The sequence below is a fragment of the Cyprinodon tularosa genome, unplaced genomic scaffold (genome assembly GCF_016077235.1).
Source record: "Cyprinodon tularosa strain WSP-4 unplaced genomic scaffold, ASM1607723v1 ctg147, whole genome shotgun sequence".
Lineage (NCBI taxonomy): Eukaryota > Metazoa > Chordata > Actinopteri > Cyprinodontiformes > Cyprinodontidae > Cyprinodon > Cyprinodon tularosa.
In genome coordinates, this window is record NW_024038298.1 from 307,348 (window position 1) to 417,012 (window position 109,665).

Below are 109,665 nucleotides of genomic sequence, written 5' to 3' on the forward strand. Positions count from 1 at the left end.
AACCTTGTTATCTGCAGAAAATCTTGCTGTTTAACAACTAGAGTTCAAAGCAGACGTGTATCTACTGGAAATAGATACTTTAGTGGTCTTTCCTCGGTAACGGGGCCCAAACCAGAGTGTTATCTTTGCAGCTAACCTTTGGCTTGTGCTGTGAATTGTTTCTTATTCACTTCTAAACACCTGTACCTTAGCACTAACTTATATATTCCAGCAATCTACCTCATTCTAATAGTTTTCAACACTTTCCAAAACCCAAGTCAACATATTTAGACATTACCTCAAAAATGTTTTATCCTGGAGAGTTTTATTTCACCGTGGTTAAATTAATAGTAAAAGGAACATAAGTTTATTTTTATGTAACATTTATGTTATTGAAAAAAGCTAATTTTTGTCATATTTTTATGTATATCAAAAAATAAAAGCTCTATTTTTAGTATTCTCCAAAGATTTATAAATCTTCACCATCACTACTGTCACCTCCAGGCAAAGGCCTTCGCACATGACATTGTAATAAAGCTCTTGTTGTGTTAGATTGGTGCTGATGTACTGGTACACTGACCCTGTTGTCCTTTCCCCACAAAGTGAAGGATGAATGGCCTCTCTCTCAGAGAGCTCTGCTGCCTGTTCTGCTGCCCACCATGCCCAAGTCGCATCGCAGCCAAGCTGGCCTTCCTGCCTCCGGAGCCCACATACACCTTTCTGCCAGACCCTGAAGCAGGCCCTCCCACACCGGGTGCAACTGGGACGTCAAGCCTGCGGTCAAGGACTGGCGCTTCAGTTTCTGGAAGCGGGGGAGCTGGTCCTGTGGAGGGGAGGTGCAAGCTTCACCTGACAGAAAGAGCAGAGTTTCAGTACACTCAGCGAGAGCTTGACACCATCGAAGTCTCCCTCACACGCTCCAGTAGAGGCAACAAAGTTGGCTGCATGTACATTCGCTGTGCCCCAAATGCCAGGTGAGTGGTTTAAAAACTTCCTCTGCTCTTTTTTGGTGGTATTATGTGTACCATCTAATATTCTTTCACTTTCCGTATTAATTTTATAGTTTGTCAAACTCCCCCAGAACCACCATGGATCTCAAACTCAGTCCTTAAGGACTTGTTTGATGCATTTTTTGGGGGCTATGTTCACACTGCAGGCCTTGGTGCTCAATTCCAATTTTTTTGTGAAAATCCAATTTTTTTGCGTTGCCATTCATATTTCCAAATATATGCGACTTGTATGTGATCTCCTGTGTGAACTTCAGTCATACAACACAAGTGTCCCGCATGCGCAGTAGAGGACACAATGACATCACAAGCCAGTGTGCTCTGTGTTTACGGAAGTAAACACGGATGGTAGTGCTGGAGCACATCCGCTGATCATAAAAACACAATCTTTTCAAGATGGTTAAATGTAAATACTGCTCTCTGCATCATCGTCTGCCATGGTTGTTGTTTTTCTTGCCGCTTCTTCATAGCAAGACACAGAATAGTGACCTTAGTCGGGTATTAATGGCGCTCAGGTTGGATGAATGCGACCTGGCCGTTCAGACAAAGGTCACATTTGAAAAGATCAGATTTGTATCGCATTCAGGACCACATAGCCTAGTGGTCTGGGTCGCATTGGAAAAAAATCGGATCTCTGTTGTTCAGATAGTAATGAAAAGATCAGATCCAGATCGCATATGGGCCAAAAAAAAATCGGATTTGGGTCACTTCAGGCTGCAGTGTGAACGTAGCCTTTGTGTGTCTTTGCTTCAACATGCTGGTATCCAACATTTAGGTAGCAGGATACGGTAAAACTGGATGGCATGCTGAGGATGTAATTCAGCCATTTGATTCCCGTGTGGCAGAAAGGAGACACATTTAAATGTTTTCAGTTTTCCAGACATGAGTTTGTACTGCTGATCTAAATGTAGAGATGCACAGATTAGGAAATATTAGGTGATTAACAAGCTCTGTTTAGTTTGTTTTTTACACAACACTTCTTTAGCAATCAAGAAGGAAAAAACTAAACAGAACAGAATCGTATTGTTTCCACATGTAGATAGATCTGTGATGGTGGGAAATGACTTGGTATATGCCTATATGCTTTTTGAAATGGTGATTTATAAGTCAGCTGAAATTAATTAAAATGAAATAACCTTAATGTTTTTAGCTCTGCTTTGTAGCCGCCCAATTATAAGCAGACATTTTCAGTTGAAAATAATTTTTGTAAATAAAAATGACTTCTAATACCTCATCCCCTTTCTTTGAATACACTTTTTATGCCTCACAGATTTAGAAAATTGACAAATTTTAGTCTTCTTTCCTCAACAATTCAGAGTGAAACATTCTCAGATTAGGGCTTTTCAAGCTGAAGATCATCCCATTTTAGTACTTTTGTCTTTTACTCTCTTTTAAATACCTTTAAAACCCTAAACTATCTCCTTTCAATCAGAGTCTATATATAAGCTAGATGTTCCAGTTTCTGTCGTTTGGGTTTTATTGTAGTAATGAAACTGTGTTACACCTAGTTTCCAGTAAGTCAGAGACAAAGTCATCAAAGGTCTCTGTCATTGACAACATATGTTGTGATCAGTGGAGGCTTTATGGTGCTGGTTTAAACATTAAACACTACTTTATTAGATATGTACCCAATTGAAATTCACTGAGGGACCAACCCTGCTAATAAAGTTGCTGATTCACTTAAAAAATAAATATAATTCTTCAGTTCTTGTGTTGTGACCTTCTTCTTTAGCATATCATAACAAAAGCTAATATTGACAGATTAATGCAAACAAAAACCTGAACACTTGTGTAAAAAAACTAAAACACTTGTCTTCATTGCAGCGGTTTTACTTTTTTTTTTTTTTTTTATCATAAATTTTAACATGTCAGGAATCTTAAGCACATCTAAAAACATTTGCTTTAAACCTCCTCCCCATAGATTCACCGTGCTCTTCTCCCACGGCAACGCGGTCGACCTCGGCCAGATGAGCAGCTTCTACATCGGCCTCGGCACACGAATCAACTGCAACATCTTCTCCTACGACTACTCAGGTTATGGAGTCAGCACAGGGAAACCCACCGAGAAGAACCTCTATGCAGACATAGATGCTGCCTGGCATGCCCTGCGCACACGGTAAGTCATTCTAAAGTCGGCCCACTTGTTTTGGTTTATGCCGTTTCTCACATGACAGCCTTTTCATGTCATCAAAGAGTGACAATGAAGAGCTTAGAGAGTTTTTCCATAATCTGTTGATCCTGGTGATATTTTTGGACTAAATAATTAGATGTCTATAGATGTTCATATCCTCAGTAGGAGCTGTTGCTCGTCCACCATCTTTTTCTCGTACAGAAGCTAAGGCCATGCGGAGAGACGTGGGTACTAATATGTAGTGTTGTGCCAATGCCATTTTTTGGCCCCTATACCAATACCATAATAATGTAAAATAATTGCCATCATGGCTTTGTCAAGCTGCTGCCTACCTTTGTGAAGCAGGAAAAGATCTAATACAAAGTGAATCCAGTAGAACTTTTTATTGCCTACCAGGAATGGGTGACAATAGTTGAATAAACTTATTGCTCTCAAAATGGTATCGGTGCACTATTTGTTGGTACTCGCCGATACCGATACCACCATTTTAGGGCAGTATAGGGGCTCCGTCCGATACTGGTATCGGTGCAACACTACTAATATGGCTTCATTTGGCCATGTAGACCTGACAGATGCATAAAGCATAAAACACATTTTAGGATTAGGATTTGTCTTTATTAGCATGGGTTCAAGGAGATGACATCTGCTTTTTAACAAAAATCATAACATTTTTTTGTTTAGAAAATGTGTACAAAGACTTTGAGTTGTCTTTATCAGAGGGAAAATAGGCAAGAGAGTCAGTTTGTAAATTTAAGCCATTGCCAGACGACCTGTACTGCCTGAAAATAATAAAAAATGTAAATCCTGGACAGCCAAAGCACAGACCTAGATCTGCTTTAGATGCTGTGGGGTAACTTTAACAGTCTTGCCTGGAGCTTCTCGAACATTTCACAGCTGAAAGTGAGGAGAGATACAAACTTTCCTCGGGTTGAAGTTAGAGCCTGGTAGGTTGTTACAAGAAGCTTCTCTTTAGCTGAAACTATTTCAGCCAAACAGTCTTTCCTTGGTTAAAACACACATTTTATGTTTTGTCTTATGAGTAAAAGGGGGATATTTTCTCTTGTGTAAGTGTAAATAAACCCCCCTTTCTGTCTCAGGATAATTTGATATGAGAGAATTCCAGTTAAAGACTTGAACATTTTATGATGTTTCCTAAGTTCTTCACATAACCCAAGGTAAAACATGTTCGTATCAATTTCAGCTTAAGAAGAACAGGGTTAGAATGACAAAGGTTGTCATAAGGTAGACAGCAGGGTTTGTATTTTAATACAGCGCTTCCGTGAAAAGATTTCATACCACAGGGCAGATACTGAAAGTTACACAAGTTACATTTATGTTAGTAAAAGTTGTGACATAACTTTTATTTGCATCAGTTTCACTCAGAAGTCCATAAAGGTCAATTACAGGCAGCACATAAATGTTCAATCAAGCAAACCTGATGAAATAATAAAAGATCTGCCTGGAGAGCATTGATGCCTTTGACTCACATTATGGCAGGAAGTCAGGTGCCTGCCAGTAAACATTAAATTAGTTCATATGATGTAAGTCTATTTTATATTCTTTATATAAATATTTTTCTATTTTTGGATATTAAATAAATAAAAGAAATAAATTCAGTTTTGTTTTTTTTGTCTAAAACTCGTTGCTATGGCAGACTCAGAAAGTGTTGTTGATTTATGTCATTGTGGATTTTTTCCTGCTCTGTATCGTATGGCTTTACTAATAAGGCCCCCTCTCTTTATTTTTTTTTTTATTTTAGATATTGCGTAACCCAGAGAACATTATCCTGTACGGACAGAGCATTGGTACAGTTCCCACCGTGGACTTGGCTTCCCGTTATGAATGTGCTGCTGTGGTTCTTCACTCACCTTTAACGTCTGGGATGAGAGTGGCCTTCCCTGAAACAAAGAAAACCTACTGTTTTGATGCTTTCCCCAAGTAAGTTTCTGCACAGTGCTAGCATCTTTTCTCGTGCTATTTTCAATGTTTTATGTCTTTTTCTAACTGCACATCAATTGATGCTTCTGTTTGAAGGGATCAACGGGGGCTCATTTATGTAGAAAAGGTGACATGCTTTGGCTTTAATAAGGAAACTGTGTCAGCCTTTGATTGTTTTTAATTGTTTTACATTGATTTACAGATCTCTACTGGAAAAAAAAAAAGTCTTGTGTATTGGCATTAGGGGTGTGCAAAATAATCGTCATGACGATGCACCGCAATTCTAATTTTTGTGATCTACTTCATCGATTCTTGATGCCAAGTATCGATCCTTAATAAAAAAAAAGGAATTAATAAAATACATGAATGGTTGGCACACATCAGCCAAAAACAAGTGGAATACAACTTTCAGTCCAATAGATGTCGCTGCGGATACTGCGACGAGTTATTCATAAACAAAACATAGAGGAGACTGAGAAAATTTGCACAGCTCCATCACATTCCAAGTCAGATGTTTGGATGCATTTTGGCTTTAAAAACATAGAAGGAACGAAATTAATTTGACGCATGTCATTTGCGAAAGGGGAAATGTCAAACATTTGAATGTTTCCATTTCATTGGTTTAAAGGACCACTGAGGCCATGTAAACGGCACTGTATTTTAAGTTTTAGAAATCCTAAGCACTTTTTATCAGTGTGTCCACTACAGTAATAGTAATATTTGTGTCCAGTATTTGTTTTTATGGCAATACCTTCGATAGTTGTTTCAATAAATACAGCTATGTATGAATTCAGTTGCTTTCAGATATGTATCAATTGAAGACACTATCCAGATCATACACTATATTGCCAAAAGTATTTGCTCACCCATCCAAATTATTGGAATCAGGTGTTCCAATCACTTCCATGGCCACAGGTGTATAAATTCAAGCACCTAGGCATGCAGACTGTTTTTACAAACATTTGTGAAAGAATGGGTCGCTCTCAGGAGCTCAGTGAATTCCAGCGTGGAACTGTGATAGGATGCCACCTGTGCAACAAATCCAGTCGTGAAATTTCCTCGCTCCTAAATATTCCACAGTCAACTGTCAGCTGTATTATAAGAAAATGGAAGTGTTTGGGAACGACAGCAACTCAGCCACGAAGTGGTAGGCCACGTAAACTGACGGAGCGGGGTCAGCGGATGCTGACGCGCATAGTGCAAAGAGGTCGCCAACTTTCTGCAGAGTCAATCACTACAGACCTCCAAACTTCATGTGGCCTTCAGATTAGCTCAAGAACAGTGCGCAGAGAGCTTCATGGAATGGGTTTCCATGGTCGAGCAGCTGCATCCAAGCCATACATCACCAAGTGCAATGCAAAGCGTCGGATGCGGTGGTGTAAAGCACGCCGCCACTGGACTCTAGAGCAGTGGAGACGCGTTCTCTGGAGTGACGAATCGCGCTTCTCCATCTGGCAATCTGATGGACGGGTCTGGGTTTGGCGGTTGCCAGGAGAACGGTACTTGTCTGACTGCATTGTGCCAAGTGTAAAGTTTGGTGGAGGGGGGATTATGGTGTGAGGTTGTTTTTCAGGAGCTGGGCTTGGCCCCTTAGTTCCAGTGAAAGGAACTCTGAATGCTTCAGCATACCAAGACATTTTGGACAATTCCATGCTCCCAACTTTGTGGGAACAGTTTGGAGCTGGCCCCTTCCTCTTCCAACATGACTGTGCACCAGTGCACAAAGCAAGGTCCATAAAGACATGGATGACAGAGTCTGGTGTGGATGAACTTGACTGGCCTGCACAGAGTCCTGACCTCAACCCGATAGAACACCTTTGGGATGAATTAGAGCGGAGACTGAGAGCCAGGCCTTCTCGTCCAACATCAGTGTGCGACCTCACAAATGCGCTTCTGGAAGAATGGTCAAAAATTCCCATAAACACACTCCTAAACCTTGTGGACAGCCTTCCCAGAAGAGTTGAAGCTGTTCTAGCTGCAAAGGGTGGACCGACGTCATATTGAACCCTATGGATTAGGAACGGGATGTCACTTAAGCTCATATGTGAGTCAAGGCAGGTGAGCAAATACTTTTGGCAATATAGTGTACACAGCCAGTCAGCCACTGGTAATAGCTGTATTTATTTCTTACTGTGTTCAGTGAAAATATCGCGATGCATCGCAATATTTCAAGTATTGCGATGCACCGTGATAGAATCGCACCGTGGCATGTGAATCATGATTGGAATCGAATCGTGAATTCTTTGGCAATACCCACCCCTAATTGGCATGGACGTTAGCCAATACGTTTTTGATAAACCTAATGTGATGTTAGAGGTGATTTATGGCCAACATAATTTTGTTATTGTTTTGGCTTGGCTGCAGAGTATAATCAGACCTTGGGTTACAATGCTAGCAGTCAGATAAGTCTGTCCAGCTGTTAACCAGTTATACAGACAACCCAGAACCTACAGCTAAATGTTTACAGATTCAGCATTAGCCATTAGGATGCTCGTAGATGTTGGAGAGGGCTTCCTCTGTGGCTTCCCTCTGCATTCAGTGTCATGAAAATACTCATCGGAAAGCCCTCCTTGCACATCTATGAATCCCTAAGTACAGCTAGTTACTTGTGTCGGTTAAGCTGAAGGACAAAAGGAGGAAAAGGAAACCATTGTGTCGGAACAGTGGCATAGAACTGGATTGTATAGAATGTGCCTTGTAGACAATTTCAGGATCTTTTAAACATTTTCTAATCCCTCACATTCCCAGATCTCAGTATTTCCCACCTGTTGAGAGGGGGACTGATAATATTTAATGTAAGGGAATTTTAATCAAATGCAGTGTTTTTCTTTGCCCATACAAAGCATATTGATCTAAGCTAAAAACTTGATCTGTCTCATCAGTCCAAACTAGGAATCAGAGTCGGTGATTATTTAATCTAAAGCTGATTGTTTTTATCGATTTACCAATGATTAATTGATAAGCAGCCAATGTCTATAACATTAAGGACTAAACTTTTATTTACAATATGTTGAATTTAAAAAAGTATATAATTTTCTTTTAACAAATTACTAGATGGCTGGATGGATGGATGGATAGATGGATAGATAGATAAAACTATTCCGGACTCATGGTCCAATAAATACATACATAAAATAAGATAAGAATAGTTAATGATAAAAAGCACAAACATGTACCCTTATCGACTAAATAGGAACTTTAAGAAGACAGGAATACCAGTGTCTCCGCAGCACAGACTGTCGGATTGCACTATGTGTGGTATCAGTAAGTGACATTCAGTAAGTGATGCATTCAACCTACAGATAAAGTTATACATTAACTTTCGTATAACAGCTTGTAGGGTATTGACTCTTGCTGTGACAAACATCTCACTTGCACTGGACCATCTTGGCCGTTTCAAAAGTACCTGCATAGCATCATTATAAGCCACCTGCAGCCTTTGCAGTTTAATTTTTCTATATGTAGTCCACAGGTGAGCAGTGTACAGAGAGGTACATGCTTACATATTGTACCTCTCTGTGCCAGCTTTATTGAATACTGACAACATAAACAAATGTTTTATTACACATTATTAAAAAGATTTATAAGATAAAACAAATGGTAACTTATCAGTGATTGAATAAATAAAATACCTTATAATTTCCAATGAATAGAGATGTAACACTATCATTAAAAGACAGGGTATGTCGCTGACATGCTGGTGCACTATATTCCACCTTGTTTGAATAAAATGGATGATAGCTGTCATCTCTGTTTTCTGTGTAATCCAACAATCAGTGCTGGGAGAGACTTTGTGCCGTTAGCTGTACTTTTAAACAGGTTGTTCTAAGTCTAGTTGCTGTAAAGGAGGTTAAAGCTTGGCTCTAAGAAGTGCATCATCAAAAAAAACCTTTCCTGTCTACCATTCTGATTGCTAGAATGTCTTATTTGTCATGTAACAAATGTGTCACTCGATGCCCTCCACTTCGTATCATTACATCCTCCCTTCAGAGCACAGCAGAGAAATGATGCGGTTCCACCTTGCAGTACGCCTAAATGGGCGCCATTTAGGCGATAACCTAAACCATTGATGTAATAGTATATCAGTTATTTGTTTACATCCCTTGTCCAAAGGCTTTGTTCTAAAAAGGTTCTGCTTTGTCTAAATTAGATTTTTCACACAACAAACAGCACTGCTTGTAGTGTGCACCAGAATCCCGTTTGATTTGTTTTAATACTTAACATCTAAGCCTGCTGTTCTAAAAATATATATTTTGGAACAGCCAAGTACTCGCATGTAACTAGGGAATGAAACATGTAGGTTGGGACAGCTTCCACAGCCTTCGCTGTTTAAGGCAGACTCTAATACACTGTTGGGCAAACATTATTTACAAGATGAAGAGATTAAAACCAGTAGAACCAGTGATGTATCACGATTTGCATTTGATTCTGCTCCACCGCAAATATATTTGGTTTCGACTTCATCATGTACTTCATCATGGGGTTCATACATCGATATATTGTTTCTTAAGGAATTGTGGTTTTCAGTTTACTCGTAAATCCGTGTTTCTTGATAAATGAAAACTTTTGAAGTTATCAAGATTTTCTATAGTGTGTTTACCATCTGTTTGTGTGAGAGCAGTCAGATTGAACAGGGCCTTCTTGTTCCTCTGAAACATATTGACACATTTTCACTTTACATTTCAAACTGTCTGTAGCATTTTTTTCTAGTGATTAGCACAGCTAGCATCTCAAACAGAACAATAACAATAGTGTCTCCATTTGTACTTCCTTTGGAAAGATGATCCTTACCTAAGCCTAAAAGCTCCCAGGGAGAAACTGGAGATTTTTCTCTAAATGTCTCAACATTTAATGAAAATATTGCTTCCTTTTGTATAGGGCTGAAATAAGTAATCGGATTGTGATTAATTGATTATTCAAATACTCGTCAACTAAGACTAGAGACTCTAAAACATGCCTTTAGCTGACAGTGACCCACTAAGGGCAATGATTATACCAAAATTGTAAAAGAAATGTGCAAATAATTTTCATTTAAGATAAAGAAAATAAAAAATCATCCGTCAATATCCTCTTTTCAGAACTCCTTAAGTGGAAAAGTTTTAGTTTCACTTGGTTTAATTTCGTAAAACAATCCCCTAAAAGGAACCTTTTGCTGTCCGATTATAAATCGTTTAATCTAAAATTAATCAACAGATTAATCGATTTGCAAAATAATCGTTAGATGCTGCCCTACGTTTGAAAATCCTTTTTATATCCCTGTGGTTCCTCTGACCTTGTTTTAAATACTGGAGCTAGCTAACTTCATCCTTTGCTCTGCAGAGTACTGTCTGTAGTGTGACCTCGTAGCACACAGTGGAACATTAAACAATATGAGCAAGATTTTTTTAGTTTTTAAATGAACGGTTCCTATTCAGGAAAAACTACAGATCTACTAACACACATTACAATTAACACAACCTGACCCCCTCTTTCTCTCTCCTCCTTTTTCAGTATCGAAAAAGTCTCTAAAATCACTTCTCCTGTTCTCATCATCCACGGGACGGAGGACGAGGTGATCGATTTTTCTCACGGCCTGGCCCTGTACGAGCGCTGCCCTAAGGCCGTGGAGCCCCTCTGGGTGGAGGGAGCGGGACACAACGACATTGAGCTGTACAGCCAGTATCTGGACCGTCTGCGACGTTTTATCGGACAGGAGTTGGCTGTTCAACATGCCTGACCTCCACAACCGCATTATCATGTCACTTTCTTCTTCCTCCGGCGAGCGATGCCTCCCTGAGTGGAAGAGGAACGCAGCTGTCCAACTTGGTCCAATGGAATATAGTGTTCCACGCAGCGTTACTGTAGGCCTTTAAATGGACCAACAAGGCACAAAGGAAATCTTTATAATTAGATCCATTTAGTTTGGAAGACGACATTATGACGGAATCTCTTTAGGCTTGTTTTCTTTTTTTTCTGTGTTGCTAATCTCTCACACCAGCTCAAAGCTGCATATTTCTCTGCAACAGGAAGGCTAGCACCAACACTAAACAGGCCGATGTCTTTTTCAAGCCTCTAAATATCTTTTTTTTTTATAAAAATACAGGATATTTTAAGTTAAACATGAGGCTATTTCTACTATAAAACAGTGAAGAAAACTAATTTTAAAGAATGACATTACATCAACTATTCCATATATCCTCCCCATCATTGATTGTCGTGCTCTGATCTGTCATTCCCAGCGTCGTTCAGATCAATACGGAGGCAGAGCAGATCTCAGGAGCCGTGGAGCTCCTCTATTCCAATGTCATTATTGAGCACTACCATTCAGCATATTATCAGTATAAAAAGCTGATGCCTTTTCAAAACTTTTTCTATTTCCTTTGCGGTCTATTTAACGACCAGACAAGTCTGTAATGCTTTCATAGAAGCTCTGCATCATTGCAAACCTTGGTTCTCCTGCAGATCTTTTTCCCTTTGTTTTTACCATCACAAAAATGATAAAACTTTTAAGCCGGCTAATCTGATCATCTCAGGTTGGTTCAGAAAGGTGGTTAGAAAAAAAAAAAATCCTCGTATATTTTTTGTCAGTGGTTTGCGTTTTAAGGCTACAAACTACCAAAGTTATCCTTTTTTAATGCTAGAAGAAACTGCTTTTCTTTTTTTTTTTTTTAGCTCTGATGGACTGATGGCAGCAATTTTCAGGGTTTCTCGTTAGTTTCCAAACCAAAGTGTCATCCAGCCTACCTGCTGCTGATGTTTTCCATCGTCACATGCTAAAAGGGGAAAAGGTTTTAAGCTGGATCTGTTTTTCTGTCTCCAACTTGTGTCGTTTTCTCTGTACGTCTTCTAAGATAAGTTTGAATGTTTTATTAAATTGTGTGTAAACTGATGAAACATGACACAGGAGCTTTATGTAAACACGGCTCCTATATGTTATTCATTACTGACATTTTTCCTTTTTTTTTTTTTTAGGTTTTAAAGGTTTTGTTTTTCTCTACAAGTTAAAGAGTATAAATCGATAAAACATACTCAGCAGTTTGAAGCAGTTTTTCTCCTTTTTTTGTCCCCTTTTTTTTACTGAACTGTCAGAAAAGATACATTTCTTTGACTTTTTCCTGCCTTTGTTTGAAGGAATGTTATTTTATTGCCTAGTTTAGTTTCTATTCAAGACGTTTCTATGAATAAACACCCGAGACTTGATGAGGAAGATCCAGGATCGCCTCAGTCGGATAATTGGCTAATACATGAATTAATCTTTTAATTCCTTCTTTTTGTGGCTTTGCTGAGTATTCATCTGTTGTTTGTCCTTTTTAAGAATTTGCATTTAACAAAGGAGAAGGTTTAAAAAGGTTTTGTGATTTAAACCAGTACAAGGACTGCTGTGTGTCCCAGCCTAACCTCTTCGTGCCTTTTTGGGAAGACAGATGGAGTATAAGCTGGACTCGCTCTTCTTCAGCTCACACGCTCCTAAAGATTAAAAGCAGCTGCGCCCCCATATGAAGCAAAGTGAGCGTAGGCTGACCTGCTGCAGGCAAAAACAATTGGCAGCCCTTTGACACAGCCGGTAGCACAGAGAAGACGCCTCCTTGAAGAACTGCCAAGCCACAACAATAGAGGAGTCAGAAGAAATAATGACAGCTGCTGAAAGGCTTTATATATAAAGCAGCATATTTTATTTTGGCTGAAAGAAGGCAGAAGAAAGGTCGACTGTCATCCGTGTTCCACTAACCTGTGACACGGATAATCAAAGATCCCAGTAGTTATCGGTTTAAACACTGTTTTTCCTTCAGGGAATAAATTATAGACACTGACTTTGACATTTAAAGTGCAGTAGACTCATTTAGGCCTTATCTAACCTGATAACTAGCAGTGATACAGAGACGGAGGGGCTCCTCTGTTTAGCATGCAAACACAGTTCTCTGATATCCTTCCTGCAAGGCTGCCCACTCACAGGAGATTTATGTCAAATTTCCCTGATATTGAGTTTGTCCTTTTGGCTGTTTTCTGCTGTGGGTTGATATTTCTGCTCGGATTCAATCGGTGAACATTCAAGGACAGAGCAGCTTCTGCCAAATGCCAGCAATAAATATCTGCCCTAACCAACAAATCATATTTACAGCATGTCAGTGACGCCGGAGCTTCTTGACTGATGTTGGCCCACAGCCTCATCTCAAGAGCTCCTCTTCCTCTCACCAGCACCGCCTAATGCGGCAGAGTGGATTCAGTCCACAGAAAGCAGCTGAAAGCCTTCAGTTAATTTAAAGATGCTGCAGCCAGAGCTCTGATCAATGTAGAGAAATGTATCCTTTTTTAGCTTCCATTTATTGGCTTCAAAAGCTTTAAAATTTTCCTCACGTTAACCCCTAATTAACCACCTCCATTAGGTATATCTCTCTGAAATCTGCAGGTTTACTAGTGGTTCAAGGAATTCCTAAAAGTAGAATAGGCAGATCTTTTAGTTACAAGCCTCCTTTCCTGTGGACCATACTTTAATTTTAATCCATGAAGCAGACACCCTAGGCTTAACACTTTTTGATAAAGCTGGTCATTAAGGTGGCTCCGGTTATCCTGGACTATGTCTATAGTTAAGCTGCTGTAGACTTAGCTGTAAGCTTCATATTCTACTTTCATAAATGTTATGATTGCTTTTACTGCAACTGTCCCTTCATTTACACTAACTATGTCTACTTCGGGATGTTTCTTATTTCTCTCTGGATGGGTGTGGAATTCATTCATGCATCCACAGTACTTATTTTTAAATATATCAGATGTAGAGCAGATCCCCAGCAATAAACTTGATCTTGAATTTTAGGAGGGGGGCTGCAGAAATAATTGCACCGGCTCCAGGCTTTGCTATAAATGTGCTCTGTTGTCTTCTTAACTAAAACACTGGCTCTAGAATTCCTTATGTTAGTTACTTTCCCTCCAAAATGAAATGACCAAAGGAACATAGAAAGTACTCCTAGATCAGTGCTTCTGTGTTCTTTTTCTATGTGTCTGCTCAATCTTTTCAAACCCCTGTTTGTCATGGCAGTAGGGCAATTTAAACTGAGCCTGGTCCTCCTGGAGGTTTCTTCCTGTTATTCGCCTAACTGTGGCTACATCCCCCCACCACAGAGGAGGGGTTGCCTTAAAGTCAACAACAAATTAATGTTACTTTCCACTGTCTCTATGCGGTCATCCAGGAAGAGTGAATGCTACAGGTCAATGGGTGACCTGATGCAATCTGCTGGGTTTCCACGCATAGAAAACTTTTTCAGCAATTTGAAAAACAAGCTGAACTTGACGATATTGTTCGATTACAATGATCATCTGGAATTTATTTACTTCTATTACTGAATAGTTCTTTTTTTAAAAAGAGCTTTGAGAAGACATGAAAACAGTTCACTTGAAAATGCTCCAAACATACAATTCTGTATTTCTGAACAACCACTTGTTGGGTTTCAGTGTTAATTTTCGAAGCACATTTTAATTTAACCTTAGTGGGATTTTAGTCAATTTAGCTCGTTTCAGTCTGTTAAACCCTACTACATTTTAGACCTGATTTAATTTAAAGTTAAGGAAAATTTTGTCAGAGGAATGTTTATTTAGGGCATATTAACTATTTATGAAAAATAATTAAACATACATGATTTTACAATAGATTAAAGTTATTAGATTTAATAATGCTGATACTATAATGAGTTTATTCTTCTGAAAACTAACTATAATTTTATTACACTTTCTAAAATAAGAAAAATAACACACGTATCTAAAAAAAATCAATAAGAAATATTTAGCATGAAACATCAAGATCAACTTCTATTGATATATGCTAATGCTTTAGCTCAATATATTTACAGTAAAAATGTTAAGACTTGGTTGACTAATAATAGACCATAGCTTAAAGTACTACAGCTGGGATTAAGACTAAATCGAAATGTGCTAACAAATGAGCACAGTGACTTTTATGTTTGCCGTCTAAGTAATAAAATGCAACACAGGATGATAACTTTAAAAGAAAGACTAAGATGAAACCCAATTTTATGAGCGATCTATCAATACAGTGCTGTTCCAGTTCTGTTGGTTTTTTACTTCAACCCTGTGGTGTTTACCTTTAAGTAAAAGGCTCTACAACATTTAATTCATCTGAGCAAACCCAATTTCATGGTCATAGGTGATGTATTCATATGGTAGAAATGTCCTCTCATATAAACAGTTGTTGCTTTGTCCAGAGCAGTGTATTATTATTCTAAAACAGGAGAAAGAACATTCTGCATCATGGGAACGTGGACGTACTGTACGCTACTTGGAGAGATGAGCTCAAGATACAGCATCAAAAAAAACAAAAAACAGACAAGTTTGATGATAATGGCAATAATTTATTCATCTAAGTAGAGTAAGAGTCTTTGGCAGTGGAGAACAGGAAATGGACATGGATTTTAGAAAAACATTTCAAAGTGAAGGGCTGCATTAAGAAGCCTCGCTAACATGTTAACACAGACTGGGATCAGTGGTCAGACTGGTAGCATCATGCTATGACCATAACCCTGTAGGAACCCGCTAATGCTGATGTGATTTAGTGTGAGGAGACACCCACCTGGCTTACAGAGGAGAAGGGTTTACATGAGACAGATGGATAATGAAATAAAGCGTCCTTTGGAATTTGTCAAAGTTAAATCTGGCACAGATGGTTTTCTTTTATGACTGTTTGAGTTCTTATGTTTAAGATTTCCTGTCACTTTCACATTAGTGAAAGCATTTCTGGAATGAAATAAGCCCACAAAAGAAATACAAAAAAACATTTAAAAAAAAAAAGCAACAGTTATAAACAAAAAACATGATCTCGTTTAGTAAAGAGGGAGTAAAACCACCTACTAAGCGGTTCATTCATCCTTCAGATTCACATAACACTGGCGTCTGTCGACTAGCATACGGTACAAGTATGCATCAGTCAGATATTTATCTGCTTTCTATAGCAGTAGAATGCCAAATTCATTTTCCGTTCTTGCACGTAGAATTTATTTCAATGCAAGCAGAAAAAACAGCTTCAGAAAGCAGCACTAATTGCACCTCTTCACCCTGAAGACAGGGCAGGTAAGGCCTTTTCAGTATTTGCCAAGGACTTGATAAAACCAAGTATAGGAACTTATCAGAATGCACCTGCATTCGTCACACAGCTCGCAATATGGCGGGAGGGGGGGAACACACACATATACACAAATATGTATACACGTACACTGTGCACATTGTGCACAAGCCCGACTAGGACTGTTCAAGATGCCCGAATGGGTTAAAGTACTGACGTCACAGTTTCTTTCAGTCAGTTAATATGGTTTAGAATACTGTTAGACATTATTAACAGAACAAAACAACAAATATCTTCTGTTTCATTCCTGTTTAAAACAACAAATTAAAGCTTAATCTATGCAGACTAGTCGTTTTCAATACTGTTGGAGGTCTGGGAGCTTGGTTCTCCCACTTGTGCAAAAAAACCTGTAAAGATTGGAGGCAACTTGGGGTCACTGTTGCACATTAAGGCTGGGAGGGTGATGATGGCACAGTAAAGTGACCCAAATGGTACGAGTAAAACAAGAGTCTAAGAGCTCACTGCATCTGGTCCACGTTAAACATCTCATAGCTCTTTTTATGTCTTATTGAATCCACTCATAATCACTGTCTTCGCTGTAGGCAAGAGTATGAGGGAGTCACAGCGTTACTTTGCTGAGTCTGAGCGAGAGGCTGGAGCGAGCCTGAGCCCGGGGAAGAGTGGAACTGCAGCGACTCCGCAGCTGCACCGGCCGACCGGCCGAGCCTCGGGCGCGCAGCAGGAAGTCAAAGTTGGCTGAGGTGTTCATGGCGTAAAAAACGTTTGCGTTGTCAGGAATCACCAGCTCTGAGAGACATCAAAGAGGAAACAAAAACGGAGTTAAATTGATGTCAGTAATATCTCAGAACCAGTGCATGATCAAATAATCTGTAGAAAACAAACAGAAAAAGCTAAATGTTGTGGATGCGCTTCTCTGAAAATTACACTAAGGATTGCATACAATGCTGTTTGTAAGTACAGTGATTCGTTACCTTTCTCCTCAGAAATGACCTGCACCAGCTCAAATCCCTCCTCTGGCTCCACCTCCAGGTTGTGCTTTGCCATGGCTCTAGCTATCACAGCTGGGGTCTTGTCTTGACTGGTCAGCTGTTCAAAACAACATTTATCAGCTTATACTTGGTTTGACTTAGATTGTCTTAAAATACAAACCCGTCTCCTTTAGAAAAAAGCAAAGTATTTGTCTTCACTCACCAGGATGCTTTTGTACAGATTCCCATTGCCATGCTCCAGGCTGACTCTGATGATGCATGTGTCCTGGGCTTGGGTGTTATAAGCCGGGGTCTGACTCGGGGAGCTGGGGGACAAAGGAGTGAGGGAGATGCATCGTCTGTGGGTACCAGAACGCCCAGGGAGTGATGGAGACGCTGGAGTCATGGAACTGCTAGCAGTCGATGAATTGGTGTCCATGGAGTGGAGCGAAGTGCAAGATGATGATTCTGAGAGCTGAGAGAGTCACAGAAATGTTTAACCCCTTGAACACTACGGGCCCACCGGCGGGTCCAGCTGCTACATGACCTCGTAATTTTACCAAACCCCCAGTATTGATGTAAAAAACCTATTTGGCACAGTTTGGTGACATTTATGGATAAATGTGCCAAAATGGCCTCTCCGCCTAAGAAATTTCTCACTAATACCATTCTAAAATAAATATGATTCATCTGATTGAGTCCAAATTTGGTATATTTTTACACAACATTTAGATTTGAAAGTCTGTACTACTTTTTTGTGCTATAAATAATATTTTGGTAGTGTTTTGCAATGTTTATTTCAAAGAAAATTTTGGCGAGGTTCAAAAAATGCAAAATATTTTGTATTTTGTCCCTAATATTTCAGGCAGGGTCAAAGCTACAATGGTGCTGACACCAGAAAACCATTCTATGACATCTTACCTTTACAGACGTACCAAAAGTTTCTTCTTAAATCTAATAGCTTTGAGGCTATAAGTTATTTACTTTTGTGTGTTTTTGTCAGGCAGAAATTTATTTATACCCCCTTAGGGTGTAAGAGGTTAAGTATTGATGACATTTTAGCAGCTCTGAGTCATGCCTTACCATGCTTAATGTTTTGCACTTGCTTACTCAGCAACTTAACTTATTTCTATAATATATGCAATATACAAACTAGAAATCTGTTTTTAATTTAGCAAAACGATAACGCTAAAAACACAAACAAATTAACTGAGCTCTTCCTACCTTTAGATCCTTGTCACCTCTTTAAGACGGACCTAATTATAAATAACTTTTATTCCACTCCTAATTTCTTCATTTTAATGTTTTACATGCTGGCTTTATACTTTTTCAGATTGGTAAGATTTATGACTAATTCAAAAATGTTTTTTTTTTTTTTTTTTTACAGATAGTTATGCTTTCTTTCTAATATGTAAAATTGACAGAAATATTACTGGTTTGTCAAAAAATTGTTAAAAATGTACTTTAAATGTGATTGTTTATTTTGGGATGGTTTATAATATAAACTAATTCTTTTTGTAAAACAATTTTTATTAATCTGTGATTTGTAATAGATCTAGTTTGTTTTAATATAATAAAACTGAATAATTTTCTTTTAGATTCATGATATTAAACAAACTGTTTAGCTGTAACCCACCTTGTTTTGTTGAGATTCTGAGTTGTGAGTCGGACTGGCGAGTCCCTCGTTATCTGAAGGAGTGCTGGAGTCGTTGGAAGACACGCTGACCGAGTCCATGCTCTCCCCCGAGCTGCCAGTAGGAGGCGAGCGTGGCGTCTCTCTGACTGGTGAACTGGCCGAGCTGCTTTCTGGTCCAAGAAACAGTCTGAAAAGTAGAGTGGAGGATTATATGTTAATAAAAGCTGCTTAGATGTGAGTAAAAACTCAGCTCTTCCGTCATTCATCTATATTCTGGACGCACTCACAGGCTCAGCCTCTTCACCATACTTTTTCTAGGTTTGGGTAAAGTTGGGCTGCTGTCGCCGAGACCTTCGATCTCACAAGACAGGGCGTAGCTGTAAGACAGAGCAATAGCAATAAACTGTCAGTATCATAAAACTTTAATAAACCAAGTGCACTGTGAGGCAGGGAGGGCAAAAAAAGGAAAAACAATAGATCAGCAGGGAGTAAAGACCAGGTAGTGAGCAGGGAGAAAAAGCTTCTCTTGTTTTTTTGTGTGTGGACAATAGATCCAACAGACCATAGCTCCTTCACTAACTGGCTCATTATTTAACACACAACCGTACAGTTAGGTGAGAGAAAAGCAGCATTACCTCTCCTCCTCGCTGAGCTGAGTTTGGTTCTTGAACCAGCGAATGAACGCCTGGTCTGCAGTCAGGCAGTAGCTGTTACATGCAGACTGGAGCAGCTTGATCTGCGCGATGACCTCAAACTCCTGCAGAGGCAGAAGGATAGCGTCAAAGACAGAGAAATACTTAGCATCAAACAGGCTGCATGGGTTTTGTTTGGTGATGAATAAACAGGAGAGTCCCTCACCCTGCGTCTCTTCTCAAAGTTGATCAGCTCCCCCTGCAGATAAAGAGACAGAGAGAATGTGCTGTCAGACCATGGGGCATCACATACCAGCAGCTTCTTAGAAAAACAGCATTAGGTGGACCACTAAGATCCACAAATAACAGGGAGCGTATTTGTCTTACCTCCACAAAGTCTGGTAGGGCTGTGTCTAACATAGTCAGGTCCGTTAGAAACGTCCCTAAGTATGGGATGGTTCCTTGCATCGCTCCCTGTAGACAAGCATTTATTTGGTCATTTTAAAGCAAAGAGGCAACAGGCAGGATCAGAAAGTACCAGACCAGTTTATAATAATAGGTGGTGCGTATTTGCAGGTGAGGTGTGGTGGCCTAGTGGTTAGGGCATAGAGAGAGCTTGGAATCCTGAGGTTCTGAGTTTGAGTCCCACTCCACAGACTGCAAGCAAGACCCTTAACCCCAACACCTTTGTTAATAAATGTTGGAGATCAGCCTGTTTTTCCAATGTAGTCCTGTTTCTGTGACTGTGACTGGCGAAATGTGCTCTCTTCATTCTCTGACATGGGAGTTGACTCTGACCTATTCTGCCTGGCTGTGTGTTTCCTTGACCGATCCGCCTTTTTCAGTTGCTTTTTGCATCTCTGGTTCTGTCTCCTTGAACCCCAGTCGGTCTCAGCAGATGGCTGCTCACACTGAGCCTGGATCTGCTGGAGGTTTCTTCCTGTTAAAAGGGAGTTTTTCCTCTCCACTGTCGCTACAAGCATGGTTAGTGTGAGGGATTGCATTCGAGTCAATGAGTCAATGCAATCATCTGATTTTCCTTAGACAGAAAACCTTGAATCAAGTTGACTGTATGATCAGGTGAACTGTAAAGTGCCTGGAGAGGACATGTGTTGTTAATTGGCGCTATATAAATAAACTGAATTGTATTGAATTGATTGCTCTGGTGCCCCCAGAGTGAATTTCTTCAATGTTAGATCAATAAAGTTCAATTTCTATTATTATATTTCCATTATTTCAGTCAGTGATTTGCTAATTTTATTGTAAGTTAAATTCACATAATGAAATCATTTTAGAAATAATTTTTTTTTATAAGGCTTGGTACTTTAATAGTTTCAAAAGGGAATTAAATTCACTGATATGGTGATATAATCTTATATATTGAGAATCTAATAATCGTTGTTGCTTCATATCTTGGTTACATCAGAGCACCAACATATAACAACTTCAAGCCCATCAGAATTTGTTTAATGGCAGTGATTTAGAGAAGATGACTCTGAATTTAAAGGCTTTATCTCAGGCCCCACAAAGACACAGGGAGCAACTTATGGCTTCTGTAACAGCATGTTCCTTTCAAAATCCTTCTTAGCCCTTCCTGATCCTGCTGGAAGTGCAAGTGTTTGATTTTGCTGCTTTAATTTAGCCTCCGCTGTTGACAGATGGCGAGGCAGGCCAGTAAATTACAGCTAAGGTTTAATGTGCGTACAGCACACGCTGCATTGGATAAACAAAGCTAAGTATGTGGCTTCAACATCCTGGAGAGGCAAGAATTCTTCTTTCAGTATATAGCTCAGAAGGAATGTGTTATTTGCATTTTTTTCTCCCATGTCAGACCACTTAAAAAGAAAAGGAATCAATTTGTCTGGTAGTTGTTTTAGAAGTCCCAGAGGGATTCTCTCACCATTTCCTTTTGCAGTTGCAGTCTCTTGTGGGTGCGCTTCTGGTGATCTTTGGCACAACTCTCCAGACTGGCAAACTTTGAAGTACCTTCCTGTGGATAAACCAAAAGTAAAAGACTTTTCACCTAAAGTTTGAAACCAGTGAAAAGAGAAAAGCATTGTGGGAATTGAAGATTGGGTCAGTAAGAGGGGAAGTAGATCGTACCCTCATGAGCAGCTCTCTGCTGGTCAGGTAGTTGTTGTGGTCAGAGAAAATGTCTGAGAGCTCCTCAAATGTCTGCATGCTGTCTCTGAATCGAGTCAAACAGAAGCTCAAGTCAGCGAATGGGACTAGAAACAGGTGCTAACACACATATTCAAAAAAAGGCAGCAGCTTGCCTCAATATATTTATATACACATTATATCCAAAGCAGCAGAAATTATGTGCATACTTGAGAGGTTTTAGGCTTACCTGTGTACACATGCCCACACTCTTTTCAGTCTGTACAAAGGGTTGGATTGCAGTGCCGACACAATTGCTCTCAGGGATGAGAAGTTTTTGCGTATCCTGCACTCCTGCTCCAAGAAACCAAACAATAACAGTCACAACCTGCCTCCTTCTAGCTGATTTTTTATTGTATATCTGATATTTTGGGTCTTTTTCTTTAACCTGAGCGATGTCTATCCAGCGCTGGATGACCTTCGCCCTGACATGCGGTCTGAGCTGTCTGTGCTTCAGCACGGTGTTCACCACGCAGGCAGCGACCGCGTTGAACTGGGTGATGGTTGCACGTATGGTGGGAGCACTGTGCTTGTTGTCCTTCTTGTCTCTATGGGACCAGATGGAGCCCAGGCAATGGTGGGGGACCACCTTCTTAAACAACAGCTGGAAAGAAAGGATACACAAAAACTGATCAGAATTAGAGCCAAAGGTGTTATTAAGATTCCAAAATGTGGGCTGCTTAGTTCAAATTCCACATAGCGGAGCTTTTATGCTACAGCAGTAAAAATGTAAGTAATTTAATATTACTCTGAGATTAGCAAGTTCTTGGATGGGGTTTTAAATGAACATAGAACAAGAAAATGTGTGTGATCCTTTTTCCTGTTTACTTTTAAATCCATAAAGGACATTTTGAATTGATATTTAGCTCATGACAACCATTTGTTAAATTTAGTTAAAATTGTAAAATTATTATAATTTTTTTTAACAGTGTCCTGTCTGGTAATGTGGCAATAAGAATAATTGTCTTGATGCCAAAAAGAGCACAACAGATTTTATTATCACAGGCGTAGAAGTATGGCAATTGCCATATTGCTCCGCTTGTTTCATGCATATACATTGCTTTATTATAATTATGCAGGGAGTTTAACAAAAATAAATAAATAAATAAAATTGTTAAATTAGCCTGAATCTGATTTTCTGTTGATTCTGTTAATAAAGTTTTCGCATTATGGCCTATGAAAGTGCAACAGTCCTAAACTTTCTCCTTTCCTTAAGTATAAAAATGAAAAATCTATAAAATGCAACTTCTTTTTATTAATCTATGTGAAATGCCTAAATAAGTTTAAAAAAGGGAGACTCCTGATTATTTTATGTTACTGTACCTCCCAGCAAGCTTCTGATCGTTGACTTTTCCCACTAATCTCCTAATTTTTCAGTGAAGTTTCCTCCAAAAGCTATCTTTTCTGTACACTCACATATGTATCCCTGCTGTTATTAATTTAGACAATTTAATTGTATGAATTTAAAGTTGATGCTAAGTCGCTGCAGCCTCTTCTCTTCAACCAATTAATTCTTTCGATTTTGGCAGTCAGTGGTCCACACTTTTTATTTTGATCTGCAACACTGCATACTAATAACACAGCAGTGTAACTGCCTTATAAGTTAGCCTCCTGGTTTTCATTTCCATGATTAAAGCTGCTTTTTCCCCCATTGTCCTTATCATCAGGAACTGAATGTCAAAGAAACACATTTTCACCAGGCTTAAAGCACAAGGTAAGAAATTACAAATCAATTCCGAGGGTCAATACACCAATGAGACCACCCAATGTTGGAAGGTATGAATATACTTTTAACTGATAATTTCTGCCCTAACAGTTTAACTTCTGCCTCCACTAACTTTTTCAGATCAGAATAAATATGTCTTTGCAATCTTGATGTTTTAAATCAGTCACAGGAGTTTTTATTGATCTTAATGGAATAGGCTACTCTGATTTGTGCTAAAACTTTGTCTGTTTTTAACAAAATACACCGAGAGCTTCAGACAGTAACAAGTCTGGTGGCATGTCATAGGAAAGCATCAAAGGGATTTTTAACGCTATTCTTTAATGTTTCCATTTCATCTTTCTCCTCTTACCGCATCCATGTAGGTCAGCTGCTCGGCCACCAGGTCAGCATCAAAGGACAGGAAGTCCTCCTGTACCTCGATTTCCACCTCCTCTTCCTCCCCCAGGCAGAAAGAACTGTTTCCTTGGAAAACAACTGAAGAAGAAAGAAAGAATCAGACTCTGAATAAAATTAAAACTATAGAGCATTAGAAATATTTGCAAAAAATGTGAAAAAGTAATACCATCTGTTTCATCCATGCTGGCCTGACTGTGCAGCTGCTCCAGCAGAACCTCAGCCCGTCTAAGAGCCTCTGATCCCGGAAGAGCTTTCCGCAGGTAGTCCATCAGCCTGTGCAGACAGGGATAGTCTGGAGGCTCCTGGAAGTCCTCAGGACACTGGTCCAACCAGGCGCGCAGGATAGAAGCCAGGGCACTATGTGGACAAGACGCACAGAGAGACGATGTGATCAGCCAGTGATGTTAACTGGATCTCAGATGGGGTTCAGTAGGAGGTGATGGTGATGTATAAAACTATATCTCACTTTCTGATGGCTTCATTATTTTCTGAGCCATCCTGCTCGCTGTCCTCCACACTCCCATATCTGCAATAGAAAAGCAATAAAGAGCCTGCATTTAGAAATTTACATTCACTACACCATGTAATTCAGTTTTAAACATTTTTTTTAGCATGCCTGTCTAGCAGCAGCTGCAGTACAGTCTGGGTGCTGGCAAAGGCTCTGTAGGTGGAGAGGAAGATGGAGGTGTATGTCAGGTCGTTGTCTCCGAAAGCCGTCAATAATGTCTCCACCAGGCGCTCCAGTGTCCCAGCACGGATACTGCGGATCTTACAGGTCTCCAGCTGGCTGACCGTGTGGCCGGGTGGCAGGCGATCACCCTCCGCCTTTAACACACAAAAACGTTTTCTTATCGCTGTGCCTGAATATATTAAATCATTTGCTAATTGCTGTCTGTCTGGTGTCTATTGGATCATGAAAAAATTGGGACTTTTGACTAATTTAACTAATTTACGGTTTTCTGCTAGAAGATGTATCCCCATACATACTATAAAAGTGTTTCTCCTTGTTTTCTAGTTTATCTTTCAGTATTTGAAGCTGTGTTTTCTCCTCCCCTTTTCTTCCCCAAGGCTTTTTTTTAAAGTCCCTTATTTCCTTTAAACATTCCTCTGTCAGCATTTAAGAGTATCGTATTCATTCCTGGTCCCTTATACAGTCGAAAGAGGATGTTTGTTAACCTCACGTCATGAAAAAGGAAAAAAAAAACAACAACTTAAAATAGCATTCTAAAGAAGTGACACTAGTTTTGGCTAACATTTTATATTCGTTTTAATTGCTTTAATATAATCATGCTCTGCAGGTTTTAATTCTGAAAATTCAACATGGCTGCTCCATAATGAAATTACTCTATTCGTACTTCTAAATGTTTACATCTGATTAAATCAGCCTCCAGTTACAGTAAAATAACATTTCTGTTAGCATACATCTTACTTTTTAGCTTGTTTAATCAAAAGAAGCAACTTGTGGCTAAGCATTCCAGCAGAAATTGTTTTTTCTATTTGCTTCATGGTGCTACAAAGCAGGATAAAGCTGAAATAAATTGCAAATCATTTTGCCCCTTTGGTTTTCGGCCCTTTTGTTGCTGCTGTTTTTTGTGCCAAACTAATAAGGATAAGAAACAGAACAATGTGTAGTTTTTAGTTTTTTTTTACCAACCATCCAGCAATTTGGAACCAGTAGGACTTCTGGTACAAACTGTATTATTGGATTTTTAATAGTCTACTCATAGTCTACTGGAAGTAAATGCTATTAAAGGACTCCAATAAATAATATCTATTAGATCAACAGCAGGTCAGAGGTCATGTCTTACACTTTGGCGTCAGAGATGACTGACTAGAACAGGGATCAAAACAAACAAAAAGTATTGTACTTCCAATTTTGACTCATTTTTAAAATATATATATAAAAACAAAGTGTATATATATATATATATATATATATATATATATATATATATATATATATATATATATATATATATATATATATATATATATATATATATATATATAATAGCAAAGATATAAAAATAAAGTTCAACAAATTAAATAAAACACATAGATGTAATTTGGTATGTAATTTTGTATCCAAATGTAATTGGAAACACAGTGACATGGTATTAAAATGTTCCATAGGTCTGCATGATAATGCAGCAACAAGTTATAACAATATTATTGCTACAGACTCTCTTATTATCTATGATGTACCCACCATTTTCACTCTTTTTTTAAACAATTCTTCCTTTGTTTTTTTTTGTGAATTTCAGCATCTGAGCTATTAAAACTAGGCAAATGGAGGGCCTAAAGAACATTTAGCTGACTGGATATGTGACTGGCCTGCAGAGGGTGAAAGCATGGCACTTACAAAGTGTTATCTATACTAGTACAGTTTAAGTAGTCCTTTGTATTGCATTTATTTTAATGATTGCATTTTTTTATATGTTTATTTTCCAAATAGCAGTAGTATTCACAAACATGTTATCTATTATTAAGTTTCTTCCTTTTTTTGACAGGTGACATTCTCTTTACTAAAATACTTCAGACATTGTCCTAATTTACAGGACAATGGGAATGTGCATTAGTCAGGATAAAAGTTTCACTCATTACATTTTTTGGCTAGGAGCAAAACAATAATAGATATGTTTATACTATGTTGGCTTATAAATTATAGTCTGAGCTCAAATGCATCCATCACTGATAAAGAATAAGGAGGAAGCAGCAATGATAACTGTGACCTATTTTTAATTCCAGATTCTCCAGATGTGTCCGACTATTGTATCTGAGTAAGAATCGAGCTGCTTGGAAAAAGATCCGTAAAGGAAAGACTGAGGGAGGGTGGCACACACACAGTCTCAGAAGGGAGAGACCTTGGTGAAGTTAGCATGCTGAAACAGGAAACACTCCAATCTGCTTCTAATCACAGCGAAGCCCCTCCTCCACCGGCCCTCAAGACGCAGAGGAGGACAGCGGCGGAGCAAACTTCTCCCACCACTCCCCTCTGATAAGAGCCTACTCACATAACGAATGAGATTTCTATCTTGTGAACTGAGTCACCGATAGGTCACACACACACAAAGGCTTCGACGTCATAATTCACAGTTCAGGAAAATAAACAAGATCTGCAACTTTGAAATCCCATGAATATAACTGAACTAATAATAGCTTCTTTTCTGCTATGACAATCAGCCATTTCCAGCAAATCTACAGATGTGTCAGCTGGAGTTTTCTCCTGTTTTTCCTGATTAGTAGTTGGCAATCTTTGAAACACTAACATTATTTTAATTAGCTGTAGCTGAAATGGTTCCTCTCACCACTGTCAGTACATCAACAGGCCTTTATAGCTACTGTTGTGTTACTGTGCAGCTTACCAAGACCCTACAAAGCCCCTTACAAAAAGACAGGCAAGCCAAACTACAACGCGATGATTTATCAATAACAGAAACTCTGTGAAAACTTATACAACTAACATATCCCTTTAATTTATCTCTCTCTAAAAGCATACTACAGTGTGTATCTGTTTATGCTGGACATAAAAGCCAAGAAAACACTAATGTCTTATATTATCTGGAAAAGCATTTAATACTCTGTTTTCATCCATACCAGCGTTATGTAGGACACGCCCACCATGCCGGGAAACAAGCAGCTTTACTAGCAGCTGGAAAAACGAAGCAGCAGAGTCCAGATAGAGGGAAACTGCTTCTTTTTTTTTTTTAGGGGGGCTGAAAGGTGTTGCCAGGCTTAGTATGTTAAAACAATAACAGTGTGGGTGGAGAACAATGCATGGGGCTTACAAAAGGGCTGAGGTTTTATGGATTTCTAATCAATAAATGGCTTAAATAAACAATCACTGCACATTAATAACAAAAGAGATTCTACAATGCAAAAACATAAAGTATGGGATTTACATTTTATGGCAGAAAACAGAGAATTTAGAAAAGCATCAGGAGTCGGTGGGTCTGCTTGGGTTCATTTTGTGCCCATTTTAACACCAACTTAGTTTAAGTTATATTTTCTATGATCTACTCATTATCTACTGTAATTTTAATCTGGTTGTAAAACTACAGGATGAAATATGAATTTGAAAAAGGTCAATTTTGCAAATACATATTTGCATTTACAAATACAAGCTGATATAATAGTATGAACTGGACTGGCCCACACAGGATCAGAGCAACAGTAAATAGTTAAAGGTTGTAACAAACAGATATACAGAAAAACTGATAAATTCAATTCTGTATTGAAAATAAATGTCTCACCTGCAGGAACAAATTAAGCTGCTGATGTTTAGGTACAGGTTTTTTATGGATATGTAGCAGAAGTGAGGGGGTATATGTTAATATAATGTAAAATAAAGTGAGACAAATATGTCAAATTTTAAGAGGGAATGTGGATGACAACTCCAATAAAAAGTTACTTTAGTTTGATCAGAGGTGATACCAATAAATGGGACTCCTAACCACAGACCGATGGCAATATGCTTTAATAAACGATCTTGAGTAAATGATATTGATTGATTGATTGACTTTATTTATCTCACACAGTGGAGCAATTTACTTCAGCTCAAATATTCAAAGAAGAAGGTGCCAAAGGAAGAAAAAGGTGCATGGGATATATACAGTATAGTGCGTCCACATATGACAGATTTTTTAGTTTTTTTGTAAGATCATTATATCAGGTTTTTGCACAGGGTGTATGGGTTTTTATTAGTGTATATTATCATGATTTATCAAAAATTTTAATAATCAAACTGATTTGGGTGTGATTAATGTGAGAGAGAACCAACTGGACTCATAAACTGGCAGAGAGGCGAACTGATCCGCTGCTGGAAAAGTCAGACCAGATGCACCACTTCATGTTCAAACTCACCCCCAGCCATCTTGCTCCCTTGTTCGCTGCCTGCTGAATCTGAACCCTCTTCAGCGTCACGTTGTAGATGGCTCCCTCCTCAACTTCCTCCCCCCAGTCCTGAACCGAGCTCTGAAAAGAGGAGGAAAGATCATATTGAACCTCTGCAGAAGAAGAGCGAACTCATGTTCAGGATTAAGAGGTAAAAAGACTTCCAGTAAGCATCTGCAGGCTGCCGAGCTGACTTGCACAAGTGTCATTACAATGATTTTATAAAACAAAAGAGCGGTGCAAAAAAACAGAAGGTTGAAGAGAAAAAACACAACCACAGCACAAAGTAAAACAAAGTATGGAGAGAGGAGTGCAGTAAAACATCAAGGAACACACTCCCCAACCCCCATCAGTGCAGCAGCCTGCCAGGCCTCCCTCCCTCTTTCTTTACTCCCTCTTTTATTCCACATCCATCTCCTTCACCGCCTGTCTCTGGAGTTGAAATCTGGTTTGGACTGCTTTCTCAGAGCTTAGACAGACAGAAGATAACAAGCTAAAGTCCCCTAAACAAACACCTAGATCATCACTTCTCCTGGTCCAAACAGACGTCTGTGTGTCGAAAGTTAAAAGGAGCACGATAGCAAATGTGGGCTGAAAGCAAGAGCACTAAAACTAAATAGATATCTCCTTATCTTGTACCCGAGGACTGTTATGTCTTTATCTGGATGTAAATTACTTCCAAACAGTTGAATGCATAAACAAACACACTGGAGTCATAATGCAGAACTCCTGCTTGGAGAGATCTGCTGAGGCGACAGCATACACAGACAAAAACAGAGGCTGGGCTGGCAAAGAAGGAGTAGAAATGGCCAAAAATAAACAATAAGTTCCGTGCATTGTTGTTTTTATTTGTTGACAGATCTTCAAAAATCCAAAGACAACACTATCCAAGAATGTTCCGACTCTCATTTACAAAGCTCAGCGGCAAAGTCCATTTCTACTCCCCAAACAGAGGGCCCGGCCCGCCAGCAAAGGGATCAAGGGTCAGCGTCGCCATTAGCAGGCTCAATGGCTGGTCTACAGGGCCGGCGGTACTCATCCATGACTGGGTTGTGTTTTGGTTTGAAAAGAAGCATGGGCTTCTGCTCAAACCAAAAAAAAAAAAACACCTCACAAAAGAAAAAAGGAAATAGAGTATGAATGATTTCAGCAAGGAAACATGCTCTGTATCTTGTCTGATGGGCAGCAACATGTCCCTCCTGTGACTGTCCTGACCCACTCCTGGATGTCCCGCCAACTGGCGCAGAGACAGATAAATACATCAGTGGATGAGTCATGCAGTCCACACACTCCCAAAACAATAGCGGGAGGTCTCACTGCTGCTGAGTTCACAGTCCTGCTCACACACTGTCTGTTATTTCATGTGCTGCAGATGGAAATGTGTTTCAGTGCAAAAACGTTATGAGGAATTATTTTGGGACTGCATTCCTGGAGTTTGCATGCAAATGGAAACCAAAACATTTCCATTTACAAGAGAAGGTATTTCAACAACAGAGACAGTATAAATGGAGTTTACAGAGGCTGCAAGTTAGCAAAGACAACAGATTAGCTCTGCAATAAAGTGAAAAAAGGTTGAATTTTTAAGTAAAGTTTTATTCTCTTATTTCAAGCAGTTTAATTCACATTTCCGTCTGATAACTTTGGATGTTTATTAAATATAATGATAGGTTGGATTTGTTGCTTTGATCTGAACTTGATCTGACTGGCTATTTGCTTTTGGATTAACAATTATAAGCAATAAAAGGGGATATTAAAATGTTTATCTTTATTTTAATGCAGAGCTTGTTTTTATGAAATTACTAAATTGAATGGTTGATAAACTGTTCAGCACTCTTTGTGCCTCCGTTTCAGGAGATGCAAACAGATACTGGATGCATGGAGACTGGAACACAGAGCTGCTCGCCTGAAATCACACTTCTGACTTTACAGGGTTATCTTGCTGCATGTTTAACTCGAAACATATAAAATTATTTTCAAAGCATAAGAGAACATATAATAAATCTAGATTAGCTGGAGATTACCTGAAGCTAAAGCAAACAGCTAGTCAGAGAGTGGCAAACATCAAAGTGAACATCAGCCTTCTTAAAACATCTCCTTAGCTAAAAAAAATATCATAGCTGACCATGTTAACACTTGAATTTAAACCTTTAGACAAGATTGCATTGATATCATCACACAAATGGGTCCATACAGTATTGGTCCATATTACAAGCAAGGATTAGTTATTAGTTAGATGATATTTCTTTTTTAAATGAACTAATGATAATGTAGTTAATGCAGAGGGCAGTGAGCCACAAATATTCATCCTGAGTGACAAACAAACCAGAATCCACATTATACATTTGAGCCAACAGTAATTGTCTGATAGAGAAGTTATGCAAAGTAGAGGCAATTAGTATTTAACTATCATTATATTTATGTTTTATATAGCTCTTTATTCTATTACAGATAGTTATTGAGTGTATTTTTATTTCATTAGTTGTTAAATACAGGAGCATAACTGAGGATGCACAGGCTCCAACCTCCATTTCCATTGCACAAGTTAATTTGCTTCTCTGTGCTTCCAATGCAAAGTGACATGGCTCGTGAAAATATTTTAGCTGATGTTCTGCAATGTTTCTGCTGTTGTTTTAAGAAATTATGAGTCAATTTTTATTGGTTATTCTCAGACTAGAAGATAAGCTTCTAGCCCCAACTTTCAGCTATTAACAGTTTATACCAGAAATCCAGATTAACTCTTGATCTTTCCCGTTCTTGCAAACGTTCTGAGAACATAGAAGCACATATATGGCCCCTCCTGTCAAACACAGCGGTTTAACATTATCAGATGGTTTTAAACACATTAAAGCAGAATCACTTATGTTAAATCTAAGGCGCTGATCTGCTTCATGTTATTCGTTCCAGGGCGCAGCTGGGGCCCTTTGGAGCCACTGCTTTGGCCCCCGGGGGCTGCGCCAATTGTTCCCTTTCTCTGCCACACTGTGGATCCCCAAACAAAAGTTTTCATATCCATCATCACGCATGGATCAGCAGACAGATCGAGGATTTGAGCCTGTCTCCCAGGTCGCATGTCTAAAGTCTGCGCCTTTACGCAGAAGCTCCAAGTGGGTTAAACTGAGTTTAAACCAGAATAAAAACAAAAGTGTTCAGCTGTTTTCCCCTCTCTCACCCCTCCTTCTTTCCCCCAGTTATCCACAGCTTTCCCCCCTATATACACCCCCCTCCTCCTTCCCACAACCACCAACCCTATAACCTAACCCCACTCCCCCCCCCTGCTCCTAAACCACAAACAGCACAGACCGACAAACCTAGTTGTCCTTTTAACTATTTTATTTTGCTATTATTATTATTTTACCATTTTAGTTTTCCAGGCGAACTTCATGGTTAGCGTTTCTTTCATGATCCGGGGACAGCATCAGAGCTCAAAGGTAATCCAACCAGGGAAAGGAGAAAAAAATGTTCTTTAATAAATAGGGATCCTTCAAAAAATGATATTCTTCTTTGCACGTTTCTGTCTAAAGTCAAACTCCTGCTCTTCAGCTCTGTCAGTAAGCGCTCCTTTCTTCCACTGAATGACCAAACTCCTCCTCCTGCTCCTCTACTCACAACAGTCCCGTTTAAACTCCTCCTTTTTCTGTCTGACTTCCATCAGACTGACAGCAGTGTGCGCAATAATACGCAGAGCTGGGATTTCTGTTTGCGCAACTTCTCTGGAAACATCAAATCTGTTTCCTCTAGGGTTAAGACAAAAGGTTCAATTTCTTTTTCTACATTTTACATTTTTTATGGGAAACTTGAAAAAAATAACATCAGTTTGTAAAATTTTTGTTTAATCTCACCCATGGCTGATATGGACTAATAACAAAGTATATAAAAAACTAAAATAAAATGACTTGTTTTCATATAATATAGCCTTTGTCAGAGTAGATATGAGCAGGACAAAGATGCAAACAGAACATATCTATAGTAAGGTCTCAAGTTGAAGGGGGGATGAGGGAGGATGGCATCCCACTTCTTAAAAAAACTTCTTCTCCTCCATACCATCCCCTGTGACATTGCATTACCGAATGTGTAGAATGTCTACTATATATTAACAGTAATGGCAATGATATTGCCCTTTCAACATTTGTCGGGCTGTGAGCAAAATAAATAAAATCAAAGAAGTGGCCTACCATGACTATCAAGCTGATCTCAGAGGGACATTTGTTCTCTGCATTTGTCCCTAACTATGTAGGGGCAGTGATAGCCATGCAAGTCCAGGGACTGACTGTAGTTCTACTGTAAGGTGCCTTGGTCAAGGTCAATGACCATCGTACCTGACATATAGCAACCATACCATGCATATTGCTTTAGGTTAATAGACTATATTAATTAGGCTATGTATGCTTAAAAAAAAAAAAAATGCCACCATCCCCCTTCTTTTACTAGACCACTGCCTATAGTAGGCTGCGATTAAACTAATTAATTTCTTAGAATGGCCCTTTCAGTCCAAACCTAGATCCAGCTATTAGATTATTGGCAAGATGTGAAACCTGATGTCGACAGACATTACATATTCAAGTTAACTGTGTTACAGCAATTGAGTAAATAACGAGCAGAACGTCCCAGTGTGTATATGTACAAAGCTACTAGAGACATTCCCTAGAATATTAGCAGCTGACTCAGATGGTCGAGCAAGAGGAGAGGTGCAAAAACCCCTCACACTTTTAATTTCTGTCGATGAAAGAGATATTTATGAGGGATATGGCCAAATAAGTAACTGCTCTGATAGCCTTACTGTACTTATTATTATTTGGGTTTTTACGTCATATTTAGATATATGTAATGCACAGAAAAAAATCCCTATATGTACAATTATTACATTTCATATATGTAATTTCAACAAATGAGTGATGAAATATTTTCATCCAGGCAGCTAATGTGGCATAAAAGTCTTTAAAGTTATATCTAACAGTAGATCCATGTTTTAATTATTTAAGGGTTTCCATCAAATTTAACAATACTACCACAATTACTATAGCAAATCTACATATAGATCATTATCTTCAGACTTACAGCTACCTTGTGTGTGAAACAGCTGGGGCCTTTGGCTCCTGCGTGGGACAATACAAGGAAAGCGGTGGATGGCGTCAATACTACTGTGCATTGTGGATGACAGCAGAGGAGAATGGGTTTAGTGTGATAGAATGGGCAGTACTGTTCCGCTGTGAATGTGTCTCCACACGTACTCAAACGGCCCACTTGTGTGAATAAACGGGAAGATGTGAATCTGTCCGGAGTTTGTGAAGGGTCTTTTTGTATCATAAACACAGAGCAATTTGAGCAAGAAGCCATTCATACATCTACAAGCTGATATGAGATGCAAATTAAATCCAACCTGCCCCAACCCGGGAAGAAATATGGAGAGGATGGGAATATTATTATGCTACATATTCCATAGTTTTGATATTAAGTTTCTAAGATTTAAATATTCAAGTCTATACACCTCCAAAACTAGATCGAAACATCACAACCAGCGTCACAATGACACACGATCTGCCATCTACGTCACTCAAGGTGCCCAGCTGTACTCCCAAACAGCTTAACTCAGAGGGCACTGAAAGGCCAGGGAAGCCTGCTTTACATCTCCGTCAATCCTCCTGTATGTGTGGTATCAACCAGCATTAGTTAGAGTCCTTAACTTGATGCAAAACTGGCCCATGTCCAATTCCCAGGCTGAGTTGCCCTCGGTGTGCACTTGGGTCTGGAGAACTCTGGGAAGCCCAGAGGGGCAGTGGGAAGGTTGCAACCCTAGAGGACCTCCGACTCAGTCCCAGGAGGCAGGAGTGTTGGTCTCACAGCAGGACTGATGTCATATGTCCACAAAAAAACAAGACATTGAATAAACGTAAAGGATACAGCTGTGTCTGATGGATGAATGAGTGCATGAGTGTGTGCACCCTTCAACTTGGGAACAACATGTGAACCTTTTCTCCTAAGGTCCATTAACCTATACGTAACATTTTATAGACAAGCATCTGACCAGTTTGGGGGATCAGAAGAGTCACACTAACTTCTTATTAAATCAAGGGCTCTAAAAGTGTAAAGGTACATCTGGAACTAAACTTAAAACCAAATCCGATGTTAAAACAAATACCACAATAAATAATTTTACATCTCATACATATATCATAAAAATATTATCTATACTTATTTATTCTCAAATGGACAGTGATAGATAGGGATTACCAGTGCTGTGGCTCCAGGGCGTAAGCTGTCATGAATGTGCAACAAATTGCAAGGTGAAGCTAAGACCACATAAATATTTGATGGGGAGATAAGGGGTCCCAGTGACGCAAGAAGTAAGAGAAAACAATCAGAATCAACTTTGATGTCACAGTTTTTGTGCAAAAACAAGGAATCTGACTTGTGTTTTCCATCACATTATAATCAAAAATCCAAACAAAAACCAAATAATGTAAAAACAAAAAGAAAAGAGCAATCTAAAAGAACAAAAAATGACAAGATAAAAAAACAGATAAAACCAGTACAAAACAAGTGTGCAAAAGTTTTTTTGTAAACACATAAAAAGAGGAAACTTGGTAGAATAGTCTTAATTGTTCTAGCAGAGCCCTGCCGTGAAGTGTTTAACAGACTGAGAGAAGAAACTGACTCTCTGGTGGTCCGCTTTTTCATGTGACCAATGGCCCCTCTGACCCCAGCCAAGTTGGGTGAAGCAGGGCCGGTTCTAGCCCTTTGGTTGCCCTAGGCGAGATTGAGTTTTGCGCCCCCCCCCCCCCCCCCCCCCCCCCCCCCCCGCTCACTTTTGCCGTGCGAAATACGAATACTGTTTTCAGCATCTGTTTAGTGCTTCAATGAGTTGTGTTTACAGTTCCACAAAGAGTGCTGTGCGGTGAATTGTGCCTACAGTTGTGCAAAGTGTGTGTTACAAAATTGCAAATTGAGTGCAAAGCAGTGTTTGTTCTTATAGTTTTGTGAACTCAGTGAGTGGATTTGCTATAAGTATTAATAGTTTTAGAAATTGTGCTATAAGAATCAAGGTTGTGTTTAAGCATTCAGAAAAAACTGTAACTTAGCATGGAGTGATGCATAGACAAATACCAGAATAGGTTTCAGTACCTCTTATTTTAAATAATTTATTACACACTCAAAGTTAGGACTGTGCAAAAACACTTTTAACCATCTGTAAGGACACTTAGGTAAAGTATAACTAAAAAACTGGATTGAATCATTGAATGAATTTATTTCAGACAATTAACAAATTTAACACACATTAAACAAATATTAAATAAATCAATTTCAGAAATTACCAAATAACAATAAAAAATAATAAATTTAAGAAATTCTTCAACCAAGGACTACATAAAAAAGTAATTGATAAACATTAAATTAAATTTTCTTTTCCAGTTCAATTAAATCATTTGAACATAAATAGAAATGAGATAAACAAAATTTTCGTCTAAATAAAATATATCAGCTATATTTACCCTGATTTCTGACATTGATTAGTGATTAAAGAAAGGATTAACCCTCTACAAACAAAAGTGCTTTTATGAATACCATTACAAAATTAAAAGTTTGAAGTTGTTGTTTTTTTTTTTGTTCACATATTCTATGATGAACAGCCATAACTTCATATATTTTGATGATTATTTGTACATCCCTTTTGAATGCTCAATGCAGATAATCACTACAAAATATTTTATTTATATTAGTATCTTCTACCCATTCTCAAGCTAATAATATAGCACATAATTCTGAGAAAAAAATGTCAACATTAGGGATGGGGATCGTTAATATTTATTGATATCGATACCTTTATCGATACTCCTTATCGATCCGAGTCTTTATCGATACCACTATCGATACTTTTCTGTTATTTGGTGGAAAGACGATGCAACAAAATTTTATTAACAGAACTGGTATTGCTTCTATTGCTTAACAAGTGAGCATAACAAAAACGTTTCTAGCCTTCAATAAACATGGCTAATGTAATAGGCCACTTGGAAATGACATAAGACTAACTAGAATATATTTTCACAATTGTTGGTTAATGTATTGTCTACTGTCACTTTTCATCATGTTTTTAGTGATTAGGAAAATATTTAACAAATAAATAATTGTATTTTAAATTAAATGTAATTTTTAATAAATGTTGGCATCAGTAGTTTAATTATATATAGAGCATATACAACTGTATTACTCATGTTTTTCGCCAAAAACAAAATTTCCCGTTTTCTTTATGTGGCAGTATGCCCTGCGGGCTTTGAACGCACCATACAAGTGCTGATTCAATTGGTCGTGGCGCTGTCTGTATATAAAGGGCCCTCCCTCACCTGGTCATCATGTTGTCCTTCCGGTTCAGACCTCGGTGTTTGCTGGCGCAGCACGCCAGCTGCATACGGATGCGCGCTTGAATGATGCGCTTTAAATTAAACGCTGATCAAGCCTTCTTGTGGTAAGAGTTATTTTATACCGCTACTCTAATTCTGTTAGCCTAGCCGTAGCTCAGTTTTACTGATATATATGCAGGTGTCCCATACAAGCTGCCTGATTCTTCTCCTTGCCAGAGGCACTACATAGAGCTCAGTGGTAAGTGAAAAGCTCATTCTTCACATGCTTCTAGATTTTATATTTTTTTAACATGCATGTTTGATTAGACGCTGCTGTTTGTCCTTGGCCGACTGTTTTGTCTGCTGTTTCCGGTGTAGGTACCAGATTGACTCGGGCTGCCAGATTGACTCGGGGGCCTGCGCCTTTTGAGATGCGTCAGAGCGTCCGCCATCTTAAATGTGGCAAATCTGCAGTTTCTCAGTCACTTAAACAGTATCAGAGGGACTTTAATCTCTGAATATACTTTGTATTCGTAGTATTTTTGGTTTTGTAATATTACAAGTTTATTTTTTGTATCCCTTTAGCTTCATTCTCCTGAATTTATTCTCGTTACAAATGCAGACCGCGGGCTCAATGTAGTTTGTTTGAGTGGCATTGCCATAATGTCACGTCATCGGGAGGCGCAAGGCCCATGGCGAATTCGGTGACGTCATCAGAAGGCGCAGGGACCATGGAGAATGTCTTCGTAAAATTGTCCGTTTACAAACAGCAATCCCGCTTTCGAATAAAACCTACACCCCGCTATAATTACTTTAGTAAGCTGTCCAGACCAATCAAAATGTTTTGCGCAATTGTGCAAACGTTAAAACAATTATGTATTGTGACGTCATCAAAAGGCGCAGGCCCCCGAGTCAATCTGGCAGCCCGAGTCAATCTGGTACCTACACCGGCCGGCAGTCCGCCTGTAGGCGTCCGTCGCCGGCTGCCTGTTACTCTGGCTGTCGGCTCCATGCCCGCCGTCCTGGTCAGCGTGAAGCTGCTTCCTGTTTCTCGTCCACTGAGACTGATTCGGGCCGGTCTGTGACTGGCGTGTACAGATTCTTTTGGTGAATCTTTGTGCAGTGTCTGCTGCGGTGTGGGGGTTCATCCCTAAACTGACCTTATTGAAACTACTGCTGTTTTTTTTTAACTGAACGTTTTTTTTTATATGAAATGTGTGATTTGACTGTCTTTTTATTTTGACAAACGGCCAGCTCCTGGTGTTGGTGGTGGACCCTCTGGGTGGTGGTACTCATTTTGGTTTGTGCACGATTTTCTTTTTGTTTTGTTTTTGCTGTGTTCTTTTGTAGGTCACTACCCTGATTTACACTGCCAGCCTGGAGTTGAGCTGTGACTGTTATTTTAATGTGTGAGTGGTTTTAAATAGCTTTGTCTAATACTGAAATAAAATTATTGAATCTGGTGAGATTGTCTCAAGCCTCCTCTTTAGCGGGCCTGTGTGCCTTCAAGGTAACTTTCCAGGGAAACTATTGCAACCTTACATTACATTTGCAGTTTTAAAGTGCAGTTACCAATTTGGATCACTCGGTACCACTACATTTTGGCGTTGCTGGTAGGATTTTCTTTTTTTACAGTCTTGAGGCTGAGACACTCTCACTTTTTTTTGTAATATTTATGTTGAAGCAGTAATTTATTTTTTTTGGTATTAAGGACAAACAGCAGCAGTTCATTTATTTTCCTGAGCTGGTCATTTGTAGTAATGGAGGAAGAGCTACTGGAATTGAAGACCCTGGTTTCCCAATTAAAGGCTGAAAATGAGAAGCTGCGTGCAGAGCATTCACCTTCCACATCGAGCTCCAGTACTGTGCCATCTTTAGCTTCTGCACCACCTGCTGCCCAATTAACGGACAGGTTAGTGTTTGTCCCACGTGATCGTAAGTGTCCTATGTTTAGGGGACGGATGGGGATCAGTGTGAGCGAGTGGGTGGAGGAAGTACAGGCATGTATGCGGGCACGAAATCTGTCAGCAGCAGATCAGGCCTTCTTTTTGTATGACCATTTAGAAGGAGAGGCTAGGGATGAGATAAAATATCGATCTAGTCAGGATAGAGGGGACCCGTCTAAAATAATTTCTATCCTCAAGGAGCTTTATGGATGTAAGGAGTCACATGTTGCATTACAGGAGGCTTTCTTCTCCAGAAAGCAACTAGAGGGGGAAACATTACAGGAGTTTTCCCTTGCTTTAATGAGCCTCATGGAGAGGATAAAAGCCCAGGCACCTGGGGAAATGCCTAATGCTGAAGTTCTTTTGCGTGACCAATTTAATGAATATGTTTTTGCTGGTGCGCTCCGCCGTGCACTTAAACAGTATGTACGTCTGAAACCGGCAGCGACATTACTTGATGTCAGAGGTGAGGCTATGAGGTGGGAATTAGAGGGCTTGCCAGCTAGTTTGCGAGGTCGGAGTAATTCTCTGCCTCCAGGGCCCAGTTTCCAGTTTGCTGTGCGTGGTGGGTTACCAGCAATTGCTAGCCCCACTGGGGGAGAGATTAATGAGATAAAAGAGCTGCTAAAACAGCAACAGGAGCAGCTTAATCAGCTTGCACAAAGCATTACACTCCAAACTGCACAAGAGCGTAGCCGCTCTCAACGTTACAGTCCTGTTATATGTCGACGATGCCAACAACCCGGACATATTGCTAGGGAGTGCAGGGCACCACCTGTGCCCTCCAATCAGCCATCAGGGCAACGTCAGGGAAGCCAGCTTCCGGAAAACTAGCGCCCACCGTGTTGCAGAGCCACAGCTCGGGTGGGGTATCCATAGGCTCAATGACTGGGTTGTGTTCAGAAGATGCACCTAAATTAATTGCTTCTTGCCCACATATTGAAGTAACCATGGCGGGAGTAAAGGTGCCTTGCCTGGTCGATACTGGTTCAATGGTGTCTACTGTTACGGAGAGCTTCTTTAATGAATTCTTTGAGCCGGGGGGTGAAGAGCGTTTGAGGGCTTGCCACTGGCTACAGTTAAAAGCAGCCAATGGTTTACCTATCCCTTACATCGGTTACTTGGAAGTATCTATTGAAATGTGTGGCAAGCTGATGCCCCATTGTGGAGTGTTGGTGGTGAGAAACCCTCCTGACAGCGGGTCGGTTGCCGTTCCTGGTGTGTTGGGGATGAGTCATAAATAAGTGTTACAGAGAGCTATTTGGACAGCATGGTAATGCTTTGTTTAATATGACTCCAGTGGTGGAATCTCCCAAAACCTTGGTTAATGCTTTACAGAAATGTCATGCAGCTGAAAAGCAGCAGATTCCTACCCAGCCTAGTAAGGTTAGGGTGCGTGGAAGGAAGGCCTGCCGCATTCCAGGAGGTGTAATGAAGATTGTGCCTACCACCTGCTGTGAGAGATACTCCGGCTCTACTGTCTTGTTTGAACCATCTGAATCTGGCTTATTAGCTGGTTTGTTAGCATCTCCTGCCCTAGTTCAGGTGATCCGGGGGACTGCTTATGTCCCAGTGGTAAATGTGGGCCACACAGATGTGTTGCTTTACCCTCGTACCACTGTGGGAACTTTAAATAGTGTTGGCGTGGTGAGCCTCCCTGCGGGTGTAACTGAAGTCCCATTATGTGTAAATGTGTCCTCCCAAACAGTGACTGCTCCCACCACGGATGGGATTAAGGAGATTGATCTATCATCCTTGCCTGAGGAGGAACAGGGTCGGGTGCATGCACTATTGAGCAAATACACTTCTGTGTTTGCCACTAATGAGCAGGATTTGGGTTGTACCAACCTGATTAGCCATGACATTCCTCTTCTTGATGATGTTCCCGTTCGGCAGCGCTACCGTCGAATTCCTCCCTCAGAGTATGAACTTGTGAAGGACCACATAAATCAGCTCTTGGCAGCAAAGGTAATTAGGGAAAGTTCCAGCCCTTATGCATCACCAATTGTGCTGGTTCGCAAAAAGGATGGCAGCATTAGGCTCTGTGTTGATTATCGTCAACTTAACATCAAAACACGGAAGGATGCTTTTCCACTCCCTCGTATTGAGGAGTCCCTTGATGCTTTGACAGGGGCCCGGTGGTTTTCCACAATGGACTTGGCCAGTGGTTATAATCAGGTTCCTGTCACAGAGAGTGATCGCCATAAAACTGCGTTTTGTACACCTTTTGGGCTTTTTGAGTGGAATCGCATGCCTTTCGGCCTATGCAATGCCCCAAGCACGTTCCAACGATTGATGCAGCGCATTTTTGGTGACCAGCAATGCCAATCCCTCTTGCTGTATTTGGATGACATTGTGGTGTTTTCATCCTCTGTACAGCAACATCTTGAGAGGCTGGATTTGGTGTTAGGGAGACTTCAGAAGGAGGGCCTAAAAGCCAAGCTGAGTAAGTGTCATTTTTTCCAGCAGGAGGTGCACTATCTGGGCCATGTAATTTCTGACCAGGGAGTAGCCACTGACCCAGCCAAAATTGAGGCAGTAGCAAATTGGCCTGTGCCCACCACGGCCACTGAGTTGCGTTCCTTTCTGGGATTCGCTAGCTACTACCGTAGGTTTGTGGAAGGGTTTGCTAAGATGGCTGCCCCTTTGCATCGTAGAGCGGCAGAGCTAACTGGGAAAGGGTCTAAAAAGAAGGCTGCCCAGAGTATTGGTGGAGCCTGGACGAAGGAGTGTCAACAGAGTTTTGAGGCTATTAAAACAAAGCTCACTTCTACTCCAGTCCTTGCTTATGCAGATTTTTCCCTCCCTTTCATTTTAGAGGTGGATGCAAGCCACAGTGGGTTGGGAGCGGTCTTGTCACAAGAACAAGACGGTAAGATAAGACCCATTGCTTTTGCTAGCCGTGGTTTAAGATCTAGTGAGCGAAATATGTCAAATTACAGCTCAATGAAATTGGAGCTGTTGGGCCTGAAATGGGCAATGACAGAAAAATTTAGAGATTACCTTTTGGGTCACAGGTGTATTGTCTACACAGATAATAATCCTCTGAGCCATTTTGAATCCGCTAAGCTTGGAGTTGAGGAGGGACAATTTGTATTAATCCGAAATCTGGGGAGTAAAGGTCGACAGAAAACTCAGGATGTTTGGAGTTCAGTGAAACATATTGTTACTGAAGTCCCCAGAGAGGGTGGCGCAGTGTACTTAGTGGCACCGGTTCATGATCAGACCAGGGTCAAAAGGATACATCGCTCTTTGCTGAAGGCTCTAATTGGGGCTGAGGCACCTGTTCCAGTTCTTGAGGTTGCATCTCCTGAACATTATTCTGTTTCAGATGACGAGCAGTCATTGGAGGGTGATTTGTTCCTGAGGCCGTGGCCTCTGGAGCAGGTAACATCTGCCCCACCCGTTGCTGTGGCTTCTGGTGGTGGTCCTTCAGCGACAGGGTCTGATGGGGCTCCTTCTGGAGTAACCGCCAAGCAGCCTGCCTCGTTACCAATGGAATTAGCTGCAGAGCCTTGTCCCAGCGAGGTGCCCGTGCGTAGATCAGTACGATCAACGGCTGGCCAGCATCGTAATCTCTACCATCTTCCAAGGCCAACAGTAAGAGAAACGCCTTTATCTAGTACCATATAAAGGGCCCTCCCTCACCTGGTCATCATGTTGTCCTTCCGGTTCAGACCTCGGTGTTTGCTGGCGCAGCACGCCAGCTGCATACGGATGCGCGCTTGAATGATGCGCTTTAAATTAAACGCTGATCAAGCCTTCTTGTGGTAAGAGTTATTTTATACCGCTACTCTAATTCTGTTAGCCTAGCCGTAGCTCAGTTTTACTGATATATATGCAGGTGTCCCATACAAGCTGCCTGATTCTTCTCCTTGCCAGAGGCACTACATAGAGCTCAGTGGTAAGTGAAAAGCTCATTCTTCACATGCTTCTAGATTTTATATTTTTTTAACATGCATGTTTGATTAGACGCTGCTGTTTGTCCTTGGCCGACTGTTTTGTCTGCTGTTTCCGGCTGGCAGTCCGCCTGTAGGCGTCCGTCGCCGGCTGCCTGTCACTCTGGCTGTCGGCTCCATGCCCGCCGTCCTGGTCAGCGTGAAGCTGCTTCCTGTTTCTCGTCCACTGAGACTGATTCGGGCCGGTCTGTGACTGGCGTGTACAGATTCTTTTGGTGAATCTTTGTGCAGTGTCTGCTGCGGTGTGGGGGTTCATCCCTAAACTGACCTTATTGAAACTACTGCTGTTTTTTTTAACTGAACGTTTTTTTTTATATGAAATGTGTGATTTGACTGTCTTTTTATTTTGACAGAAACGGCCTGGTGTTGGTGGTGGACCCTCTGGGGGGTGGTACTCATTTTGGTTTGTGCACGATTTTCTTTTTGTTTTGTTTTTGCTGTGTTCTTTTGTAGGTCACTACCCTGATTTACACTGCCAGCCTGGAGTTGAGCTGTGACTGTTATTTTAATGTGTGAGTGGTTTTAAATAGCTTTGTCTAATACTGAAATAAAATTATTGAATCTGGTGAGATTGTCTCAAGCCTCCTCTTTAGCGGGCCTGTGTGCCTTCAAGGTAACTTTCCAGGGAAACTATTGCAACCTTACATTACATTTGCAGTTTTAAAGTGCAGTTACCAATTTGGATCACTCGGTACCACTACATTTACGTTACACTTGAACGCATCATGATAACCTAATTGTCATTTTACTGAGCCAATCTGAACACATCATCACGCAGCACGTCTGAAACTTTATTTACTTTTCAAGCTAACTAGCTTGTATGCTTCCGATTACAAGACGGATTTCACAATTAATATTTTTAACTGACCGGACAAGCTACAAAGTCTGTGTGCGCTTACCAGTGGTACTCTGAGTGGATGATTAAGACGGGCCGACTGCGGCAGCAGCTGGAGGAGGAGAGGGGAGTCTTTTCCGTTCAGCCATCCTCGAGTCGCGAGCAAAGTTAAGTGTCAGAATTCACTTGTTTTACTTTTAATATCTGTTTGCTTACAATTTCATTCCAAAATATTGGTGGACATGCTGCAGTGATTGACGTCACGACTTCCGGGTTGGAGGGCGCTTGAAAAGAGATCAGAATCTTTTCCGATTTTCTCTTAAATGTGAAAAAATAAATAAAAAAACGGTGGTATATTTATTTGTTCATATTTTGCTATTTATATATACGTAAGCTTAAGTCAAACTGACGGACGCTTCATAACCGGTTTAATTCGCTTTTTTTTTCTAATTCTATGATTAATGGGAAGTAAGCCTAAGGGCGACGCTAAGTATAGAGGGCGCCCCAACACATTTGTCGCCCTAGGCAATTGCCTAGCTCGCCTATAGCAATCGCCGGCCCTGGGGTGAAGTGTCTTGCCCAAGGACAAAACGACAGAAACAGATGAGGCAGGTGCTCTAACCTGCAACCAGTTTGTTACAGGACAAAACCCCTTCAACTGAGTCCTCATCTAAGACTTGATTGATTGACTTTATTGATTGACTTTATTGATCTCATAGTGGACAAATGTGCTTGTTACATCAGCTCAAATAGTCAAAGAAGAATGTGCCAAAGGAAGAAAAAGGTGCAAGGGGAAAGGTGAAATTCTGTTCACCTTTCTGAACAGAGTCTATCTGGGAGGTTCCTCAGCTTTCTGGAGAGGACAATTATCAAGTTTTTTTTATCACCTTTAGACAAAGGCTGTGGCCAAACGTCTGCCCTAATCACTACATAGGGCACTATATAGTGGTTACGTAATTTTCCCCAACAGTCTAGTAGATAGGTTGTGTACTCAAAACCTCCCACTATACACCTTGAAAAATTGGCATCACTGGGTCGCTAGAGGAGCAGATATATCCCAGATTGCTTTGCCAGAGCTTTCCTTGCAAAGCATCATGGGATTTGTTGTAGCAGCGATAAATAACTAAGATGGCGCAAGCACCGTGCAGGGAGGCAGAGTCATGTGACGAACGGGAAGTAAAAAGTAGTGATCATCTGTCCGAAGGGTCAGTTAACGGAATTCACTATGAAGTCCACTATGTATTCCCTGCTCTTAATAGCGATTGAGGGATCTAGGGGTTGGAGCTGACATTTGGAAACAGCCAGAGTGATATTGGGGATCTTAAGGGAAGGCAATGTTAGCTAAATTCTCTGGACGTTCCCCTGCATCTTTTCCATTTTTTAGTGGGTTTAGCTGCAGGGAGTTCAAAGTGTGCCAGTAGACCTGAAAGTCTACCAACTGTGTATATGCAGATTAATTGTCCTGAATAGACCAATGACAGTTAATAAAACGCAATTCCAAATGTTTTATCAATCAGAGAAGGGTAATCTGTAAACTCTAGGAGTTTCACAGATGGGTCTGCTGAGGTGCACTCATGGAGAAGAGGAGTGGAGAGACAACACACCTCTGGGAAGGCTCAGGGTGGGTGGTTCTTGATTAGGAGGTGCTCCCCAGCCTTTCCTGCTGTTGCAGGACAGTCAGGAGGCTGGTGTTCAACTAAGCTGGGTAAGCTTCTGATTGAGGGTGTCTGGGGCAATGGGGGCAATGCTCACAAAATCCTGCTATTTGGCATAAGGTGGTCAAAGTGGTGCCTGATAAAATGTGGGCCAAGTTTGACTGCATCCTCTGCTGACCCATTTGCACGGTAAGCAAATCGTAGGAGGTCCAGCAGGGGGCCTGTCACGTCTTTCAGATCCTTCGGCACCAGACACTCAAAGGATTTAATGACCGTCAGGTTCACAGGCCTGCAGTCATAAACTTCTGAGATGGATTATATCTTATTGATTAATTTTTATTGTTTATTACAGTTAAGACCAAAGGCAGGTTTGGATTCAAAAGTCCAAAGATTTACTATGTTTAATGATTGATCGGCCAGCAGTAAGCATTCATTCCACTCCAACATTGTAAATTAGGCCAATTCCCGCTCCAAGTTTTCCTTTCTGCAGATGTCTACTGACATAATTCCACTTAGGAAACCCCTTGACCACAGCGGATCCTATTTGAAATTATTTATCAAATGATTCCTGCTATTATCCAGCCTTTCAATGCACTCCTCTCAGGTCCCCAGACAGCCTAGTGAGCTGCAGTACTCATAGAAAGGGGACAAGAACAGGAGGAGCACCACGATTGCAGTTATTGCACCACAGTGGGGGAAAAAATCGCACATTCCAGGAAATCTCCCACATCCTGCCCTCAGCCTCCTGACTCCAGCAAGGCTGCTGTCCTCATACCTGACTGGCTGGGGAGTCTTTCTGCTGGCCTGGAGCGAGGTCATAAAATCTGACCGATAAGGGGAAGGAAAGGAGACCTAAAAGAGGAAGAGAGCAGGTAATACCAGCAACCGGCAAGAGGTATTTAAAAGCGACCCCCAAGATGAAGGCAATAACTGTGAGAGTACCAAGATGCATTTGTTACATCTCTGTTTATACAATAGATAAGAAGGTCATGGATCAGAGAGAGTGAAGCACTCTGTTGAGATTAGATTGAAAGAACATTGTCTCCACTGAGAGAGTGAGAGACTGAGGACTTCACAGCTCAGACAGAGACGGAGAAAAACCTTGCTGACCGGAAGCAGGTGTGACGCAACCGGACAAATTTTCCCTTCTGTGGAGAGAACATGTCATTCCTTAATTTTATACAGGAAAGAGACACTTTAGGGCAGGAGTATCTGCCAGCAGGAATCGTCAGGCAGAGTTAAATTCTGTTTAATCTCAAAAAGGTGCACAGTTCTCAATTAATCATTGCTTTTATATCCAGTGTGTCTTTGTGCAAAGGAATATGCTTAATGCTTTTGCTTTTGGTCAAATGTTTGTGTGTGGTTGATAAGTTTGGGTTTCTAAAGCATGCCTCCCAGTAGAGGGCAGAGTTCATAAACCACTGTGTTTATCCAGAGTCAGCAGAGATTTTAGTGAGAGCAGGCCAGGAGGAAAGGGAAAAAGTGCATTAGATTTATAATTCACAGTCGAAATTTTTGCTTGTAAACCACACAAAAAAGCCAATTAAAGCTGGAGCGGAGCATTTCTAGAAAATACTCAGTGGCAAATCTTTAAAAAACACAGCAGTTTAACTGAGACAATCAGAATTTGTGTTCTCCTTGTTTCCATTTAGTTTTTGTCTTTCTGTTTCAGTGTCAAATGAACTGCTTGTTTAAGCAGTTACATTAAAGCTCTGTCTGTCTCTCTCCTCCACACTCTTATGTCATTTCTCTATTACTCCCTTTGGATCTATTGTCTGGGATGTTGTTGAGCTCTCTCTCACTGGTTGGGTGACATCATTCATTTCCAGTAAAGTCCAAAGCTGCAGACATGGCTCCCCCCTCCTCCACCTTCTCCTTGCATGTTGAACTCCTTGAGCTCAGCATGCAAGCTGTCTTAAAGGAAAGACTTTAAGTGCAGGTGTTGTATTAGCCATGACGCCACCAAATAAAGCAGAAATTAAATAATAGTGTAAGAAAACATTGAACAGATTCTAGAATCTGCTGAACTGCAAAGCAACAAGATGTGATGCAAGGATGATTCATATTGTGGTTGTATGGATGACTTTAGGGAGTTTTGCATTTAGAGGAATAAAAAAAAAAAAAAAAATCAAAACAGTTCCAGAAAACCCTTCCCCCGCATGTGCTCTCGATCCCTGACCCCCCCCCCCCCCCCCCCCCCCCCCTGAATCTAAGCCCTGCTAAGCCTGGAATGAATCGGCCTGAACTGGCTTGGATGTCTGTCTGTCTGACCCCGTCAGCTAATGAGAGCCTGACCATCTGTTGCTAAGCAAATAGATGCAGCCCCAAAGCTGTCAAATATGCAACAAAAACAGCACACTGCATCGATCAAACACACCAACAACATAGCAAAATATTTTAATCTAAATAAGTCACTTCTTAAAAATTTTTCTTGAATTGAGGAGAAAAGTGAGACCCTTTGCCTATGGAAAAATTTACATTTAAAATAGGAAAAACTATTGCATATTGTCTTTTTTCAAGTGTACATTAGCTAATTATCTTATTTTAAGAGTAAAAACACTCAACCCATTGGCAAATCATCTTATTTACCCACTCAAATTAAGAGTAAATACAAGAAATTCAAGAAATATTTACGTATTTCGAGATATTTTTTGCAGTGAACCGCTGCCACTTAAATTCTAAATACCTCAAAACCAGAGGAACAAATGCATTTATCAAAACAAGGTGCGCTAAAATATTTTATTTCTGGGGTTTACTTGATTATTATTAGTCTAATGCTTCTCTGTTGTTGATTCATGTAAAAAGAAAAGTTTCATTTCATGTAGGAAATGAAACTGCAGAAGTGACACAATATACCCAAAATACAGCAGAAAAGGGGCAGTAATTTGTTTGTGGCACAGAAAGAAACCCCAGCCTTAGCACAGCTTTGGCTAAAATGCGACACTATAAACAACATACCGTGTAAGCTAAATAAAATGAATGCATGCTTCCTGTTCTACAGCTTGGATTTTTCCTGTTTACACCCGTTTATGGCATAGGGATAGTTTTTAATTTAGGGGGGGTCTGCTGACATGAAGTGAATGCTGACAACACATAAAAAAAAAGTGCACAGCACAATTACTAAGGACCCAAACAGACCCCAGTGGCAGCTTGATCCCAGTCATGCATCCTGGCTAAAGCTGCATGTGCTGCCTGAGCGGGAAAAGAGAGAATTAAGTGTGTGCATGAAACACACTTCATTCTCAGAAGCACACACACACGCAGATCCTTTTATGTCTCTATCAAAACATATAACTCCCACATACACACACAATTGCACGCGCCACCATCAAGAGCACTAACACTGCCATCTGGTGCAATAAGTTTCTGCCCCAGTTAAGGACGACTTTAGGACGACATGTGGGTGACAGGAACAGCGTCGGCAGTATTGACTTTTCACACTAGACCTTTTATATGAACTAATTAGGTCCAAGATCACGACCTCTAAAGAGCTGCAGGCGATGAGACAAGTTTACAAGCAGGGGGGCACTTAAGAGAGAAAAAAGCATCTTCAGCTTAATAAGAAGGTCATGGTGACCTGCATCTTGGACAAAAACGATCTGGTAGTTTGTCAGTGGTGTGCAATTTGAAGCAAGAAATAAAAGTGAATACAGCATAAGAGATCCCTACTGCTGCACCAGTTGTTGTGAAGATGGAAAAAAAGGTTAAGCTTCTACATCCAAATCCAAGTAAAAATTCAGAGTATAACACAACGGAAGATCTAAACTGGCCAGTAAGGCAACAGAAGAGCGGCAGAGAGAGCCACGGCAACCCTGGAGGCGATGTAGAGATCTCCAGCTCAGGTGAGAGGGTGTGTTAACACGACAACTATTAATTTTCTTCTTCACAAGTCTTCCATTTATAGAAGAGTGTCGCAAAGTAAGCCATAACAGAAAGGATCCCATACAAAAATCCTGCCTAAAATTCACAAGAAGCCAAACAATTAATAATAATAATAATAATAATAATAAATCCAATTTGTACCGCACTTTTCATTAACAACAACAAACAATTAGAAGAAGGCACAGGAAGGAAATGTAAAAGTTTTTCTATAATGCAAAGTTCTATATGTGGAAAAAAAAATCTACAACCAATCATCACTCTCATAACCTGCAGAATAAAGCAGAGTAGTGGCAGCATCATGCTGAGGGGACGCCCTTTGTTTAGGAAAGAAAGGGAAACTGATCAAAGTTGAAGATGGATGGAGCTAGATACACCAGCTAGGGACGCCTTTGAGCAAAAATCAACACTGAATTTATGTTAGAACCGCTCTGTAAATACAACAGAGATTTTTTTTTTACAACACTTAAGAAGTGATCATCAAATTCTTCCTCTGACTGAGTTAAAAGTACATCAAGTTGTTAATTGTTGGAGCTGGAAGTTGTGGAAACCTCAGTGTGTGAAGAGACATACAAATAAGAGATGTTTCTGGAAGGTACTGAGAGCTTAAAAAAATGCCCTGCAGTACCCACTTATCAGATTTTTAAATTTCTTATTAATTTGGAAAGAGATATGAAAATTGTGAATAATTTTTCTTCTAAAAAGATTAGCCTTTTATTGATCTGTTAAAAACGTAAATATAATTAAATTAATCCAGCAAAATGTGTATGAATGTATTTGCTCAATAGATGAATAAAAAAAGGATGTTTTTCATCCGCCTTGACCCCGTCCTAATTATTGCTCATTGTATGAGTTTCAAAATTGAGAAACAGTCAGGTCAAAGGTTATAAAAACTAGCCCCATTCAGATGAATAAACTGCTCCACCTCGGAGTGTTGAAACTGTTGCCAACTCATGACAAGCAAAAAGACCTGAACAATCAAAACTGGAAATACTGAGACGTCACAAAGCATCAGCTTGAAACGTGCTCTTCTCTGCGCACAGAGACATAAAAAGGGGAAGAAGGAGCGTCAACTCAGCTTTTTAATTTCTTTCAATGGAAAACAAAGAATCATCAAAATTCTCTGGACTTCTGTGTTTCCTTTAACAGCCAACTGAGGTTATTGACCTGCCCTGGTGGGTATTATACACCAACATGGCTGAGGGGGTAGGGGATATTCCCTCTGCTTCAGCTTTTATTGATGGGCCTGCAGCTTAATTACATTGCCCTCTAACTGACAGAAACGGTTTAGAAAAAAACTCCATCTGAGTCCATAAAATTAAGTTAGAGCTTTGTTATTCTTGAAGCAGCATACGCTGATCCATCTAATGTCATTTGGCTAAGTGCAATGCATCTGGCATCATAAAACCAAGTCCTTTTATTCAAAACATGTTTCATGTGCAATGTTAATCAGTTTTCCTGTGCAATCAATGTGTGAACTGACGTTCTGATAATGAGTAGACCTCAGCACCCTTTCTCTGACTCTGACCTGGACTGTGGACAGTTTTCAGCACGGCACTGAGATTACAGTGAGGAAATTAGACTAAGTTACTGGGCCTGTCACAAGCATAGTTTCATAACCTCCTGCTAGGAGGCAAAGGTAAAACAAGAGGCTGACAAACTGCTGACACCTGTAGACTTTAAGTCATCTGCATCAGCACAGGGCAGAGGGCAACCTCAAAAAGTTCCTTTGAGTAACAAAATATAGTGCTTAAAGGGCGTGTCTTGATATTTCAAATCCTGCCAAAGTGTTTTAAAGAGGTTGCTGTGAGGTTGGTGCCTCTAACAGCCCTGTTCATCCTCACATAACTTTATGGAAAGTATTTAATCCTCTTTATAATCATGTTGTTATCCCATCATTCCAGATGAGAGGGCGATCATAAGTCAGTGCTGTAAAAGCAGTCACAAGGATGAGTCTCATACAAACAGCGATTATGTAAGTAACCTGAGCTTTCAGAGAGCCAGTGTGTCAGCTAACCTCCACTCTCCTTAACCCCTTAAAACAATCACAGGAAACAGTGCTCTGTGATGGGGCCACATTTCGGCCAGGATGTCAGATAGGCAGCGAGGAGGATGACCTACTGAACAGAAAAAAACACTTATATGAGCATCACAGTGAGACTATCATCCTGTTCATAAAGAAAAGGGAGAGAAAGCTACAGGTTTGGTTCTGCTATGATTTAGCAGTGGAAAGCTATCAGCTGGTCACTTTTAAAAAGGAGAATTACCCCTCCAACAACTTTTCATCCCTAAAATAGAGCCATCTGTCACAGGACATTCTTTCATACTGACATTGCAAAAGTCTGCACCCAGCATCTACATATTCTATACTTTGATGAGTTTATTTAGAAAATATATGGTTATGTGATTCAATTAGATATTGATCAGAGGTGTTTTGAATCAAAGATCATGATCTGTCATATTTCATTAAAGTGGCCCCAAAGGTATAAAAACTTTCTGATCAAATTACACCATTAACTGGAATTCTACTGCAGAATTTAACATGTTTTATGACCATTAGCCTCAAACATTCATGAATATAATTAAAGTATCACTCACACACTACTTATATGCAAGGCAGTGAGGGAAAAATGGAGCTCCAGTAGGAGGAGGGATGAAATAGCAATATGTCAAAGCAAACGGGGGGGGGGGGGGGGGGGGGGGACTGTATGGTTTAGTGATTTTCATGTTAGTTTGTTCATCTAGATAAAACTGACTTAGTTGACCAAAAATACAAATCCTTTCCAAGCAGTTAACTTGAAAACAAACCCAGATGGGTCCTCTCCTACATAAGCGGAGACAAATAATTAACATACAGTAACTTCTCCGTCTACACTCCAGGCATAGCACCAGTTTCAGAGTATGTTGTGATATTAGATAATATTTGGGGAAGAATCAGGAGTAAGACGATCTAACATCCTATTAAAAAAACCTTTTTTGATAAGACATTTCACAAGTTATCCAATTAATACTACGGTAGTTAAAATAAAGCATAATTCAGAGAGAGATAGAGGGGGATGACCTTTGTAAAAATATTGTAAAAACAAACAATTAACCATTGAAAGTATATTTTAGACTGACTTATTTTATCTATAAAATCTTTTTAGGGGTAAATTGGATGGCTAATCCAAGGGATTCAAGGACAACAACAGATATAAATGTTAGTTATTTTTAAACATTACTCTTTTAAATAATCCAGTTGCTATTGTTTACTGTCAGGACCCAATTTGCTCTAGTTACAGTTATACTACGGGTATAACAGCAAGATTCACTACAGTACATTTGAAGTAAATAACAGTCACTTTGTTTTTCATGATAGAAGAGATGCTTGTTTTTTTTTAAGTTAAAATTACAATTCATAGTTATACCTAAACAACAAACAGGTGTCTGCACCACCTGATTTTTTGCTAGAAGTGATTTTTTTCTTTGAGAAAATAAAGAGACTTAAATGATCTTTTTAAGTTTGACAATCTTAGGTGATGGCGCTGAGACAAATTTACTCCTAATGTCGTAAAAAATGGGCATTTTATTTCAAACAAAAAGACTATTCTTCTTATAATAACATTGATTTTAAGATGATTTTATTTTTCAATTAAAAAGGCCATCAGTTCATAAGATAATGATTGAAGACCTTCAGAAGGTTTTCAGATTCCAGCTTCTCCCCTTAGATTACGTGAATTTGCCAGTGGAACAAGTTGTGTTTATACAAAAAGAAATTATCAGTCATACTGCTGAGTATGCATGTTTATTTCTCCTGATCACCTAGTAAAACACAGTGACCAAAAGTGCATGTATGGTAGTTTTAAATGTAGCATGTGCAGCATTTTTAATACTTCAGTTAACATTTATCACACTCTGAATAGAATACGAACAAAAGTGAAGTAATTTAAACTGATCAGTCAGCAAGGAGCAACACAAAATATTCAAAACAACTAATGGCAGTAGCTATGGTAGAAATGAATCAGAGACATTTATAGGAATCCAGCTGTCCTTCAGGCTGGGCCACAAAACAGTGTGAATTATGATACTGTGACTTGTCAATCAATTGCACAAAAAAATTCACTGAGAAGGAGCCAAACAGATGAGCTGTTAGTTGTTGATGAATTTCTTTTCAAATGATTAAAGTCAGCAAGAAATAACTACGGTACTAAAACAGCAACGTATTTTTCCATTAGACAAGCAGACTCCAATCTATGTTTTTTTCAGTTCTTTGTTATGTTTTACCATCAGTGTCCTTATTTTCTCACTGTCACTGAGCACCTCTAACCAGACAGACCTTGGAGAAGTTATAAACACCTCTGATATCTCTGACCCTCACTGCATATCTTTAAATGCTTAAGATTCCAAGCTGCTGTTTTTCGAATATCACTTTTTGCCTCCAAAGGTTCAATTAAATTCCCAATGTATATCCCATCTCTCTACAGTAAAAACATATTATAAACTGGAACACATACAGATTCCAAGCTAGATTGTTTAAGGTACTTGTGATTTACGCCAAATGACAACAAGATCTGCATAGACACAATTACTTTAGTTTATATTGACATCAAGTGCTGTACTGACCCAGTGGTGAGGGCTGCTGTCTGGGGAGCGAGGCTGGTACCTCTGCAGAGTCACACCTCCCTCCCCCTCCAGCAGCAAGGTGCTATCCAGGTCGGGGCAGTGGTTTAGCTGGGCACTGATGGGCAAAGACAGTAGGGTGGCCAGAGGGCAATGGGAAATCATGGTGGCCACCTGCATCAGCGGCAGGGATGACAAGGATGGCAGGCCATACTCCAGTTTCGTCGGCAGAGTGGAAAAAGCTCCTCTTCTATTGCTGTTGTTCAGGATGGAGAAGATCCAAGTTCTGGAGGACCAAGAAGTTTCTGGCCAGATGTATTCGCCCTCCTCTCAGTGTGGCTGTTGATGAATGGCAGGCGTTCTCTAAGACTGTCAAACCCTCTTATTTTTTCTTTTCTCCTTACTTCTCAGCACACATGGAGTTCAGCGTGCCAACAGCTCCACACCACATGAGTGATTAAAGTCTATTGTCTCTTTCTCTCCTCACCTCCTACATTCATCACAAGAGGGGGAGGAGTTATAACTTAGTGGGCCCGCCTGCTCTAAAAAAAATGACCCAGCGAACCAAAGGGAATTTGGATGTGAAGAAAAAAAGTTAAGAATGGCAGGAAAGCTGGGATAGAGAGAAGGATGTAGGGGGAGAGTTTCTAAGAATGAACAACAATGGTAACTTCTTTCTAAGAGAGTTGACTCAGCTGTCATTCTGATCAGATTTTAAGCCAAATTATGAAAGTATCTGTTCATGTTATGTAGTTTGTATGTAGTAAAATGTGTAACATTAGCAAACATGTTTTTTTTATTTTATTTTTTTTATTTTACCTTAATTATTGACTGATAGAGGGAACGTTACATGAAAAGCTGATGTGTTAAAATGGGATATGACCTTAAAATGTTATTAATTCAGAGCTTGATTAGCAGCACAGCTTTGTGGGAGGACAAAGGTCAACCCACCAGAAATGTGTAAGGATTATGAACAGAGAGAAAAGGTTAATGTTTGTAGTTATATTTGCTTTACTGCCTCTTGGTGCCTCTATTAAATATGGAGAACTCTTTTATATTCTACTTTTTTTTCCCTCAAATCACTGATCTTAGAAAATGTACAAATGCATGTGTTTAATCAAAAAAGGAAACCAAAAATTGACAAATACGTGTCTGACTCAAATGTTTTTTTTACTGGCTATTTATTTACCTCAGAAAACAGGATGCAAGGTTTGACTTAAAACTAAAAATTTCAACTGCAGGAAGCAACTTTCATCATACCTCGTACAACATTAACTGCTGAGTCCATTGTGTGTTTATAAGTGTTGTGTGTGAGGCAGACTTAGAGCTGTGCCTGGTTCCACATAATCCTCTTTTCTCTGTTTTACACTTGACTGGCTCTTATTACTGCACTAAAGTTGATTCCCTCTCACACACAAAAAAGACATTACCTCCCAAACAATCTTTAAAAATTTCAATTTATGTGTGTTTTAAGGCAACTTGTATGCTCACCGTCTCTCTGCTTAGTCATTCCCTCATATCCTGGATCTATCAATAAAAATGGTTTATTAAGACCAAAAATGTGCCACATTAAATAAATAAGAAGTCCTTACTCAGAGTAAGTCTGTTTTTACCTTGTTTCATTTTGGCTTCCTTGCAACAGTTGTTGCACTTCTCCTTTTAAACTAAAACTTATTGTAATTACAGTTTAGCTGATATGTTTTGTTTTTTTTTATATTTGCTTTTAGGCTGAAATTGTGGGAAGAAGGCAAAGTAAACACTGACCACAATAATAAAATTGACAAATAAAGCATTAGCTAAGTGTGTCCTACTTTTCAGCTTCAGTAATTAAACATCTATAACACCACGTCACTCATTCATAAGACCATGATGAGTCTTTTTACCAAATAGGTGATTAATTACAGTTCAGCTGTAAGGAGCGTGACTAGATGAGCCGAAGGCATTGATTTCCTGGCACAGAGTGAACAGTAGAGGAAACAGCGAGGTCAGGGGAACTAACTTAACATGAATAGACCGTAAACATGTCCAAACACTGAAATAACCCAAATATACAAAAATAAATCAGGATTAAAAAAACAAAATACCTGAACTCACTGATGAATTTAACATCTAAGTCATTTGAATTTCCCACACAGTTAAATTAAAAAGATAGGCTTATCAGTCCATTTTTTAAGTAGTCTTTAAAATAACCTTAAACCATTTGCAAAAATATTTCAAACTCACATTTCTGTATTAAAATTTTCTTCTTGGTCAGATGTCATTTATTAATGTTACATTTTTTGTTAGCATTAGCTGTAAGAATAAAATCACTCATTAACAGAAACAAAGGTGTGAAAGCAGCAGTCTTCGTGAAAATGTTCGATTTAAAGTGGGTCACATAGTGAAATGAGTCACTATAATAGATTCAGTGTATAAAACACCATTATATTGTGAACAGATGTGGAACTTCTAAAGAATAAATGTAGAATTTAAAAACTAGTAAACAAAAATATGCTGCAACAGCCTGAAATGAGATGGTTGGTGTGAAGATTTGGTGACCCCAAGATGTCAGTTTTGCTACAGTTGACTTTATCTAGTTGTTTATACATTCCCTCTGTAGAAGGACCACATTTGTTAGGAATATACTACAGCTGTGTGATATTGATGTTAGATGGTTTCTTTATTATCTTCAATGCCATTTTGTTGGGTGAAAGTGTTCAATTCAGTTTATTTATATAGCACCAATTCACAACACATGTCATCTCAAGGCACTTTATAGTTCACCAGATCATACAGTCAAATTGATTTAAAGTTTTCTATCTAAGGAAAACCAGTTGATTGCATCGACTCATTGACTCGAATGCAATCCCTCACACTAAGCATGATTGAAGCAACAGTGGAGAGGAAAAACTCCTTTTGAAAAGGAAGAAACCTGCAGCAGAACCAGGCTCAGTGTGAGCGGCCATCTGCCGAGGCCGACTGGGATTCAAGGAGACAGAAGCAGAGATACAAAAAGCAGCTTTAAAAGGTGACCCCGTCCAGTAAACACACTGCCAGGCAGACGAGCTCCAAGCCAACTCCCATGTCAGAGGAAGAAGAGAGCACATCCAGCCAGTCACAGTCAGAGAAACAGGACTACACTGGAAAAACAGGCAGATCTCCAACATCTATAAACAAAGGTGTTGGTGGCAGCAGCTGATATTTCTTTCCACGATGGTGTCACAGCCAAACAGGAACAGACGAGGCAAAGCTACTATGAGAAAGAGCAGAGAGTGTCAAGATTTTGTTTTGAGGTTTTTGTTTGGACCCAAAAGCAGAAGCTGAGAGGCAGAGGAGTTCTCTGAGGGTTTAATGAGAGATCAGGCAACAAAAACAGGTATCCAAAAATCCAACTTAAAAATGTTAAACAAAAACAGGAATCCAAAAATCCGACATAAAATCAAACACAAACCAGAACCATAGAGACATCAGGGGAAAACCATCAAGGAGCCAGGGTGAGAGAAGATAAGACGAGGAACCAGCAAAGAGGGACTGCAGAGGGAGTGTATTTATGGCTGACTGAACAAAGGTAGAGCTAATGAGCTGATAGGGAGCAGGTGTGATTAGAGCTGACGAGGAAGCCAAGGGAAAAAAACACAAGGAGGCAGCAGAGGATAGACAGAAAAACCAAAGCAACTTAAATGAATCCAGACACACCAATACAGCTAGAAAACAATGAAAAACCTGGCTAAACTTGAAACAGAAAACTTAAAGAAAAACAACAGAACCAAGATCGTTACAGAGAGAGCATAACGTTAGAGATTGAACTAACAGATTATGCAGGGTGCGAGAATAGAGATAGAATGAAGCAGAATGAGGAAATAGGGGTCGCTATGTCCTCCAGAAGTCTAAACCTATAGCAGCATAACTATAGAGATAGTTCAGGATAACCTAAACCACTCTAACTATATGCTTTTACCAAAAAGGAAAGTTTTAAGCCTATACCCTTAAAAGTAGACAGGGTGTCTGCCTCATGGACTGAAAATGGTAGTTGGTTCCACAGGAGAGGAGCCTGATAACTAAAAGATCTGCCTCCCATTCTACTTTTAGAAATTCTAGGAACCACTAGTAAACCTGCAGATTGATAGTGAAGTGCTCTGACAGAAAAATCAAATAATCACTCTGACTGTACATATTGGTGTAGTTAGGTAGGCAGCTATTTTCTAGACAATTTATATATATTATCCTTGGTGAGGCTGAGCTTCACAGGCCTCTCTATTTGTTGTTCCCCAACTTTACATTTCTGTCTCAAAAAGTTTAGAGTGTAGAATTCAGAGTGAACCTATTTCACTCTAAATAGATTATTTACAACTATACTGAGTGTAACTCTGCTCAAGCGTTGGAGTTAATAGTCAGTGGAAAATAAACAGCCATGCAGTGTAACTTTTACTCTGTATGGTATTGATTACCCACCAGTCTTTAAGAGATCTTCTGGATTTTGACAATAAAATGAGTGAAATTAATTGAAAATTTACACTAGCAATAGAGTAATTTTTACACTCATTTGGAGTGAGACCAAACTTTATCTTAAATAGAGTTATATTAAACTCTGTAGCTGTTAAAGTTTTTTTTACTATGTACATAGATTGTACATAGTAAATTCCACTGTGTTAAATATGCAGTGTCAATGTACATTGACTCCTTTAGAGTTATTACAACAACAGCTGGAGTAAAATATACGCTACGTAGAGTTCTAATTTAACGCTAATTCCAAGTAGGACCAAATGCACTCTTAAAGTGTTACTTTAACACTTCAAAATTTACTCTGTACTATATGTATTAATTTTATGGCTTACACTAAAACAAGGTTTTGAATTTTATATATTAATTATTTGAAATTATATATTTGTACCTTCTATTATACTGTGGAACTTTCCCATCCATCTCACTGTAGGAATAGTCCTATTTTAGTTTACCTAGACAATAGTTTTGGAACCACTGAGATAACCTGCTGGCATATCAATCGATGCTGTGGCACCAAGCAACCCCTCCATACTGTCAACTTCTCCAGTTGTGACTCAGACTGCCAAGATTCCACTGTATACATGTTAGTCATGAATCTAATTAGGCTCAATTTAAACCGTTTTTATTTAGCATTGATTCACAGTTCGATGTACATCATTAAAATGCCCCTCTAATCAAACCGGATGAATCAAGCAAAGCTGAGGGACCCAAAGGAAGTGAGTGAGTCTTTTCAACAGGACTGAATGTGCCTAGCTGAGAGCTGGAAGTGAAAGAGAACACGATTAGCAGGAAGGATGAGTAAACATGCTGCCTTGTCAACTTGCTGTCTGGATGGACTTTCAGTGAAGCAAATTTTCCTTCTGACGTTTCCTCTGCATTGCACAATGCTGAATTAAAACAAAATAAAAACAAACAAAAAAACTGACATGTCATTATCCAGCTTAGTGATCACAAATAACATCTAAGAGCATTCTTGAGTATATATGTTAAATCACAGGAGCTGAGATTAATAAACTCTTACTTACTAAATCTTACATTTTGCACTGAGTGATAGAGGGATTTTTGTATTTGTTCCTGGATTTGTATTTCCTCTCTCTACATACTAGTATGCTGACTTAGCCCCAATAAGACTTCCCAGCAGTTTACACAGCTGGGAAGCCACAGCTCTTTAATTTCTTACATACATATTACGCACTTAAATTGTCTTCAGCTTGAATCGATACATACAACATCTCTGCCTGTTCTGCTAAGACTGGTACAATAAAAAGAGAAATCTCTGCTGAATACTGTTGCAGTGTTCAAGTAATAAAAACAATTGTGAAACAGTTGGACTTATTTTACACTAAAAATCCCTGTTATTCTCATATAAACTGTGGTTAAGACTTAAACAGATATTCAGTACCTCTTAATATTGTTACTATTACATCTTTTGTCATGCAAAGTTGTGTTTAATTAGAATGTAAGTCAAACAAAATAAAACAGAGATGTGATTTTTTTTCTAAATAAAAAAAATCGGTTAAAAGCATCTTTATACAGCTTCTCTTGAACTAAGGATCATATAAAAAAAATATAGAGTTAAAACAATGGTCTCCTGTGTAAATAAAACAGTCCCCCTCTTTTTATTTCATTTAGTTGTTACTAAAGCCTTGAGATGTTTGTTAGAAAACATTAGAGACTGAAAAGCATCATCATGAACAACATACCAGACAGAATAGGAATGAAAATTTGGAGTTTAAAAACAGGTTCCAAATTAACATCCAAAGTTTTTACATCTCATTGTCATGATTCTGCATTTTTTGGTTCTGTATTTCTTGTTTACTCCCTGTTGCCCCCTTGTGGTAGTCTCCTGTCCCCTGGCCCCCTTCTATATCCTTCTGTCCATACCTGCTCCCAATCTGTTGATTACTCCATTCTTTGTTCTGTGTGGCGTTTAAACTACTTCTCTGCAGTTACTGTTTGCTGGATTCTCTTCATTCCCTCCTCAACCCACGTGTTCCCCTTTGTTCTTGTTCTTATGTTTCTTAGTCAGTTATTTTTGGATTTGCGCTTCTGTTGCCACTACTGCTTTTTAAATTGCAAGAAAACACCTCAGCTTCCATCTCTGCATTTGCGTCCTCTAAAATCTCCACACAACCTGACACTCATAGAACTTTATTTAAAAGAGGGAAAAGTGCAGCACAATTACAGACCTACCAAAATGTTTTTTTTTTTTGTCAACCCACAATCAAACACTTGGCCAGAAAGGTGTAGGATCAGGGAACCTGTTGATCTTTCATATCAGCTTTTAGTCATGTAATTTATAAATCTGGCCTCCATGGAGGAATGAAAAATAGCAGTGAATGAATGAAAAAAAAAAACTGATCTATTTAGTCTACATCTGCATTACTGACCCCGAGTTAGCTAAAAGTCCAAATCCAGACCTATTTGCATAAAACCACTTAACCTGGAGCAAGAATTTATAAATGATAGGGGTCTGAATTCATATGCATAACACAGAGTTCCCAGTGTTTGATAAGTACATTTCAAAAAATCCTTCCATTTTACTTTTATAGATTACCTTGAAATGTTAATTTTTTAAAAATAAAAAACCTTCCACTTAACTTATAGATTACCTTTAGTTGGTTGGTCACATTTAATTCTTATGAAATACTTTGCAGTGTTTAACTGAGGAATTGTGAAAAAGGTCTCCATTTATCGAGGTTATGAAAATACAATATATCAGAAAATGATTATATGATAAGTAAAATACCATTAAATGTTTCAACTAATAAAGGACATGTACATTTTTCAAGGAAGTTCTGGGAGGCAACTCAGTATATTAGAGTAGAGCCTGTGTAAAATGGCAGGGTTATGAAACTTATCACTTTATGCCACTAAAAACACATGACAGTGGGTTAAACAAGGTAGCTACATATAAATGTGTTAAAATGGGCCTTATCTCCAAAGCAGAGGTGAGTCACAACTCCTCGCTGCTTTCTGGTGGTCATCTAAGGAATAACAAAACAAAAGTGCCTGTAACCCTTTTTCTCTAAAGGAGGAGTGTTTGTAACACTTTTAATATTCAATTTTAAGTACTATTGGGAGTTCAACTTTTTATTCTACGTTTAATCTAATCGCTTTAGTGTGGCCTTACCCTATGTTGCTAAGTGGCACACATTGTTTCACTCAATAGATGCCCTTAAAAGATCCTGTTGACACTGAAGAGTTACTCATTGTCAGTTTAAGGAAGAGGACACAGATAGAGAGAACAAATACTTTCTCTTGAGCACTGACTGAATAGAGAAGAAGGGGAAAGGTGGAAGCCAGTGAGATGTGCTTCCTTCTCCATTTCCTTCTCCTTTTTTTCTTAAAGTTATTTTAAACTAATGCTTATGTGCAAGGCCAAGGACCGTTTGGAACCCAATGCAGCTTTTAAGTCTTGTTTTATGCTTGTCTAATTATTTCTATATACATCTAGTAAGAAAACACAGAATATCATAATACAATTATGCATTTTTACATCGCAAAATGTCAAATCTCCAAACTTAAGTTTGTCTTATGATTTATACATTATTAGTCTGATAGTGATGAGGGTTTCTTGGCTTCCAAAGGTGAAAAGCATTCCATGTATCTTAAAGCACAGTTTACCTTATTATTGTATTTACCGCTCTTTAAATTAGATCTGAGTTTTACAGAAATTTTTGGGCAACTGATGGCCTGCACCTTCCCCATGACTGCTGAATCTACAATGATGCTCAAAATAACAACAGAATTAATGGAGATCTTCTCTGGTAGAAGATGTCATTAATTTAAGATGTCATCTGTCAGATCTCTTACAATGTCAGTGATTTTGCAAACAGACAAGCTGGGAAGTTTAGCTTTGAAGGATTGAGTAGACTGCTAAAAAAGAAAAGTGTTAAATAAAAAGGTCATATATGTCGCTAAATGCAGTTTTTGTTTTTAAATAGTTTAGCGTATACATTAATTTCCATAGATTTTAGGGCTAATTATTATTATTATTCAGGTGACTTTTATTTCCATTTTGTAAGAACATGCTTGATATGTTGAAAATTGTTTACTTGAATCAGTAGTGTCTGTTTTTTTTTTTTTACATTTTTATTCTAAAAACATATATAACACATTAAATGTTTACTGCAAATTAACTGCATATTAGTTGATTTTAATTCCTTTAGTTAAACTAACCGAGGTTTAATAATAGAAGTCTCTAAACAGAGCTGCAAAACGTTATTAGTAAGTGTGTGAATGATCTTCATATTCATATGAGATCAGAGTTTTCAGTCTTACAACAAATCCATCTTGAAAGATGGACTCCTGCTTATACGTCCGTCTCGTAACAACCAGCGATTCGGACCAATGACATGCCAGCAGGGTTTTTTGGGGCGGGACATGTAGGAATAATGACAGTCAGAAGGGCCTTTCCGCGGCATTTCAAACAATGCTACGCTGGAAGAGTCAGTTCTCGATACCGCCATTGACTCAGTTTTAGCTAAAATAGCGACAATTTCTCATTTAAAAAGGAGCAAAGAGAAGCACTTTGTGCATTTGTAGATGGGATGATTGTTTCTTCTGACAGGATTTGGAAAAAGTTTGATTTATCAGCTTGCTCCGCTAGTTGTGAAAACACTCAAGATGCTGCAGACAAGTCCTATTTTGATTATCGTGTCGACGATTGGCTTAAAGTGTACTAACTGGCACATCACCCAATCAGTTGGAAGTATTGTTCTAAACGTCCCTCCTTTTTTACGGACAGACTGAATGGCAGCCATCCCTTATTGATAACATAGAACTAGACTCAGTTCTACACTTATCAATCTGGCCTGGTTAGTTGACTGGAACAGTGTATATTATTGGTAGAAACAGAGGGCCCAAAATGATTCTGCTTAGGGCCCCATGGAAGCTTGATCCGCCCCTGCTTATCTGCATGTTTAGGGAATTGCTTTCATATGCCGTGCATGTCGTGTTTATTGGCGCTCTTGTAGAGATGACTAAAAATCCTTAAATGTTTATATATTTTTTTACTGCAGTCTCATAATGCTAAACTGACATATGCAATAAAATTCAGCCTTTATCAAGTCAGCTGGTGAAAACATCTCTGAAACATCTTTAATTACATGGCAACAACTGTTTGTAAACCTGACAACTGCTGTAAAATAAATGTTGGTTAATACATAATGCATCTTGTACTGAGGATACGATTAGATACCATTAGAAGTGAGCTAATACTATTTAGTGGCTGGGTGTGTGAAACATGCTGTATGTTAAAGCAAGGATGTACTGGACAGACTGAATAAATTCAAGGACTTATTTCTGATTTTGTGGATTTGAGGCTCTTTAGCATCTGTAGAAAATGAAGGTAATTAAAGAAAGGAAAAAAAGTCAAACTTGTGTTCAGTGGTTTGGTTAATCTGAGTATAATTCTTGACATTGTAAGCTACATATGTAGATAATGCAAAATGTGATGTAATTTCCTGACTAAATTATAACAGAAAAACTAAACAATTAAAGCAATTTTGCAATATATATCTGAATTTGAAATATCTAAACGATTAAAACAATTGTTCTAAAAAAATATGCGGATACATTTTTATGCTTATTGCAAAGAAGGGGCCAGCAGCTGGGCAATAAGGGGACCTTCAACCAATTAGATCTAATTAGATGTAATTAAAAAAGGGAAGCCTATTCATAACTAGATGTTTTAACTAATTTACTGAGTCATGTTTGAGCAAGACCTACCTCAATAAAATAAGTGTTTTGAGATTAAACATTTTGTTGCATTTCTTGAATGCTTTTTGTCTCTATTTAGCATCATATAAAAATTTAGACAAATTGATGATTCAGTGTTCAAATTAGAATCTATATTTATTTTAACATCTGATTTTAAGTACAAGATTACAGTCGATCAGTTGAGATTAAAAAGAATTGCAATAAAAACTAAAAGTGTTTAGTTTACAAAGGATTAACATCTAAACAGCAGGTCATGCAGTTGTGAAGAATGGCAAAGGATCTTTAAAGTTTTATATTCTAACGGCCCCGTGATCCTTGTCAGAAAGCGTGATATTGTTAGCTCTATAAACCTCAAGAATCAATCAAAAAAACTTAAAAGCTATCGTTTTTTTCAGCAGAAACATTGTAGAAAAACACACGATCCAGAAAAAAAAAAAAAAAAAAAAAAAAAAATATATATATATATATATATATATATATATATATATTTCACAAACCTAAGCAAACGAGACAAGCTAGGATTCTGGAAAAAGAGAAAGACAGTCCAGCAGAACTCTCCCTGTATGCTGTAAAACCATTAAATATTACAAGATGCTTTCCTGAGAAAATACCAATGATGTTGTAAAACTTCTTTATCTTTGATTGAGAGTTTGGTTGTCACAGAATACATTTTCTAAAGAAAAAGTTTGGATTTCTTCTCATTTTAATTTTTTTTCCCCAAATCCTTACCAAGATAAATATGACTGACCATGCTAATGTGCTTTTATTCAAACCCATAGGCCAATAACACCCCTGCTGCTTTCATGCATATTCACTGCTCAACACATGATTCAGTCTGTGAAGAATCAAAGTATTTAGCATTTTATCTCTAATACAGAATCTGTTCTTTCAACTGAATCATTCATGAAAATATGCAAAATATGGTGACAAAACTTAACATTTACCAACTGCAGAGATATTTTTATACTTATTAATACTGTTTTCTGTGCGCCTAAAGTTCAAACTGAAGTTTCTTAATAAATATAAATCAATTATTTTCTTTTTGCTATTTATTTTCCCTTAGAAGCTTATAAGAAAACTTGGAGCTAATCATAAAGTAAGTCAATCATCAACAATTACAGATACACAAATTCTTACATATTTTTAAAGTTATTTAGACCTATAGGGGCTCAAGATTGAATAAAAAAAATAAAAGATATACAATCCAATCAAATAACATAAAAGTTACACTGTAACATGTGAAAGAGAACATACAAATTAGTAATGGAAACAAAGCCAGTGGCCAAACAAGTATAGACAAGATGTGGAAATTTAATAATGCAATTCAACTCACTCTTTATTTTGTACTGTACACTGTCCTTGTTTAACTAACTAATACACTAAAATGACATACATTGATGGGATCCAATCATACAAAGAGAAGGTTTTTTTAAACACTGCAATTCAATTTTGCAACATTTATTGCTGCAATCAGTCCCATTAACATCAAAAGCAGCTACGAAGTTAGTTGTTGTGTAAAAAGAAAGGGAAAAACGTTCACATGCTTTTTGACTGTATTTTTCAATCTAATGGTGCATTAGAAATATGTCATGCAATATGTATTCTCTTATGGCAATAAGAGACCCACAGTCCAACAAAAAAAATACAAAAAATCCACACAATGAATGAAATCATAAAAAGAGCTCAGTTTTATGTACATGCTGTACCTGGAGATACATTTAAGGGATAGAAATGTAAAGTAAATCTAAGCTGCTCCTCTATGACCTTGGTTTTCCAGAAACACAGATTATAAAAAGCCCGAGAATTATTTTGCTACTTCAGTCTGTTAAGGAATGTGAATATATAAAAGTAACCATTAAAAAATGATATCAGAACATAAGCTGGTGGGCATATTTATACAGAACACATGATAATACAGAGGGAAGATAAAACATTAATCTAGGAGAATACAAAAACTCTCTTTATCCAAGTGATAACTTTACCCTGAATTACTGCTCTGCTAACAGATTCTAACTACCATTTAGTTCATTACTGTGTAAATGCATGTATGGAGAATAAAGCACAAAGCTCTAATCACTGCAAACTAAATGCCTCTCATGAGTCCAGGTCAGTGACCTTCATTGACTGTCAAAGCCTGAACATCCCGGGTGGCTTTCAGTATAACATGCACAATGGTAATATGTAATCTTTAACTACATTACACATTTGCAAACCTCCAGCAGTACTTACTTTATAATCTTTCAGAGGGATATAAAGTTTATTGCTGCATGCTGACACCTGTAGCCCCAGATTCTTCCAGAAGTTCAGCGTCTCATTGAAAAGTCCAGTAATCATTAACCACATTCAAAACAGAATTAGGCAGAGATGTGAGAATTTATAAGAAAAATTAAAGGTAAGATTTGATGCTATAATTTCGTAACATTAAGTATTAAACAGTTGGATAGCATCTAAGTTGAGGAGGAGTTATTATTGTATTGTGATTTCTTCTTGGACAAGGATATTGGTAGACCTTTAATATTATGGTTATTTATTCTATAGTATGTCACCCAGAACTGACAATCCTATGACTTTTAAAATGACTGTCCTCCTCCTCATCACCACTCAATGATCTGTTAAATAAAGCCTTTTACTGCTGGGGGATTTGTCTTGTTAAAAAGGAATAATTCATCTTTACTGCTGCTGCTACAAGCTCCTTTAGTCAAGCTTCCTGAGAGGAAATGTTATTTTCTTCTAATAAAATATACATTTAGACTTTATTGTGTTGTATATTGGACCAAACTCAACAATATATACATGACAGGCTCTGAATTTAACATCAGATTGGGATGAATTATATTAAATAAATGCGATTAAAAATAAACTGGGGTTGTTTATCTTGTAAAGTGTAACGTGACAACAGCTGCTTTTGTCTTTTTTATATAAAAACACTAAATGAAATCCATTTTTTAGGTCAATATGCCTGTGTAACTGTACACAGTGGAATATTTATCTACACCAGCAGATGGCAGTACAGGACAAATGTTCCTTTAGATGCAGCATTGGGGGCATGGACATCTGCAAATAATTCTTAACAGCAAAAATTTACTTTTTAACAGACAGATAAGAGAGGCCTAGATTAGTTTATTAAACAAGAAAAAATAATTAATGATGCTGGGAAATCTAACAGCTCTTAACCGCTTTAATGAAGCTCGACTAAAAGAAAGAGAAACATCCAGCCATGCATCTGAACACCAACTTGTTTCCTTTGCATTCTTCCCCATATATTGAACAGTGTTCACACCTCATGAGCCTTTATTGGATTTTAAAAGAATACTTTTTTAGTAAGCTTGTAAATTGAAAGAATTTAAATTTTAACTCAATGTGAATCTAAAAGATTTAACTTTCCTTTAAATCCAAACTCAAAAGGGAAAACAGCTGTAACATATCAGGATGTCGCTGGATGTGAAGTTAGATTTAATGTCCAGCTGGAGGGACAATTTTTGCCCAGATCTCACCTCTTTAATGGCTTTTATGAAACATCTGAAATGCCACAATCATCTGGGCTGGTACCGGTACATCTGGACAGATAGCATTTCAATTTAGCTCCAAGGCTTCTGATGCTCCCATCAAACCTACCTGCATGCTTTATAGCTTGTGGCAAAAATGATCGTAATTTAGATTTCATTTAACTGTAGTTTCTTCTCCTCTGCTGATTTTCTCTGTCTTCATGATGTTGATTATCAGTAATATTCTTTAACAAACTGCTAAAGCCTTCACAGGACAATCAAGATGTCCCAATTATGCACATTTTCTAATTAGGTGACTTCTGAGGGTAACTGTTAGAACTGTTTTGTTTATTTAGGGGTATCATAGTAATGCGAATACAACCACATCTTTAAGACTTTTAGGTTTTGCTTTTGTTTTAGGAACAAAGTAAAAGCAAGAGATCCTGTTCCTTGATCTTTTACATAAAAACCCAATAAGTCTTTGGTTTTAACATGTCAAAAACGTAGACAAAAAGAGTTAAAAATGATGTGAAAACCTAAGCATGAAACTAAGTTTAACCCCCTTTTTTCCCCCAGTTGTGGCTCTATGCTCACCTCACACCTTATAGGTGGATCCCACAGTCGACAGGAAGAAGAAAAAAAAAAACACCAGCAGCAATATTTTACAGAACTGGTGAACACCAGGAGGTAGCAGCACTAAAACAGAACATCCTTTACACCAATGCTCCATGCAAACCATGTGTAACCCCTCTATATGACATCCCTTAAAATCGTGGGAACATTCACAGAAAAACTGCTTGTTCTCAACTCTTCAAACAATATTATACACAAGTCAATCCCTATTCTTTTATATTCTCCACACACTCCACCATGTCAGCACTACAACAGCAACCCGAGATTGTAAAAAGACAAAGTAAAAGGACAGCATCTGCCAGTTTAGTCTGCAGAGACAGAGATAACAGGGAGATAAGGAAGCTACTTTATTCCTTGAACTTAAAAAGAGCCTGTGTTGATGGAGAGAATCAAAGAATCCAAACTTTTTAAAAACAACAATCGTATGTTTTAAAATCATCAGAAATTATTAAAACTTTTTATTGTTCATTTTAATGGTAACATGATGCCCTGAAATATTAACAAGCAGGACCAGCCCACTATGAAAGACCCTCTCTCTCCTGCAGCAGGGACTTTTACTTCTTAAAGCATTTGTTAATGCCTTGCTGCTTGGCAACAAACGGCTGCATATTGTATCTTATTCTGTTTGCATGACATTATCTGCAAAGGAGGCATACCCGCCTACAAAACATGCGCCTCTCTTCTCTCACACATGTTCCGTTTTGATTAAAAAAAAAAAAAAAAAAAACGAAAAAGCACCAAAAAGCGAACCGAGACGCAAATACAGTAGAGATGTTGTTGCACAGCTTTGTGAAAAAAGGTCTTGGTTGGCTTTAACTTTCTTTTATTCCCCAACAGTCTGTTAGACACATCTGTTCCCTTTAAATAAAAATAACAATCTTTTTGCAACATAAAAATTAATTCACGCAAGATTTGTTTTTTTTTTCCTTTTCTTTTCACATCATGTACATGTTGTCATGACTTCCTTGTAAAGTTTTCAGGCCGTAACTGGATCCATGCACGAAAAACCCACATGGAGAATAAATAAAGCTCTTTGTAGAAGGCTTGCTGGCCCTCGTCCCGGGTTCTGCTTGCTTCGTCCCTTCCACAGGCAGCAGATACGAGGCTCATCTCATTTCTGCCATAATCCACCAGTTTTATCAGTGTGAATGCCTGTGCAATATGTCAGCTCCAGGTTCTTTTTAAGTGCGGATATGTGGGACATTCAGAGACTCTCCTGGGTCTTTATCAGAGCTCATCGCGTGAGGCTCGGGCAGCAGGAGGCGGAGAGTCTCCGGTGACGGTGTTCTGTGCTACGGGGCGGATACGACCCTGCTGGGCCGTTTTGCGTGCGTGCTGCCGGTCCCAGTCGGTGGCGATTGCGTCGTCATCCCAGATGGTGGAAGTCTCGGTGTCGCTGATGTAGCCTGGCTCTCCGGTGTAATGGGTGGGATAGAGCAGCAATGGCTCCACAGAAAAGGCTTTCAGGTTCCGTGGCTCAAAATGGGACATATACTGAACACTGAGGACAAGGAGAGAGAAACAATGAGAGATATACCAATATTCATTTTTGACTTGACTAAAACCTATATATCTTTTAGCTTTTTCTTTAATGTCAGATTAATGAACCAGTATTTTAACACTTAATCCAACAAAGTTATAAAACAATCCACTGAACTTTGTTTTCAAAGACGTTTTGCTTCCCATCCAAGAAGCTTTTTGGATGGGAAGCTAAACATCTTCTAACTTGTAAAACAAGTTTTTTTTTTTTACTTTTTTGGAATGACTATTACCTGGGTGACTGAGAATCGTCACCAGCATTTAACATCTTTTCTTTAAATATTGTTGGTTTAATCGGTTACAAGGGCTTCTCTATTTATTTATTTGATGCCTGGTATCCATGCCTTCTTAAAAGGTTCTTACGCCTTAAATACAAACCTCACTACAAACATGCAGGATTTTATGTTCCAAGCCAAAAATAAATAGATGCATGTTTTTATATTTTGTGAAATAAAGAGTGCCATGCATAAATATTTAACCCCATTCAAATAGATTTACATGAATAAAATTCTCCTTGGCAAAGCGCTGAAGTTGAACACCTACTGAACTGACCGGAGTATCCAGTATCAAATTAACAAATTTGGCTGCAATATGAAAAAAATTGGAAAACGTAAGTAGATATAAATCATTTGTCAAAGCACTGTCTGCAGACATTATTGTTAAAGTAATGTCAAGTGGCTGGTGAGGAGAATATAGATATGACATCCAATAGAGTCTATCCAACAGAAATCAAGTTTTACTGGTTATTCCAGGAAAACTAGCATAATGTTTTTAGGAGGCACTGGTTTAAAAGTTTCTATAAACCACAAACGTATGAATAAGCATATTTGTTTTGCACACCATTAAAAAGCACACTCCTGACCAAAAGCTACCAAAGTTCACTTCCTCCCTTCTGTAAAAACAACAGACTCATCATGTCCTCTAAACAGGATGTTCTGTTGCTTATGGTCGGTTAACCCAGGATTTCACTTCCACTGTCACACATTTTAGGAAGTCAATAAATGAGTAGAGCAGGATGTTTTGTTTTTTTCCTTTGCTAAAAAATGAGAAGCAAGAAGTTTAATCCTTGGGTTCACTGTTTTGCTTATATTTTGATTGCACACAGACAACACAGACACATTTTTAAGAGTTTCAAACTTTTTTGGTCTTAAGAACGTACTTTAGATAAATAGAAAAGCACTTGGAGAGCGTAGATATCCACCAATCAGTAAATTTTGCCCTATATTGTGACTTCCACCTATAGCTAAAACTACCAAATGATCTAGATCATTGGCATGAGGCGCACCTTTAGTAACAATTTCCTTAAAATCCTTTCACAAGTTTATAAATAAGGCACAGAGAGTGTCTGCAGCCTTTGGTGTTTGTTCTGCTTCCACCTTCTTCATACACTTTGCTTTCTTAATTGATCAGCAGATGGAGATTTTGAGTGAGGCATGGCTCACCTTTCCTTTGTTACTGGCTCAATACCAAACCGGCCCCTAAACACTAATCCTGAGCACAGACCCGCCGTTTGCTCGTTCCTGCAGAGGGTCCGCCACATTAAGTGTCATCCCAATCAACGTAGTGGGTAGGGCCAGTGGAACGTTCAGCCTGTAAATTGCGAGTCTGAATCAATTGCACGCTAGCTGGAATTCAGCAGGTGAAACAGCAGCCTGGTAGCGGAGGAAACACGTTCCACCAAATGTAAATTCAGCTGGTTTGCTGCATCTTTGTCACACTGACGGAAATATCACAGTTAGTTTATGAAAAAAAAACGTAATTCATTCCAAAATGGTATGTTCTCTTTCAGAATTGTTTTATTTGGCCATATACATTTGTTTTAAGAAAGGGGCAAATGTTAAATGTTATGTTAACCTGTTTCACACAGCTACAGCCATGCACATTGGGCGTCACTGTGTTGCCATTGGGCGTCACTGTGTTGCCATTGGGTGTTACTGTGTTGCCCATTCTCGTTTATACCCCCCCACCTTTAATCAAGGTGTCTTCCACAGCTGCGAGTGAGACTTCATTGGGAGTGACACTTGATAGTTAAGGGTTAGTGCTTAGGGGGCGGTTTGGGATTCAGTCTTTGTCTTCAGTATCACACTCCTGGACTTTTTGGAGTCCGATGCTGGAGCTGTCTATAGTCAGTGCTGCCACTCTCTGGTTTAGTGGGGAACTGCTTGTTCCGCCAAATAATGTTTAACAAACCTTTAAAAGTTCCTGTATCCAAATTATGATGTGGATCATCTCCAAAATTGAATGGATTGTTCCCTGGACTGAGATGTACCTTTGGTGAAATTTCATTAAAATCCATTCATAACTTTTCAGGTTATCCTGTACACAGATAGAAAAACAAACACACAAACTCGACTAAAAACATAACCTCCTTGGTGGAGGTAAATAGAGGCAGACTTTGTTAGGCCAGTGCCAAGAATCAATCTATTGTCTAAAATGGGTTGTAAGAAGCACATATAGTGCAAGCTAGGGATACATGGCCTTAATTTTACAAAATAAATGTGTTAAAATCCCAACCTGTTTGTGTGGACAGATTGTAGCACATGAGACAAGCTCTGCACATTTTTTGCTTCTAATTAATAGTTATCTAAAAAAGATCAACTTGAAAGGTTTTTTTGTATTTGCTGCGACAGCATTCTTTCTGCCTGCCATCAGCCCTGTTTGTAACTGCACTAATTTAACAACTATGATTTTATATTTGACATTTCTAGATACAGAAATAAAAAAAAAATATACAGGTGACAAATGTGTATTTCTTTTCTGATGTTTTCCTAAACCTATATTACCAACTGACTTATCAACAAAACAATTCAAATTTATTCAAAAAAAGTATAGGCAGCTGATGTTAGCTGATTGTATGAAGAAAACTTCTCTGGATTGTCATTGTCAGCTAAAGCACAGATTTTTATTTAGGGAAAACTGTACCAGTGGAGTCATATGTGCATTAGCAACATATCAACATGTTTTCATTATATTAAAGTGTCTTTTTTAATCTAATTAATAATTTCTTAAATTATATTTAAATTGATTGATGCCCAGTCTGGGCATCAATCTGAAAAGAAAAACTGATTTCAGATCCTCTCTGATGAACAGGAGGGAATTATACTTCTTTGGTTTTTAACATGTTATCTAAGGGGGAGATGATGTGGGAACATGATTTTCCTTTCATTGCATAATGCACAGCAGCCATATAGATGACAAGGCATATAGCTACTCTGATATGCTTATTTATTTTTAAAAAAGCTGGAATTACAGCATATCGCTCCTAATGCAATTTTAAAACAGATTAAATCAATATCAGATCCGGTTAATCAAATCACATACCCCTGTAAATTTGTGAGTACACTCAGCTTTATTTAAAATATATTTTAAGTCAATGAAATTTGCTTTTAAATCCCTATACTATCATTTTGCAACTGGAGCAAAGAAAGTATTGCGGAGCGTTTTTGGAGTGACACGTCACTAACCCAACTCTTACCCTTCATAAGATCCCAGAGGAACTAAGCTACAATAACACACTCACATTCACACACAACCCCCACACAAAATGTAGCCTTTTAATGTATTTTAAAATGAATAAAGACACTATTGGGCAATTTATACACGCTGGACACAAATGTTGGTATGTTAAAAGAAAGAGCCACACACACACTCACTGAAACATGCACACTTGTCCAGTGTTCATCCTAAACCCACCCCCATGCTCAGAGCACTATCAATGGGAATCCTGTCCCCCTGCAGCAGGCTGCAGGAAGAGCCACGCTGCCCGACATTCCTCAAAGAGAGAGGGGGAGGAAAAGTGGGTGACACAGCCATGAAAAAAGGTGTGCTCTCGAGCAGAAAGGAGAACAGCACAACTTTAGGAAGCTAAAGAAACATATAAGAAGCATTGAGAAAGACAGGCGAGAGATGGTGGGGGGCTAGAGGAGGAGGAGGGGGCTCGAACGGAAAACCCAAAGGTGAAGAAAAAAAAGAAAAAAAATGTAGGCATTGTTTGTCCTGCATGAGGCACCGTAAGGCACGCTGAGCAGTAAGAACAATCTGTGCCCTGTGTCTGTGAGGAAAGTTGTGCTGGACAGAAAGGGAAAACTGGAGAAGGACCCGAAAGTAATGAAGGACCAGTACAAGAAGCTGAACATGACAGAGGCAGCGGTTTACCGCAAACTGAAAGGCTGCCCACAGTGTAAAACAGTCACACAGGGAACAGGTCCTCACTTCTCTATGTTTAGATAATTACTGTACTGTTGTTCAATTAGTAGCTCTGCAGTGCTTTATTGTTTTTTTTGTCTTAGTGTGTGTTTTTCTTTTTTTCTTTTTTGTGGCAGCAGGATCCATGCATGCTGCAGGAGTTTAAATGCACATTTATTCTAATTTCCATTAAAACTGGATGGAATGTATGAACCAACGCTTCATCAGTCTGTTAGCTGTGTAAAACATGTAGGCTAACAGCACTCAGACACACTGCAGAATAGAGCTTTGTGGCTTTCTACTTTACAGTTCAAAAGGAGATTTGTTTGTTTTAAACATTTGTTCTCATTTAGCTATAGCCACATGTGTGCCAAACAGTTTTACCCCTTAAAATACATCTTCACATTTTACGTCAAACTCCTATTTCATGGGGCTCTTTAGACAATATACCAATTCCATATGGACTCTAAGTGGATTAAAATGAGATATGGTTGTCAAATATAAATGAAAATCAGAAAAGTGTTTTGTGCATCAGTTTGTGACCTCCTTTCTCTGTAATTACAGCACGTCTTTAGGGATCTTCTCTACAGGCTTTGAATCTCTAGAGGCTGACATTGTTTTTATAAATACACAATAGCTGGCACCGAGTCGACTCTTTGAATGGAGAGTCTGTTATCATCAGCTTTATATAGCCAATTGCACAAAGTATTGACTGCTTACAAATGCATACATGTTCAGTCATTTATTTATAAAACCACTTGAAATCATATTTAATTTTCCTTTGGCTTGTGTGGCTTTTTCACATAAAATCCCACTTAAATACACTGAGGTTTGTGGCAATAATAGAACAAAATATTAAAATGCATGCATCATTTTTAGGTGTCTTTTTTGTACTATAATCTTAGGTCTGAGAAAACTAGAGTAAAGGCTTACTTTGGATGTTTGTTGAACATGATGGGTAGAAATTCATCGACGGGCAGCATCTTTGTTAAAGGCTGAACTGCCAGTAACTTTCGAGCCCCCTCCTGTGAGAGAGCGTAAGCGAGGGTCCAGTAGGAATAGTCGGCTTCAACCAGGTTGTTCACACCTTCCACTGAATGCTCGGGCTGCTGTACCTGCATACGCTTCCTTCCCACATAGCTGGAGGTAGAAAAGGAAAGACAGAGTACGTCGCTTTCTTTAGGATCTAAAATGACAAGAGAACACAGAGGTGCTCATTTGTGTATTCAGACTGGTTCTCACATGAGGTCCCAGTCCAGGTGGGTTTTTTCTATGTCCTCCATTATAGCCTGAAGTCTTCGTTTAAACCTGGGCTCAAACCTCACATCATCCTCCAGAACAAGGACCTTCTGGAGGCCACGCTCAACCACCTGTGGAAGAGAAAAGTAAAAAGAGGAGAAAAACACATTTCAGCTCTATGACCAGTTTCCGTGTTCTGCTCAGTGTTTATAGGTTGACCGCCGAGGCGCTCATAGATCCCCCCCAATCATCACCTCTGGACCACCTTGCTTTACATTCGGTGTGAAGTGTTTTGAACAGACCCTGCGTATGTGGACCTTCTGCTCATTGTTTGTTTGCTCCACCTCCTTCTAAGAGTAGATTAAAAGTTGGGATAGGTTGATAGAAACTACATTTTCTTTCACCTAAATTATCTCCACTTCATCACCATCCTACAGTACACATTATGGAGCGTTATTAACATTTATGTGCAGAATCTCTGAAGACTTTGTTTATAATCTAATTTCTTCCTGCCCTCTTCCCTTAAGGGTTCATATATAATGCTTTTTTTAACCCAAATAATATCACTTCACTACTATGCCTTAGGGCTGGACTGAACCTGTTTTATTTTTCAGTCTAAGCCTAGCATGCATCCTTAGACTTGTCACATCTTTGCTGAGGATTTTATTCTGTTACTTTTAACGTACAGGTAGAAATAAGACGTATTTTTCTAATCCCAAATCACCAATATTTAACTTTTTAAAATACTGTTAAACAGTTTTTCTTTTTAACAATATCACCGTTTTTTTAAGTGCTGGTAAAAGGAAAAGGTTTAAAGAAAAAAAGGACCTGCGTTAAACATGATTTTTTAATTTATTTGCTTATGCTCCCGCCCTCACCAGTTTCCATATGGAGTGATGACTCAGGAAGCAGCCGATCTCCCCTCTGGTTAGGACGCGACCAGAATATGGATCCTTGTAGCCTGGCAACATCTCTATTCCAAGTGCCTGCAGCTGGGATGTATTCAGAGCTCTGAGAGAAAGACAATAAAAAAGAAAAGATGATGTAGAGAACAAAAATGCAGCATAAAGGAATCTAAATAAACATTTTATTCAACTGAATTAGTCGTCATTATAAACCATGCACGAACATCATGCTGCCACACAGGTTGTCAGACAAATAAAGGGACTTACAGGGATTAGGAGATTCCTAAGAATGGATTAAAGTCTGCAAGAAGGAGGAAAAATAACTCAAGCAAGAAGGAATGAATACAAAGTTAGAGAGGAAGAAGGGCTTCCTGACAGGAAATGTGACAAACTCAAGATGAAAGACGAAAGCTGCTGGAAAGACTTTGGTTGTTTCTGAGTAAATCAGTCTGCCTTAGAAAAAAATTCAGATTTCTGATTAAGATGCTAAGCATGCAGGCGTGTAGCCTTTGTGACCTACTTTCCGTCCACGGCGTCAATCAGTGTGCCATGAATGCCCAGGGAGGCCATTGTTTTCAGCATCCTGGTCCTTCTGTCCAGCCGCCGTTTCAAGTTGATCAGGAAAATCTACCGTGGCAAAATAAAACAACTCATTCCACAGTGGACAAACAAAACAACAAAACTAGGATTTGACACTGAAAATGTTTAGATTGTTGATTAGAAAGCAAACCTAAATACCAGCAGACTTACTTCATCAAAGCCCATTGTATCCGGGGGCAACAGTGGTGCGTAGACGTACTGAGAAGGATCGATGTCGTGTTCAACTGATAAGAAAATACCAAGGGGTCTATGTTAGGTCTGAGCAGAAACAGGGAGGGGTTGGAGGGGTCTTAGAGAGGGGTCACCATGGAGCCATTATGAAGGGTCATCAAGGTCAAGAGGGAGAAGAAATAACACTGAGAGGTGAAGAGGAAGTCAAGAGGTAATAAAATCTAAACATGAGGCGTCTTGAAGAAACTCACTTAGAGCTTCTGTGACGGTGTGTATGAAACTCTCCTTTTCATCCTCCACGTTTTGTTGAGCTTTGAGAGGGACGGGCAGGAAGCCATAGTGTTCCTTGTTGCACACATACATCTGCACGCCTGAAACACACACACACATAAACAGAATGCTGTAAGACAAACATTTCCAACACACATGGAAATTAGGCCAGCATTTCATCCTCTTATCCTCGACCCCAGAGCAACCGCAAACTTAAACACAAAGGCATTCTCACAGAAAAATAAACATAAGAAGAATTAAAATAAAAACTGAAAGAAATCAGGACCATTTAAACACCAGTGTTGCTTTTTCATAGTCATGTAAACTTTTCTTATCCTAATATGTCCAATTAGTTCGTTTTTAGCTCACCAACATGACAGAATAAGCTATTGCTTACACAGTTGTCCATTTACAAAATTGTCAAAACATGTTTTAGCAGGTAAGATGAGAAAGGCTGGATGTAGTTGTAATAATTATTAAGCTTAGTCAATTATCTAAAAAAAGAAACTTTTTTGAGCAAATATAAAAATATAGGAATAAATAAATATATAAGATAAACACATTAAAAAGTCTTTTAATGGAGCAAAAAGCAAGACCTTTTAAGCGTTTTCTATTTTTTTTTTTTGTAGAAAAGCGATCACAAATCCTTGTTTTGTTCTAATAAAAATATTACCTTTTTATTGTATTGCAGGCCAAAAAAATATATACTTTCTGAATGATAATGATTTTCTGTCTTAAATAACAAAAATAAGATGTTTGGCCACTGAATCATTTCTGCTTAATGATTTGGCCCTTATGAAAATACACGGTTTAATCCCTTATTAACCTTCACAGATAGAACACATTTTCTACAGATATATAGATTGTTCTACAAAACAATTTTATGCCAGAATACTGTTTTGGTATAGTTTAAAGTTGGTTTTTGTCACCTCCTTAGCAAAGATTAAAACTTTAAATAGAAAACACAAATGTGTCTGTTTTAAATAAGCTTTTTTGTGATATGGCAGCAGGCGATAAAGAAGATAAACATTTATTGGCCCTTAGGTTAAAACATGGTGGTGGCAGCATTATGTTATGTGCATGATCTTTTATTGAAGAGCTTCACTGGAAAAACATGTAGAAATAAGTAACAATCTCTTAAATTAAATGAATTTACCCTTAATTTAAGTAGGAAAATTAGATACTTTGCCAATGGAATGAGAACTTTTAGTCTTAAAATAAGATGATTATATAATATGCACTTGAAATAAGATAATGCAATTGTGTTTTCTTATTTTAAATGTAAATCGTCTCGTTCTAATAGGCAAAATGTCTCTTTTATCCCCTCAATTCAACAACAAAATCACTTACTTTAAGAAAAAATGACTTATCTAGATTTCATTTTTTTCCAGTGTAATGTTCGAATTATAACAATGACTCAAAAGGTTGCAATAATCGACCCATGAACAGAGTCATGCAGTTTTTAGGCCATGTTTTGTTATTTTCTAGAAAATGACCAAGTTTCTTCAGCATTTAAAAACATTACTTAAGATGATTTAGATTTGTGGAGAGCAGAGAAATTACTAATCAATAAAACTTCAGAATTAGAAAGAAAAACTAGCAGAAGGCAACAAGGCAATATATAAAAAAGAAACAGAGAGGAAACTCCACTACTTTTGATTAAGCTCTCAAGTGAATAATTGTTCTTTTAACACATGTGGGAGAATGTGCAACAAAACAGCAGAAATGCAATAATTTAAAGTCGAAATATTGGATTTTTTTTCTTACTTTCCAGATGCATTTTAAACAACAATGCCAAGTACTTTTTTATGTTCATGAAGAAACGTTCTTCTCCACTTTAGCCCTAGGAAGAAACACAAAAAACTTGGGGGGGGGGGGGGGGGGGGGTCACAGAGTAAAGTCTCAGGGGTCAAGAAACCAGGTGTCCCACCTGGATGGTAAATCTTTGAAGCCTGGACAATAATGAGCCTTAAGGGTGTAAAATCTCTGATTTAAGAAATAATTGAAGTCACCTTTATCCTCCTGGGGTTGATATTCATTTATGAGTTGGACAAAACTTATGCTTCCATCTGCTAATGTTTACATTAATCCTTTCATGTGTTTATTTGGTTTTGCAGCACATACGAGGACGTTTAATGATCCTGCTTGTTACCTGTTGCTGATTATTAACTCCACAAACTGTGCAGCCAGAAAAGCTGCACATACTCAGCAAAGCAATGCATTGCAGACATTTGTCTCTGAAATCTAGAATGAATCTGACATGCAAAGAAACTGTTTCAGCTGTTCATCAGTACACTTTGGCATGATGTAAAAAATACCTTCTTTGTTTTGAGTGACTGCTAAGCTAAGACAGTGACTGATGGCACGCATTTCATGAGGAATTTGCTTCCTTGCATGAAGTCTCGTGGTTTGGTGAGAGCTGCAAACCGACCTGCTTGACGTGCCGAGAAGGCAAACACCATGATATCATCAAAGGCCCAGCTGTAGTCCGGATGAGGTGGGTAGAAAGCCAAGTCCCGGCTGGATTCACGCCGAAGATCCAAAAGAAAGGTGCTGTGCACCATGGGAACAGGGAAACAGCCAAGCCTCTTCCACTCCCTGATGGGCTGGTAGTCCGGGGTTCGCTTGTAGTAACCCTAAGAGACAAAGATGTTTAGTTGATAACTCTGAGAGGATGGATGAATGCGCTGACTAATGCCTGAGCTGCACCTGTGGGGTGACACCACACCAGAAGTTGGAATAGAGAGAGCGAGACTCCAACATGGGGGCGACCAGCGTCAGGTTCTCGGCCATCAACAGGCTCAGCACTCGGGGGTTGGTCAGCAGGTTGTCACTGTCAACAAACTGAAGAGGGGTTGCTTTTAAAGTAAGGAAGCTTTATGTTTTGTTAAAAGACAAAGATGAATAAAAACAGAAAAAAAATATTAAATATTTACAACAGAATTATAAATTCTGATCAATTCTACACAGCAAAGTTAAAGTATTCATGAAGTTACAACCACAAAGATCATCTATAAACAGTATTTCTTCCCAATTTAATTGGATTTGTTGTGGACTTTGACTGGCCAATTCGAATCCAACATGACTATGCTTCAATCCAACCCTTCCCATAGCGGTCATCAATGTCCTCTGATCTGCTGTCTGTCTAAGCTGCAAAAAGAATCACCCAACAGGATGTTTTTACCACCGAGTCTAACAATGGAAATGTTCGGTTTGGGTTATTATGGCTTGTTTTTTTGATAAAAAAAACACACTAATGGAGCCTGAATACTGATTACTGATTAGAAATTGATCAAAGTTTTTCTGCATTAATAAGTCAAATTCAAACCATAATTATTCATTTTGAAATTATACGCATAAAATAAAAACATTTCACTGATGAAGCCTAAAAAAACCCACTATGTGTAAGTCCTACTGAGTAAAGATTAAATCCTTGATGTATGCCTTCCTATTTCTACTTCAGGTGTTACCAGTATGTAGTCGGCCCATCGTTCCCTGGCAGCCTTCAGGGCCGCCTGTCTCAGCTTCATGACGTGGCTGAATCTGGAAGGAGGCCAGTGTTTCGGACCCCACTCATCTGTGTAGGAACTAAAAAGGAGAGTAGAGAAAATCATCATCGTTTCATGAATAACATTTAGAGATGTTTGACTTTGTTTAGACATTTTGTCAAAGAAACTAAGAGTTCACTTGTCCATTTGATGAGTGGATATTGTCATATTTTAACCCCTAACAATTGTTCTTTCAAATAAAAGGACCATAACTATAGCTAATAAAGTATATGCAATAATATATATATATGGATGGATGGATGGATGGATAGATAGATAGATAGATAGATAGATAGATAGATAGATAGATAGATAGATAGATAGATAGATAGATAGATAGATAGATAGATAGATAGATGGATGGATGGATGGATGGATGGATGGATGGATGGATGGATGGATGGATGGATGGATGGATGGATGGATGGATGGATGGATGGATGGATGGATGGATGGATGGATGGATGGATGGATGGATGGATGGATAGATAGATAGATAGATAGATAGATAGATAGATAGATAGATAGATAGATAGATAGATAGATAGATAGATAGATAGATAGATAGATAGATAGATAGATAGATAGATAGATAGATAGATCTCTGTTCATGAACATACCTCGGTTCCTCCATCGGCCTCCACTCCACGTAGTGATAAACACGCTGTGCTCTTTTCAGCCATTCTCTTAACATAGCAGTGGTGTTGTCCACATTGTGGTCTGTTGCTGCCCTGTAAAACATGCAAGGCTTTAAACTTAGACATGAGCTAGGGCATGCTGGGATCAAGGTATGGAGAGCAGGTTTTATAATGTAACAAAATTAAGCTTCAACCAGCAGGCTCAGTGTTGTAAACCACACATGCTGCAGGAGAGTTGATCAGTTCAAAGCAGCTGCAGTGAAAACAAGGCTTTTCTCAGGTTTTTGGGGAACTGATGCAGTTAACTTTGAACAAAAGCTGTCCTAAAGTAACAAAGCACAAACTAACACATATGCACTTACAGTAGCTTCATTTCAAAGATCCCCAACTTGGTTAAAGGTGTTCAATCATAGAAACAATGGAATCACTGTGCTTAATAGTCAAGTGTATGCAAATTTATTAAAGACAGAAATTAACCAAGAACATCCAATGCACTTTATTTTATTTATTTATTTTTTTTCAGGAATAACCAAAATAAACCTCCACCGTTCCCTTCCTCTACCTAAAATTAAAAGGTAATTTAAGGCAAACTGTCAACAGGATATTAGGAAAAATCCCGCGTCTGGCCATGTGAAAACAAACAGACATTTGGTGGTTTTGGACTTTTCCACTGCCGGCTGTAATATTCCTAGCTGTGCCGTCTTTAAAATTTGCTGCCATTTTTAGGTTGGACAGATAAACAAACAAACACACTTTACACAGCGAAAAACCAGCCAGGTCTCCACACATTTACATCCCCACATCGACACACTACACCTGTTCTCTTACTTTTATGGAAATAAACACACAGAAAAACTTTTTTTTTTTCAAACATTGTTCCCCTAAAAATCTCCGATCTTACTCACATGTGGAATTTTGATTATCTTCTGGGAAACAAATAAAAACCTCATCCAAATTAAACATCTGCAGGCCACAAACTACAGGGTCAGCCATTCTAATACTATGTGTCTGTATAAGTATGTACTTGCAAATATGTGGCAGAGCATGTGGATGATCATTTCTGCATCCTGGGAATGTTCTTTTACAGCAGTGTGACCTGTTATTTATGTGCTGCAGGACTACTAGTTTAAAGTTTTCAATAAGCGTGTAAAGCTAAAGTAAAACTGGGAGGATAATGGCACAGGCAGGGAAAAACTGACTTTGATGACTGGTTCCAATATGTTTTTTTGTTGTTTTTCTTCTGGGGGGTTTGTTATTATAGGCCAGGTCAAAAGTGAAACACCTGACTGATAATGAGACGATGTGCAAACATGTTTATGTGCAGGTTTCTTCACTGTGCTTCTGTCAGTAATAATAACTGTGCTCCTGCAGACTCCATTTGCTTATTATTAATTACATTTAATTTATTTCAGTTTATGTATAAAGCGTCAATTTACAACACATGTCATGTTAAGGCACTTTACGGGGACAGTTTAATTAGATCATAAAGTCAGATTGGTTCATAGTTTTCTATCTAAGGAAAACCAGCTGATTGCACTGACTCAAAGGCAATCCCTATTGATCAAGAGAACATCTTAGAGAAAAAGTAAAAACAATGCATAATATAATATATGGGAACTGAGTGTGTCACAGAGCTTTTTCAAACACCTTCTGCATCTAAATTCTGTTTCTGACTTCATGAACAGTTTTCTTACTACAGTGTGTCCTTACTGGGCTTGCTCTGTCTACCTCCAAATTGAATGAGGATTGTTGGAATGGCTGTAATTCTGTGGGCAATCTTAACTTCATCAAAGATGCCAAAAGATGTAAAATGTGTCTTTAACTTTATACCATCATTTATTTGGTTTTTTAACTTTTTAAACATTGATTAATAAAGCTTCATTTATCCAGTTGGTGGATTTGCTTCACTGTTTTCAGAGTTCAGTGGATCCCTCCTAGAAGCCGCTCTGGGCACTGAGGGCTCAGTAAACTGTGATTTTCCATTACAGCTATTACATCTCCGGGCACTCTCTTATTTATGGATATGTGAAACTAAATTATGCTTAAAGCTCCTTGCAAAGTTATTCACACCATTTGACATTTTCCACTTTTTTTTATTTGAGAAATATAAGCATCAAAGTATTTTAAGGTATTTTATGTAACAGGCTGAAAGAAAGTAGTGCACAAACGTTAAGTGGGAGGAAAATCAGCCATTTGTTAAACAAACTTCGAAAAGTCTAGGAAGTATTTTTATTTAGGAACCTCTGAGTTGCTAAGGAACAACAAAGATAAAACACCGAAAGCTAATAGAATGTTTTATTCTATGTGGAGTTCAAAAATAAATAAATCTAGCCAATAAGGAGGGACTTAATTTTAAACCTTTAAGAGAACGAAGGTCCCACTGGAGATTTTACACATGGCACAGTGGCACAATAGTTCAGTAAGTTATTCAGGCCTGCGGCTGATGACAAGTTTATTAAGGATATTTTTTAAATGCATCTTCTCTCTTGCTTGTCTTTCTTCTTCTGACATAATGAGTTTCTACTTTAAGCCCTTGTTAGTCATGCACCACTTTGGAATAATCTATGATATCAAATCTAAGTAACATACTTTAATGTTCAATAATTTTCCAAGGACTTTTCTTTTCAGGTTTAACAATTTTATCTCTTTAAAACAGTTTCTGACAAGTGCTTGTCCTTTCCGGTTTCATTTTCCCTAAGTTAATATATCAGAGTCTCTACAGCTGATTTCAAATCCACAGGGGGATTTTGTCCATCTGTTCATAGAAAGGAAACCCACAATGGATGTGCAACCCTCCATGCAAAACAATGAGAATCATTATAATACTGTTTTTCCATATAATAAAAAAAATCCCCAAAAATCTGTTTGTTTGTTTTTTTTTTTTTTTTATCTGTTGTTTTCTTCTGTTGCAGCTGGCTATCCTACTCTCTTGCCTCATAGTGTTCACACGTTGCTGTTTTTTAAAGCTTACAGTAAGCAACAGCCTCATTATTCTGTTGCCTGCAGCTTTAGGAGTTAGGCTTCCTCTCTTCTCAGAATTTATGAGCACCATCTGGACAACACATGAGAGCAGGGCCCTCACCTACACACCACCGTTCCTTTAATATCACTTCAGAGACTTCCATTTATACGTCCCCTATCTAATCTCCTCAAATTCAATCTTTATGTAAACATGAAGGCAGTCATCTATTAGATATTATCATCTAAAAGATTATACAAGCTGCACAGAGTGAGAACACAAACATCAGAGTGACTCCTGCTACAAACAGACCAATCAGCCTTCATTTTCAGAGGCTCTCATCTCATGCATCTGTGCAGCCAGTAAAGTACTAACAAAGTGGGACCTTTCAAGCTGTTGTAAAAGGTTCAGTAACAGGAAGCTGATATTGTAGATCACCTGAGGGCTGTAGGATCAGGCTTGTTCCTGCAGCCTCTCAGAATCTCAGTTAAACTGGAATCTTAATTGATGCCACCCAAGAAACCCCTTTCCTTTTACAAATGAACAACAGAATGCTACTATAATGTAACATGATTGGGTATTATATTATTGCAGTGGTTACATTTAATCTGATAGAGAGTTAAATATTTAAAGGTAAAAGCTACAACTTTCTCCGTCAAAATGAAAAACTTTTCAATAATAATGCATCCACAGAACATCTAGAGTGGTACAACATAAAATGATTAATTCTACTAAAATAAAGATTCTAATTAATTGTTTAATGAATGTTGATGTAAATTAATTATTATATAAATATTTAGTTCTGGCTACAATGTTTGGGTCAAAATGAAAGGAATCTGCTTTAGGAGTGATAGGTTGAAGTGATGTGAGACGGAGCTCAGGCTTTGAAAGATGGTGGCTCTGTGATAGAGCTGAGGAAAAGCTTCTTCTCAGTGTTACATTTCTCAGATTCAAGTCAAAGGAGAAACAAAGCAGCTACAAGAATGTAGACTGATGTCTATGGCGATCACCTGAAGGCCACTAAATAAAGTCCTTTGGGCCTCCTGCACTACGAAAATTACCTTGTAAGCAAGATGAATTGTTGGGAGATTTGTGAATTCAAAAACTCCTGAAAAGACATCTTGCAAGAAGCCAATGGATACATTAGCTTCAAATACAGAAATGTTTAAAACAAATTAGACTCAATTCAGTTTATTTATATAGTGCCAATTCACAACACTAGACGCAGTGACGTGTATGACATCAACCAGAAGCAGGAAACTGAAGCAAAACAAACATGGCTGTGTCTGTGGATATATCTGTAGACTCCCCTATTCAGTCTGTTCTAGCTGGAAAACCATCTGTTTCTTTTTGAAAACAAGCAAAACAATGCGATTTGGGCCTTTGTGGATTGGGCAAGAGTTTAATTTATCAGTAAACTCTGGTAGTTGTGGAACAAATAAGGAAGATGCAGAGGGATCCTTTTGTCATAATTGCGTCTCTTTAAGTCGCTCTCATGGACGACCAAGAGGCTGAAGCTGAGAAGCTTCGCAATACTGCTGTAAACGTTGGCGACAATGATGAAAAAGTCCTGTGAAGTGATCACCAGCTGCTATTTGGGAATCCAGAATCATGGCTGTCTAACTCTAAATGGAGAGACATGCTGAAGTACACACCACATACAAATGGTAAATCAATATAAAACACATACGTCTGATACATAACATCTTCTACTGCTACTCTGACTGGCTAAAAGCTTGTAATGGGAGGCAGTGCCACTTGGTTCTTTACCCAAGAACCGTAGTTCCCGCAAACAGTCACACTGTTCGCAAAACTATGTCCCTCTAGTTTTGCGAACCCTTTCCACAGGAGCCTTTCCAGATGGATAGTGTGCAGAATTCAGATTGAACTACATGTATTAATCTGGTTTATGCCAGGTTACTACCTACATACCTAGTTATTAATCCTTCTGCAGCACACTTCATTAATTACCCACTCCTGCAAAGTGTGTCAGATATTCTGCCCCAAAACACAGAGACTGGCCCTTTCAGATAAAGACAGGTCTGAAAGGAGCTAGCATCATTTTCAGCACACTGTTGACCCAATAAGCTATCTAGTATCATCCCCAATGGAATTAAGGAGTGAGAAAACCCCTCTCAGGCCCCGTCCACACGAAGACGAACCCTGGCCTAAACGCACAAATTTTTCACCAAACCAGCCTCTCATCCACACGAAGCCGGCGTTTCGGGGGTCTGTAAACGATAATTTTTTTATTCAGCCTTCAGAGTGGGAAGATTCTGAAACGCCGTTTTCGCGTTTCCATCTTTACGCCCTAACCGCATTTTTTTTTTTACACGCATGCGTCATAGCGTCGCCTCTACACACGCATGCGCGACCAGTATCACAACAACAATGGCGCCGTTGCTAATGCTACTCACCCTGCTGTCGGGCTTACAACAGAATCTTCTTCTTCTGGAATATCTCCAGGAAGAACAGAGCAATATCGACCACATAGTTCAGCACCTGAATTTCACTTAACCACGAAAATGGACCCGCAGGGCAACCATGTATAAATATTAGTGCACATCCCCAACATTTCGTCGCTTATTTTTGCTTTGGCACCACAGCGCCACTTACAGGCCTGGCATACATTTTGCAGCGTTTTCATGCATTCGTGTGGACGCTCACATTTATTTTACGTCTCCGTCTTTACGGCAAACGTTTTGGAAAATATCAGCGTTTCGTGTTCGTTTTGACTTCATGTGGACGGGGCCTCAGACTGGACTGCTGAAGCCTTTGCCGCATAATGACCTTGCAGGAGTCTAATGTCTCTGTGCTGTCTTTGTGGTTTGTTCCCTGAGCTGACGTGGCTGTCAAGTTTTTAATGGCCTGAGAGGGCAAGGGAGACAGAGAAGAGGTGTGGAGAGGGTATGTGTGTGTGTTTGGGGGGGTAAGGAGAAAAGAAGGAGAGAGGAGGTGTTAGGTTTTAAGGACTCTCTTGGCTGAAATTCCTCACAGCTCCGAGGGTCAACAACAGCTTCAAAAGCTGTAAAGTTGCACAGATGTGCCATGTTCAGCATTCAGATTCAAAAGTTTAAAAAAAATATGACAATTCTCAGATATTCAGGAAAGCAAATACATATCATAGTATTTAGACCTGACACTTAGCTTCAAGTAGAGGTGGAAAAAACTGTTTTAGATGATCACCACTTCTTGCTTTGATTGTTCAAATATTTAGATTGATTTGGATGTGCTCAAATGGTAACCGGCATGCCAGCCTGTAAAGAACGGCCTTCCTCGATCTTCACTGAACCATGAGAATGAGTAATTACTCATTTGCAGACTTCAAATCATTTTGCAGGTATTGACTTGTCAGTCTTCAATGTAGCACAATCATTTTGGACCACTGGCAGAAGTGATTGCCTCAGCAAAAAAAGAACTCTGAAAATATGCATATCTAAGACTTTTGCTACAAGATAAAAGTTGATGGGGGGGAGTCTGAGGTAAAATCCAGAGTTTAAAAATCAAATTATTAATTCAGTACTCGATGGACTGGCGACCTGTCCAGGGTGTGCACAGTCTCTCGCCCGTAGACAGCTGGAGATAGGCACCAGCACCAGCACGGGATGGATGGACTGTGAGGGTCAGACCTGAGAGCACAGCTGCAAATCTATTTATTTAAATGATGTGTAGCTGATTGCTAAACGTATTAAATGAGGCAGACACTTATCTGGAAGTTCAATCCGCATCCAGCTTTATTGTCATTGAACAGGATACAATGAAAGTGGAAGCATCTCATTTTAGCATTCATAGTCAGGGTACAACACTTGACAAACAGTCTGAGATAATATAAGCTAAAAAAAAGATTTTGGTCCATCTATTTGGCTGGTAGGAGTTTGCGTGTCAGTGTGTGTTTATTGGTGTTTCTATGGTATTTTGTTTACAGCCATAAGGAGAACAAGCTGTTTTCCAGTCTGTTGGTGCTGCCTTCCACTAGCAATGGAGGAGGCAAATATTAATCTGCTCTATTTGCGTACATTGTAAATAATAGAAATAAATGTTACTTTACTGAATACTTTTTAAGTTCTATGCACAATTGTTAGTATCTAAATTAGTATCTAATATATATTTTTAAAAACAGCTGTAATATTTTATAAACCTATAGAATTGGTTTGTTTCTACTTCTAGACTGTTATGGTTATTTTTTTATTTTACTTTAAACATCAGATCCATGGATCTTCCTTATTCCGCCAGAAGTTATACAGTATGTCTGTGGGAACCTCCTGCTGATTAAGGACATTCCTAAACCGTAACAAGGTAAGATGTACATGGCGGCTATATGAGGGAGTGGAGCACTGAATCTTCTTTCGATACTCCACCAGTCTTTCCTTTATACCTATTGAAATTTTAAATCAACAGAATGTCAAAGAAATATATAATAATTATTGTATTCACTCTCCAAGCAATCAGTAATTGCTTCTAACAATTCAAGAGTAAATTACTCCCAAAAGTCTTCTACAAACTTGATTAACCTGAGGTAGCTGTAAAGTTAAATATATATTTGGGTATCTAAGTTCTTTCTCTGAATCTGTTTACTCTGTTTCTTGTCTGGGAAATATTACCTTGACTATGTTAGGAGAGCTAAAGTTGGAGCCGATGTATGAGAATTTGATGTATGAGGACTCAATGGAAAACAGGGAGTAAATCCAAACAAAACTATAACAATTATAAAATTGAATCCATGCGTAGTAATCTAAACCAGAGATATAAATGGAACACCATGAGCAGTCATAGGCATATTTTGGACAAAACCCTGTAAATAGCCTATTCAGTGCCAGTGCTGAGATCAGACAATGCTGGCAGATACCTGAAAATATAATAATTTCCAAATGTAATAATGAACTATTGAGATAATCTGTTCCTTACAACTCGGTCCCCTAAACATTGGGTCACTTTAATAGCAATAAAAAACCCACTTCTTTCCCTCTTATGCAGTTCAATAACATCTAAATTTGACTCCTATTTAGCACCTTATTTGCACTCTGCAGTCTATGGGCCTAATCTTCAGAGGGTCTGTCGTCTTAAACCAGGTGCAGGCATGTTTGGACATGCAGAGCAGATCTTTACAAAAGGCAAAAAGTGATTTGCGTTTACAAGTTCGCAGACAGTGAGTGGAAAGGCTTTTTTGAGTTTGTGCCTTCATCAATATGCCGACTTTAATGATCATAACTGAACAAATTCATGGGTGGAGAATTTGCAAATTAAAAAAATTGAGGAAACTCAGCTGCGGCTGCAGCTGTTGCATCTTTTTTAGTACTTCCAAAAGTCAGTTGCAAGCACAAATATCTGTAGGACATGCAATCTGCTTATTGTCATAGGATGGAACCAAACTGGTTTGTACATCTTAACATTTGTAAAGCAATCTCCATGATAGATAGATCTGCAACACACAGACTATTTGCATGTACTAAAACTAAATTGCATGTGCAGTTTAGCACCCCTTATTTGGAATCTTTGAAGTGTTCCTGCTGCTGATAAAACGATGCAGAAGGAGGTATAAGCAACAAAGATCTTTTCCTTCAACAGCAAATTAACTGTTGTCACCTTCATTGGCTTCAAACATATTTATAAAGTTTTCTTATGAATTTGCAAATACAGATGTCAATGTTCCCTATGTGGATCTTTGGTAGACCAATAGATTTTAGCTCATAAAGGTTAAACTATTAAGTTGCTACTTTAGAGGTCAAGTAAATGAAGTTCAGCTGTTTGTAATCTGGTGTCAGTTTAACCCATCTGTACTGTAAATGCTTCTGAGCTTTGCTAGGAAACAAATGATGAATAAACAGCATTATGGTTGGATTATGATCAGAAACCGGGTGGAGTTAGACAGGTGAATGGAATGAGTAATTAAGCCAGCCATCAGCACCAAGATCATGACACTAACATGAACTGCACTTTATGTAAACCCATCACACTACCTCACCATATGCATATTTTAAAACTTCTCCTAGAGATGTTTTTTAGACACTATAAGTGTTCAACTTTTTCCTCTGAAATGCCTTACATTTTTTAAAAATCTTTAATCTAAAAAAAATTATACAATTTATCTCTAGATGTATAAACTACAAACTGGCTATTTAGGTTGCCTTTGGATCAATATCTTTCCTCTCTGTGGACTTTCTGTTATTGTTTTGATCAAATATGAATGAATTTGCCTTAATGTGGATAGTGGTGCTCCATTTGCAGCTTTAGCAAATTCACAAGGTCTTTAAGCTTTAAGGTGTCTCTTTCTCCAAAAGTATGGTAGTTGGTTATTCCAAAGATGTTTTCAGTAGTTTAAACAGATGAACATAGCACAACTCCAGCCATCTGCAAAAATGTACCCCATGATGACCCAGATTTGCTGAGGTGCACTGTTCTCTTTCAGATATCTTGCCTGATTTCTTTCAATTTTTCCATAACGTCACAATTGGAAGCAATGTGCCTTCGAACAGTGTCCACAGGTGTCCCTCAAATAACTTTGTTCAATTTGGGATTAAGAGACTGTATTCTGCATTTTTACAGAAGCTGTGGAACCCTTTTTTTTATTTTGCCAAACAAACCTGTGTTCTGAGGATCTTATACAAACTGTAAAAGTTAGTCACTGCTTTCAAACCTGAATCTGTTCTTCTTTTCAGGCCAAACATCAATGGAGCTCAGCTGTTCAGAGAGCATAACTTACCCAAACAGACAGACTTTCATCCAGCGTTCAACCACAATTTATGATAGTCCACTAATCCCCACATTTCAAGTGCACGTGTCAAAACGGCTTTAAAATAGTTTGATGACATCATAACATGTGGAGGTAAATGTCTCTAAGCTACTTTATGAGAAACATCATTACATTTAACTTCTCCCTATGCTTGACAGGAGCTGTAGTATATGACAAGTCAGAGCTAAAGTATTTAGACAACTGTGGAACAATTTTACCGTCGGCTGTCATTTCAGAAACTGAAATAAATCTTATTTTTATAGAAAGTAAATGCTTTAGATCAGCGTATTTCAGTTTTTTTATAACTAGATCACATTGAACAATAATTTACAAGAACCAAGTGTTTGACTTAAAGACTATAATAAATCATACCAAATATACCAAACCTCATTGTTTATGACCTCTGAGTTGGTGAAAAATATATGATTTTCTAGTAACTATTTGAACAGACAACATGAAGGTATAAAAGTAAGAATGCAGGTCCTGAGAGGAAAGCCCAAGTATGTCAGTTTAATTTCCACTTTGAGTCAAACTCTGACAAGTCCAGAAATCCTCTCAGTCCCAGGATTAGCAACTGGAAAGTCATTCCACTTCAATATGAACAGAGCCGGCAGGCAATCAGAAGCAGGCAGCAAGTAACAAGTGAAGCGAGGATCAAATTAACTACGCATGGCTTAAAACATTAGGACGTTTTGTCAGGATTGGGAGAAAACACGGAAAGCCAAAACCCAAAGTTTTCCATTTAAGGAGTTCTTTATGACCCCCTTCAAGCTAAGGAAGCAAAACTGAAGACGATCAAACCCAGATATCGAGTATTTGATGGTGTTATCTTGCTGGACTCTTTTTCTAATTCAGCCTTTGATTCCACAAACACATGTCAATGAGAAACAAAGGTCCCAAACTGCCATGTTACTGGTAGTTTCTAACACTGCCGACTATTCTCTCTCCATAAACCTTCCCCCCTTCCTCTCCTAATACCTTGCATTTTTCACTTTACTAACACAGGCATGAGAGGTTTTCTCCTTCCTCTGTTACTACTTAATGAGCTCTGTGCCCACTTCAAGGCAAGAAATGTAAGGAAAAATTGGGTCATGATTTACTGACAAACAAATGACAGCAGAGGTGGGATCATAGATTAGATCTAACCTCATTAAAGTGTTTTTGTTTGTTTGTTTTACCAACTCACAGATCAGCTACAGGCTTTCTGCACTTTTTGGGAATATGACTGTTAGTCTCACTGCATGCATAAAATGCTCAGTTGAGACATTTGGTGGTGAGGAAGTGGAGACAAGTTTGTGCGGAGGGACATGAGGGCAAAAAACAGCGGGGATCCAAGTGGAAAAAGGGTCCCAGTGCTCTTGCGCACCTCGCTCTTCTAGCTGGTCCAACTTCACGAATTGTTTTCCGCAACTCAAACAAAACAAGCCGGCAAGCGGATGTAGATTTGACCAATCAGAGGCCTTCTGTCTGCGGCACTGTCTGCTGTCACCTACAATTTGGGAGAGGTGCAGCAGATTGTCTGCAGAGGGGGCAGGGACGTCTTTGCGTTCACTGCGACACCTTCGCAGATGACCTAGATGTCCACACGAAGACGAACCCTGGCCTAAACGCACAAATTTTTCACCAAACCAGCCTATCATCCACACGAAGCCGGCGTTTCGGGGGTCTGTAAACAATCTTTTTTTTATTCAGCCTTCAGAGTGGGAAGATTTCGAAACGCCGTTTTCGCGTTTCCATCTTTACGCTCTAACCGCATATTTTTTTTTACACGCATGCGTCATAGCGTCTCCTCTAAACACGCATGCGCGACCAGTATCACAACAACAATGGCGCCGTTGCTGCTAATGCTACTCACCCTGCTGTCGGGCTTACAACAGAATCTTCTTCTTCTGGAATATCTCCAGGAAGAACAGAGCAATATCGACAACATAGTTCAGCACCTGAATTTGACTTAACCACGAAAATGGACCCGCAGGGCAACCATGTATAAATATTAGTTCGCATGCCCAACATTTCGTCGCTTATTTTTGCTTTGGCACCACAGCGCCACTTACAGGCCTGGCATACATTTTGCAGCGTTTTCATGCATTCGTGTGGACGATCACATTTATTTTACGTCTCCGTCTTTACGGCAAACGTTTTGGAAAATATCAGCGTTTCGTGTTCGTTTTGACTTCGTGTGGACGGGGCCCTAGTTTCGAAGTATAAATGAGCCTTTAGGCTGCAGTCACACTGTAGGTCATCTTTGGCTGCAGTCACACTGCATGTCATCTATAGGCTGCAGTCACACTACAGGTCATATATAGGCAGCAATCACACTGCAAGTCATCTTAGGCTGAGTCACACTGCCAGTTTCTCGAGTAGGCTCCCCCTTGCGCTTTGGTGGGAAACTGCTGTGCGTCCCTAGATTTTCTAGACCGACGTTGCAGAAGCGTACCAGCAAAATTGGTTCGTGACCAGACGCAAGTGATGTTTGATGTGTGCAGTTGCAGAAGTATAATCCGCCCTTTAGGCTGCTGTCACACTGCAGGTCATCTATAGGCTGCAGTGGCACTGCAGTTTATCTGGCATTTTGCTGAAATTCTGCTAACTTGAATGTGTTGAGTAAGTGTAACATATTCTTGTTTTTCAAGTGCATTTAATACACATAAGTGGATTAATCTGAATTATTTGTGCATTCATTAAGCATAACTAAACAAACATTATCGAAACAAAATTTTGGTGTCATTATACTAACTAAAATGCTTGAGATTTTATTATTAACAACTTTAAATATCAACTATTTAACTAAACTAAAATCTAAATAGTCAGGCATTAGTTTGAAAAAAGAGAACAAAGATGTTTAGATAACTTTCATTTTTCCTGTAATGAACTTAAAAGATTTTGAAGTAACTGATTTCCTCAAAATATTTGAGAACTCTTCATTTATTCGGGTTTACAGTGTTCATATGCGACCACCATCAGAGCAACCTGAATGGTTTGAGACCAGCATGCGCAAAAGGACAATACAGACAACACACAGCAGTCCCTCTGTATAAAATTGATGATAGTTGTGGCTGTCACTAGAGGGGTATTAAAAGAAGACAAGCTGTAATAGTGGATCCTGTTGTCTCCATGTTATTAAACTCTTGAGTGATGGGTGACAATATTTGGACCTCATTGTTAACATAGAGGGAACTTAAGAAAATGAGCACAACTGTTACCGACCATTTCCAGAGCAATCAGTGACTGTGCTGCACAGACGTCTCTGTGGATGTGTAGAGGGAACTCTGACTATGAGAAAAAACTCAGATAAAACACAGCATGGCTGTTCAAAAGCTTGGAAAAATATCCCATTTAGTATCACAAAGTGACTCAAATAAAAAAAAGTTTTCAAAGATTTAAAAAATTTTTAAAGATTGGAATTGGGTCGCTCAGGCCATCATCAGAATCCAGTCTGATTCCAGTAAGATTCCCAGCCCAGTTGTAACCCAGATGCACAGAGAGCAGGGCACTCTTTATAGAGGTAATAACAGATGTCTGCATCTGTCTTATCATCATAAGTTGTTGAATAATAGGAACCGCATCATAACAACATGAAGAAAGGTGGGAAAAAATAGAGCAGAGCTATTTACAATGTGAGCACTGTACTAGAGAGGGGTCTGTATGAATGAGTAGTCAGAGCCTGGAAGATAAAGTGAGAAAACAAGACGACCATTCTGATACTTAAAGAAATACATCAGATATATATAAGTAATAGTACCACACATACAGTATATTAGTAGCAAAATCCAGATTTTCTTGGGAGGTGAAAAGGTTGGAATTGACCCACCCTGACTGCCAGAAAATAAAAACAATATGGATCTAGGTCACATTTGCCCGTGTTGTGAACAGAGCATGTCTCAGGCCTCTTGCTGCTTACTTTAAGATTCTAACTTTGATTAGTTATAAGGGAATAAAATATCTCCATCTCTTTATTGGCTGATGATTAAAGGATCCATTCCAGTTATTAAATCTGCTTTAGGCAGTCATTTCATAGTAACCCTAAAAAAATATCATGTTAACTAGGGATCAATTTATAAGCCTCTTCATATTACTTTTTACTTCTTGATTTTAAAATAAATTTAGTCCAAAAGAGTTGCCACCTAAATATCGTGCATATTTTTTGAAACGTTTACATGCCAATCTATTCGTATAGATACCCAAACATTGTTTTCTTGCTTACTCGTTAGGAAAATCCTCTTTATATCATATCATTTTATTGTACTTGTTCTATTTTAACTCATTGTGCTTGATTTATCTAATTTTTCCAGCAAAGTGTTTTTTATAGTTCATTTAATTTGATTGGTAAGAAACATGCTTTATAAATAAATCAAATTTGATAACTAATACATAAATGAATAAGTAAAGTGATATGAACCCCAGGTTTATTAATACACCAGTTATTCCTCGCTTTCAAAAAGGTCTAATTAATTATGTATAGATATAAAGGAAAATCAGCTGAGCTTAATTTCTTCTGGCTATAAAATCTGTTGAACCATCCATGAACATTAACGGTGGAAACTCACAGAGAGCCTTCAAGAAGAAGCACATTGGCCTTATTATTTTTTATATTTAAGGTTTACTCCTCCCATTTGCCCGTTTCATTATTAAACTGTACAAGGTGATACAGTCCAAACACACAAAATATGATAATATATTCAATATGCCACTACCAGATAGCTAAAAAGTTCTAGGTTTCTTCACTCCTGTTTTATCAATCTTTTTTTTTTCATCAGTTTTAGCACACTAGTTACAGTAAGATTAATTCACCTGTTCCCTCTTAAAGACAACACATAAGTAAAGTGATCCTTACCTTTAATATTCTTATTTAGGCCCTTTGGTTCTGTCAAATAAAGACTGAAATGCTAATCTGGTTGTTTAAAAGACTTGATTCCCTACAGTATTTGTATTTGTTTTTTAAATAACCCCTTTAGAATATCATGCCTTAGGGGGGAATTTATTTGGTGGTTTGGCTCAGGCATTAAAGTGGAAATTATGATGAAAGCAAACGAAGAGAGAACTGCTGGCGTTATTTCTTCTTAAACATGTGATTTCCTTAACCAACATAACCACAAAACAGCAATAAAGATTGTTCAAAGTAAAACACTTATAATGTTACTGCATTATATTTTCTTTTATATATGATTGCAGTTTTATAATGACAGCTTTTCTGTTTTACATTACCAGAACCCAAGCAGCAATTTGTATGACAGTGCTTGATCATTAGTATTTAGTCATTAGTTGACATTTATTGGCCTTTTGGTTAGAGTTCTATTGCACACAGTTTCCCTTAAGACAACCCTTGTATAGATATTGTCAAATTATCGAACTACAACTTACCGTACTAGAATATTTCTATCAGTAATACTATGAAGAAGTTGAGAAACAAAGAAAAACATCCATCTTATTTGCGTCTAAATTTCCACTTACGGCTCTTATTAATGTGAGCACTGCAGCACAGATGCAGGAAGTTTTAAAAGCTGTGCTTCAAAATGTCACATAACCCTTTCCCTTAGTGTAGGCTACTGTTTTGACACCACTGGTGTATTGATCAAAACAAGAATTGTGAAAAGTTTATTTTTATAATATATTGTGACACTTTGATCTACATTATCTTTGCATATCAAAGACTGAAAACATAAATAAATTCAAGCCTATTCTGTGTCTGGAATGTAATTATGTGCATGTATTCAGTACAAAAAATGCCTCTCATAACTGATGGGGCCCCTTTTTGTTGGTTAATCCGCTCACATATCCATGTAAGCTTCAGGATTTTTTACGCTTTACTGCAGAGTGCCGGTTCCCTCTCTGAGTCTGCAGTTTTTCCAGTGTCTGATTTTTCATGAGGTTGAACTGATCCCTTGTCAACAAGATCAGGTAGAAAAGGTGGAACAAAAACCAAAAAAAAATAAATAAATACTTCTACCAGCCAAAACTCAGTAAGTGGCATAAGCAAGATCGATATCATGTAGAATTTAAACTGAACTACATGTATCGATCTAGAAAGCCTCATGCAGAAAGTGTTCGCAAAAGGGAGGGACATTCAGTAGAATTCTCCGAGCTGATTAGTTACCTGCTACCATTTTTAGCCAATCACAGAAGCCATGCAGCTTGATTTGTTTCCCAACTAGCAGAGCTATCTGATAAATCAGAATCTTACCGAATCCAGTCGGGGGGGAACGAGCAAACATCTTTCCCATCCCCAAAGGCAAAAATTGCGTCGATTTAGTTTTTTTTTCAAAAAGAAATTGTAGGTATTCCAGCTAAAACCCAAAGAGCCATTTCTGACTTGCTTCAGCCTTCCGCCTCTGGTTGACAAATTGACGTCACACACATCAATGCATTTAATTGGTCTGAAACCTTTCTGTATCTAGGCTATGCATCTGCTAATTTCTAGTAGCATAGACATACATATAAGTGTAGACCCCACAAATCGATGCAGTGCAGAAATTACAGGCGCCATCTTGGGGAGGTCAACCTGCTACCCTAACTTACTGTAGTAAAAAAATTATAAAATGTATGAGTGGCTGTGCTTTGCAACATACACACATCCTATCAGAATATTCTATTCTCTGAACTTCACTATGAATACTTAAATTCACTGAACCATTTGGGGGTTTTTTTCAGCAAAACACAAAAAACAAAAAAGAACTTCAAAATTACTTCAATATTCAGTGAATTAAAGTTGATTAAAATTGATCCTCTGCCTGCTGAACACATTACACCGAGTGGAGCTGTCGACTGCCCCAAGATGGCGCCACCAAATAACGTCAGCGCCTATAGGCGAAAGCAGTCGATGAGGGGTCTCTTATATGTATGTCTATGTCTGGTAAGATGTATTTTAGGAATATTGTGAGTCACAGATCTTGTGATAATTCATCTTAATTGCAAGGTAACAGAACTAGTCCCTCACAGTGGTATTCATACTGCTATAATCTTCACAAATACCAAATTGCAAGTTAGAAAAAAGAAGTATGGGTTTGAAATATTTTTAGGAAGATAGCCCATGTGAGTCAATACTTTGCAGGACCAAATTTGTCTTGATTGATCCTGCTTTAGGAAGCTTTAGGCCCCCTGTGCACATAACAACCATCCATTAAAAACCTGATTGTTTTGGTGGCCATTTGTGCACTGGAAACACTAATAATAGGGTAATTTCCCAATCATGGCAGTTCTTTAAAGCACTTAGGAAATGAATACCCAATCAGACTGATTAAAAAGGCAACACCACTAAAACTTTCAGAACGGAAAGTAATCAGACATGTTTATGGACAGACATAGAAGCTCAGCTTCAGATGACTTTGAGATATAAAAGCACCAGTGTAGTTATGCTGTTATAAATGCAGTAATATGTGCTGATTGCAGTCATACTAAGGATTGGCCAAGGCCTTCCCTTACAGGTAGATTCAGTCTTTTTCTTTGTTATCAACAACAGAAACCAGAATACTTTTAAACCATTCCACTCTGGATCTCATTTTGCTGCTTAGGTGTAAAATAACAATAGGCCCACACTATAATGCTGCCAAAACTATGTCTCAAAGCAAAGAAGGACTCCCAGGTTAATCTGATGTTCTCATTTAACGATGTTTGTTGTGTTCCTTTATGGCCTGAGGCAAACTCCTAATTGGACCTTTTATGACTTTTGCTTAACAAAGCCTTTCCTGGGGCTGTTGGTTCCACTTTGAATTTATTAAGCGTTCTAACATTTGTAAAATAACTAATAAATAAAAAGGCAATCCTTTTCTTTTCACTACATGTAAATGCATCAAGTTGTTTTGGTTATTTGCATAGAACTTAAATAGAAAATAACAGTGAATGTGCTTTTTAAAAAGTAGAAAAACAATAAATAACACTTTTGCATTGCATCACTTAAAGGTCGAGTTGGGTCCCAAATCATCCTAAAATCATTGTCAAATCTTTTTTTTTCTATCTACACAGGTGAGGCTTGAAATGTATCTGATTCCTAACCAAGCATAGCCACCATCTAGGCCACAGGGGCTCACACGTATTTCCCACATGCCTTTCCTCTCACTCACACACCCTCCTCCCCTGCTGCTGTCAGACCAACTCAAAGTCCTCTTTCATCCCTTCACCTGCAGGCACCCTCTTTGTCTGCTTGATCTTCTCCTAAGAGCCAGTTTACAGGACCCTACCTGTGGTGAGGACCCTCTGTTTTTTTAAAAAGCCAGGTTTATGCTGAATCAGGCGGATGGTGCAGTGATTAAGGGTTAAGTCTAACCCTAACATGCCACAAAGGCTCTTTCATCTTCTTCCACACTGTGCAATTTAGGAGTCAACAGACACGTGAGGGAAGGATCATAAAAAAACCAACCACAGGTCTGTTGGTGAAGTTTACGCACGGTTTGTTATTGGACCACCGTGCAGATCACGACTGAATAAAACATTGTTGCACAACAACTATGTCAAAAAAGTGAGTCTCAGCATGTCAGCTCCACCAGATCGGCTCTCTCACCAGATAGCTATGCGCTCCTTCGGGTACTCCAGCCTCTCGATGCAGCCCAGGTGGTGCGGCAGGCTGTGCGCTGCGTTCCGCGCCAGGATGGCGATCATAACCTTCGGCGGCAGAACAGGGGACTCCGGCTTCACCCGCTCCTGCACCAGCGTCACCAGTTCGGACAGGACGCCGGCCACCAGAGCAGCCAGTAGGACCCACAGCTCAGCGACTGCCCGCATGTTTCCTCCCGGATGAGTGTTCCCAACTGAAGCCGTAGTCCTTCGGGTTGGGAAAGGTGGGAGAAGGTGGGCGTGGAGGTCTGCGCCTCTGCTACCCCGCCTACCGTCACTGGAGGTTGTTGCATGAATGCAACCTGGAGAGATCTCCCAGATATATCTCACTATAGGCATAAACTTGGACCTCATTAAGACACTATGAAGACCCCTATCACCTTCAAATGATGTCCATGCATTAGGCGTTTCCCAAAATACACAAATAGAATATGAGTTATAGGTTTGGGGGGAAAATCTGTATTCTTGAAACACTAAACATGCTTTTTGCATTTTTTCCATATGGCTTTTTAAGAATGCCTCATTTCATGCATCATCATCACTGCCCTAATCTAAAGCTCCTTCCAGAGATTCAAAGTAGAGACTCAAGCGGGGAGAAGATAATCACTTCTATTCAGAAGAAAACTAATTATTTCAAACCTGTTTAAATCTCTATTTAGGTCCTAGATATAGATTAAGGGTTATTTTTGCTTAGAAAACCAAACCATCACAAGTTGCACATAGTCTTAAAGAATCTTTAGCATTTTTAGGCATTGCTTCATATTACTGTGACTGAATTTGCTCTCTTAAATGTCCCATTAATAGGCCAAGGTGGATAGTAACTAGTTCCATTTATTCAAACACAATTACTTGAGTAACTTTAAAACCCCAGTAGGCCTCAGCAGATGGCTGCTCACACTGAGCCTGGTTCTGCTAGAGGTTTCTTGTTAAAAGGGAGTTTTTCCTCTCCACTGTCGCTACAAGTGTACTTAGTGTGAGGGATTGCAGTCAATGAGTCAATGCAATGAACTGGTTTTCCTTAGATAGAAAACTTTGAATCAATTTGACTGGATGATCTGGTTGAACTGACGTGTTGTGAATTGGCGCTATATAAATAAACTGAATTGAATTTGAATTGAAATTAAAAAATATGACAAGATTATGAAGTAATATTCTTGTGAAATCTTTTTTTTTTTCTCTTGAGTACAATTTCCCGTTACTCTGACTTCAGCTGCTTGAAGATCAGGTTAAAAACATTTAAGAATAGATATTATAGCAAGCTTTCTTTATCCTTATCTAACATATCCATGACATAATCATGTATATGTAGAAAAAAAGTATTTGGAAAAGTGCTACTTCAGCTCAGATTTTTTACTTTTATCATGTTAGGTATAAATATATATCTTTATACCAAATCTTGCATGTAAATGTCTGTCTGATTACATTATTTATTACAATTAAAATAAATGTTATGAGCCAATAATTATTCAGTACTTTTACAAAGCACTCTTTTACTCTCACTCAAGTCATTTCTAGTTTAACTTGAGTGAAAACCGGTTAGAGTAGTACTGTTGATACTTCAGTAAAATATCTGGGTACTCTACCCACCTGTTAGTGGGATATAGAGGCTTTGCTGTCTGTATGGCACAGACAGGACTCATGGTAGTAATTGCTTTTCTTCTCCAAAGAGTACAAATAAAGCCAATAATCTCGATAATAAAAAGCTTATAGAAAATTATTCGGCCCAAGTCCTCAGCAGTCCCCCTTCTGGAAATTGCAGAATCTAAGTCTCTGCCTTTGTTGTAGTTTTAGACGTGTAGTTCCTTTGCTGCGCTGCCCTGAGCAAGCTCTGCATTGGTGGCTACCATATCAAAGGTTTATGCTCTGTAGAAGATTGTCCTTCATATTATTGGACGTCCTTGAGTGCTTTAAAACATTTTCCCCAGCAGTTAAACCTCCCTACTTGAGGTTCTTGATGACGTATAAATAGTTGTTTTGGATGCAGTGTTACTTGGGGCAACATCTTCCTCTTTGAAGATGACAGTGGTTGTTACAGGTGGAAGAACACTGTTTTTAAGCACTGCCTCTTTTTTTTCAAACAAGCCTGAGCTTTTCCATCAGCTGTTCTTGTTAGCACTTTCCTCTCAGGTCACCCTTAGGTCAGAACTGATGCTTTGTGGTGGAACACTGCAAATCAAAGGGTGGAATACTTTGAGGCCTGTTCTGTTACTCCTCTTATTATTTTTCTGATTTTCGTATTTAAAAAATTTAACGGCACATATAAACAAAACGTTTAAACCTTTTTTGTTATGTAACTTTTACACATTTTTTTTTTCCTGTTGTTATTTAGTCTGTGGACCATTTTGATTTGTCTATTTCTCATTATTTCTGCTTTCCCTCATCCTGAGTATTTCTTTCCACCTCCACACCCTCACTAAAGCGGCCTTTTGCTTGCTTGGGAAGTGGAGAGCATGAAGTCATCACAGAGGCAAGCTTTTGCACTTTTTGATTCCACCTCTTCCCTCATTCCCTTTTCATTTCTCACAGCAGAAAGCTGTGCAGAAAAACTTAAACCTTCGCTGGTTTCTGTATATCTGCTTCAGATAATCCAAACTCTCATGTAGGCTTTCAGAGTCCTACCAATCTTTTGGTTTGTTGGCTTTCTGCTTGTTATATTTTTTTCCAGACTGACTCATGCAACCCACAAACTATAGGGGAGGAAACTTGTCTTATTGGCTGACTGCACAAGTGTGGGTATAAAACTGTTTCTGTGGTGCTTCTTAATAAATTAGAATATAATGTCATGACTCCTGTCTTTCTACTCCTGCCTCCTGTCATGCTCACATCAAGTTATTAAAAGCTCTTGCAGGTAGATGTCCATTATTTCTTCCTTGCTCTTGCCTGACCTCCAAGTTATGACATCGGATTATCCTGTTATCTCTAGACACTGACCTTGCTTTTCCCCCCCCGATCTCCGAGCCTTTACCTCGATCTGGACCTATTTGGTTGTACAAACTCTGCATTGGTTTAGTAAAAAATAGACTGAATTGCCCAGTTTGAATTAAGTTAATGGACTGATTGGTTTAATGGTTGATACCTCATCAAAAAAACTGTTTTTTCAAATTGGTCTTATGTTTTTTTTTTTTTTTATTGGTTTGCATTAGTCCTAAGTGATAATAAACATACCAACATCTGAACCATGCCAATCCGATTATAATAAATCTTTAATAAGGTTTCACTTTCTGCGCAATGTTACTGAAATATTAGTGTTTTTAAACGTAGTTTAATTTCAATTCAGCTAAATTGCACAAAATGCATTTATTCAAATTATTTTTCTTATTGACATACATATAATTAAAAAGGTCTAAAGACAAAATTTGTATATCAGGTTATTTATGGTTTGCATAAATAACCTGATGAACAACTTAAAAAACTGAAGAAGATTCTTATGAAACGTTCTGATACAAGGAACGGACAGAAAACTGAGATACAAAGCAGATGCATTTCTGAGAATTCAAAATTTACAGGAAAAATACCTTCCAACGAAAGCAAATTTCCCTTAACTGAGACTTTTGCTTGTTTCTATGCTGGCTCATTTTACATCTGAATTAATCGACTAAGAAAACTCTTTTAAATTAGATTAATAAATGTATAGCTAATGAGCATCTATGCATTTTTACCAAGTAAGTCTTAAAGCTTTTTTAGATTCACAAGAAAAAAATAAAACAGAATAGAGTTAAGATTATTTTTCTTTGTAACAAAATGTAGATACAAATATAGCCAAAAATTCAAAAAATAATCCACAAACAGATGGATTAGATTTCTCTAGTTGGAGAATGTAAAATACAGTCCCGGGATTTAAAAGAGATTGATTTACAAGAAGGTCCATCAGCTCGTCTGCTGCTGTTGAATATCTAAAATGTTACCTTTTTGTGTATAAGCTCCATTGACAGTTAAAGTTATGTTAAGTTGGTTAAAAAGTGTGCCAGCTCTCTAATATCTAATACCCCCCACACACACACAAACACACACACACACACACACACACACACACACACACACACACACATACACACTTTTGAAACAAAAGAGCTTGTTTTAACATTATTACAATATTATAACTGACCTAAGATTTTTCAAAGCTGAAAAAAAAATTTAACTTCTAGTTTTAGCAAAACTGTTTATTTGACTAAGAAAGGAGAGGTTAGATCTATATAAAGACTAATTGTGTGTTTAATAGAGAGGAAAAGATATGTTAGAAGACTAGAACCATATGAAATGAGAAAATTATAGAATTTAACCTGGAAACGATAACTGAAATAATGAATGGAGTCAAAATAAACTATGAGAAAAAAAGAAATATCTCCAACATTTCAGTGAAAATGAGTTCAGTTTTCCTCCTGAACGTGGAGTCCTCTGGGCTCTAACTTGGATCCTTTGCTCCAAAACTTGGCATCTGTGCTCCACATATTATTATAATGTTATACTGTGGACTCTTATATGATTACAGCAGCCCTCCATCAACCTCTTTTAATTATAGGAGACTAACAACAGGCTCAGACAGCCAGCTTACTATAGCTGCTGTCTTGGCTTCATTGTGTTTATTTAAGTTGGGCTCTCTGCCACCCAGTAATGTTTCCCCTCCCTAAGGTAATGACAGCATTTTGCCATGTTATTGGATGCACTTAGTCTGGCAGCCAGACTCTAATCTCTCAGCTCCCTCTAGTGCCAACCCAAAGATATTATCTGTTTAATGCACAGAAATATAGTCCAAAGCATACAGAATCTACACCAACAGTTTGGATCCTAAACATTCTGAGCTCTAAATCCTTAAAATATACTGCTTTTTTATTTTATTTGCACACATATCTGTCTTTAACACAGGACATCTGGATGAGCAGTTCTGAATGGGAAAGTTGTCCATGCTGTCATTTGCTCCAGTGGATGTTAACAGAGGAACATTCTTGGCTGATACCCCTCTCAAACAAGGGTTAGTTTTAAAACCGAAAAGTAAAAGCATGTAAATAAAACCCCAAACTGATTTTCTTCCCTTTTTTTATTTACTGAGCCTGGGCTCTGTGTAATAAACAGCCTCACCCTTCTGGCTCTGCATCAGCCTTCTGCAGCGAGGTGGCGTTTTCATTTTTCAGATGGTTCAAACTCCCTGTCCTGTCATAGCAGAACATCTGCTTTGTAATTTTGGTTGTGTTCTTGACATGCAGCCATTTGTCTTCCTGGAAGCTGATCTCTGTCTGACAGATACAGCAGAGCTCTCTCGTTTGTTTAAGTCATGCTTGGAATAAAAGCATGACTCAAGAGGTGCCAAGTTTTTTTTATTTTTGTTTTGGGGGGTTTTTCTCGATAAACTGTGGTTTCAGTGAAGGCAGAGCTTAAATAATAAGTCCTTTCTCTGCTGTGGCTTTTAATAGCAGGGTAAATCCTTTATGATTAAAGTCAGAAGATAGAAAACTTTTTCCCTGGGAAAACATCATGCAGAAACACCCTGTTTTAATTCATATTTATGCACAATTTCTTTGCATATTTATTTTTCTTTCTCTGAATGTTTCCCCATTTTCCTAAAAGAATCTTAAAGATGTAGATATGTTGGATAAATACAGTTCCTTCAGAGATTCATACAAACATTTTTTCCACCTTTCTGTTGCAGAAACAACAATATTTTTATGCATTTCATAAGGATCTTATGTGATAAACCTTTAGAAGGTAACCCATCAATCTGAGGAAGGAAAACTGTCTGATAGTTTTTCATTTTGATCAATGTACGTATGTTATTAAGCCTGTTTCTCAGATGCACCTCAATAAAATCCATTAAAACCAATAGTTGCACTAAGAAGACATTGTATAAGTAGACAGAGTATACTAAACATCCTACTGTTTAAAAACACAATTGTAGAAGTTAGAGTGTCAACTTAAGCTTTTTACTCAAGCAAAAGTGCAAAAGTACCATTTTTAAAACTAAAGTATAAAATGAATGCAGGAGAAAATGTTAAGGACAGATGCTTTACTGCACTAGCCTAATAAAGGAACATTTTTCTACAATTCTGGATGATAATTTTCTTAGACTTAATTTTCTTGTTTTTCATAACTAATTGAAAAAGTGTCAAATTTATCTTTACATCATCTTAAAAAAATTTGTGTATGTTGCAAACAATTATTTGGAGCAGTACCAAGTCCAACCACAAAAAAATTGTCCAGACGAAACAAGTAATTTTTATTGTTTTTTTTTAATACATATATATATATATATACCAACAGGCTATAATGAGAAGGAGTTCAAATAAAGCAAAACTGATGTTTCTATTTTTTAAATGTAAGGAGTAGAAAGTAGAGATAATTGCAAAAACAAATGTAAGGAGTAGAGGTAAAAAGTTTTGGGGGTTTTTTCAGGGTTTACAGAGTTATTTATTGCACAGGGTGTTTACATGGGCATTTATATATTATATATACTATTTATATAGCTATTGCACTGGGTGTCAAATATAGAGAAAAAGGTTATTGCACATTGTACATTGCAGAAGTTATTGCCGTTGTAGTGTCGTATTGTAGAGTCTGGTTGCAACAGGGATGAATGACCTGCTGTAGGGTTCCTTTTTACAAACAGGGTGTGAAAGTATTTCACTAAAGGAAGATGCTAAGCTCCTCTACAGACTGGTGCAGAGGGTGGAAGGTGTTGTCCATCATGGATGTAAGCTTGGACATCACCCTCCTCTCAGCCACTTCCTCAACTGAGTCCAGATTGCAGCCTAGAACAGAAACGGCCTTTCTCACCAGGTTTTTCAGTCTCTTTCTGTCCCGCTCTGCGCTTCAAGGGGCCCCAGCAGACAACAGCATAGAGGAGGGCTGGATTGGTTAAAACCAATGCACACTTCAATATAAGCAATGATATTTGATCATGAAAATACTTTGCCTTATACATGATGTGAGAAAATGCAGCGACAGCCCCGTCTTGCAGCTGGTGAAAATCATTGCAACAGACTGTGACTCAAAAGATCTGCTCACAGAAGGCAGAGAAGTTTGGTGCAGTCAGTGGAGGTCTGGTGTCTTTCACATCCATTTCCATTGTGTTTGAAAGAAAATCAAGAATGTATCAAGTTTTTTCTCAAAAAACATTATTCTTTAACAGTACAGCCATCTGAATAAAGAAAAAACAATGAAAGTACTGTTTGTTTGAACTGCCATGTTTTGCCTTTACATTTTATATTGCAGGAGGGCACTGTGTGGAGAGCTATATGAGGGTTTTAGGGAAATGCAGTGGCTGTGAATGGGCAGAAACCCAAATAAAAAAAAACCTCATTCAGAAATTAGTTTTAAAAGTTGTTTTAAGTTGGCCATGCATGTCATATGTTCCATGTTCTCATCAGAGAAAGCTTCTAACTATGTAGTTTATTGGACAGTTTCTCACCTCTAAACATGTTTATGAATTTTTGCTGCACAAAAGACTATATTGTTTCATGTGCATTTGTTATGTCAAACATTTTCCTTTGTTGTGACACCAAACACATTGTCAAGTGAAAATGAAAACAGGCCTTTTTGATTAACAGTTTTGGTATGCTCTGTTGTTTAAAAAGAATAAACTTTCCACATTAGAATGTTGTTGTTGTTGAAAGTCATTTTATTCACTTTTTTCTTTATCTTCTAAAAACTGGTCCATCATTTCTCTCAATTAGCTATAAGTCTGTGCTTTACTTACAACCTGTTGATTGTGTCAACTTCCTTTTTATACCAGTAGGTGGCAACTTTGATAGCGCCAAATTTACTCAGAATAACACTTGAAACTATCTATAAAAACATTTATAAAAGAAATAAGCATCTGTTCTGTTTTTTTACAGGCCAGTTTGAAAATGTGAAAAAACAATATCTAAAGCAAATTTACAAACACTAAGAATGATTATTTTGTTCAACCATGGATTAAAATGAATTCTCGAAATTTTGTGATTTTAATGTTTATTTAGGTCAATGAATGTTTAGGTCTATAAAAGATGTCGTCTTGTTAATCTGTAATTTATCTTAAAATGAATCAATTTCTTTAATATACAGATAGCTTTTGGTACTTATTTAACCCTTTCATGCATAGTGATCACTACAGTGTACAGCTGTTTTTTTGTCTATATATGCCTTCATTTTTGGGCAGTTATGCATATAGACCAATCTAGTGGAAGCTATTGCATCATCCCATACAGAAAAATCCCATTTGTTGATCATTGCAATGAAAAAAAAAAATCAGTGAAACCAAGATGGCTGACACACAGGGAAAATGACTAAACATCTCGGCTATTTCGGTTTCTACAGGGGAGCAGAGGAACCACCATTCCAACAGAATACCATTTTACAAATGAAAACTATTTACAACTATATCTATGCAACTGCTTTGTTGGTATTTTCTTTTACAGTATATAATGCATAAAATACAATTTAGTGGACAGATAAATATATCTTTGTAGAAAAAAGATAGAAAACATATTTTTCCAAACCTTGAATGATAAGAGGACTACAGCTGCTTTTAGAAGAAATAGGAATATAAGAGAAAGTTTGGTTAAAATGTGGATTGAAAAGGTCCGGGAAATCTATTATATGGAATAAATAACTTATTGCCCAAGGCTTCAAAAAGACATATTTAATAATAGGTGGATACCGGCCATTACCATACTAATGCAGTAAAAATCTTTCCCCAATGCCCCAATTTAAATCAACAGTTTACCTTTTGGATAAATGTGTAATTTTTATGTCTGATGTAACTTGGCCCTTAGGCAATCTAGAAGAGCTCTTTTATTTGAAAAGAACTATACTTTTCTAGTAAAAAATTGATATGAGAACACAGTATGCAAGTGGAACTTTGATCACTTTTTTGTCTAAGACTATTTTTACTAAGAGACATGAACTATATACAATAAAAAAAAACTCATTTTACACATATTGATAGATATTTTTAGCTTAAGATGCAATCCTTTTTCATTTGTTATTCAAAAAGGGAACAGGATCATTATCATGCTTTCCGTGTATGACATAAAATAAGCCTAACTAAGTGAATAGTCTGCAGAATTAGATTTTTTATTTATTTATTTTTTTTTAAGATTACTTGATTAATCGTCAGAATAATCAAGTCAATAATCAATGATTAAAATAATTAAAATACTCTTAACCGGCTTAACAATATTTAGATGTTAATCAACACTTATTGAATAGTAAGTATTTTTACTCGGTAGCATTGCTGGTGACCTGAAAAATGGATGAAAACATATTTAGTTGTCACTAATGCTAGTTTTGATTTAATACTAGGTATATCCTAGATTTTCTGACAAAAAGGTCCTATATCCACATGTGTAGAACAGGAATGGAGCTAAGGGATGCAACGGTCACCCTTAGCCAGATCTTTGGCCTCCCCTACCAGGTGATTCTTTGTTCCCATGTTTATGGATTTTACCACCTCTGGAACAAGCAATTCCCCTCTGAACCAGAAAATAGCAGCAACTATCACAAAAAGAGACTTCTGACACATTTGATATATTGTTAAATATTAAATATAAACTAACAAGGAAAATACTGTTATTGAATGTTTTCATCAATATGCCAACATTAAAGATGATCAGCATGCTCTTTTGAGAGCTAGTTTTTGTGTACTTTTGGGGAGAAGGGAAAGTTATGTGTCTCTGCAGGTCATCAAGGAGTCTAAGTAATTAAAGAATAACTTCTAAAACCATATCAATGTGTATATTTTGCAGAAGCATAGAGTATTAATTCAAACAGTAAGTATGCTTAATCATGCATAGATTTATTCAGATGCGCTTAATAAAAATCTGGTCTTTCTTTACAGATTTATTTAAAAAATACAGATGTTTCACCTGTTCATTTTCCTTTTAGTGAAGTGTTTTTATGTTATATTTATGGATTGACCCTGAACTGGTTTTGAAGACTGTTAGTTTTCAGCCACCTCTCAGTGCGCACTGTTCCCTGCCTGCCCACCCCATATGTAAATTTACTGGCTCTGCCCCTGGTTTACAAAATCACACAACTTAAGCTGTATTTTTTATTTTTTTTTGTGTGTGCTCTTTTAACTAAAAAACCTTTAAAGTTTTAGTTGTGTATAAAAATCCCAAGTTTAAAAAGAATGTGAAAAGCAAATTATTAGATCAATACAAACTAGTTACAGCAATAAACGTCTCATTACAGACAGTTTTATGTTTTTGTGGCAGGAATTTTTTTCTAAACTTTATATTGAAAATACATTTACTATATCAAATTGTTACAGGGAGCAATATTTTAATTTCCATTTTTG

At 38.4% G+C, this 109,665-nt stretch overlaps 3 protein-coding genes across 5 annotated transcripts in view; 1 reads left to right on the forward strand and 2 right to left on the reverse strand.

Annotated features, from left to right (window-relative positions):
• The window catches only part of abhd17ab (abhydrolase domain containing 17A, depalmitoylase b), a 12,965-nt gene extending 889 nt beyond the window's left edge, over positions 1 to 12,076 (forward strand). Inside the window, exons 2-6 of the mRNA XM_038279028.1 lie at positions 583 to 953; positions 2,908 to 3,102; positions 4,371 to 4,383; positions 4,889 to 5,055; positions 10,546 to 12,076. Coding sequence (XP_038134956.1) covers positions 589 to 953; positions 2,908 to 3,102; positions 4,371 to 4,383; positions 4,889 to 5,055; positions 10,546 to 10,771 — 966 coding nt within the window. The 5' untranslated portion in view covers positions 583 to 588 and the 3' untranslated portion in view covers positions 10,772 to 12,076. The remainder of the gene's footprint in view (positions 1 to 582; positions 954 to 2,907; positions 3,103 to 4,370; positions 4,384 to 4,888; positions 5,056 to 10,545) is intronic.
• A 3,298-nt stretch (positions 12,077 to 15,374) lies between these two features.
• On the reverse strand, positions 15,375 to 54,199 carry rgl1 (ral guanine nucleotide dissociation stimulator-like 1). 3 transcript variants are annotated; one of them, XM_038279029.1, is made up of 18 exons: positions 53,744 to 54,198; positions 28,505 to 28,615; positions 24,258 to 24,466; positions 24,108 to 24,167; positions 23,808 to 23,998; positions 23,595 to 23,719; positions 21,908 to 22,123; positions 21,710 to 21,813; positions 21,463 to 21,547; positions 21,260 to 21,349; positions 19,747 to 19,833; positions 19,586 to 19,618; positions 19,363 to 19,484; positions 19,015 to 19,104; positions 18,728 to 18,914; positions 17,315 to 17,566; positions 17,095 to 17,209; positions 15,375 to 16,909 (listed from the first exon to the last, which is right to left on the reverse strand). In XM_038279029.1, exons 1-18 carry the CDS (start codon positions 53,918 to 53,920, stop codon positions 16,722 to 16,724), a joined length of 2,442 nt encoding a protein of 813 aa, XP_038134957.1. In that variant the 5' UTR covers positions 53,921 to 54,198; the 3' UTR covers positions 15,375 to 16,721. The 3 variants fall into 3 exon arrangements, with proteins under 3 accessions (XP_038134957.1, XP_038134959.1, XP_038134958.1); XM_038279031.1 differs by lacking the exon at positions 53,744 to 54,198 and adding an exon at positions 31,890 to 32,123; XM_038279030.1 differs by lacking the exon at positions 15,375 to 16,909 and adding an exon at positions 16,939 to 16,961 and having other exon boundaries at positions 17,029 to 17,209; positions 53,744 to 54,199.
• An 11,038-nt stretch (positions 54,200 to 65,237) lies between these two features.
• colgalt2 (collagen beta(1-O)galactosyltransferase 2) lies at positions 65,238 to 99,615 on the reverse strand. The gene is made up of 12 exons (XM_038279032.1): positions 99,343 to 99,615; positions 81,142 to 81,252; positions 80,444 to 80,561; positions 79,683 to 79,817; positions 79,405 to 79,609; positions 76,955 to 77,074; positions 76,683 to 76,756; positions 76,453 to 76,559; positions 75,906 to 76,038; positions 75,031 to 75,158; positions 74,722 to 74,928; positions 65,238 to 69,565 (listed from the first exon to the last, which is right to left on the reverse strand). The coding sequence occupies exons 1-12, from the start codon at positions 99,561 to 99,563 to the stop codon at positions 69,292 to 69,294; spliced, it is 1,833 nt and encodes a 610-aa protein (XP_038134960.1). The 5' UTR covers positions 99,564 to 99,615; the 3' UTR covers positions 65,238 to 69,291.
• Positions 99,616 to 109,665: the final 10,050 nt, after the last annotated feature.

What these genes read in the sequence shown, in the direction of transcription:
- rgl1 (XM_038279029.1), bottom strand. Translation starts at nt 53,920, where the DNA reads ATGCAGGTGGCCACCATGATTTCCCATTGCCCTCTGGCCACCCTACTG. An exon ending in GCTGGATAGACATCGCTCAG is followed by an intron (nt 21,814 to 21,907) that starts GTTAAAGAAAAA and finishes TTCTTGGAGCAG; the next exon opens with GAGTGCAGGATACGCAAAAA. An exon ending in TGCAACTGCAAAAGGAAATG is followed by an intron (nt 19,834 to 21,259) that starts GTGAGAGAATCC and finishes GCTTGTCTACAG; the next exon opens with GGAGCGATGCAAGGAACCAT.
- colgalt2 (XM_038279032.1), bottom strand. Translation starts at nt 99,563, where the DNA reads ATGCGGGCAGTCGCTGAGCTGTGGGTCCTACTGGCTGCTCTGGTGGCC. An exon ending in CACCGTCACAGAAGCTCTAA is followed by an intron (nt 76,757 to 76,954) that starts GTGAGTTTCTTC and finishes TTTTCTTATCAG; the next exon opens with TTGAACACGACATCGATCCT. An exon ending in ATACAATGGGCTTTGATGAA is followed by an intron (nt 76,560 to 76,682) that starts GTAAGTCTGCTG and finishes TTGCCACGGTAG; the next exon opens with ATTTTCCTGATCAACTTGAA.